The sequence below is a fragment of the Oncorhynchus masou genome, chromosome 30 (assembly GCF_036934945.1).
Source record: "Oncorhynchus masou masou isolate Uvic2021 chromosome 30, UVic_Omas_1.1, whole genome shotgun sequence".
In the NCBI taxonomy this organism is placed as follows: domain Eukaryota; kingdom Metazoa; phylum Chordata; class Actinopteri; order Salmoniformes; family Salmonidae; genus Oncorhynchus; species Oncorhynchus masou.
Window position 1 is genome coordinate 7,238,698 of NC_088241.1, and position 144,179 is coordinate 7,382,876.

The window sequence follows — 144,179 nt, forward strand, 5'->3', positions numbered from 1 at the left end:
AGTCATGTGAAATCCATAGATTAGGGCCTAATGGATTCATGAACTGCAACTCAGTAAAATTGTTGAAATTGTTACATTGCGTTTATATTTTTGTTCAGTATATACACAATTACTCAAAAGTTTGGGGTCACTCAGAAAAATGGTCAGAAACCAAAAAACTTTCTTCTGAAACTCGTCAGTCTATTCTTGTTCTGAGAAATTAAGGCTATTCCATGCGAGAAATTGACAAGAAACTGAAGATCGCATACATCGCTGTGTACTGCTCCCTTCATAGAACAGCGCATACTGGCTCTAACCAGAATAGAAAGGGGAGTGGGACGCCCCGGTGCACAACTGAGCAAGAGGACAAGTACATTAGAGTGTCGAGTTTGAGAAACAGACGCCTCACAAGTCCTCAACTGGCAGCTTCATTAAATAGTACCCGCAAAACACCAGTCTCAACATCAACAGTGAAGAGGCAACTCTGAGATGCTGGCCTTCTAGGCAGAGTTTGAAAGAAAAAGCCATATCTCAGACTGGCCAATAAAAATAAAGATTACGATGGGCAAAAGAACACAGACACTGGACAGAGGAACTCTGCCTAGAAAGCCAGAAAGTTATTTGTTTCTAGACATTTTGAGCCTGTAATCGAACCCACAAATGCTGATGCTAGAGATACTCAACTAGTCTAAAGATGGCCAGTTTTATTGCTTCTTTAATTAGAACAACAGTTTTCAGCTGTGCTAACATAATTGCAAAAGGGTTTCTAATGATCAATTAGCCTTTTTAAAAACAACACTAACACAACGTGCCATTGGATCACAGGAGTGATGGTTGCTGATAATGGGCCTCAAGATATTCCATTAAAAATCAGCCATTTCCAGCTACAGTAGTCATTTGCAACATTAACACTATTTCTGATCAGTTTGATGTTATTTTAATGGACAACATTTTTAGCTTTTCTTTCAATAACAAGAACATTTCTAAATGACCCCAAACTTTTGAACGGTAGTGTGTGTGTGTATATATACAGTTGAAGTTGGATGTTTACATACACTTAGGTTGGAGTCATTAAAGCTTGTTTTTCAATCACTCCACAAATTTGTTAACTATAGACCTTGCAAGTCAGTTAGGACATTACTTTGTGCATGACAAAAGTAATTTTTCCAACAATTGTTTAAATGCAGATTACTTCACATATAATTCACTGTATCACAATTCCAGTGGGTCAGACGTTTACATACATTAAGTTGACTGTGCCTTTAAACAGCTTGGAAAATTCCAGAAAATTATGTCATGGCTTTAGAAGCTTCTGATAGGCTAATTTACATCATTTGAGTCAATTGGAGGTATACGTGTGGATGCATTTCAAGGCCTACCTTCAAACTGAGTGCCTCTTTGCTTGACATGGGAAAATCCCAAAAAATCAGCCAAGATCTCAGAAATAAAAGTGTAGACCTCCACAAGTCTGGTTCATCCTTGGGAGCAATTTCCAAATGCCTGAAGGTACCACGTTCATCTGTACAAACAATAGTATGTAAGGAATAACCACCATGGGATAACGCAGCCGTTATACTGCTCAGGAAGGAGACGCATTCTGTCTTCTAGAGATGAATGTACTTTGGTGCGAAAAGTGCAAATCAATCCCATAACAATAGCGAAGGACCTTGTGAAGATGCTGGACGAAACAGGTACAAAAGTATCTATATCCACAGTGAAACAAGTCCTATATCGACAACCTGAAAGGCCGTTCAGCAAGGAAGAAGCCACTGCTCCAAAACCGCCATAAAAAGGCCAGACTACACTTTGCAACTGCTCATGGGGACAAAGATCATACTTTTTGGAGAAATGTCCACTGGTCTGATGAAACACAAATAGAACCGTTTGGCCATAATGGCCATGGTTATGTTTGGAGGAAAACGCTTGCAAACTGAAGAACACCATCCCAACCTTGAAGCACGAGGGTGGCAGTATCATGTTGTGGGGGTACTTTGCTGCAGGATGGACTGATGCACTTCACAAAATAGATAGCATCATGAGGCAAATGATGTGGATATATTGAAGCAACATCAGTCAGGAAGTAAAAGCTTGGTTGCAAATGGGTCTTCCAAATGGACAATGACCCCAAGCATACTTCCAAAGTTGTGGCAAAATGGCTTAAGGACAACAAAGTCAAGGTGTGGCCATCACAAAGCCCTGACCTCAATCTATAGAAAACATGTGTGCAGAACTGAAAAAGTGTGTGCAAGCAAGGATGCTTACAAAGCAGACTCAGTTACATCTGCTCTGTCAGAAGGAATGGGCCAAAATTCATCCAATTTATTGTGGGAAGCTTGTGGAAGGCTACCCGAACCGTTTGACCCAAGTTAAACAATTTAAAGGCAATGCTACCAAATACTAGTTGAGTGTATGTAAACTTGTGACCCACTGGGAATGTGATGAAAGAAATAAAAACTGAAATAAATAATTATCTCTACTATTATTATTTCACATTAATAAAATAAAGTGGAGATTCTAACTTAGCTAAGACAGTTATTTTTGTCATGAATTGTGAAAAAATGAGTTTAAATGTATTTGGCTAAGGTGTATGTAAACTTCTGACTTCAACTGCATATATACAGTTTAGTCATTTTGGAGAATGCTAGGACAAGCAAAGATATACATTTTTTATGAAGACGTTTATTGAGAAGAAAGGAGAATACTGCACTTAAAACAATATAAAGTGTGTGTGCTTACAAATGCAAAAGTATTTAGTCAGCCACCAATTGTGCAAGTTCTCCCACTTAAGATGAGAGAGGCCTGTAATTTTCATCATAGGTACACTTCAACTATGACAGACAAAATGAGGGGAAAAAAATCCAGAAAAAACACATTGTAAGATTTTTAATGAATTTATTTGCAAATTATGGTGGAAAACAAGTATTTGGTCAATAACAAAAGTTTATCTCAATACTTTGTTATATACCCTTTGTTGGCAATGGCAAGGTTTTCACACACTGTTGCTGGTTTTTTGGCCCATTCCTCCATGCAGATCTCCTCTAGAGCAGTGATGTTTTGGGGCTGTTGCTGGGCAACACGGACTTTCAACTCCCTCCAAAGATTTTCTATGGGGTTGACATCTGGAGACTGGCTAGGCCACTCCAGGACCTTGAAATGCTTCTTACGAAGCCACTCCTTCGTTGCCCGTGCAGTGCGTTTGGGATCATTGTCATGCTGAAAGACCCAGCCACGTTTTATCTTCATTGCCCTTGCTGATGGAATGAGGTTTTCACTCAAAATCTCACGATTCATGGCCCCATTCATTCTTTCCTTTACACGGATCAGGCGTCCTGGTCCCTTTGCAGAAAAACATCCCCAAAGCGTGATGTTTCCACCCCCATGCTTCACAGTAGGTATGGTGTTCTTTGGATGCAACTCATCATTCTTTGTCCTCCAAACACGACAAGTTGAGTTTTTACCAAAAAGTTCAATTTTGGTTTCATCTGACCATATGACATTCTCCCAATGTTCTTCTGGATCATCCAAATGCGCTCGAGCAAACTTCAGACGGGCCTGGACATGTACTGGCACTGCAGCGTAGTGTTACTGATGGTAGGCTTTGTTACTTTAGTCCCAGCTCTCTGCAGGTCATTCACTAGGTCCCCCCGTGTGGTTCTGGGATTTTTGCTCACCGTTCTTGTGATCATTTTGACCCCACGGGGTGAGATCTTGCGTGGAGCCCCAGATTGAGGGAGATTATCAGTGGTCTTGTATGTCTTCCATTTCCTAATAATTGCTCCCACAGTTGATTTCTTCAAACCAAGCTGCTTACCTATTGCAGATTCAGTCTTCCCAGCCCGGAGCAGGTCTACAATTTTGTTTCTGGTGTCCTTTGACAGCTCTTTGGTCTTGGTCATAGTGGAGTTTGGAGTGTGACTGTTTGAGGTTGTGGACAGGTGTCTTTTATACTGATAACAAGTTCAAACAGGTGCCATTAATACAGGTAACGAGTGGAAGACAGAGGAGCCTCTTAAAGAAGAAGTTACAGGTCTGTGAGAGCCAGAAATCTTGCTTGATTGTAGGTGACCAAATACTTATTTTCCACCATAATTTGCAAATAAATTCATTAAAAATCCTACAGTGGTTTTCTGGATTTTTTTTCTAATTTTGTCTGTCATAGTTGAAGTGTACCTATGATGAAAATTACAGGCCACTCATCTTTTTAAGTGGGAGAACTTGCACAATTGGTGGCTGACTAAATATTTTTTTGCCCCACTGTATGTTAATTTTCCCTGGGCTTGATCCGTTCTTCAAAAGGAGGGTGAATGGGGTCCAGTATCAACCCCAACCCCAATCACAAGACACAGTAACACACACACAGTCGCATAACAAAACAGTCATAGCATATTATCAAATATCATTTAATCATTCATTTATCTATTTACAGCAAAAAGAGAAACAGTCATTGTTTTCAAAGTAAAAATCACATATTACAGACAAGCACTGAATGAACATCCATGGGCAGTCAAGAACATGACAAACACAGGAAATGGCCCTCGATTCACATCTGTCACAACAACCTCTCCAACACCACTGACCGGCTCTGCCCTGTCTTTCTGAACATGAGATCGTAACACATTTGGTCTGGAGGAGTGAAGGAACACCTACTGTTGTCCTGCCTGCTGCAATTGTAGACAATCATTTTTGTACTCAACAATGACAAACAGACCAGTGTTACTACACTCCTGTAGTTCACTAGATCACAGTTGAATCTTCTACTGCTCCCCATACATTCGCCCCAATAGGATGTTAGTAAAACATGCTCTCTGCCAGTCAAGAGTCAGTACACTCCCACAGCCCACACAGGTAGTTCTGTCATGGTTCTCCAATAGTTGAGCCTCTCACTGGCTCTCGGTAGCTGTAGATAACTCTGTGAGGCTTGTTTGATGGTTCTATGACAGGTCTGTGATAGTGCTGAGTCATGTCTCTTTGACCCTCAGAATATCTAGATCGTCGCGTGAGGGTTATCTGATGGTCTGGTCATGGTTCTGAGTTGTCTCTGTCTGGCCTTTAGATGAGCTGTAGACTGTCTACAGTGATGGAGTCCATCCCCAGACTGTTAGATGAGCTGTAGACTGTCTACAGTGATGGAGTCCATCCCCAGACTGTTAGATGAGCTGTAGACTGTCTACAGTGATGGAGTCCATCCCCAGACAGTTAGATGAGCTGTAGACTGTCTACAGTGATGGAGTCCATCCCCAGACAGTTAGATGAGCTGTAGACTGTCTACAGTGATGGAGTCCATCCCCTGACTGTTAGATGAGCTGTAGACTGTCTACAGTGATGGAGTCCATCCCCAGACTGTTAGATGAGCTGTAGACTGTCTACAGAGATGGAGTCCATCCCCAGACTGTTAGATGAGCTGTAGACTGTCTACAGTGATGGAGTCCATCCCCAGACTGTTAGATGAGCTGTAGACTGTCTACAGTGATGGAGTCCATCCCCAGACAGTTAGATGAGCTGTAGACTGTCTACAGTGATGGAGTCCATCCCCAGACTGTTAGATGAGCTGTAGACTGTCTACAGTGATGGAGTCCATCCCCTGACTGTTAGATGAGCTGTAGACTGTCTACAGTGATGGAGTCCATCCCCAGACTGTTAGATGAGCTGTAGACTGTCTACAGAGATGGAGTCCATCCCCAGACTGTTAGATGAGCTGTAGACTGTCTACAGTGATGGAGTCCATCCCCAGACTGTTAGATGAGCTGTAGACTGTCTACAGAGATGGAGTCCATCCCCAGACTGTTAGATGAGCTGTAGACTGTCTACAGTGATGGAGTCCATCCCCAGACAGTTAGATGAGCTGTAGACTGTCTACAGTGATGGAGTCCATCCCCAGACTGTTAGATGAGCTGTAGACTGTCTACAGTGATGGAGTCCATCCCCAGACAGTTAGATGAGCTGTAGACTGTCTACAGTGATGGAGTCCATCCCCAGACTGTTAGATGAGCTGTAGACTGTCTACAGTGATGGAGTCCATCCCCAGACTGTTAGATGAGCTGTAGACTGTCTACAGTGATGGAGTCCATCCCCAGACTGTTAGATGAGCTGTAGACTGTCTACAGTGATGGAGTCCATCCCCAGACTGTTAGATGAGCTGTAGACTGTCTACAGTGATGGAGTCCATCCCCAGACAGTTAGATGAGCTGTAGACTGTCTACAGTGATGGAGTCCATCCCCAGACTGTTAGATGAGCTGTAGACTGTCTACAGTGATGGAGTCCATCCCCAGACAGTTAGATGAGCTGTAGACTGTCTACAGTGATGGAGTCCATCCCCAGACTGTTAGATGAGCTGTAGACTGTCTACAGTGATGGTGTCCATCCCCAGACTGTTAGATGAGCTGTAGACTGTCTACAGTGATGGTGTCCATCCCCAGACTGTTCTCCAGGGCTGTGTGGTAGATCTCTATAGCCTCAGCCAGGGGTAGGGTTCCTCCCTCACTGGTCTCTATGATGGCGATGGTCTCCCCAAACTCATTACACATGATGGTGGGAGTACCCTGGGTCTGGATAGGAAAGGAAGCATTGTATGGAGGATGTGAGAGAAAAACATATTTGAACAACATATTTTCTCAATTTTACAGACTAACACACCCTCAGAGGCCGCACACAGACCCCGCCAGCCCCTCCTCCTCACCTGCTGTAGGGTTGACGTCTGTATGTGGAACAGCTGAGGCTGCCCATTGGCCAGTTCCACCTGGGATGCCCCCACTAGCGCCACGGCGGCGCTGGTCTCCATGGCAACCTGTGCTGCGGCCGCCTCCTCCTGCCTCTGCTGGCGTGCGTGGGTCTTCCTGTGGTTCCGCAGGTTGGAGAAGGACTTGAAGGCCTTGCCACACACCAGACAGGCGTGGGGGCGCTCCCCCGTGTGCGTACGCCGGTGCTCCGCCAGGTGCATGCTCTGGACAAAGCCCTTGTCACATATTTCACAGCGGAACGGCCGCTCCCCTGTGTGCGTGCGCAGGTGCTCTCGCAGGTGCGTGTTTTGCCGGAAGCGCTTGCCACACAGGTTGCAGGGGAAGGGGCGCTCTCCTGTGTGGATGCGCTGATGCAAGGTCACGCCAGAGGAGGAGACAAACAGCTTACCGCAGGTTAGGCACTGGTGGGATTTACCCCTGGCCACTGCACCACCACAGGACCGACCAGGAACCAGGCCGTGGCTCAGCTGATGCAGACGCCAGTTGGCTGCAGAGTTGAGCTTCTTCCCACACACAGTGCAGTCCAGGCCCCCCCTCATGATGCTGGTGGTCCTGGTGTCTTCTGAGGTGGAGGGCTCTGAGAGGGGCTCCCCGTCAGGGCACACTTGGGGCAGGCTCTCTAACCCTCCCGCTCTGTCTTCCTGGGCCTCGAGGGGGTGCACCTCCTGACAGTGGCGGTCTCTCTTCCTCCTGTACAGGAAGCCAGCCTGGCATTGGGGGCAGGAGAACGGGGCTGGGGCCCCGGGGTGAACAGTGTAGCGGTGGGCGGCTAGCTTGGCCGGCCGTACGAAGGTGGCGGGACAGTCCGGGCAGGGCCAGGGAGGGAGGTTGGCATGGAGTAGGCGGTGCTGCCTGAGGTTGGATGACTGGGTGAATGTCCGGTGGCAGATGTCGCAGCGGTAGGGGCGCACGCCAGAATGGGTGAGGTTGTGGCGAGACAGGTTGGCCAGGGACGAGAAGGTCTTTCCGCAGTCTGAGCACTGGAAGGGCCGCTCGCCGGTGTGTGTGCGCAGGTGGTTGCGTAGGTGCATCTGCTTCTTGAAGGTCTTGGTGCAGACGGAGCACTTGAAGTGTCGCTCGGAGACGTGGGCCGTATGGCGGTGTTTGACCAGGCGGAGCAGGGAGGGGAAAGCCTGAGGGCAGGAGGGGCAGGGGAACACTCCCCGGGGGCCAGCTGGACCAGAGGGGTTAGGGTCAGTAGAGGAACCAGGATCAGCAGTATGTTCTCCCGGTTGGGACTCTCCACTGCCCCCTGGTGTCCCCTCCACATCCACCCCGTTCTCCTTTCCTCCCTCTGCCCTGCTCAGAGAGCTGGAGGCACTGTCCTCCCCCGCCTCGCCTATCTCCATCTCAGCCTCAGTAAGGGGGGCCATCAGGTTCTCCTCGTCCCCCTCCATGGGGCTGCCCTCACCCCTCTCCCTCAGGGCCCGGGCTCTCTGAAGGATGGACAGGGCTGACAGGGACATCCTCCTGGGGGCCGCTGGGACCTGCACAGGACATCGTCAAAACACATGCTCATACATTGACCGGTATGGGACTGAATTTAACTAGAGAAACAAAACATTTGCATACATTTCTCATTGATGAATTGCGCAAAACATTTCTCAAGTTAGAATTTGGAACTATAAGAACAATATTACCATTTTTAAAAAGAAAACATGGTTACCAGGACGACGGGGGTAGGTGTAGTGGTGGCTGCTTTGGTGACGTGTGTTCTACGGTGGTACAGGAACTTGGTCATATTGGTGAAGGTCTTGGCACAGTGTTCACACCTGTGGAGCGGCTCTGCTGTGTGAGACTTCCTACAGGACGGAGCGAGGGATGACGTGAGGGATGAGGAGGCAGAGATGGGCGGATATAAAAAGAAGAGAAGATTTGTCTCAGAGACCTCAATACAAAACAGCATTCAAAAAGCAATAGACAGAAAAACATTGGGGATTGTAATGGTGCATGATGAGAACATGATGTCTGGTCAGGCACCTACCTGTGTATGATGAGGGTCATCTCTGTGTTGAAGCCGTGACCACAGTCCACACACAGATACCGAGCCTCCCCGGAGTGAGAGCGCATGTGTGTCTGCAGTGACATCGCCTTCTTAAACACCTTGTCGCACTCCCGGCACTCGTATGTGCCATGCTCGTGCACGCGCCTGTGTGCCGCCAGCCGATTGGCTGACGTGAATGTACGCTGACATTGGCTGCAGTGCAGGCATAGGGGTGTGTTTCTGGATCTTTTAGCCAGGGCGCGTCTCCCCGTTCCCTTCCCCTTCTCCTCTGCCACCCTCCCCCCATTCTCCTCCCCTCTCTCCTCCTCCCTCCCTCTGTCCTCCTCATATCCCATCATCACCCCATCCTCACCGCTCTCCTTCTCCTGGGCCAGGAAGTGCTCCCCCTGGTGTTGCAGGAAGTCCTCTGGGGTCTGGAAGAGGAGGGCACACTCGGAGCACTCATAGGGGTGGAAGATCACCACCTCCCCCTGCTGCTCTTTCTCCTCCCGGACAGCAGACAGCGCCACCTCCAGTCTCTGGAGGCCGCTCTCTGGAACTCCCAGCTTTCCTACCGAGCCCACCCCTAGAGGAGTGAGCAGAGGGGGCAGCAGCTTGGCGCGCCGTAGGCCGGGGGTACTGGATCCATCGGCCAGGGCCTGGGCACTGCAGATCTGGAGACGCATGGTGGCCGAGCCGGGAAGGGGGGAGACGGCGGGTGGGAAGGTGGCCCGGGAGGGGGTCGAGGGCTGGGGGGTAGACTGATGCTGCTGTTGTTGTTGGGCCAGGACCTGAGAGGGGGCACAGACATGATCATGTTTGAGTGAAAATAACTGGTTACTGGTTTTAAAAAGCTTTCTGACATTAAGTGTGTACAGTACCTGTGCTAAGATCTCCCCGGCTTGTTGTTCACTCAAGACAAAGTTCTGAACACTGACCAAGGGTGTCACAGTACCATCGGGCTGCAACACATACTCCTGGGAGAGAGAGGAGGAAGTTTGAGCCAAGAAAGGAAACACCTAATTCGGCCTGTCTGCTTTTGCGCAAAAGAACGTCACAGCCTGTAAGCCCTTTGATGAAGGGTTTTCTGTTGAAATGTGTTGGTATTTAATACTCACAGTCTCTGTGGCACTGTGCGTGCTGCTCTTGCTGTGGGTCTGTCTGTGAGCCAGCCACACCTCTGGAGAGTCAAACAGGGCCAGGCAGTCTAGACACTGGTACTGGACAGGCCCCGACACCTGGCCCTCTGTCCCTGCCTCGTCTGTCTCCAACACCTCACACAGTTCTGGGGAACACAACACAACGTTCAGCAGGTGAGTCTTACTATCTAGCCTCTCTACATTCAAACAACCTCTGCCTTTCATCCTTGAAACAAACCACCACCTTCAACCCCCCTCCTCAAGACACAAATCCACCCTTTCCTGTCCTCCAACATCCCCTCCCTCTCACCATGGTCCTCTGTCTCCAACCCTGCCTCTCTCATGTGCAGCTCCTGGTGCAGTAGCAGTTCATCTGGGTTCCTGAGGAGGGCACCACACTCCAGGCACTGGTACTGGCTGTCCCCGTACTCTGAGATGCCCTGGATGGCCATGGCCTCCCCAGCCACCCCCTCTTCTCCCTCCTGCCCTGTGTGGATCTGCTGGTGCATCAGCACTTCTTCTAGGGTGTTGAAGAGCTGGTGGCACTCGCTACACATGTACTGGTGCTGCACGTCGTACATGCCCTCTGGGTCCTCCTGCTGGTCATCCATGGCTACTGCAAGGCGGTTTTTGTAGGTCCGTGTGTGTGTGTGTGTGTGTGTTAGTCAGCACAATTCAATGAATGAGAAAAAGGCTCCTGCCCTGGTCTGAGTTAAATCTCTGTGTTACGATCCTGATACAAGTGTGCCTCGATTGTTGAACTGAAGACTGATGTCTGTTAGTGAGCAAACAGTGTGTTGTGACTTTTAGGTCATGAACCAGTAACAATGATTTGTAAAGTAGCTAGCCTCTTTCCTCAGGTCTCTCACTATGATGTTCTGTGATGTCAGGACAACAGGGAGGGAGCCTGAAAAAAAGCAAAATACAGTAGTCTGTCAGCTATTTGGTAACACCTGTCCCAAACCCCAACTGGCCCATAGACATTATTTTAGTTTTATAATGATGTAGGTAATTTCCATGTTAAAGGAGCCATGAGCACCAACATGTGATGTTGATAGGAGCATCTCTCAATGTGGCCCTCATTCAATCATGGCCACCTAATCATCCCCAGCTTACAATTGGCTCACTCATCGCCCCTCTTCTCCCCTGTAAAAAATCCCAGGTTGTTGCTGTAAATGAGAATATATTCTCAGTCATCTAAGGGTTAAATAAATACAATTTAAATGAATAAAAAAAAAAAATATATATATATATATATATCTATCTATCTATCAAAATTGGTGTCAAATGAAGTCATAGATAAATGTTTCTAGTAATTGCTTGCTGGTCAAACAGATGGAAAGAGGTCTTAGATTTACCAGACAAGCCTTATTAAAAAAGGTATTAGAAATACATCAAAACACAATAATGTTGAAGTAGTATTTAGGTGAACAACACTTAAATAATTTCTCCAAAACTAAAATGTAGGTTGCCTTCTTAAAAAACTGCCTTGTGCCTTGTAATTCCGTTACCAAAAACCAAAGTTCACAGAAGCAATAAGGTAGACCTACCAATTAGTTTGTGTTTTTTACAGTTTCTGAATTATTTAGTGATTATAACTTGTAATTCTGTTACCAAATTGGTAACAATTACAGAAAAAACAGTAACGGAATTACAGCAATTGAATTGAACACAATGAGAAATCAAATCATAATGTCCTCCCTTCCACTGGCATACTGTTATGTTCAGCTCATAACTGTTTGTCTCTTTCTGTTGTCTGATGGTCAAAGCGAGAGTGTGAAATCAGTCTGGACAACCTCTACCTCTTCTCTCTCTAGTTAATATCACCTCTCCCAGTTCTTACTGACGACTACCCAAGAGCCCCCTCTCTTTTCATTTACTAAAACTGTAACCAGCATCCGCACCCACTGAGCACCGGAGGTCCATGGACGTTGAAAAGTAGTTGAAATGTCAACGTCCACATACGTTATTTTGGGGACAAGGGCCGGCCTTGATTTGACCCAAACACAGACGTCCATGATTGGTGACCGGACCAAATTTGAACCAATCATAAACGTCTATGTTTCACAAGATTGGACAGCACAGCACAGTGAAGAAAAGTAGAGTATAGTACAGTAGAGCACAGTAATGTACTGTACTCTATTGTAATGTCCAAACTTGTGAAACATAGACGTTTATGATTGGTTCAGATTTGGTCTTGTTTGTGGGCGGAGCTCATTCGAATAATAGCCAGTGTGTAGAATGATACCCATATATGCAAAGGATGATATTGCATATTTTTACCTTTGTGTACCTATTCAGGATAAATCACAATAAAGAAAATTACATTCATATTAGAGGTCGACCGATTAAATCGGAATGGCCAATTAATTAGGGCCGATTTCAAGTTTTCATAACAATCGGAAATCGGTATTTTTGGATGCCGATTTTTATTTGATTTTTTACAACTTTATTTGACGAGGCAAGTCAGTTAAAAACCTCTAGTGACTCCCCGTCCCGCATGAGGGAGCGTAATCATCGACTGACACTAATTAGCATAACGCAACAGACATAAATATTCCTATTCATGAAAATCACAAGTGAAATATATTGAGACACAGCTCAGCCTTTTGTTAATCACCCTGTCATCTCAGATTTTCAAAATATGCTTTACAGCCAAAGCTAGACAAGCATTTGTGTAAGTTTATCGATAGCCTAGCATTGCATTTTGTCCAGCTAGCAGCAGGTAACTTGGTCACGGAAATCAGAAAAGCAATCAAATTAAATCGTTTACCTTTGATGAGCTTCAGATGTTTTCACTCACGAGACTCCCAGTTAGATAGCCAACGTTCCTTTTTTCCAAAAATATTATTTTTGTAGGCGAAATAGCTCCGTTTGTTCTTCACGTTTGGCTGAGAAATTGCCCGGAAATTGCAGTCACGAAAACCCAGAAAAATATTCCAAATTAGCTCCATAATATCGACAGAAACAAGGCAAACGTTGTTTAAAAATAAATCCTCAAGGTGTTTTTCAAATATCTATTCAATAATATATCCACCGGGACAATTAGGACCGATTGGAATAATGGCTACCTCTGTATTTTACGCGAGAATCTCTCTGGGAGCATCAGGTGACCACTTGCGCAATGTAGCCGCTTACGGGTATTCTTCAACATAAATTCGTAAAACTACGTCACAATGCTGTAGACACCTTGGGGAATACGGAGAAAAAGTAATCTGGTTGATAGCCCATTCACTGCTCAATAGGGACGCATTGGTACGCAGCGCTTTCAAAACATGAGGCACTTCCAGATTGGATTTTTCTCAGGCTTTCGCCTGCAACATCAGTTCTGTTATACTCACAGACAATATTTTTATAGTTTTGGAAACTTTAGAGTGTTTTCTATCCTAAGCTGTCAATTATATGCATATTCTAGCATCTTGTCCTGACAAAATATTCCGTTTACTACAGGCACGTTATTTTTCCAAAAATGAAAATACTGCCCCCTAGTCACAAAAGGATTTATTAAGAACACATTCTTATTTTCAATGAAGGCCTAGGAATGGTGGGTTAACTGCCTTGTTCAGGGGCAGAACGACAGATTTGAACCTTGTCAGCTCAGGGATTCAATCTTGCAACCTTACGGTTAACTAGTCCAACGCTCTAACCACCTGCCTTACGAGGAGCCTGCCTGTTACGCGAATGCAGTAAGAAGCCATGGTAAGTTGCTAGCTAGCATTAAACTTATCTCATAAAAAACAATCAATCATAATCAATAGTTAACTGCACATGGTTTATTATATTACTAGTTTATCTAGCGTGTCCTGCGTCACATATAATCAACGTGGTGCGCATTCACGAAAAAGGACTGTCGTTGCTCCAACATGTACCTAACCATAAACATTAATGCCTTTCTTAAAATCCATACACAGAAGTATATATTTTTAAACCTGCATATTTAGCTAAAAGAAAGGTTAGCAGGCAATATTAACCAGGTGAAATTTTGTCACTTCTCTTGAGTTCATTGCACGCAGAGTCAGGGTGTATGTAACAGTTTGGGCCACCTGGCTCATTGCGAACGAATATGTCTGAATTTTACGTAATTATGACATAACATTGAAGGTTGTGCAATGTAACAGCAATATTTAGACTTATGGATGCCACCCGTTAGATAAAATACGGAACAGTTCCGTATTTCACTGAAAGAATAAATGTTTTGTTTTCGAAATTATAGTTTCCAGATTCGACCATATTAATGACCTAAGGCTCGTATTTGTGTGTGTTATGTTATAATTAAGTCTATTATTTAATAGAGCAGTCTGACTGAGCGATGGTAGGCACCAGTACGCTCGTAAGCATTCATTCAAACAGAACTTTCGTGCGTTTTGCAAGCAGCTCTTCACAATGCTTCAAGCATTGAGCTGTTTATGACTTCAAGCCTATCAACTCCCGAGATTAGGCTGGTGTAACCAATGTGAAATGGCTAGCTATTTAGCGGGGTGCGCGCTAATAGCATTTCAAACGTCACTCGCTCTGAGACTTGGAGTAGTTGTTCCCCTTGCTCTGCATGGGTAACGCTGCTTCGAGGGTGGCTGTTGTCAATGTGTTCCTGGTTCAAGCCCAGGTAACGGCGAGAAGAGGGATGGAAGCTATACTGTTACACTGGCAATACTAAAGTGCCTATAAGAACATCCAATAGTCAAAGGTATATGAGATACAAATCGTATAGAGAGAAATAGTCCTTTCATTCCTATAATAACTGCAACCTAAAACTTCTTACCTGTGAATATTGAAGACTCATGTTAAAAGTAACCACCAGCTTTCATATGTTCTCATGTTCTGAGCAAGGAACTTAAACATTAGCTTTCTTACATGGCACATATTGCACTTTTACTTTCTTCTCCAACACTTTCTTTTTGCATTGTTTAAACCAAATTGAACATGTTTCATTATTTATTTGAGGCTAAATTGATTTTATTGATGTATTATATTAAGTATTATATTAAAATAAGTGTTAATTCAGTATTATTGTAATTGTCATTGTTACAAATAAAATTAAAATAAATATAAAAAAAAATAAAATTGGCCGATTAATCGGTATTGGCTTTTTTTGGTCCTCCAATAATCGTTGAAAAAAAATCAGTCATCGACCTCTAATTCATATCCATAAATTATGCATTTCTGTGTAGTACATATCAGGGACACATGATGTAATTTTGTTACCGTATTTCAGTTACTTCACTTACTGTAGTTCAATAACCAAAATAGATTTACTGTAATTCTATTAACGAACTTTGCTTCTACACTCTTGTTCCAGTAAATGTTTTTGTTTAGCATACATTTTAAAGTGACAAATCTGAGTCTCAGCGTAATTCCGTTAACATGGAATTGCCCTGTAGCTATTGCATGGTTCCATAAAATCGTCATAGAAAATAGAGCTGATAGCTACACGCTAATTAGAAGCTGCAATAAGCAGCAGAACTGCATGTAGGCGCCAAACGGTGGTAGACGGGATGTGAAATAGTTAACAGGGACGTGTATTATTAGATAAAAAATGTCTATTCAAATATGGCATATAATTCATGACATTTAGTTTATACAAGCCACAGTGCTGCATGATAGCTTGCAACATTGCTTCCTGTGTGTTATCATTCATGTGGCGAGCTGTTGGCGGCGCTCTCTCCGATACCCGAGACCTCTTCGGAGGCACCGCTGTCTCCTGACTGTGGCTCCCCGGCTCAAGGCGGTCGTCAGGCGGCGCTATGCACTTTTCCCCGCAGGTCTCCGGTAGACACGACAGGCCCTTCCTTCCCCTCCCGTTCAAAGAATCTTACCTCTCATCTACTGCCGTTGGACAATCCCTCGTGAGGTAGTCACAAAGCTCAGCAGAAGCAACAATGCACTCTCCGTTCCGGCTATAAGTGAATAATGCACTGATTTGACGGTACGCATTTCAAATCGTGAATCTTCTGGCAGAGAAACATTTCGGTGCACGAAAAACATCGTTTGTCCGCGGATCGTTCCCCTGTTGTCGGCACGCTCTGCTGCCTTGCGCTCTGGCCTTGTGACTGAGGAAGGAAGTGATTGGATACATTCCCTGTCAGTCATCAAGCTGTCTTTAGGGCATTTTCACAAAAAACGTACTGTATATTTGCGGTTGTGGGAGTTTACTGCCGCCATGTCGGTGTGGTTTGTCATTTGTTTTTGTATCTACTTTAGACCTGTTTTACTTTTTTTTAACCGCGCTCATCTGATCCTATTTGTTTAAACTTTAAATAATGGAAACTTTGAATAATGGATAATTGTTATGCTATATTAATATCACCATAATGAGAATATGTACAGTGTTTGCTAACCCTGCAATCTGAAACAACAATAAAATGACTTCTATAACTTGAATTGCCACAGGCTGACACTCACCTCTACTCCAAAATCTTAGCTGTCTGAATGAAGACTAGAGTGGCTAAAGGTGCTTGCCCACCAGGCAGTGAGAATAATCCACTCTCCATTCTTCTGGTGATAACATCATGTGAACCTGCTATATTTTTTGATTTTCAAATCTCTTTTTATGCCAAGATGGTCAACTTGGTCTGCTATTTTCTCTACCTTTGTGTGTGTATGTCTGTCTCACTGTGTAATTCTGAGGGGTCAGATCTTCAAACTCCATTGCTGACTTTTCCAAAATGTTGCTTGAGATGTATTTATGCTGTTGTTGAGCCTCTGGGTATCTCTACATCAGTGGTTCCCAACCAAGGGTACTATTCTGTTGATGATACAGTAACCAAAAAAGGTTGGGAAGCACTGCTCTATATTTTCAACTCCTTAATGCCTAGTTAAATAAAAGATTTAAATGCAAATTACATTTTCATTTCTTCACTCACCATTCATTGGGGAGCATTACAAATTGTCAAGACAAGCACAATAAGAAGCACTATGAATAGCTGTCTTTGGTGTGTATTTTCTATTAAAAGACGAAATGTATTATCTTTATTTGTATACTTCTACCGTTTGTAACCACTAAGCTCCACAAGTGCACTTTGGGGTGTAATCATTAGTCCAAACTGTTGCATGTTGCAACGAAGCGAGAGTTTCTATTGGCCAAATTCAGGTAGGCTCCGCCCTGTGTCGTTCCGTTGTTTTCGTTAAAGAAACGTTTTGCAACAGAATTGGCGTAATGGATACACCCCAGTTGGATCTCCCCTCAAAACTTCGTTACCCATGAAGCAGTGCTATCAGCCAGTGCGTTGCTGTGCGTCAAGTCCAACCACTGTGCCAAGCGAAGAAGAAAGGGGGAGACGTACAAGCTAGCTAAAACGATATGCTACCAATGCAGTTAAATTTGTAACGACTACTTTAGAAAGGATAGGTCAACTCTGTGCCTGCTTGGCTTTAAATCGCAACAAACTTTTCCCCTGCCCCGGCTTTAGCGCACATAAAACGATATGAGCGGCAGCGGGCGGCCCAGGACCAGCTCGTTTGCTGAGCCTCCAGGGGCTCCCGGAGCCGTTTCAGCCGCCGCCGGATCGTCTGTTACCGGAGGGATTTCTGCAGGAAAATCTGGGGCTTTACAGGCCACAGGGAGCAGCTCGACTGGCTTCGGAAATTTGAAACTAGCCCGTGAGTATAGCTAATTGAACAAAAAAAACGATGGGATCGGGATATATATATATATATGTGTGTACTGGTAATTTAAACGAAGTATCTAACTAAACAAATTGATGAAACTGTCGATGTTATCATTTCTAGAAGCAAACCTAGCTAGCTGGCTAGGCTATGTATGTTTTTGTAGAAGGGATAGTGGGATCAAGCCGGGCTTTGATTGTGGCAAATCTAGCTAACGTTAACTAGCATAGCATTTGAGGCGAAACGTCTATACGATGTTAGAAACGAGGGGAAAATTGGTGAAAATAGAATGGAACCAGATTTCGGTGATATTTTTCGTTGGAAGACAGATTGGAAACCGGGCATCAACGGTAACGTTACATACCTAGGTGAAATCAAACTAGGTTGACCGTCGTCCTCATTTGGCTAGTTAGCCTGTAATCTTAGCTATTAGCATTGAAAGTTATGTAGCTGGTTGCTTAGTTAGCTAGCTAACGTTAGACAGGTAACCTAGCTAACAGCTATATATGCTATTTAGGGAGACGAAGTTAGCATTAATTCAGTTCACATAACGTAAAATATTGGGAATTTATACGACATGGCTTAACGTGACCCTGACCAATTAGCTTTAAATCTAGCTAACTTGTTCAAGAACGATTTTCGTGCTAGTTTGGTTAGCTTGTCCAAGACAGGAATAGAATTAGCCAGCTGTGTCAAAGGTCTGTCAATGTCATTTTTATAACGTTACAAGTCCAGTTTTGTTTTGCAGTTCTTTGGTCAACCGTTTTAGATTGAGCAATAATGTGGGTGGTAAGGAACCGTTACGTATCTATCATAACAACGTATTTCCAAATACAATATGTGTTAGTCTCATCTCGTTATTGTTCAAGGTCTATGATTGATTTTCCTCATATTTGCATAATTTGACACGTCCATATATTGATAGATCAAATAATCTTCATAATTAGGCAAGTCCTATTGCTTTCCATTGAGATTTCCGCACCACGTTGAGGATTCTTCCAAAGGGTCTCATTCGCACCAATTTTTACAGCCAGTGCAATGACAGGACTTGACTGTATGCCCAATGGTAGTTTGGATATGCAGTGTTGGCAGAATATCTACAGGGAGGGAGGGAGAGAGGGAGGTGTTGACATGGTCAGACTTAGGGAAAACCAAATCTGGAACATTGCGCCACAATGTCCATGTCAAACAGACAGTAGCTAGTCTACTCTGCCATATGTCAGGAGGTGGTTGAAAGATTACCCATCAACTTGGTCTGCTCTTCTCTCTACCTTTGTGTATGTCTGTCTCACTGTGTAATTCTGAGGGGTCAGATCTTCAAACTCCATTGCTGACTTTTCCTAAATGTTGCTTGAGGTGTATTTATGTGGTTGTTGATCCCCTGGATTTCTCTACATCAGTGGTTTCCAACCAAGGGTACTATTCAGTTGATGATACAGTAACCGAAAAAGGTTGGGAAGCACTGCTCTACATTTTCAACTCCTTAATGCCTAGTTAAATAAAATATTTAAATGCAAATTACATTTTCGACCAGTCATCATTTCTTAACTCTGTTCATTGGGGAGCATTACAATTGTCAAGATAAGCACAAGAAGAAGCACTATGAATCGCTCTCTTTGGTGTGCATTTTCTATTAGCAGTTGAAATATGATTGTTATTTGTATACTTTTACTGTTTGTAACCACTAAGCTTCACAACTTTCTGAGGTCTCATCGTTAGTCCAAACAGTTGCATGTTGCAGCGACGCGAGAGTTTCTATTGGCCAAATTCAGATAGGTCCCGTCCTGTGTCGTTCCGTTTCTTTCCGTTAAAGAAACGTGGCAACACAATGTCCATGTCAAACAGACCGTAGCTAGTCTACTCTGCCATATGTCAGGAGGTGGTTGAAAGTGTACCCATATTTTGGTAAGACTTTAGTTGGTCCCTATTAAACCTAATACTTATCAATTCAGATGTATTTGCCACTGACATTTCTTCAGTTGAAAACCATAAACGTTTCATACCAGTTTCCAATCTGATCACTGAAGACCCGGCCTGGGTCAACCATGGCACTTCAGACTGCACTGTGAATGTGCTCAGCTCACCAATGGAACCATATGGGCTGATGTTGAAGCTTCAGTGTGAAGGGATTTGACTGGAGAGATTGAGGCAGGCAGTGAAATAAGGCAGGGAGGGGTATTGGGGGGCTGAAGGCAGAGTGAATCATTGGAAAGATAAGCTGGAGGTGGGAGATGAAGACTGGAAACAGGTGAGCGACAGATAAATGACGAGCATATAGACTGTGCTGGTCAAATGTCTTCTCAGTCCAGCAGGGTATACATGAACACCTAGCCTAATCAGCAGGTCATCAGTGGCCCAGTCTCTGTTCAGGTGTTCTAACAGTAATCCTCGGTTTTGAATGGGGTCTGATTTTGGTCTCTCCTGACCACAGTACTGTATTCCTAGAAGGTTGTGCCCACTGATAAGCGTTGTTCCTGGTCTGGAGGTGTCTGGACCTACCAGAAACCATAACAAAGGTGCTGCGCTACTGTTAGGTTTCTGGAAGTAACACTGACTTGTCTAAGTGAAGTGCAAAACCAAGATCAAGAGTTCTAAATGTCTGACAAAAAGGTGTCAGACAAGACATAGGCAATAATTGCCAACAGGATTGTCTTAGTATCCTGGGGCTGCATTTAGCGTTGTTGACATTTCCCAGCTTCCTACTGCACTAATGTTCTCAGCTCCTATCCTGGGGACCCACATGTCTGCACATATTTGTTTCAGCACTAACACACCTACACCTGATTCAACTAATAAAGGGCTTGATGGTCAGTGAATTAGTTGCATCAGGTGTGTCTATATTAGTACTGGGCCCGGTTTCCCAAAAGCATCTTAAGGCTAAGTTCATTGTTAGAACCATATGATCCTATGCTTCGAAGATCAACTTAGGCTTAAAATGCTTTTGGGAAATTGGCCCAGGTCTGGAACAAAACTACAGTTGTGGGCCACCAGGGCTGGAGTTGAGGAACACCGTAATAAAGAGTAAGTGGCAGTGCCACTAATCTGGTTAATATTCTTGACCTCTCTCTGTCAACTTTGTAGGATACTGCAGCTCTGGCATAAATAAATGTTTGGTTGTAATGCATGGCTGTGTAATCGCTAATCCTTTTAGTGACTGTGTTCACTTGCTTTATATTTAGAAATAAGCGACGAGTTACTTGAGACTAAAGTCTGAGTGTTCTGGAAATCACTTCTCTTACTCTTTCATTCAATCCTACTCATCAGACCTGTGTTAACTTCCTCTTTAGGAACCAAAGCACTTCCCTGACAGCTGATCTGTCTGACTGCTCATCTTTGCATTCATCATTAAAGTGACTATCATGCCACTGCTGTTTCATATTTAACACTCCCCTCTTGACTCCACTCCTTAAGAAGTCTACACAGACGCAAACGCTGTGAGCCACATGATTACAGATCAGATGACGTTCTCTGATCGTATGAGACGTCAGAAGGAAGAATAGTTTAGTGAGTCATGTAAGGATCTGGTTTGGATTAATCAATGCATGTAATGCCTACCCAGTGTGAAATCTACCACCAGCTATGATGACCCTTCATATACTAGTATGTGAAAAGCTATGTAAGGCATCTCCAATGTGTTTTATTAAAACACGCCATCCAGCTCTTTGACATCCAGAGGTGTCTAGTCTACATCATAGGAGTTGACTTTAAATCCATCAATCAACTGCGCCCACCTAATGCTTTTAGCGGTGCTGAACAAAACCTCCTGCCATTCACCCTCCCTTCCAGTCTGATTCCTGAGACTGACAAAGTCCGGCTTTACACCCTCTAAAAAAATCTGGCTTTACAATTAGAGGATCCAAATTAAATACATTTCCATCTTCAGCAGAGGAAGATCCAAATGTGTCTTCTCAACAAACTCTTAAGCTAGTCACCCACTTATACAGCTTTGTTCTAGAGGCCTTGTCAGACTTTAGAGTAGAACTGGGAGATACAGAGTTATTAGAGAAAGCATGGTCATGTTGAGGCAGGCGAATGGAGGGTGAATGGAGGAACCGGCGCACACACTCACTGGGTGTGCTACTGTACTGTCCATTCAATGTTATCACAGGCTCTGACAAGCTAGTTGGCTCCAGGCCCTACCTCTACTGTAGTGTTCCTCCTCCCTTCACAGTCTGCTACTGGTGTGTCAGTCAGTTCACCCTCAACCGTTCACACACACCACGCTGAACTGCACGTCTGACCCGAAGTAGAACTGTCACTCACGGTATGAACTCAGAGAATCTTCCTTTCCACAAGGTCGCACATCAGACAGACAGTAGGGCTGTGATGATACCAGTATTGTGATATTTTTTTCCATGTCATCAATGAAAACATGAAGCAGACCACTATTTGGTCTTTTGAAAATTTGCGATATGTAAAATATTGTCCCCTATGGCTTGGAAAAAGGATGACAACATGTTAGTTTCCAACATTAGGTATTTTTTCCTAAAGAAGTTAAACCGCGTTGTGCTTTGTTTCCTTGCCAAAATACTGAGTATCGCAATACTAGTATTGTCCCGGCCCTAACAGACAATGGCCCTGTTAAACACTTTAAAAATGCACCCTCCATTGCATAAAGACAGTAATTATAGATCTGACATTATGACATTCTGTTAAAGCGATGTTGGAGAGCCCTCACTTTCACCCAACCCACCGTGTTACATTGCCCATTACCTCAAGAAACTGAGGAAAGCAATAATGCATTTCTCAGTATTGTCAGGGTCCTAGTGTTTAAACCGTACTGGCCAGTGTAGTGAGGGGGTGAAGAGGTTAGCGGAGTTCAGAGCTGTGACAGCCAGGCGTGCAGCCTCCCCCTGGGGAGCCGGGGAAGGTGAGGCAGGGTGGAGTTGGTTCACTGTAGGTACTACAGCTCATTACCAGCTAGTATTATGTGTCTGTGGGGAGAGGCTTCCGAGGTTATGGACATTTAGAGAGAGAGGGGGAGTGATGAACATTTGTTTAGTGTTTCCCCTCAGGGGAAAAGGATGAGGTGACCGTCACTACGTTTCCTGCCTCTAAACCAGAGTCATGGTCCTCTCAGTGTCTGTGTGTGTCACTGCATCTGGATAACATCTAAAATACTTGGGGACCTTTAGCCCCCTTCCCAAATGGTTATGTACCTTAATGTGTTTTGACCTCTGTACCTCTCCCCCAGGAGACAGTGGCAAGGTGACGACTGTGGTGGCCACACCAGGCCAGGGTCCAGACCGCCCACAGGAGGTGTCCTACACAGACATCAAGGTGATCGGGAATGGTTCCTTCGGCGTGGTGTACCAGGCCCGCCTCATTGACAGCCAGGAGATGGTTGCCATCAAGAAGGTTCTGCAGGATAAGAGGTTTAAGGTACAGAGTCTACAGACACACAGCACAACCCACTTCCACTGGCAGTCTACGACAGTGTTGTAGTACTCAAGTCCTGATTGTAAATAAATAAATGTGTACTTGTGACTTGACCATTAATGACTGGGACTCACCTTCCTGTGTATTTGCACTTGGACTGGATAGGCTACTATGATAAGCAGAACATTAGCAGCACTGCGTGTGCAGAGTATTGAGGGTTCTGTTCTCTAGCTAGCAGTGGGAATGACGTGCCACACTGGCACACGTGGCCTACGTCTGCCGGTGCGCTGTGGCGAAAGCAAACGCTGAGTGTGGGCAGATAGGAAGGCAGGCTTCGCTCACTCACTGCCTCTGATCATGGTGCCTTCAGAAAGTATTCACACCCCTTGACTTTTTCCATATTTTGTTGTGTTACAGCCTGAATTGAATTTGTGTCACTAGCCTACACACTAGCATACACACAATACCCCATAATGTCAGTAGAATTACGTTTTTCACCATTCATACAAATTAATAAAAATGTTAAACTGAAATATCTTGAGTCAATAAGTATTCAATCCCTTTTGTAATGACAAGCCTAAAGTTCAGATGTAAAAATGTGCTTAACAGGTCACAAGTTGCATGGGCTCACTTTGTGTGCAGTAAGTGTTTTACATGATTTTTGAATGACTACTTCATCTTTGTACCCGACACTTACAATTACTGTGGGGCAAAAAAAGTATTTAGTCAGCCACCAATTGTCCCACTTAAAAAGATGAGGGCTGTAATTTTCATCATAGGTACACATCAACTATGACAGACAAAATGAGAAGAAAAAAATCCAGAAAATCAAATTGTAGGATTTTTAATGAATTTATTTGCAAATTATGGTGGAAAATAAGTATTTGGTCACCTACAAACAAGCAAGATTTCTGGCTCTCACAGACCTGTAACTTTTTCTTTAAGTGGCTTCTCTGTCCTCTACTTATTACCTGTATTAATGGCACCTGTTTCAACTTGTTATCAGTATAGAAGACACCTGTCCACAACCTCAAACAGTCACACTCCAAACTCCACTGTGGCCAAGACCAAAGAGCTGTCAAAGGACACCAGAAACAAAATTGTAGACCTGCACCAGGCTGGGAAGACTGAATCTGCAATAGGTAAGCAGCTTGGTTTGAAGAAATCAACTGTGTGAGCAAGTATTAGGAAATGGAAGACATACAAGACCACTGATAATCTCCCTCGATCTAGGGCTCCACGCAAGATCTCACCTCGTAGGGTCAAAATGATCACAAGAACGGTGAGCAAAAATCCCAGAACCGCATGGGGGGACCTAGTGAATGACCTGCAGAGAGCTGGGATCAAAGTAACAAAGCCTACCATCAGTAACACACTACGCCGCCAGGGACTCAAATCCTGCAGTGCCAGACGTGTCCCCCTGCTTAAGCCAGTACATGTCCAGGCCTGTCTGAAGTTTGCTAGAGAGCATTTGGATGATCCAGAAGAAGATTGGGAGAATGTCATATGGTCAGATGAAACCAAAATAGAACTTTTTGGTAAACTCAACTCGTTGTGTTTGGAGGACAAAGAATGCTGAGTTGCATCCAAAGAACACCATACCTACTGTGAAGCATGGGGGTGGAAACGTCATGCTTTGGGGCTGTCTTTCTGCAAAGGGACCAGGACAACTGATCCGTGTAAAGAAAAGAATGAATGGGGCCATGTATCGTGAGATTTTGAGTGAAAACCTCCTTCCATCAGCAAGGGCATTGAAGATGAAACGTGGCTGGGTCTTTCAGCATGACAATCCCAAACACACCGCCCAGGCAACGAAGGAGTGGCTTCGTAAGAAGCATTTCAAGGTCCTGGAGTGGCCTAGCCAGTCTCCAGATCTCAACCCCATAGAAAGTCTTTGGAGGGAGTTGAAAGTCCGTGTTGCCCAGCAACAGCCCCAAAACATCACTGCTCTAGAGGAGATCTGCATGGAGTGTGTGTGTGAACCTTGAAGACTTACAGAGAACATTTGACCTCTGTCATTGCCAACAAAGGGTATATAACAAAGTATTGAGAAACTTTTGTTATTGACCAAATACTTATTATTTTATTTTCCACCAATGATTTTCTGGATTTTTCATTTCATCCACAAAGACCAGGGAGGCTTTCCAATGCCTCGGAAAGAAGGGCACCTATTGGTAGGTGGGTAAAAAATATATGAAGTGGACATTGAATATCCCTTTGAGCATTGAAGTTATAACTTACACTTTAGATGGTGTATCAATACACTGTTTTTTTTTATGTATGCTTGTTTGTTTTTTTGAATTGTTGAATTAATAAACTAAGCTAATGCTAAAACCCAGTCATTACAAATATCCAGGCGTCCTTCCTGACTCAGTTGCCGTAGAGGAAGGAAACCATTCAGGGATTTCACCATGAGGGCAATGGTGACTTTATAACAGTTGGGAGTTGGTTGTGATAGGATAAAACTGAGGATGGATAAACAACATTGTAGGTACTCCACAATATTAACCTAATTGAGAGTGAGAAGAAAGAAGCCTGTACGGGAGGAAAATATACAAGGCACTAAAGTGATACTGCAAAAAATGTGACGAAGCAATTAGCGTTTTGTCCTGTATACAGTACAACACATTACTGAAAAAAAGAGACTGAATGGAGCTAAACACCGGAAAAATTAGAAACTTGCTTCAGATTGCTTTCCACCAGGCACTGGGAGAGAAAGTCACCTTTTAGCAGGACAACAACCTCAAACACAAGGCCAAATCTACACTGGAGTTGCTTACCAAGAAGACAGCGAATCTTCCTGAGTGACCGGGTTACTGTTTTGACTTAAATCTATGACAAGACCTGAAAATGGTTGTCTAACAATGATCAACAACCAATTTGACAGAGCTTGAATATTTTTTTTTAAAGAATACGGGCCAAATATTGCACAATCCAGGTGTGGAAAGCTCTTAGTGACGTACCCAGAAAGACTCAGCTGGAATCGTTGCCAAAGTGCTTATACAAAGTATTGACTCGGGTGTGGTTACTTACTTGTATATTAGATATTTCTGTATTTCATTGTCAATAAATGTGCCAAAAATATTTTTATACATGTTTTCATTTTGTCATTATAGGATATTGTGTGTAGATGGGTGATAAAAAGAATAGTTAATCCATTTTGAATTCGGGCTGTAACACAACAATAAAGCAAGGGGTATTATGTAGGCTGCACATTAAGTGACTCAATTCCTTGTAACCATCAGTCACCAGCCTACTATTTAGCTTTGCCTGGTTAAGAAACACAAACTGCTTTATGAAATTGAAAACAATAGTATTGAGTTTAAAAGGAAAACAAATCTAGCTATTAGCTCTCTCCCCTTGAGTATTAAAAAGTAGGCTGTCTTTGAATTCGTCGTCTCGCTCTACCCTCCTACTTTCCCTAGTCTTCCTCTGGGTTTCACTCTGGAATAAAAAAAAATTGCTGGGCAATTTACCAAAAGCCGAGACAAGACCTGAAAATGTTACAATTATTGGAAATAATCATCTTTTGGGAGCACTATCCAATTCCGTCCAGAGACCATTCATCCCTTTAAAACATTATTGAACAGTCTATTAAAATAAAATGTTTGATCCTGTGTATGAAGGGCTTGTTTGTTTTGTGGGCTATTGCATATCGTAGGCAATTATGACATTTCTGCAACTGGAGGAAAATCTTTGCGTTACTTCAATGCTCACATAAAAATCTTCCCACCAGACCGCCACTAGTTGTTGCTGGGCAGATTTCTTCTACCAAATCAAGAGGAGCCACTCTAGCAACATACGAGCACCGAGCTAGCAAGCCGGCAATACAAGCGAGCAAAAAAACATTAGTAACCAAAATACCAAATATGTCTAAAGAACCCTCGACTCATAACTTTTGCTTTCATTTTTTTTTCTATATGCACAAACCAATATCATTGTTATTTTTTGTTAAATTCCAACCCAGTGATTCAGACTTGAGCACTTGGATCAGGACTCGAGCACGGACTTCACCATTGGTGACTCGAACTCAACTTAGCCTTAGACTTGTGACTCAAGCACATGACTCAGTTTAGTGACTCAACTGAAACACTGGTCTACACACACACACAGTGCAACTCACTGCCACTGGTAGTCTACAGAAACACACCATTGCCCCTCACTCACACTATTAGATGTATTTCTGTGTGTTCTCTCACCATAACTCAATGTTACTACTGTTCAATTGATGAGTTCTTAAGACCTAAATTACACCCCTTGCTATTTCTATACTCCAGAACCGAGAACTACAGATCATGAGGAAATTGGACCACTGCAACATAGTCAGGCTACGTTACTTTTTCTACTCCAGTGGGGAGAAGGTATGTACAAGTCACACTACCAGGTATTGGGAACAGCATGACATTTTCACGTTTAAGAAAAATCCAGACTTGTCAAAAAATGTGTTCAAGAACATTGCTCTTCTCCTAATGTTTTCCTCTTACAGAAAGATGAGGTGTATCTGAACCTTGTGCTGGACTTTGTCCCAGAGACAGTGTACAGGGTGGCCCGGCACTTCAACAAGGCCAAGACCACCATCCCAATTATATACGTCAAGGTAATGCACTCACTACTTCTCTTCCCATGTTTCTCTTAGTACTTTCCCTCCCTTTTATCCTCGTTTTCTCTTTGTTTTTTTTGCTCTCATTTTCTCACTGTCTCTTCATGTCTCTGTTGCCCTCTCACCCCTCCGTTGTTCCTCTTTAAGCTCCATGCTGCTAGAGGCAGAGTTCTCTATTTAAATGAAATGGTACTAGGCTTGGGCGGTATACCGGGGTATTTGGAAATGAAGTTTTTCAATAAATGTTCATATTTGTGGCTATTTTTTAAGTAAATACCTGCAGTCAACTTGTGCAATACATTAGGAGATGAAGCGGATTGCGTTCTTCATTTACCCGTCACGGTATTTTACGTTATGAAGCTTACTGTATTTCCCCAGAAAGCTAGTCACATGTTAGTTTTTGTAAATGGCACAACGGGAGAAAGCGGGAGCAAGTGAGTCCAGCTGTTTATTGATTAACTGTTTTGTTTCCCCCTCAAGAGTGATTAGGGACATGCACCTATAGTTTCCTTCCCAGAAAATACATTAGTTCAGCAGAAATTTGCTTCATTTTGATGAGATGCCACAGAAGTGCAAAGCTATTTGGCTGGCATTGTAAATGAGCTTACAATGAAAAAGCAAGGTATTTCTTGCAAAACCAATGCATGGCTGTCATATTTCTAATGTTTACCATAGAAACACTGTAGCTGGCTACATTTCCTAATGTTTTGCTTGAAGTTAATCTTGCGTTTTACCAGAGAGAAGTAGGCTGGTTACACTGAGGAAAAGTAGCTACACATCAGAGCGCTGTCTGCTGATAGAATGCCCTTAGTGAGTTCTCATCCCAGTGGACAAGTGCAACTGAAGCACAACGTTGATCTGATGCCGAGCAGAAATGACATAGAATTAGTTTACAAAACTCAGCAAGATTTTACTATTTTTCCTGAATGCAGAATTCTTCATGAACACGACACCTTAGCTTAACATTATATCATCCTCTCCAGGTAGAGCAGACAGGCCCGTTGCCCTAGCGACTGCACAACGTGATCACATGCTGCTCCAGAGCCAGTACTGTTCTTCCTTCAGATAAGCACTTGGTTTGTACAATGTATTTAGTTGACATTCGCTTGTAAATGTCCAAATTCACCAAAAATTATATTCGGTAGCGCCTACCTAATGTATAACTTTATGAACGGATTGCCGGTCTTTGCAATTACTTTATTTTCGTTTGCGCTCGTTAGCATATTTAGGTAGCAGCCTCCATGGAAATATGCCATTACTTGTACTCATTTTGTTAGCGTTCTGGTAATAGATGCCCACCAGGCTTTTTTGTGTTTTGTGGCTCCCCCTTGTGTACTAAACAGGTAATACTGTAAATCCCGCCATGAAGGAAGGACAGAATGAAAAAGTAAAAGTATGGGTACCGCCCAACCCTAAATGGTACTGTATTTGAATATAGGACTCTTCCCCCAAGTATCTGATGAGGAGAAAACACATTGATGTTATGTTCTCTGTTCTGACTCTTCACTGACCTCCGGTAGTCTTTGTCTGTCACCTTTTTTCAAACTCCATTCTCTTATTTTCCTACATCGGAACCCCTTTTTTCCTACATCAGATTTTTTGGGGGACAATACCTACTTCAGTGTTTTAGAATTGGAAAAATTTGAGAGAGAGAAACCAATTTTCTCTGTTTGCAGTAGGCTTGGTTGTGTGTTTAAAGGGCACTTACTTTGTCTGTTAGCTGTGTGTGTGTGTGTATGTGTGTGTGCTATGCCCCGTGGCAGTAGAGGACTATCTGTGTCTTGTGGCCCATTTGCCTCAGCTCACCCTGCTGTCTCCTGTGGTGTGGAGATGCATACTGATCATACACACACACACTGCCCTCACTCAGCATCTCTATACTCCTCTCTAACTCTCCCTGTGCTCCTCTCATCCCTCCCTACTCTCTCTTTATGCACATCTCTTCCTTCCCTTACACTCCCTCTCTCCTTGTTCCCTTACTACTCTTCAGCCCCTTTCTCTCTCCAATTCAAAGGGGCTTTATTGGCATGGGGAAACATATTTACACTGCCAAAGCAAGTTAAATAAACAGTAAACAGAAGTGAGAAGACAAAAAGGCAACTGAGCTAAACGACTATCGCCCCGTAGCACTCACTTCCGTCATCATGAAGTGCTTTGAGAGACTAGTCAAGGATCATATCACCTACACCCTACCTGACACACTAGACCCACTCCAATTTGCTTACAGCCCAAATAGGTCCACAGACGACGCAATTGCAATCACACTGCACACGGCCCTAACCCATCTGGACAAGAGGAATACCTATGTAAGAATGCTGTTCATCGACTACAGAATTTAACACCATAGTACCCTCCAAACTCGTCATTAAGCTCGAGACGCTGGGTCTTGACCCCACCCTGTGCAACTGGGTCCTGGACTTTGACGGGACACCCCCAGGTGATGAGGGTAGGAAACATCTCCAGCCTGCTGATCCTCAACACTGGGACCCCACAAGGGTGTGTTCTCAACACAATCATCATGTTTGCAGACGACACTACAGTGGTAGCCCTCGGAGTGTGGTGTCAGGAAAATAACCTCACTCAACGTCAACAAAACAAAGGAGATGATCGTGGACTTCAGGAAACAGCAGAGGGAGACTCAAACTTTTACAGATGCACAATCGAGAGCATCCTGTCAGGCTGTCTCACCGCCTGGTACGGCAGCTGCTCCGCCCATAACCGGAAGGCTCTCCAGAGGGAAGTGAGGTCTGCACAACGCATAACTGGGTGCAAACTACCTGCCCTCCAGGACACCTACACCACCCGATGTCACAGGAAGGCCAAAAAGATAATCAAGGACAACAACCACCCGAGCCACTGCCTGTTCACCCCGCTATCATCCAGAATGCGAGGTTGTAGCGGCTGCTCGGAGCCTTCACCGTGCACTGCCACTTTAAGAGCGCATGTGCAGTAAGGAAGGAGGAAATAGAGAGCTTGTTCAGCTCTTTGGGGAGGAGCTCTTGGGTGGCGCGACAGTTTGATTGTGTGTGCTGTGCTACAGAAGTTTTGTTTGTTTTCAGCGTGTGTAGTTTATAAAGTATTTAACTCAATCATCGGTGTAATCGCTCTAGGTCGTGGTTGTTTTCGTTTTGGACCGCGCCCGTTATGGATCGCATGGATTAGTAGCAACATTGTTTGCGAAGCTTTAACATACAAACCATCGGACAGTCAGACAGTACACTGGCACGCCTGAAGACCACAGCTAAGATCTCTCTTGTTCTCTTTCTCTCTTTCGCTTCCCGCTATCGTTCCAGTGCTTTACCCTGCAACAGACTCTCTATTTTTCCAATGCACTTCCCATTGAAGTTCATTAGAGCTGGACTATTATTGCCCTGCCAGAAGTATTTGGATGAACATTTTAGTTAAAAGGGAGGTTGCTTGCAAGTTATGCATTGTTATGTGAACTGTATTGAGGTGTACTAATGACATGTGGCCGAGAAGACTGTGGACATTTTTAAGGCCTTTGTTCTGTCTATGAACTCCCCCCACATTCATACTCTCTGCACTCCTCCACTGGACGATAATACAGATTATTGCAAATCCTCTGTTGATGACTGGGTTCGTTCTTGTATGAAGTTGCTGTTTAATTGCTCTGCCATTATTAGTATTATTGTATGAGGTATTCTTGTTGGGGTTACCCCTGTGCTGTGATGTGGGTTTTATATGGTGTGTATTCTCTTTTCTCTCCACTGGCTATCTGGTAAACAGGCTACACTCGAGGCAGTCTCTTCTGCTGATGTGTGGGTCTGGTAGTGGTACTCTCTCTATTCTACTCTTTTCTTTCGGCATGGTTAATACCTGCCTGGCGCACGAACAAAATCATTCTTTACCCCTCTAATAAATACCGCTACAGATTTCGCCACAAGGTCAGTACAGGTGCATCAAAGCAGGGACCGAGAGACAGTAGCTGTTTTTCAATCTCAAGGCCATCAGACTCTTAAACAGCCATCACTAACATTGAGTGGCTGCTGCCAACATACCGACTCAAATCTCTAGCCACTTAATAATAAAAAATTGGATGTAATAAATGTATCACTAACTTTAAACAAAAAATGGTTTCTCCATCACTTCTCTGCCCCCCCCCCCCCCCATGCTCTTTCTGTGGTGTGCAATTAAGCTCGTTTCCCTCCAAATCTGCCCCTCTGCCACAGCCCGGGCAACCGCGTCCCCATCAACACCCGTCTGTCTACCGTGTGCCCAATAACACAGCTAACGACCCAACAGAGAGACTCCAACACACGCACACTCAGACAGCCAGAAACCCTTACACACACACACACACACACACACACACACACACACACAGTCACATTTTCTGCTATGCTAGCTCTAAGCTTTGCAATGGGAGCATTGTACTGGCATGACTAAAGCAGAGAACCCACAAGTTGTTGCAATGTGTTTGAGTAAGTTGCAAACATCCAGAATGTTTGACTGTTCTGAGTGCAGTGAAGTTGGTAACCGACAGTAGACAGTCTGGACACTTGGCATGACGAGTAGTAGTAATGGAGGGGATTATGATGATCGGTGCTGTTACTGTCTGCTGTGCTGCGAACTGTGTGTGTGGTGTGCTTATTTCTTATAGAATTATTTTTTAAACATACTTTCCACACCTGAAGTGTTTAAGTTAACATCATGTGTCCTGTGTTCTCCCTCCAGGTGTACATGTACCAGCTGTTCCGCAGTCTGGCCTATATCCATTCCCAGGGCGTGTGTCACAGAGACATCAAACCCCAGAACCTGCTGGTGGACCCCGAGACGGCCATCCTCAAACTCTGTGACTTCGGCAGGTTAGTCTGCCTGTCTGTCAGTGAGCATCTCTGGCCATCTCTGAATGTCTCTGCCTGTGTTTGTGTTTCTTAGGCTGCGTTTACACAGGCAGCCCAATTCTTCTGATCTTTTTTCCACTAATTGGTCATTTCAGATATTTGTCAGATCTGATTGGTCAAAAAAATATTCAGTATTGGGCTGCATGTGTAAATACCACCTTACTGCTCAGTCTGTCTAAATCGATCTGTTTCAATGTCTTTTTCTCTGAATGACCACCTCTCTTCCCCTCTTGTCACCAGTGCTAAGCAGCTTGTTCGCGGGGAGCCCAACGTGTCCTATATCTGCTCGCGGTACTACCGTGCCCCCGAGCTCATCTTTGGCGCCACAGACTACACATCCAACATTGACATCTGGTCAGCGGGCTGCGTACTGGCTGAACTGCTGCTGGGACAGCCCATCTTCCCCGGGGACAGCGGAGTGGACCAACTGGTAGAGATCATCAAGGTAGAGAAGAGGGGACACCAAACTGTAGGGGTGGGAGATGGAAAGAAGAGTGTAGGTCTATGTTGGCGGCGGTAGGAGCGTAGGTCTATGTTGGCGGTAGGAGCGTAGGGTCTATTTTGGCGGTAGGAGTGTAGGTCTACAGTGGCTTGCAAAAGTATTCACCCCCTTGACATTTTTCCTATTTTGTTGCCTTACAACCTGGAATTCAAAAATTGACTTTTGGGGGTTTTGTATCATTTGATTAACACAACATGCCTACCACTGAAACAAACAAGAAATAATACCCAAAAAACAGAAAAACAGAACTTGAGGGTGCATAACCATTCACCCCCCCCCTCATACTTTGTAGAGCCGTCTTTTGCAACAATTACAGCTGCAAGTCTCTTGGGGTATGTCTCTATAAGCTTGGCACATCTAGCCACTGGGATTTTTACTCATTAAAGGCAAAACTGCTCCAGCTTCTTCAAGTTGGATGGGTTCTGCTGGTGTACAGCAATCTTTAAGTCATGCCATAGATTTTCAATTGGATTAAGGTCTGGGCTTTGACTAGGCCATTCCAAGACATTTTAAATGTTTCCCCTTAATCCCCTTAAACCACTCGAGTGTTGCTTAGGGTCATTGTCCTGCTGGAAGGTGAACCTCCGTTTCAAATATCTAGAAGACTAGAACAGGTTTTCCTCAAGAATTTCCCTGTATTTAGCGCCATCCATCATTCCTTCAATTATGATCAGTTTCCCAGTCCATGCCGATGGAAAAAAATTATGTTTTTGGGGTGAAGCGAGGTGTTGGGTTTGCCCCAGACATATCGTTTTCCTTGATGGCCAAAAAGCTCAATTTTAGCCTCATCTGACCAGAGTACCTCCTTCCATGTGTTGGGGGAGTCTCCCACATGCCCTTTGGTGAAAACCAAATATGCTTGCTTATTTTTTTGTTTTGGCAATGGCTTTTTTTCTGGCCACTCTTCCGTAAAGCCCAGCTCTGTGGAGTGTACGGCTTACACGGAACCCAAACCGGCTGCGCGTATGCGCCATCGTGCATAAATTAATTTTCCCCTAAACCAAACGCGATCACATTTAAGTCATTTAGCAGACGCTCTTATCCAGAGCGACTTACAAATTGGTGAATTCACCTTCTGACATCAGTGGAACAGCCACTTTACAATAGTGCATCTAAATCATTTAAGGGGGGTGGGGGTGAGAAGGATTACTTTATCCTATCCTAGGTATTCCTTGAAGAGGTGGGGTTTCAGGTGTCTCCGGAAGGTGGTGATTGACTCCGCTGTCCTGGCGTCGTGAGGGAGTTTGTTCCACCATTGGGGGGCCAGAGCAGCGAACAGTTTTGACTGGGCTGAGCGGGAACTGTACTTCCTCAGTGGTAGGGAGGCGAGCAGGCACGCAGGTTAAAATATCAAAACAAACTCTGAACCAGTGACATTAATTTGGGTAGAGGTCGAAAAGCATTAAACATGTATGGCAATTTAGCTAGTTAGCTTGCACTTGCTAGAGAATTTGTCCTATTTAGCAAGCTTGCTGTTGCTAGCTAATTTGTCCTGGGATATAAACATTGAATTGTTATTTTACCTGAAATGCACAAGGTCCTCTACTCTGACAATTAATCCACACATAAAACGGCCAATCGAATCGTTTCTCGTCATCTCTCCTCCTTCCAGGCCTTTTCATCTTTGAACTTATATGATGATTGGCATCTACACTTTTACCACGAGAACCGGCAAAACATTTTATTTCAATCACCCACGTGGGTATAACCAATGAGGAGATGGCACGTGGGTACCTGCTTCTATAAACCAATGAGGAGAGGGGAGAGGCAGGACTTGCACCGATCTGCGTCAGAAATAGGAGTTATATTTTAGCCCGTGGCATCGCAGATGCTCTTTGGTGCGTGTGAGCAGTGTTTTTTATTTTTATTTATTTTACCTTTATTTAACCAGGCAAGTCAGTTAAGAACAAATTCTTATTTTCAATGACGGCCTAGGAACAGCGGGTTAACTGCCTGTTCAGGGGCAGAACGACAGATTTGTACCTTGTCAGCTCGGGGGTTTGAACTTGCAACCTTCTGGTTACTAGTCCAACGCTCTAACCACTAGGCTACCCTGCCGCCAGTGTGGGTGCAATAATTGAATAACATGGATTTCTAAATGTATTTTTCGACACTCGCACACGTGACGTGTCTGGTCTGGTCAGCATGTTTGTGGTCCTATGGACAGATACTCCAATCTCCGCTGTGGAACTTTGCAGCTCCTTCAGGGTTATCTTTGGTCTCTTTGTTGCCTCTAATTAATGCCCTCTTTGCCTGGTCTGTGAGTTTTTGTGGGTGGCCCGCTCTTGGCAGGCTTGTTGTGGTGCCATATTCTTTAAATAATGGATTTAATGGTGCTCCGTGTTTGGAGAGCTCCTTGGTATTCATGGTGTCCCTTGCTTAGTGGTGTTGCAGACTCTGGGGCCTTTCAGAACAGATATATATATATATATATATATTACTGAGATCATGTGACAGAGCTTACTTAGGGGCTTCATAGCAAAGGGGGTGAATACATATGCACCAACCACTTTTCAGTTTTAAATATATATATTTGAAACAAGTTATTATTTTTCACTTCACCAATTTTGACTTTTGTGTATGTCATTACATGAAAAAAATACCTGGCGGCGGTAGGAGCGTAGGTCTATGTTGGTGGTAGAAGTGATCATTCTTGAGAAACTTCATGCATCTTTCACTCTTCCAGGTTTTGGGGACTCCGACGAGAGAGCAGATCCGAGAGATGAACCCCAACTACACAGAGTTCAAATTCCCCCAGATCAAAGCACACCCCTGGACAAAGGTACTCTCTGCCCTCAGTTCTATTTAAATAGCCTTAACACCATTGTCTTCCAATGGGATCCATATTAGAGAAAGAACATTTTGAAATGGAACAGATAAGACAGCCCAAATGAGTCAAACCAGATGCCCTTTTTTTCTTTCTCCCTGTCAGGTGTTTAAGCCGCGTACCCCCCCAGAGGCCATCTCCCTGTGTTCCCGTCTGTTAGAGTACACCCCTGTGACCAGGCTGTCCCCCCTGGAGGCCTGCGCCCACGCCTTCTTCGAAGAGCTGCGCCAGCCCACTGCCCGTCTGCCCAGCGGACGAGAACTGCCCCTCCTCTTCAACTTCAGCCCCGTCGGTGAGTCCACTGCCCTCCCCTCTGTTTGACCCTCCCTCAGTCAGTAGCCATGCCCTCCCTCGGTCAGTAGCCATGCTCCTCTCCCCTCGGTCAGTAGCCATGCTCCTCTCCCCTCGGTCAGTAGCCATGCTCCTCTCCCCTCGGTCAGTAGCCATGCTCCTCTCCCCTCGGTCAGTAGCCATGCTCCCCTCCCCTCGGTCAGTAGCCATGCTCCCCTCCCCTCGGTCAGTAGCCATGCTCCCTCCCCTCGGTCAGTAGCCATGCTCCCCTCCCCTCGGTCAGTAGCCATGCTCCCCTCCCCTCGGTCAGTAGCCATGCTCCCCTCCCCTCGGTCAGGAGCCATGCTCCCCTCCCCTCGGTCAGGAGCCATGCTCCCCTCCCCTCGGTCAGGAGCCATGCTCCCCTCCCCTCGGTCAGGAGCCACGCCCCCCTCCCTTTTGCCCCAAGCTTCTGTAATCCCTTCAGTTTTCCAGAGTAAGTCTGACGCGTGTATGTTGAGTATCCTGTGTGTGTAGTATGATCTCTCTCTCTCTCACTCGCAGAGCTGTCTATCCAGCCCCAGTTGAACTCCACACTCATTCCTCCTCACTCTCGCACACAGACATCACCTGCCTCACACGGTATGTACAGCACAGCCTACCCGACAAATGCTTATTACATGTTCAGTACATGCTTATTAGATGACTACATATTTACAAGACTAGGATAGGAGATATAGCTTCAAATCAACATTTAACAGCCTTTTTAAATTAATATTTTTGTATTTGGATGTTAAACCCAACATGCCTAAAACATTGACCTGATGGTGAACTGAAGTGTTTTGTGTGGTGTGTATCTGATGTCCTGTCTCTCCCTCCACCAGATGGCAGTGTGTCGGACAGTACCGCCCAGCCCAGCTCAGTACCTGGATCCATCAACAGCACCTGAACCCCCCCCCCCCCCCCCCCCCCGTCCCCCATTCACCCTGTCTTTCCCCTTTTCCTCTCAACCCCATCCCTCTCTTCCTACTCTTCCACCTCCTCTTAGATCCAAACTTCAAAAGACAACTATACACGCACACATACAACAACAATGCTACAAAATCATCTATTATCCCATGAATATTCCCATTATGGGTCTAAAATAATATATGTTGGTGGCAGTAGTCCAGTGACTGTTGGGTAGTAGAAGATAGGTGAATCTGACAAAAGCTATTCTGTATTATAATCTCTGCTAATCAAATTTTATCCCTTTAAAAAAAAACGTATTTATTTGAAAGTGCATTTTGTTATAGTGATGTATGCCAGTGAATGGGATGCGTCGAAACTGAAGCCTGTTTCAGTTCAGACAGTTTAGGACAATCTTCCATTGAGGTTAAAAGCCAAACGGTCACGTGGTCAGAGGACAGATCAGTCCCTGCAGCCAATGGGAAAACTCTGGGGAATGTAAGTGTTCATCTACCAAGACATTACTCCTAAACCGAGTCCAAAGTGTTAATTAGTTCTGAAAATTGAAGAACTGTGTTTTTATTTGTTTTATTAAATTGGATACCAAACAGCAGCAAATGGAACTGGCATTTTAAATTCGATGAGGTGATTTTTATTTTCTATTTTTTTAGAAGCTTTTATCACACAGGTGATTCAAAAATAATCCAAAGGCGGAAACCGCTAGCTGTTTTATTAAACTGTTTCTAAGAAGAAACATCGAAGTGAAAGTCTTAATGTCTTTTATTTGAATAAGAGGGACCTTTTTTAAAAGAATGGAATGTACATATTCAGTTTCTATAAGCTCTTGTCCCAGTCAGTTTAGCTGGAGACATGTGTAGGTGAGAAGTAACCTTTGCACATCTCTAAAGGGGAGTAGAGCGGAGCTGTAGGGGCCCGCTGCATCTCTTGTGCAGTGGAGATATGCAACCTGTGTATAGGAAGGGGTAGGGCTCCTCCAGTCACACCTGTACACCAATGGCCATATAGCCGTACTTGAACCAAAGCTCTGTCACATCAACTTTGAAAGTACTTGGCACTTTCACGCCTCCCTTTCTCTCATTTTTCCTCAATTCAGTCTAGATGCACAATTACACTGCATGTAGGGGAGGTCTTAAGTGTTAGTGCGCTTGTGTGTGAATGAGGTTTTTTTGTGTGTCCATCTCCAAATCAACCCACTGTAGCACTCTTGTTTTTTTAAGTCTAGATTCTAACAGCATCAGTGATTTATCATCAGTTAAACCTTGTTTTCATCTGGCCCACCAACACAGACTTGCGTGTTCACCATGCGTTAGAGCAACCACACCTGTTCTCCCTCCCCACTCATCACTGCACAACAACGATGGTTTGATCTAAAATACCTGCACCCAAAAAATGTAAATGCCCCAACCACTTCTGGAGCCTTCTGTTCCTCTCCTCCTTCCTCTGCCTCTCCCACTCTCTCCTTCCCTCTCTTTCTCTCACTGTAAATATCAAGTACCTTTTTATTTCGTTTTTTTTTTTGTTATTATATTGTTCTTGTAATTTCATTTTATTTTCTCTAGCAGAGGGGAGCTGGTGTAGCAGCAACCAGGCTCCTTCTCCTCAGTCTGTCTGTAAATACAACTTCATTTCAGTCCCTGGCTCGGGGGAAAAAACAGAACAAAATGTTTCTCTCGTTTTTATTCTCTCTCCCTCCATTTCTCTCTCGTTGCCTTTCCCCCATAAATATTATGATCACTTTATTTATTGTATTTTGGGGGGGTTTATTTTGTTTCTCTGGGGAGGGTTTGTCGTCGGCCGAAGGGTTTATTTTGTAAGAAGTCATCAATGCCCATGTCATGCAAAATATTCCAACTTCCAAGATTATTGGACTTTGATCCAAACTTGGGAGTGTTTTCCAATAAAGGTCCTGTATTTGCAAGTACACACCCTAGCCAGTAGGTGGAACTACATTTTATTTTCATTGATGTGAAGGGATTCTCACATGCCTCTGCGTCTATGGTAGTCTAGCTGATGTCCCAACAGTATAAATGACTGATCCTATGTCAGGTTATTGGTGATATTGCTGTATCTGGGTGGGTTTGAATGAGGGGGACCTTTGGGGAGGGTTGTGTAATATGTCCCAAGGCGTGTCCCTTCTCCCGTGTCCCATATGTTTTGTGTAATGGGTTTAACCTGTTACTTCTGTCTGTGATTACATGAATGAGTGATTGAATTTAATGAATGGATGAAAGAACTGACAAATCTTACAAAAGTGTGAGTTGGGAGACCGTGGATACATTTAAAAAAAATCTTAGCTCTTCATTTTAGGAAAACAATGTTATTTTTGTGTTTTGTTTTCCTGGCACAAGTTGGTTTTAATTTGTTGTGATCCTGATCTTTATGGCCCTGCACAAGGGTCATACCACATCACTGGTGGGAACGGAATGGTTTTGAAGTGGATGCGAGAGAGGGGGGCGGAGAGAGACTGTTTTTGTTTGTTGGTATAAATCAACTTATGAATAAAGTGATGAAACTGCCCTGGTCTCATGTTCTAAAGAATGGAAATGTGAATTCACACCATCCAATTTATGTAGTGTCAGGTGTGAATAGCACTAAAACAATCTGCATTTATTGACCAGCGTACTTGACTGTTTTGGCTGCTAGTTGCAGACAGACATTTCATTTATGATTAACTTAATGAGGAACATTAACTTGGGCGTGTTTATACTACACAGGCCTTAAGTTAAATGACACACCAATAAGTAGTAATGGCATTTGTTTCATGCAAATGAAGTCTGAATGGTAGTAATAAGGCAGCTGACGGCAGAACAGGGGCCAGAATGCCATAAGGCACTCAGGTTTTATAGAATGTTTCCACAGCTGATTCAGCTGTGAGGAGGCCAATGAGCCATCCATCAGGAGGGGTGGAGCTCACTGATCCATCTCTCACTCTCTTCTCTTCCCCACTAGCAATGCCAGATGCACTCATGACACCACGCTTTATGCCCCCCCCCATGGGGGGCCCATCAATGTGAGTAGCTTCCTTTTCAGCCCACTAATCTGAAAGGATACTACTGAGGAAAGCACTAGGGTCAAATAAGTCCACTAGAAAGAGCATTTTAATCAAATGGAAACAAATAGTCACTTCAACGAATGTCATGTGGAGTTATACCCCATTGACGACAATTTGAACTGTAGTAGTATCTGACATTTACTACTCCGATCAAAGCAATATTGCATGAGACCGTAATATATCATGAACGTTGGCACAGCTAGGATCATGGAGGAGAATCACTAATGAAAGGCCACTCAAATGGCTCGGAAGGATGAAATTAAAATAGTTATCAAAACCACACAAATGTCAGTGAAATGATACCTTGCTTCATGAAGTGTTATGCCTCTAGTTAATGAAATTACAGCTGGGAGAGCAAAAGGGAGGGTGGTGGCCAGGTGTCATTGGCTCATGAATTGGTGGGCATTATAGGCAGATTAATAGGCAAGCAGATCATAATATTCTTAATATTTTAATCTGCACATTTGATGGTGTTGTCATATGATGGATCCCCCTGTTTCTGCTTTTAAGAGCCCAGTTGATATCTGGTGAGACTTGATATGTCACAGATATAATACCCTTGAACTATTCCATAACTATTCTAGAGCTTGTAGATCAGTACACACTTCAAACCTGTCTTTCCTGCGGACCGTTCTCAGAGGGGTTCTAACTTTTCCATCCAACATGATTCAACATCAACTGCCAAGGAGGGCAGGATTTCATTTTGCCACCAGGTGTTTCTGAACCTTTTGGCTGCATCTGTTTTTTTCTATATTCAACAGAAAATGTGCTTTGGAGTGAACTAGTGAACATTTTATCTAGTGAACATTTGACTTTAAATCTGCCCCTCAGGTCCAGGCGGCAGCACTACTGAATTAGCAGGAAGAAGCCTTGTCTGACCCGCTTAGCTCCATCAGCTCCACAGCAGTAGCTCAGTGAGACTGGCAAGTGTCTTTAGAAACAGGAGAGAGAATGAGGAGGACAAAGTGCAGCAGTAAACAGGGGCTCTCCAGTATATGAACCTCATCCCTCAATGCAGAACATGTCTGGTTTGTTTCCACTTGTCATACAATGCGTCAAGGTTGAATAATGTTATTCTGCGGCACATCAAGCAGCTTGCACAGTTTCCGTGGAGATTGAGTGGCCCCTAGCTGGCCCTCCCCTGGCTGTGTGCCCGGCCCCCTCTTTAATACCATTTGGTGTCGGGTTGAACCGGTCGTCCCCCCGAACAGCCCGGGAGAGAGAAGAAATGCTGTGGGACAGTCCATACTTTCTACCAACTACTGGATACAATTCTTGACGGGGCAGAATCATGGTGCTTCAGCAGCCTGTTGAGGAATAGATAAGCATTCAGTTACTGTGGGCTTAAGAGTTGAAAACGTGATTTATTGAGGTTTTAGTTCAAGACCTTCAGAGGTCTTATGAATGAATAGCACAAAGCCATAAGCTGCATCATGTTCATGTTGAAATTTACCTGACAAAAATATAAGGTTAAACTAATTGGGTAGGGTGGCAGGTAGCCTATTGGTTAGAACACTGGGCCAGTAACTGAAAAGTAATTGGTTTGAATACTTAAACCAACATGAGTGAAACATATGTTGATGTGCCCTTGCTCAAGACTTTCAGAGGTTTTATGAATGAATAGCACAAAGCCATAAACTGCATCATGATCATGTTGTGATTACAGCTCAACTTCCAAGAAGATGTTTACATAAAAAAAAAAAAGGTCAAACTAATTGGGTAGGTCAGCAAGTAGCTGAGCAGTTAGAGCGTTGCGGCAATAACCAAAAGGTCATTGGTTCGCATACACATGGTGAAAAATCTGTCGATGTGTGCCCTTGAGCAAGGCACTTAACCCTAATTTGCTCCAGGTGCGCCGTCCTATACTATGGCTGACTGTAAGCATTTCACTGCATATGTATGTGACAATAAAACATTTGAATTTAAATGGAAGTTGCATGAACTATCGTATTTGTTACAAAAACTGTTGATAAACAGAACAACAACAATTTAAGTGCGCTGTTTGGGACTTTAGACAGCCATGATGTTGCACCAAAGTCATACGCTAAGTGCGCTCTTTTGTGTAGTGTAGCCGAATGCTATTGGTGAACGAGAGAGCAGACAGCCAATCCGCTCAAGCCTTGTTAACATGTTGGAACAATAACACAACTTGTTTCCTCAAGAGATAACGGCTTCAGTTTTCGGTGAGTTAATTTGTAATTATCTGACTTTGTTTTTTTATGGATGGAATGTGACATCAGCCAGGACAACATTTCTGGGACTGATTTCTGTTTTCACGGAGTCTCAACGGGGGGAGACATCCAACATTTACATCGAAACTGCAGCCGCCATTACACCACCGAAGAAGTGAATGCCACCCTTCTTCGTCGTTTTTACAAAGCACATAAAATATGTTCAGAGCGACTACTGGCAGACAGTGGTGAATTATTTTAGCTAACCTGACAACTGACTTGTATTGATAAAGCGCAAATAGTTTTAAGGTGATATTAATCGTGGTAATGTAGCTTAACGTTGCTTGCATTGTTTGTTCGCGGAAATGCTAGCTAGCAGCTAGCTGTCAATCAATACATAAAAGGCTAACGTTATTTATCTTCCTACAAACATGCAGCTGACTAGTAACGTTAGTTGGTTAACCTGCTAGTTAGTTAAACCCAATCTAAACTTGCCAGTGCCACCAGCGAGTCAGCCGCCCCATAACAACATAGCAAACGACTAAATTGCTGACCTCCGGGATTTGTCTAGATCACTTTTGGCATTCATTTGGCGCCATTCACTAACTTGTACTGTAATGACACAAGTTAGTGTGAACGTATTGCAATGTGCAGTACTTTAATGTCAGTACACAATTCCACTAAATGGTATTCGCTGTTTTGTCGTATTGTTTCATGTTATTTTCTGTAGTTCTGTTGGGGAAATTATAAGGCTGTATAGTAGCCTACAATCATTACCTAATCACGTACCATTGTGGAATATATTATTATTGCCAGAAGATACTCTACCATTCCACATGTTTACACATCTGCACTGGAGTCAGAACGCAATCATGGTTACATTAAGACACTGGAGCCAAGCACACGTTATGGGTCGGAAAACGTACCTCAATGCAGGGACGTGATATGCTACTTTACTCCAAATGTTACATTTATTCACACTGCTCCATTGAGAAGATATAAATTATGCAGTAGTCACCGCAGCCATTATGGAATGGCATGTCCACTGAATGACACTGCCATTCCAAATTGGCTGCGGTGGCTACTGCTAGCTAGCATGAGGACGAAAACGGAGGTAGTGTGGTCATGTAGTGTATTTTTTTTATTAACCCCATCCACTCTCTTCGAGGGACAAAAATCGCTTTTTTAGTTTTTACTGCTTTTTTGTTACATATACACACATTCTCTACCTTTAGGAGCAACCAAGCGTGGACAAAATAACAATTACCTACTGCCATTTTGTCTGAAAGTTCAAATCTCCTGTCTGACCAAAGCCCAGGCACACGTGAATATACTAATTTCCATCAGTAGTGGGCAATGTTTACAACATGACATCATCATAAATGAGGACTTGCAAGCATTTATACATTGGGTAACACAACACATTCTCAATCGATCTACAATTAAATATAATGATATTTGGATGCATCAGCTGGTGGGGGGATAGGCTACATTTAGGTTATGTTAATAACATATTAGTTAGGCTATATTGTAGGCTAATAATTGAGTGCATGTGCTGCTTACAAACATCAAACAGAACACCCAACCTGAATTGAATATGATCAGTAATGCACTGTTTTGGTCTATATCTCCTCTCTCTCCCTGTGGCAGGTATGGCGATGGATAGTGCCGCTGTGTACATGTGCTTCCCCTGCTACCAAGAGTTTGACACCCTGGAGGAGGTGCTGGCCCACCAGCTGACCTGCACCACAGAGAACGTGGGGAGTGGGGCCCCCACCCCCGTCTCCATCCCCTTCCTACAGACTCAGGTAATAGTGGAAGCTTCAAACTCCATGGACATTTTAAACTAAATAGGCTAGGTCTAGAACATTGATAAACAATAATGTTTTATTAAACTTCTCTCATCTTTTGCACATCTAGGCTAAATGGTTCTGGATAAAAGCATCTGCTAAATGGCCTATATTATTGTTATATTACATTTTATTAATGCAGTAGTGTGTACATTTCATAGTGTCGCCATTGTTGTGCTCAAGGCTTCCCATGTGAATTGGAAAGCCTTGTGAGGCTGAAGCGTAATTCACAGTCCACACGCGCAGAGCCGTGATAGTCCAGTGGTCCGTCTGTGGGGGAGGCACAACACGACCATGCTCCTTCAAAATTCCCAACCAATGCGGCACCAGTTTGAATGTGGTGACGTTGAAAAATAGCTTGAGCCACGCTGAGAATTCAAAAATGAAAGCCAACGGTCCAATACTCTAGAACACTGCTGTGCAGACGCGTACATGTTTTGGACTCTGATAAGCTCTGTAGCCTACAAAACTGCACTGCATTCTACCAAGTACAAAAGGAATTACATCCTCCGTTAAGACATGCATAACCAGGAGTTTTCAGTTCACTGAGACGTATTCCTTTGAGACACAGTTCATCCAAATGTTGTACTGCATTAAGTGGCAGTTCTACAAAGAAGTCCTACAGAATATCTGCATGTCTGAAAGTTCATGAGAGTGAGAACATTCAATTTTCTTTGCGTCATAATAGGAAATTAGATGACCAGCACTGTCCTTGTTTTTTGTTTATTTTTGGGGATAAAAATAGATAATACAATAAAGATAGATAATACAATACAAGTTGGTCAAGAACACATATTTCAAAAACCACTGAACACAAACAAACAAATAATATACATAAAATAAAAATATGACAGATCACATTACTTTCTACATCAAATATTGAATTATAATATTAAAATGTACAGATACTTTTTCTGTTACTATGTAATTTGAGGGAGTAACACTATCCTTGTTCCACTGTATCGCTACCTCGTAATGATAGCTACAGTATGCTCAGAGGTTTAAAATAGTGAGCCGTCGACCGTGAGTGACGTTTACCAGCGTCGCTCTCCGAAACGTGTTCCCAGCCTCCCATGGTGACGGTCTCCTCAAGCTCAGAACCATAGAGCGTGGTGTCATGAGTGACAGGCAGATTGCATCTTGAGTTGCCAGTGGGGAGAGAAAAGGAGTGTGAAAGATGAATCAGTCTGCTCCACCCCTCCTCCTGATGGATGGCTCATTGGGCTCCTCACAGATGAATCAGCTGTGGAAACATTCTATAAACCCTAAGTGCCTTATGGCATTCTGGCCCCTGTTCTGCCGTCAGCTGCCTTATTACTACCATTCAGACTTCATGAGCTAGATTATCATAATTTCTGTGTAACATTAAAGGCGACATTGCTATAAAACAGGGGGTGTTTACATTTCAAATTAATGTAGGCTGCTATTATACCAAACGTTTTTTAACTTGACTTGTTCAGATCCAGAGAACTGTAATTACATGGAAGAGGTTTAGTAGGAAATTAGAAGCTTTACTTTTTAGCATTAAAAAGGAAGATGGAAAATGAACACTGTGGTAGAACCACTTTGTAATATGTATGTATTTAATGACATTCCTATGACCCATCTTGCTTACCAAGAGGAAAAGATTAAGTGTTATTAAAAAGAAACTTCAGCAAAGTGGTTTGCTCTCTCAGTTACTTTAATTACATGTTGACCCATGTGCAATATTTTAGTGCACTTCCTGAGTTGAAGCCCAGTTCTGGAATCGGTAATTAAATCAATTCATTATGGTACAGGCTCCTATACACACTAGCCAGTTTCACTGACCAAACAGGCCTATGGGCCCTGGTCAAAAGTAGAGAACTATAAGGAATAGGATGCTATTTGGGATGTAGACACAGTTTCCCGTCTCAAGTCCTTCTAGGAGACTGACTCAACCACCAGCGTCACATTGAAAATGCTCTTTCATCAAGAACATATGAATACACACATACATGACACTATTTCAAGAGCTCCGGACGGTCCGCAGGATTAGTTTTTGCCACGTTGGATAAGAACGGTGTCAGCGGCAGTTCAAGCTACATAGTCTGGTTTTATAACTCCGCTCCCTTACTGAGCTAAAACTATTGATTTGGGAGTATTTACTATGAAACTAAATAAATCAGACATGACTGAAATTTATTGTAATGGTGATTTAGTTTGTTTGCGGAATCAAAACAAGCAAACAAAAAACATTTCTTAAGACTATGGAGATTTAAATATATCCATAATAGCAGTCTGTTTCTCTATACTATACTAAATATGTTTCTGCATTTCTCAATTCTAACAATTACAAATTACCAAAAGTAGAAACAAGCTGGAAGTACTCAGTCTAGGTGACTAATAACAGAATGAGCCACAGTGGTGCCTCTGCTTGAATGAAGACACTCCTGAAGGAACACATCATTAACCTCGACCTTGATTGTTCTTATCATCCTAATGGATCAACGAGCAGTTCTCAAATGCTAACGGATTGGCCCTCTGAACTCAACTGATAGGCCTGTGGTATTTATCATCACCCTGCCCCTCAGTCCTTACCCCCCCGCTCAGAGAAACCCTCCCTCCCCGGCTCTGTTGATCTAAAGACTGCTCTGTCTGCTCTCATTGTCTGCCCTCTGTCCTCTGAATACTCTATTACTATATTCCTCTCTTGTCATCCCTCATCTGCCTGACAAAAACACTGTTCCTGTTTCATTTGACTATGGACTTTTTCAACAACAACAAATATTCTCACATAGGTGCAGTGAAATGTGTTCTTTTACAGGGTCAGCCATAGTAGTACAGCACTCAAATTAGTTTTTTTACTTTGTCGGCTCGGGTATTCAAACCAGTGACCTTTCTGTTACTTGCCCAACCTTATAACTGCTAGGATACCTGGTTGCCTGTGATGGTATTGCTATCTAGTACTGCCATGGAAACAAGTTTTTTCAATTTGACACCAAAACATATTGGCGTTTTCGTTCACTCATTATTGTCCAGACTGGTCAGCTTCTGTTTTGTCTTATTTTCTTTTTCTTTCCCTCTCTCCAGCAACAGGTGTATACCGAGCCCATTGCTCCATCGCCTGCCCCTCAGACCAAGGACAGTTTCTCGTCTGTGCTGCTCAGCTCTGGTGCACCCGGTCTGGCCATGGCTAGCCCAAATAAGCCCTCAGGAGATACGCCCAAGATCCTGTACCAGTGTGGCGACTGTGACGCCCTGTTCCACTCCCTGATCCTCTGGCAGCAGCACCGCAAACATGGCCAGTGTCTTCAGACCAAGGCAGGACCCACCCAACCAGGACCAGAAGAGACCGGATCTGGATCAGAACTGGCCCCAGAGGGAGGGGGGAAGCACGGTCAGGCTGAAGTGGAAGTGGAGGTGGACCTGGGTCCAGATGAACCGTACAAACCAAACTCACCGGATGACCAAGAAGGAGGAGGGGGCAGAGGAAGGGGTAGAGGGAGAGGAAGGACTCAGGAGAGGTCACAACAAACCCAGCAACAGCAGGATGTAGTGAAGTCTGAGCTGCCAGCAGAGAAAGTGGAGGATGGGATGAGTGTAGAGGATACATCAGCCACCCTGGATCACACGTATCTGCCAAACACCACCAACGGAGGGCAGGAAGGAGGAGTGGAAGAGCTAGAAACAGAGAGCGTAGGGGAATCCACTGAATCTAAAGCCTCTGAGATCCAGGCTCAGGCAGCTCATTCATCTACAGAGGCCCAGTCTGCACCAGACAGCCAGTCCATCCAAGACTGCGCTCCCTCCCAGGACCCCCAGACTGCGCTCCCTCCCAGGACCCCCCAGACTGCGCTCCCTCCCAGGACCCCCCAGACTGCGCTCCCTCCCAGGACCCCCCAGACTGCGCTCCCTCCCAGGACCCCCCAGACCCCGCTCCCTCCCAGGACCCCCCAGACCCTGCTCTCTCCCAGGACCCCCCAGACCCTGCTCTCTCCCAGGACCTCCCAGACGATAACCCTGGGGAGGAGCAGACGTCCTACTACTACAGGATGAAGGCAGCCAAGAAGCTCAAGCCCCCGTCCAGCCTGCTGTGTGTGGACTGTGGCTCCAGCTTCGGCATGGTGTCTGAGCTGGTCACCCACCGTAAGGCCCAGCATGGCCTCAAGGAAGCCCTGCACCACTGCACCGTGTGTGGGGAGAGCTTCCTCAACACCACCCTCTTCCTCTACCACCGCAAGCAGCACAAGGAGAAAGGCAAGGAGGGGGTCACACAAACCCAGGCCCAGGGAGGACAGATGCAGGATGCAGATTACCAGTATTACAAAATACTAACACTGCAGCAAGAGGTGGTGGAAGAGTCTAAAGAGGAGACAGTGGGGGTGGTGGATTCCCAGAACAATGGAACTGAGAAGCAGAACCGGGATGGAACCCCCTCTATTTCCACTGTCTCTACCTCTGCTCTGGTTAAGGTGGTCCAGGGCCAGAGTTTCCTGTGTGCCCAGTGTGGAGCCAGCTTCACTAAAGAGCCAGAGCTCAGTGCCCACCGTAGGGACAAGCACGGCCTGAACGAGCCCCTCCACCACTGTTCCCAGTGTGGCCAGAGCTTCATGAACACCACCCAGTACCTTTACCACCGACGCCAGCACCGTGGGGAACCAGGGGCTGGTGTAGGAGCAGCCACAGCCCTCCAGGGAAGCCCCCGCGCCCCAAAGAGGATGCTGTCCCCCCCTGCCGCCTCGTCCAGTGCTGCGTCAGGCTCACCGGCGAAAATACCTGCTATCAGGATACGCAGCATCAACGATCTCAAAGGTAGGTTCAACCCGTTGGCAGCTGGGTTCAACCCGTTGGCAGCTGGGTTCAACTCAATGGGAAGACTTAACTCTGCTGTAAAGGCGCCAGGAATCATAACTAATTCCAATCCATACTGAATATTGCTACGTTTCACTATTGTTTAAGGTTATTTTGACGGACCGTCAATAGTTTCTGACCATGCTCTCTCCTCATTGGGCAGAGAACAAAGACCAGGGTAAAGAGGTGAATCCAGTCATCCTTAAGGAAGAGCAGGAGGAGAATACTGTAGTGGGGGAACAACTGGACACCAACCTCCCTCCTCCAGCCAAGCTGATGCAGGACTGGTCCCGCACCCCTCTCCCCCACGTCTGCCCCCACTGTGGCCAGACCTTCACACGCAGGGGGTTCCTCCGCGCTCACGTCTTCAGCCACACCGGAGAGAAGCTCTTCACCTGCAAGGTACTGCTAGACTGGACATGTGTTCTATTGAAAATGCTGTGAAATATTGATGTTAATGACTGAAACTAGTTGTGTATCAACAAGTAGCAGGAGTTAGTTAGGAGCAGCTTCATATTATATACTTAATGTTTATTTTTCTGTTTAATCTAAGTGACGAAATCTTAGTGCTCTTGTGCTATGTGAAATAGCTATGTTGTACTGGGCTTCCGTCAATCAAATTCATCCTCGTTCTTCTTCTTGGTTAATTCAGGTGTGTCAGAAGTCGTTTGCGTCCTCTCCCAACCTGCTGCGCCACAGCCTGACCCACATGGGCACCAAACCTTTCCCCTGCTCCGTGTGTGGCAAGCGCTTCTCCCAGCCGGGCGCCCTGAAGAGGCACGGCCTCACCCACAGCCAGCCCAAATCCCGCCGTCGCAGGTCCCGATGGAAGGTCAGGCATGGGGGGGGGTCACTGCACCCTATAGTACACTATTCCCTTTGTGGTGCACTACTTTTGACCAGGGCCCATTGGGCTCTGGTCTCCATTGGGCTCTGGTCTCCATTGGGCTCTGGTCTCCATTGGGCTCTGGTCTCCATTGGGCTCTGGTCTCCATTGGGCTCTGGTCCCCACCGGGCTCTGGTCCCCACCGGGCTCTGGTCCCCACCGGGCTCTGGTCCCCACCGGGCTCTGGCCAAAAGTAGTTCAATATGTAGGGAATGCAGAGCTGTTTGGGACACAGCCCTGGATTACCTGATTGTTTTTAGAATGTCTTACAATCCCCTGAGAACATCTCTGAACACACCACAGACAAGTCCTGGAGAGCCACAGCGTGAACAGGGTTTTGTCCCAGCCCAATCGGGTGTGTTGATGCTGGGCTGGAACAAATATCTGTATACACTGAGGCTCTCTAGGGTTGGAGAAATTCAGGAATGCTATTTGTCTCTACGTTAACATTGGGCTGTTAGTTGTTTCCCCTGATGTTGTGCTGTGTCAATGACATCCCTGCAGAAGAGGACACCAGAGGGGGAGGATGGAGAAAGCCAGCTGTTCGCCTGTCCCAACTGCACTGCTCGCTTTCAGACTGACCAACAGCTGCAGGAGCACAGGTACGGGTGTGACTGGGCTGTGACTCAATTAAATGTGCAGGTTGAAATCAACCCCAAAGGCCTGTTTCACAGAACTAGATTAGACAAGGAACACATTTCAATGTGTAAGTTACCTTGATTGTACCCTGCTTGTTTTACAGGGAGAAACAAACACATCACGGTACTGTATTTACAGTGACAGTAGAGCATAAGACTGGACTGAGAACAGGAGATGTGCTACACATAACCCAAACACAGGCCGGACCCTGTTCCTACACAGGCCGGACCCTGTTCCTACACAGGCCGGACCCTGTTCCTACACAGGCCGGACCCTGTTCCTACACAGGCCGGACCCTGTTCCTACACAGGCCGGACCCTGTTCCTACACAGGCCGGACGCTGTTCCTACACAGGCCGGACGCTGTTCCTACACAGGCCGGACGCTGTTCCTACACAGGCCGGACGCTGTTCCTACACAGGCCGGACGCTGTTCCTACACAGGCCGGACGCTGTTCCTTCACAGGCCGGACCCTGTTCCTACACAGGCCGGACCCTGTTCCTACACAGGCCGGACCCTGTTCCTACACAGGCCGGACGCTGTTCCTACACAGGCCGGACGCTGTTCCTACACAGGCCGGACGCTGTTCCTACACAGGCCGGACGCTGTTCCTACACAGGCCGGACGCTGTTCCTTCACAGGCCGGACGCTGTTCCTTCACAGGCCGGACGCTGTTCCTACACAGGCCGGGCCCTGTTCCTACACAGGCCGGGCCCTGTTCCTACACAGGCCGGACGCTGTTCCTACACAGGCCGGACGCTGTTCCTACACAGGCCGGACGCTGTTCCTTCACAGGCCGGACGCTGTTCCTACACAGGCCGGACGCTGTTCCTACACAGGCCGGACGCTGTTCCTACACAGGCCGGACGCTGTTCCTACACAGGCCGGACGCTGTTCCTTCACAGGCCGGACGCTGTTCCTACACAGGCCGGACGCTGTTCCTACACAGGCCGGACGCTGTTCCTACACAGGCCGGACGCTGTTCCTACACAGGCCGGACGCTGTTCCTACACAGGCCGGACGCTGTTCCTACACAGGCCGGAGGCTGTTCCTACACAGGCCGGAGGCTGTTCCTACACAGGCCGGACGCTGTTCCTACACAGGCCGGACGCTGTTCCGACACAGGCCGGACGCTGTTCCGACACAGGCCGGACGCTGTTCCGACACAGGCCGGACGCTGTTCCTACACAGGCCGGACCCTGTTCCTACACAGGCCGGACCCTGTTCCGACACAGGCCGGACCCTGTTCCGACACAGGCCGGACGCTGTTCCGACACAGGCCGGACGCTGTTCCGACACAAGCCGGACGCTGTTCCTACACAGGCCGGACCCTGTTCCGACACAGGCCGGATGCTGTTCCTACACAGTGAGGAGATTTAGACAGAGTTGTTAACATAGAGACAGAAATTCCTCAGTGCCCTTGAGCCCTCGCCAGCGATGATTGACAGGCGGGCGGCGGTAAATTAAGATAACGATTTAAGGGTAGGACGAGAAAGCGATGGAGACAGACCGGCTGAGGAGCTAGAGGTGGGGGATGCGGGGAGGGAGGAGGTGAGGCAGGAGAAATGATCCGGGAATCAATAGGAGGGCGTGATCAGGGAGTGAATGGAACGTTACCCTTGAACTGCATGTCACTGTGTAGTTGGGGTGAAGCAGGAAGTCCCAGCGTCTCTGAAAGGGAACAGTTCATATCCCTACACCCCCTCTCATTAGCGAACACTGGGGGGTGTGAAGACCTGGACTGAAGCTTTAATTCTCAGGGTCATCTTTGCCTGAAATATTGATTCCTATTGTCAGCCCTGTGCAGAGGGATGATCGACAAGAGAGTTTATATAGGGCTATAAGTGGTCCACAGCACACACACTATGTTTACCATCTAATATTAAACGATGGGGTTAAGTACTTTACAAATTCACTATCATCAGTCATGAATTATACGTAGAACACAATGTATTTTCCAGCAGTTCATAATCATTATTTCTTTATCGTTGCCAAGGACATTGACTCAATTGCTTGTAATGCATTGGCTAGTGGCGAGCACTAAAACACCTGCTAGCAAGGGTTGATTAGTGGAATCTGAGGGTTTTAATGCTGGGCTAGAATAAAACCATGACACTGCAGGACTGTAGTTAAGAGTTGAATACCTCCACTGCTGAAGAAATGTGTTTAGGTGAACTCTTCCACCACCGCAGTGTTTCCCAACCCTGGTCCTCCAGTACCCCCAACAGTACACATTTTTATTGTAACCCTGGACAAACACACCTGATTCAACTTGTCAGCTAATCATCAAGCCCTCAATGACTTAAATGAGGTGTGTTTGTCAAGGGCTACAACGAAGCTGTGTACTGTTGGGGGTACTGGAGGACCAGGGCAGGGAAACACTGTGCTCGTGATCAAACACAACACTGATCCAGCCAGTTAAATACATCCCAGTGGTTCTCCTCCCTCTCCTTCCCCAGGCCTATATCCTGCCATTATGGAATGGATAAACATAGGCTCTCATATCTCATCACACACTGAAACCATACGTTTATCTGCAGCCATTGTATTATATGACACACCTAATGACTCCATATTGAACCTTAAAAGGCTTAACAACATGGTTAAGCACACAGGTCTGGAGGTAATCCTAATACTGTGACACTAAGGTGATAGCCAGCATGTGGTTGTGTGTGTTATTCCTCCTCTGTGGATGAGGATTACAGTGGGCCCTTGAAGCGTGGCTTACATGCATCTACAAATGACACACTGCAGTGTTATTAGTACCAGTCAGCTGCTGCACATATTGTTGATCATGGTGGTGCTCCTTTTGTCCCTTTTCCTCACAGCTTTAATTCTTTCTCAGCTTCCAAGAAAACCATGTTGCTCATTGCAGTACTGTATTATAGCCCTTGTTTTTTATAGCTCTTTGTTTTTACCCCTCTTTCATTTTTTTGCTCTAAAAAAAACCCAAAACATTTATTATTTTTCTGTAGTAATTTATTCAGAAGTGTATTATTAACATTAGTTGTTGTTTACACTTCTTTCCCTTTTCTCTTCCCTTCATTGTGTTCTGTCCATCAGACTGCTCCACACCAGCCACCCGTTCCCCTGCTCTGTCTGTGGAGAGGCCTTCAAACGCAGGAAGGAGCTGGACCTGCACTCCCTCATTCACCAAGGTAGCTCCTCCCCTCTCCTCTCAGCTGCCCTCCTCTCTGTGTGTCTGATAAGCACTGGACGAGAAAGAGAGACCAGTGCCTGTATCCATAAAGCGTCTGAGTAGGAGTGCTGATCTAGGATCAGTTTAGCCTTTTAGATCATAATGAATTAGATTATAAGGACAGTAGTGATTATGTTATACTGAGGCAGAGATTGTCGAGCGTAGATCTTTTGGAGCATGCCGTTGCATGGTTTGCTAACTATCTGTCTGATAGAACTCAGTGCACTCAATTCGATTGGCTCGTGTCTGTTAAATTGTCTGTATGTAATGGTGTACCCCAGGGCTCTGTACTTGGTCCCCACTTATTCACTATTTTATATAAATAATTTAGACAAAAATGTGCAAAATGCACAACTTCACTTTTATGCTGATGATATTGTTATTTATTGTCATCTCACAAAAAAGCTTTCCAGAACATGAAAACTGCTTTTTATACTGTTCAACGTACCTTGTGTCAATTGAAGAATATCCTCAATACTGACATAACTAAACTAATGTTGTTTTCTAAAGCAAGAATTATTACTACCTATTACTACCTGTCAGGGCAATGAGATTAAGACTGTAACCTCATAAATATCTTTGAATTTCATTTCATTTCAGGCCTGTTTTTTTTTTTTTTGAAGCCAGAAGGAGGCTAGTATCAGCTACATTTATGCCTTTACTAGACTATGGGGATATTTTATATATGAATGCTTCGGCTCAGTGTTTGAGATCAACTGACAACTATTTGGCCCATGGAGCATTGAGATTTATTTTAAACTGCAAAACCCTTTCTCACCACTGCACTTTATATACCAGGGTTGGCTGGCCTTCTCTAGGCACTCGTAGGCTCAGTCACTGGTATACTTTTATTTACAAAGCCATTTTGAGTTTACTACCATTTTATTTGGGCATTTTTATTGTTCAGAAATGTGGTGAGTACTCTCCGTTCGCAGGACTTTATTCCAAATGTCCAAACTGAATTTGGTAAAAGGGTTTTATGTACTTTGCGCCATTGGGTTGGAATGCCTTACAAAATACTTTTAAACTGGAAGAACTTGTCCCTATTGGTGTTTTTAAATTATTGCTGAAGGATTTTGAGGCTGATTCCCTGACCTTTCAATGTTTTTAATTTACTGTTTTATGATTTTTTTTTTACTTGATTATCTGTAGTTTTTCATGTTGTCTGTCTGGAATTGTGTAATGACTTGGTGCTGCCTATCTTGGCCAGGATGCTCTTGAAAAAGAGATTTAAAATCTCAATGAGCCCTTGCTGGTTAAATAAAGGTTAAATAAAATGAATCATATGTAATGTGCACTAGTGTATGTGTGGGCCGTGAACTAGTGAAGCTGCTAATCATGGAGCTGATTTCCATGTTAAGTATGCAGAGGTAATCCCTGCGCCTTAGTAGTAATTAGTGGTTTAATGGTTCACCAAACCAATGCAGTTTTGGGGTCACCATTCGGTTTCGATACAGAAGGAAAATGAGATGCCATTCACAATGTTCCTTGCATTGTCTATTGTTATGTTGGGCCTCAAGTTTCCACTCAGATGCTGCGTTTTGAGGTGGGACTTTACCAGATGTGAAGTCGTAAATACCTGTTGGATGCGTTCATGTGAGTTGAACTCGTTCAGAAACATGGATTGGCTAATGGCCAACAAGCTGTGTCAACCATAAAGTAGAGCTATAATGCTCAGGATGATAGACCAGTGTCCCACTAGTAATTACCTGTTTGAGTGCCGTTCAAGTGGATTATTCCCAGTGGTATGTCACTTCCCACTTGGTTATGAACACACCGTATGTAATAAAGAGGTCGTGTCTGTAGTACCGTACATCTCCCACTCCGGGGTAATGTGATGGGCTGTCACTATAAGCGCAGCACGGTGCATTTGCCAATTCTTTGAAAACTTCGGCTTTGGTTTGCCTATATAGAGCGGGTTACTACCTGTTTTCTGAAATGGGTGGAACAGCGAAGTTCGTAACGTGACTTGAGCACTTTCACAAGGTGCTAAAAAGACTTATTCTAAACCACCAGGAATGGGCACATATCCCCTGCTATAAACCAGGCTGTAAAAAGTATAAACCATTGCCTACCTATCGCTCTTGTAATTTATTTGGCCCGGTCAGAATCAGCTACTTGAATGCGGAGGGAAGACGATGTTGTGTAGTTTCTTTGCGTTTCCATCTTACTCTGGTATACTGGGGCCCACTAATGTTGCCGTAAATGTGTCAACATATTTGAAGTGTTGTTAGCTACATAGGCTATTCTTGTTGAGCGTGGCGACTTAGTGTTACCGTTTTATCCACAACTCTATCCATCACCCCTGTAATCTACTGGGAAGCCTAAATGTTCCCAAACTGGGGGATTTAAAAGATGAACGGGTATTCGCCAATTCTGGTCTATCGAATCGACCGCACCAATTAATGGGTCAAAATATCTGCTGATCTTAATTGGGTCTGGCGTCAAGGCAACATGGCTGCCGTTGACAGCATCGGTGCAGTGGGGTCAGAGATAAGTGCAGTGGGGTCAGAGATAAGTGCACGTCGGAGAGAGAGAGAGATGTGATTGGTTGGAATTGATCCATTGATTATTAGTTAATGCTCTGTTGATGGAGACGATCCTTATTAAATGTTTCAACGGAGGGCTCCTCAGTGGGGACTGGTGAACGCTCCAGCCGGGAGGGAGGATTCCGCTGGGTTGGAGTTGCCGTGGTAACTGTCGATGCCGGTGGCTAAGATGGGGAAACATCAAACCTCAGCACCTTCTCTCGTTTTCTCTCCTCTTCTTTTGCTCATTTAGCTTCACGGAAGCAGACAGAGAGAGCCTGAGTGTGTTCACCAATATCCAGACTGTCAACAGTAGTGCATGTGTCTGTCTGTGTGTCTATAAATAAGTTACCTTAAGCCACATACTGTAACCTATACTGAGGGATGACAATACAGATAGAATACCCTCTAACCCAGTGTGTGTTTTGGTGGGTAGGGACTAGAGGTCGACCGATTAATCTGAATGGCCGATTAATTAGGGCCGATTTCAAGTTTTCATAACAATCGGAAATCGGTATTTTTGGATCGGTGTATATATATATATATATGTATACACATTCTTATTTTCAATGACAACCTAGGAACGGTGGGTTAACTGCCTTGTTCAGGGGCTGAACGACAGATTTTTACCTTGTCAGCTCAGGGATTCAGTCGTGCAACCTTACGGTTAACTAGTCCAACACTCTAACCACCTGCCCACGAGGAGCCTGCCTGTTACGCGAATGCAGTAAGAAGCCAAGGTAAGTTGCTAGCTAGCATTAAACTTATCTCATAAAAAACAATCAATCAATCATAATCACTAGTTATAACTACACATGGTTGATGATATCACTAGTTTATCTAGCGTGTCCCGCGTTGCATATAACCGATGCGGTGAAGGACGGTTGTTGCTCCAACGTGTACCTAACCATAAACATCAATGCCTTTCTTAAAATCAATACACAGAAGTATATATTTTTAAAACTGCATATTTAGCTAAAAGAAAGGTTAGCAGACAATATTAACCAGGTGAAATTGTGTCACTTGCGTTCATTCCACGCAGAGTCAGGGTATATGCAACAGTTTGGGCCGCCTGGCTCATTGCGAACTAATTTGCCAGAATTTTACGTAATTATGACATAACATTGACGGTTGTGCAATGTAACAGCAATATTTAGATTTATGGATGCCACCCATTAGATTAAATACGGAACGTTTCCGTATTTCACTGAAAGAATAAACGTTTTGTTTTCGAAATGATAGTTTCCGGATTTGACCATATTAATGACCTAAGGCTCGTATTTCTGTATGTTATGTTATAATTAAGTCTGATTTGATAGAGCAGTCTGACTGAGTGATGGTAGGCACCAGTAGGCTCGTAAGCATTAATTCAAACATCAATTTAGTGCGTTTTGCCAGCAGCTCTTCACAATGCTTCAAGCATTATGCTGTTTATGACTTCAAGCCTATCAACTCCAGAGATTATGCTGGTGTAACCGATGTGAAATGGCTAGCTAGTTAGCGGGGTGCACGCTAATAGCGTTACAAACGTCACTCGCTCTGAGACTTGGAGTAGTTGTTCCCCTTGCTCTGCAGGGTAGCCTAGTGGTTAGAGCATTGGGCTAGTAACCAGAAGGTTGCAAGTTCAAATCCCCGAGCTGACAAGAATCTGTCGTTCTGCCCCTGAACAGGCAGTTAACCCACTGTTCCTAGGCCGTCATTGAAAATAAGAATTTGTTCTTAACTGACTTGCCTAATTAAATAAAGGTAAAATAAAATAAAAATGGGTAACGCTGCTTCGAGGGTGGCTGTTGTCGATGTGTTCCTGGTTCGAGCCCAGGTAGCGGCGAGGAGAGGGATGGAAGCTATACTGGTACACTGGCAATACTGAAGTGCCTATAAGAACATCCAATAGTCAAATGTATATGAACTTTATTTTATTTTTATTTCACCTTTATTTAACCAGGTAGGCTAGTTGAGAACAAGTTCTCATTTACAACTGTGACCTGGCCAAGATAAAGCAAATCGTATAGACAAATATTCCTATAATTCATATAATAACTGCAACCTAAAACTTCTTACCTGGGAATATTGAAGACTCATGTTAAAAGTTCTCATGTTCTGAGCAAGGATCTTAAAAACGTTAGCTTTCTTCCATGGCACATATTGCACTTTTACTTTCTTCTCCAACACTTTGTTTTTGCATTATTTAAACCAAATTGAACATGTTTCATTATTTATTTGAGGCTAAATTGATTGTATTGATGTATTATATTAAGTTAAAATAAGTGTTCATTCTGTATTGTTGTAATTGTCATTATGACAAAGAAATAAAATTTTAAAAAATTGTCAGATTAATCGGTATCGGCTTTCTTTGGTCCTCCAATAATCGGTACCTGCGTTGAAAAATCATAATCGGTCGACCTCTAAGTCACAGGCCTCTCCTGTCCCGTCTAAATACACACTCAATCCATACATCCCTGTCCTTTCCATGTTTAGTGTATTTCAATTGATTTCATGTACAGTCTCGAAACACTATTTGGAATGTGATAAACACTAATTTAGTAAGTAATTAACTCTTCCTGCCCACCCCATCTCCCCAGATAAGGAGCCAGTGTTGTGCCCCCACTGTTCCTCCCAGTTCTTGAACCAGTCAGTGTTGGACATCCATCTGCAGCGCTGTACCAGCTCAGAGGAGGACAAGACTGTGGGCCGTGGCCGGGGACAGGGACGGGGACGCTCCATGGGACAGGTACACTGGCCACCTACTCTATACTAGTTATTCCTTATATAAATGGCTACTGTAATAGTATGATACCTTATACGCATGTCTACTGTAATAGTAGAATACCTTGTAAACTCAGCAAAAAAAGAAACGTCCCTTTTCAGGACCCTGTCTTTCAAAGATAATTCGTAAAAATCCAAATAACTTCACAGATCTTCATTGTAAAGGGTTTAAACACTGTTTGCCATGCTTGTTCAATGAACCATAACAAATTTATGAACGTGCATGCACCTGTAGAATGGTCATTAAGACACTAACAGCTTAAAGACGTTAGACAATGAAGGTCACAGTTTGAAAACTTAGGACACTAAAGAGGCCTTTCTACTGACTCTGAAAAACACCAAAAGAAAGATACCCAGGGTCCCTGCTGATCTGTGTGAACGTGCCTTAGGCATGCTGCAAGGAGGCATGAAGACTGCAGATGTGGCCAAGGCAATAAATTGCAATGTCTGTACTGTGAGACGCCTAAGACAGTGCTACAGGACGGACAGCCGATTGTCCTCACAGTGGCAGAGCACTTGTAACAACATCTGCACAGGATCGGTACATCCGAACATCACACCTGCGGGACAGGTACAGGATGGCAACCGCAACTGCCCGAGTTACACCAGGAACACACAATCCATCCATCAGTGCTCAGACTGTCCGCAATAGGCTGAGAGAGGCTGGACTGAGGGCTTGTATGCCTGTTGTAAGGCAGGTCCTCACCAGACATCACCGGCAATAACGTCACCTATGGGCACAAACCCACCGTGGCTGGACCAGACAGGACTGGCAAAAACTGATCTTCACTGACGAGTCGTGTTTTTTTCTCACTAGGGGGGATGGTCGGATTCGAGTTTATCATCGAAGGAATGAGCGTTACATCGAGGCCTGTATTCCGGAGCTGGATCGATTTGGAGGTGGAGGGTCCGTCATGGTCTGGGGCAGTGTGTCACAGCATCATCGGACTGAGCTTGTTGTCATTGCAGGCAGTCTCAACGCTGTGCGTTACAGGGAAGACATCCTCCTTGCTCATATGGTACCCTTCCTTCAGGCTCATCCTGACATGACCCTCCAGCATGACAATGCCACCAGCCATACTGCTCATTCTGTGTGTGATTTTCTGCAAGACAGGAATGTCAGTGTTCTGCCATGGTCAGCGAAGAGCCCAGATCTCAATATCATTGCGCACGTCTGGGACCTGTTGGAACGGAGGGTTGAGGGTGAGGGCGAGGGCCATTCCCCCCAGAAATGTCCAGGAACTTGCAGGTGCCTTGGTGGAAGAGTGGGGTAACATCTCACAGCAAGAACTGGCAAATCTAGTGCAGTTCATGAAGAGGAGATGCAGTGCAGTACTTAATGTCATTGACTGTTACTTTTGATTTTGAACTCTACTTTGTTCATGGACACATTATTCCATTTCTGTTAGACACATGTCTGTGGAACTTGTTCAGTTTATGTCTCAGTTGTTGAATCTTGTTATGTTCATACAAATATTTACACATGTTAAGTTTGCTGAAAATCAACGCAGTTGATAGTGAGAGGATGTTTCTTTTCTTGCTGAGTTTATATATGGCTACTGTAATAGTATGACACCATATATATATATATATATATGGGTCAGTCATGGTGTGGGGTGGCATTTCTTTGGGGGGCCGCACAGCCCTCCATGTGCTCGCCAGATGTAGCCTGACTGCCATTAGGTACCGAGATGAGATCCTCAGACCCCTTATGAGACCATATGCTGGTGCGGTTGGCCCTGGGTTTCTCCTAATGCAAGACAATGCTAGACCTCATGTGGCTGGAGTGTGTCAGCAGTTCCTGCAAGAGGAAGGCATTGATGCTATGGACTGGATCGGTACATAGCCCGCCCATTCCCCAGACCTGAATCCAATTGAGCACATCTGGGACATCATGTCTCGCTCCATCCACCAACGCCACGTTGCACCACAGACTGTCCAGGAGTTGGCGGATGCTTTCGTCCAGGTCTGGGAAGAGATCCCTCGGGAGACCATCCGCCACCTCATCAGGAGCATGCCCAGGTGTTGTAGGGAGGTCATACAGGCACATGGAGGCCAACTAGTAGTTAACTAGTGATTATGTGAAGATTGTTTTTTATAAGATACAAGTTTGATGCTCGCTAGCAACTTACCTTGGCTCCTTGCTGCACTCGTGTAACAGGTGGTCAGCCTGCCATGCAGTCTCCTCGTGGAATGCAATGTAATCGGCCATAATCGGCGTCCAAAAATGCCGATTTACCTATTGTTATGAAAACTTGAAATCAGCCCTAATTAATCGGCCATGCTGATTTTAATCGGTCGACCTCTAATATATATGGCTACTGTAATAGTAGGATCCTACTCTACACTAGTTGTACCTTACATGGCTACTGTAATAGTATCATAGATTTAGCCGGTGGTAACTTGTAGAATGGACACCGGCTGGAATGTGGTTTTAACCTGTCAGCATTCAGGATAAGACAGACCCGTTGTATAATTAAGCAATAAGGCCCGAGGGGGTGTGGTATATGGCCAATATACCATTGCTAAGGGCTGTTCTTAGGCACGACGCAACGCAATATATCACAAACCCCCGAGGTGCCTTATTGCTATTATAAACTGGTTACCAATGTAATTAGAGCAGTAAAAATAAATGTTTTGTACAACCCTCTGATATACCACGGCTGTAAGCCAATCAGCATTCAGGGCTTGAACCACCCAGTTTATAATACCTTTTATAAACTGGGTGGTTCGAGCCCTGAATGCTAATTGGCTGACAGCTCTGGTATATCAGACCGTATGACAAAACATTTATTTTTACTGTTCTAATTATGTTGGTAACCAGTTTATAATAACAATAAGGCACCTCTGGGGTTTGTGGTATATGGCCAATATACCACGGCTAAGGGCTGTATCCAGGCACTCCGCGATGCGTCGTGCATCGCGAACAGCCCTTAGCTATGGTGTATTGGCCGTTTGCCACACCCCTTCGTGCCTTATTGCTTAAATATACATGGCTACTGTAATAGTAGGATCTGACTCTTAACTAGTTATACCTTTTATAGTGCCTTCAGAAAGTATTCACACCCCTTGACTTTTCGCACATTTAGCTTTAAAATATATTACATTTGACATTTTTTGTCACTGGCCTACACTCAATACCCATATTAACAAATTTATTACAAATGAAAAGCTGAAATGTCTTGAGTCAATAAGTATTCAACCCCTAAATAAGTTCAGGTGTAAGAACTTGCTTAACAAGTTACATAAGTTGCAAGGACTTCTCTGTAAGGTCCCTCAGTCGAGCAGTACATTTCAAACACAAATTCAACCACAAATACCAGAGAGGTTTACCAATGCATTGCAAAGAATTTGTAGATGGGGAAAAATGGGGGAAAAAGCAACACTGAATATCCCTTTGAGCATAGTGAAGTTATTAATTACACTTAGGATGGTGTATCAATTGGGGCGGCAGGTAGCCTGGTGGTTAGGCAGTTGGGCCAGGAACCCAAAAGGTTGCTGGATCGAATCCCCGAGCTGACAAGGTAAAAATCTGTCGTTCTGCCCTTGAACAAGGCAGTTAACCCACGGTTCCACGGTAGGCCGTCATTGTAAATAAGAATTTGTTCAGGTGTCTTTCCGAACTCAGTTGCCAGAGAGGAAGAAAATTGCTCAGGGATTTCACCATGAGTTCAATTGTGACTTTCAAACAGTTACAGAGTTTAATGGCTGTGATATGAGAACTGAGGATGGATTAACAACATTTTATTTACTCTACAATGCCAACCTAATTGACAGAGTGAAAAGAAGGGCCCCTGTACATAATAAAAATATTCCAAAACATGCATCTTGTTTGCAACAAGGCAGTAAAGTAATACTAAAAACAATGTGGCAAAACAATTCACTTTTTGTCCTGAAAACTACGTTTTATGTTTGGGGCAAATCCAATGCAACACATTACTGAGTACCACTCTCCATATTTTAAAGCATAGTGGTGGCTGCATCATGTTATGGTTTTCATTGTAATCTTAATGACTGGGGAGTTTTTCAGAATAAAAAAAATAAACGGGATATACTGTAGCAAAGCACAGGCAAAATCCTAGTGGAAAACCTGGTTCATTCTAGGGATGGGCATTTAAACTTTTTTTTTACTGTTCAAGTACGAGTACTCCAGTAAATGTGTGCGTTTTATCAATATGCCAACAGTGAGCAACAAGGCCTATTTTATCATAACCATTACATATAACAAATCCAAATTGCTAAATTGCCATATGTGTGTGTGTATATGTATATATGCATATATATAATGTAGCTAAAAACAAACATAACAAAAAAATATCCTGTAACTCCTAACTGCCACAATATGTCACAATAGGAATGATTTTCCTTGTAAAGGTGAAAACAGACATGCTAAACTACTGGCCACCTACTGTTGCCCCTCATGGTTGTGCTACTCTCCTCTTTGCGTTCACTTTATATATATATATGTATACACACACACACACACACACACACACACACACACACACACACACACACACACACACACACACACACAGTTGAAGTCAGAAGTTTACATACACTGAGGTTGGAGTCATTAAAACTCCTTTTTTCAACCACTCCACAAATTTCTTTTTAAAAAACTATAGATTTGGCAAGTCGGTTAGGACATCTACTTTGTGCAATTGTTTTCCGACAATTGTTTACAGACAGATTACTTCACTTATAATTCACAGTATTACAATTCCAGTGGGTCAGACGTTTACATACACTAAGTTGACTGCCTTCAAACAGCTTGGAAAATTCCAGAAAATTATGTCATGGCTTTAGAAGCTTCTGATGGGCTAATTGACGTCATTTCGGTCAATTGGAGGTGTACCTGTGGATGTATTTCAAGGCCAACCTTCCTTTTCTCCAGTTGGGAAAGGGCAGTGTGGAGTGCGATTAAGTTTGTGTCGTCTGTGGGGTGGTATGTGAATTGGAGTGGGTCTAGGGTATCCGGTAGGATGCTGTTGATTTGAGCCATGACCAGCCTTTTTAAAGCACATTATGGCTACCGACGTGAGTCCTATGGGGCAGTAATCGTTTAGGCAGGTTACCTTCACTTACTTGGACACAAGGACTATGGTGGTCTGCTTGAAACATGTAGGTATTGCAGACTCAGTCAGGGAGTGGTTGAAAATGTCAGTGAAGACACTTGCCAGTTGGTCCGCGCATGCTTTGAGTACATGCCCTGGTCGTCCATCTGGCCCTGTGGCTTTGTGAATGTTGATCTGTTTAAAGGTCTTGCACACATCTGCTACCGAGAGCATTATCACACAGTCGTCCAGAACAGCTGGTGCTCTCATGCATGCTTCAGTGTTGGTTGCCTCGAAGCGAGCATAGAAGGCATTTAGCTTGTCTGGTATCTCGCGTCACTGGGCAGCTCGCGGCTGCGTTTCCCTTTGTAGTCCATAATAGTTTTCAAGCCCTGCCAATGAAAGCTCTTACAATATTCGATGATGACATTTCAACACCAAGTCAGAAAATTAGGTAACGTTATGAGGGGGAAAGGGACCAAATTATTAGGGTGAGCCACATGGGATACCAACAGCTAATTACACAGCATACACTTAGTATTACTTTCTTAGCTACAGTATACATATTTCCCAGGTATAATATATATATATATATATATATATTACAGCAGCATGCAAGAGATTTTTGGACTCTTGTCCAAGTGCTGTGCTCACTTGAATAGGAAGGTGGCGTGGCGATCCTTCTTGTGGGCAAGTTTTGTCATGAAACTTTGTCATCAAAGTCTGGCATTCTCTGGATTAATGGAGTATTTAGTGTAGATCGTTGACAAAAAAATTGCAATTATATCCATTTTAATTCCACTTTGTAACACAACAAAATGTGGAAAGAGTAGAGGGGTGTGAATATGTGAAGGCACTGTATAGACATAGATACTGTAATAGTAGGATCTTACTCTACACTAGTTATACCTTATAGACATGGATACTGTAATAGTAGAATCTTACTCTGCAGATATCTGTACCTTATAGATACTGTAATAGTAGAATCTTACTCTACACTAGTTATACCTTATATAAATGGATACTGTAATAGTAGAATCTTACTCTACACTAGTTATACCTTATAGACATGGATACTGTAATAGTAGAATCTTACTCTGCAGATACTGTACCTTATAGACATGGATACTGTAATAGTAGGACCTTACTCTACACTAGTTATACCTTATAGACATGGATACTGTAATAGTATAATCTTACTCTGCAGATATCTGTACCTTATAGATACTGAAATAGTAGAATCTTACTCTACACTAGTTATACCTTATAGATATGGATACTGTAATGGTAGAAACTTACTCTACAGATAATGTACCTTATAGACATGGATACTGTAATAGTAGGACCTTACTCTACACTAGTTATACCTTATAGACATGGATACTGTAATAGTAGAATCTTACTCTGCAGATACTGTACCTTATAGACATGGATACTGTAATAGTAGAATCTTACTCTACACTAGTTATACCTTATAGACATGGATACTGTAATAGTAGAATCTTACTCTGCATATATCTGTACCTTATAGATAATGTAATAGTAGAATCTTACTCTACACTAGTTATACCTTATAGATATGGATACTGTAATAGTAGAAATTTACTCTACAGATACTGTACCTTATAGACATGGATACTGTAATAGTAGAATCTTACTCTACACTAGTTATACCTTATAGATATGGATACTGTAATGGTAGAAACTTACTCTACAGATAATGTACCTTATAGACATGGATACTGTAATAGTAGAATCTTACTCTGCAGATACTGTACCTTATAGACATGGATACTGTAATAGTAGAATCTTACTCTACACTAGTTATACCTTATAGACATGGATACTGTAATAGTAGAATCTTACTCTACACTAGTTATACCTTATAGACATGGATACTGTAATAGTAGAATCTTACTCTGCATATATCTGTACCTTATAGATAATGTAATAGTAGAATCTTACTCTACACTAGTTATACCTTATAGATATGGATACTGTAATAGTAGAAATTTACTCTACAGATACTGTACCTTATAGACATGGATACTGTAATAGTAGAATCTTACTCTACACTAGTTATACCTTATAGACATGGATACTGTAATAGTAGAATCTTACTCTACAGACACTTTACCTTATAGACCTAGATTATAATTATACCTACCAATTATACCTACCTCATCTCCATACCGTTTTTATTTATTTACTTTTCTGCTCTTTTGCACATCAATATCTCTACCTGTACATGACCATCTGATCATTTATCACTCCAGTTTTAATCTGCTAAATTGTAATTATTTGCCTACCTCCTCTTGCCTTTTGCACACAATGTATATAGACTCCCCTTTTTTTCTACTGTGTTTTTGACTTATTAATTGTTTACTCAATGTGTAACTCTGTGTTGTCTGTTCACACTGCTATGCTTTATCTTGGCCAGGTCGCAGTTGCAAATGAGAACTTGTTCTCAACTAGCCTACCTGGTTAAATAAAGGTGGAAAAAAAAGATACTGTAATAGTAGAATCTTAATCTACGCTAGTTATACCTTATATAAATAGATACTGTAATAGTATAATCTTACTCTACAGATACTGTACCTTATAGACATAGATACTGTAATAGTAGGATCTTACTCTACACTAGTTATACCTTATAGTCATAGATACTGTTATAGTAGAATCTTACTCTACCCTAGTTATACCTTATAGACATGAATATTGTAATAGTAGAATCTTACTCTACAGATACTGTACCTTATAGACATGGATACTGTAATAGTAGAATCTTACTCTGCAGATACTGTCCTTATAGACATAGATACTGTAATAGTAGAATCTTACTCTACAGATACTGTACCTTATAGACATGGATATTGTAATAGTAGAATCTTACTCTACAGATACTGTACATTATAGACCTAGATACTGTAATAGTAGAATCTTACTCTACACTAGTTATACCTAATAGATACTGTAATAGTAGGATCTTACTCTACAGATACTGTACCTTATAGACCTAGATACTGTAATAGTAGAATCTTACTCTGCAGATACTGTCCTTATAGACATGGATACTGTAATAGTAGAATCTTACTCTACAGATACTGTACCTTATAGACCTAGATACTGTAATAGTAGGATCTTACTCTATACTAGTTATACCTTATAGTCCTAGATACTGTAATAGTAGAATTATACTCTACACTAGTTATACCTTCTAGAAATAGATACTGTAATAGTAGGATCTTACTCTACAGATACTGTACCTTATAGACATGGATACTGTAATAGTAGAATCTTACTCTACAGATACTGTACCTTATAGACATGGATGCTGTAATAGTAGAATCTTACTCTACAGATACTGTACCTTATAAACATGGATACTGTAATAGTAGAATCTTACTCTGCAGATATCTGTACCTTATAGATACTGTAATAGTAGAATCTTACTCTACACTAGTTATACCTTATAGACATGGATACTGTAATAGTAGAATCTTACTCTACAGATACTGTACCTTATAGACATAGATACTGTAATAGTATAATCTTACTGTACAGATACTGTACCTTATAGACATGGATACTGTAATAGTAGAATCTTACTCTACAGATACTGTACCTTATAGACATGGATACTGTAATAGTAGAATCTTACTCTACAGATACTGTACCTTCTAGACATGGATACTGAAATAGTAGAATCTTACTCTACAGATACTGTACCTTATAGACATAGATACTGTAATAGTATAATCTTACTGTACATTAGTTATACCTTATAGAAATAGATACTGTAATAGTAGAATCTTACTCTACAGATACTGTACCTTATAGAAATAGATACTGTAATAGTAGGATCTTACTCTACAGATACTGTACCTTATCGACATGGATGCTGTAATAGTAGAATCTTACTCTACAGATACTGTACCTTATACATTTACATTTAAGTCATTTAGCAGACGCTCTTATCCAGAGCGACTTACAAATTGGTGAATTCACCTTCTGACATCCAGTGGAACAGCCACTTTACAATAGTGCATCTAAATCATTAAGGGGGAGGGGGGGGGTGAGAAGGATTACTTATCCTATCCTAGGTATTCCTTGAAGAGGTGGGGTTTCAGGTGTCTCCGGAAGGTGGTGATTGACTCCGCTGTCCTGGCGTCGTGAGGGAGTTTGTTCCACCATTGGGGGCCAGAGCAGCGAACAGTTTTGACTGGGCTGAGCGGGAACTGTACTTCCTCAGTGGTAGGGAGGCGAGCAGGCCAGAGGTGGATGAACGCAGTGCCCTTGTTTGGGTGTAGGGCCTGATCAGAGCCTGGAGGTACTGCGGTGCCGTTCCCCTCACAGCTCCGTAGGCAAGCACCATGGTCTTGTAGCGGATGCGAGCTTCAACTGGAAGCCAGTGGAGAGAGCGGAGGAGCGGGGTGACGTGAGAGAACTTGGGAAGGTTGAACACCAGACGGGCTGCGGCGTTCTGGATGAGTTGTAGGGGTTTGATGGCGCAGGCAGGGAGCCCAGCCAACAGCGAGTTGCAGTAATCCAGACGGGAGATGACAAGTGCCTGGATTAGGACCTGCGCCGCTTCCTGTGTGAGGCAGGGGCGTACTCTGCGGATGTTGTAGAGCATGAACCTACAGGAACGGGCCACCGCCTTGATGTTAGTTGAGAACGACAGGGTGTTGTCCAGGATCACGCCAAGGTTCTTAGCGCTCTGGGAGGAGGAAACAATGGAGTTGTCAACCGTGATGGCGAGATCATGGAACGGGCAGTCCTTCCCCGGGAGGAAGAGCAGCTCCGTCTTGCCGAGGTTCAGCTTGAGGTGGTGATCCGTCATCCATACTGATATGTCTGCCAGACATGCAGAGATGCGATTCGCCACCTGGTCATCAGAAGGGGGAAAGGAGAAGATTAATTGTGTGTCGTCTGCATAGCAATGATAGGAGAGACCATGTGAGGTTATGACAGAGCCAAGTGACTTGGTGTATAGCGAGAATAGGAGAGGGCCTAGAACAGAGCCCTGGGGGACACCAGTGGTGAGAGCGCGTGGCGAGGAGACAGATTCTCGCCACGCCACCTGGTAGGAGCGACCTGTCAGGTAGGACGCAATCCAAGCGTGGGCCGCGCCGGAGATGCCCAACTCGGAGAGGGTGGAGAGGAGGATCTGATGGTTCACAGTGTCGAAGGCAGCCGATAGGTCTAGAAGGATGAGAGCAGAGGAGAGAGAGTTAGCTTTAGCAGTGCGGAGCGCCTCCGTGATACAGAGAAGAGCAGTCTCAGTTGAATGACTAGTCTTGAAACCTGACTGATTTGGATCAAGAAGGTCATTCTGAGAGAGATAGCGGGAGAGCTGGCCAAGGACGGCACGTTCAAGAGTTTTGGAGAGAAAAGAAAGAAGGGATACTGGTCTGTAGTTGTTGACATCGGAGGGATCGAGTGTAGGTTTTTTCAGAAGGGGTGCAACTCTCGCTCTCTTGAAGACGGAAGGGACGTAGCCAGCGGTCAGGGATGAGTTGATGAGCGAGGTGAGGTAAGGGAGAAGGTCTCCGGAAATGGTCTGGAGAAGAGAGGAGGGGATAGGGTCAAGCAGGCAGGTTGTTGGGCGGCCGGCCGTCACAAGAAGCGAGATTTCATCTGGAGAGAGAGGGGAGAAAGAGGTCAGAGCACAGGGTAGGGCAGTGTGAGCAGAACCAGCGGTGTCGTTTGACTTAGCAAACGAGGATCGGATGTCGTCGACCTTCTTTTCAAAATGGTTGACGAAGTCATCTGCAGAGAGGGAGGAGGGGGGGGGAGGGGGAGGAGGAGGAGGATTCAGGAGGGAGGGGAAGGTGGCAAAGAGCTTCCTAGGGTTAGAGGCAGATGCTTGGAATTTAGAGTGGAAGAAAGTGGCTTTAGCAGCAGAGACAGAGGAGGAAAATGTAGAGAGGAGGGAGTGAAAGGATGCCAGGTCCGCAGGGAGGCGAGTTTTCCTCCATTTCCGCTCGGCTGCCCGGAGCACTGTTCTGTGAGCTCGCAGTGAGTCGTCGAGCCACGGAGCGGGAGGGGAGGATCGAGCCGGCCTGGAGGATAGGGGACATAGAGAGTCAAAGGATGCAGAAAGGGAAGAGAGGAGGGTTGAGGAGGCAGAATCAGGAGATAGGTTGGAGAAGGTATGAGCAGAGGGAAGAGATGATAGGATGGACGAGGAGAGAGTAGCGGGGGAGAGAGAGCGAAGGTTGGGACGGCGCGATACCATCCGAGTAGGGGCAGTGTGGGAAGTGTTGGATGAGAGCGAGAGGGAAAAGGATACAAGGTAGTGGTCGGAGACTTGGAGGGGAGTTGCAATGAGGTTAGTGGAAGAACAGCATCTAGTAAAGATGAGGTCGAGCGTATTGCCTGCCTTGTGAGTAGGGGGGAAGGTGAGAGGGTGAGGTCAAAAGAGGAGAGGAGTGGAAAGAAGGAGGCAGAGAGGAATGAGTCAAAGGTAGACGTGGGGAGGTTAAAGTCGCCCAGGACTGTGAGAGGTGAGCCGTCCTCAGGAAAGGAGCTTATCAAGGCATCAAGCTCATTGATGAACCCTCCGAGGGAACCTGGAGGGCGATAAATGATAAGGATGTTAAGCTTGAAAGGGCTGGTAACTGTGACAGCATGGAATTCAAAGGAGGCGATAGACAGATGGGTAAGGGGAGAAAGAGAGAATGACCACTTGGGAGAGATGAGGATCCCGGTGCCACCACCCCGCTGACCAGAAGCTCTCGGGTGTGCGAGAACACGTGGGCGGACGAAGAGAGAGCAGTAGGAGTAGCAGTGTTGTCTGTGGTGATCCATGTTTCCGTCAGTGCCAAGAAGTCGAGGGACTGGAGGGAGGCATAGGCTGAGATGAACTCTGCCTTGTTGGCCGCAGATCGGCAGTTCCAGAGGCTACCGGAGACCTGGAACTCCACGTGGGTCGTGCGCGCTGGGACCACCAGATTAGGATGGCCGCGGCCACGCGGTGTGGAGCGTTTGTATGGTCTGTGCAGAGAGGAGAGAACAGGGATAGATAGACACATAGTTGACAGGCTACAGAAGAGGCTACGCTAATGCAAAGGAGATTGGAATGACAAGTGGACTACACTTATCGAATGTTCAGAACGTTAAGCTTACGTAGCAAGAATCTTATTGACTAAAATGATTGAAATGATACAGTACTGCTGGAGTAGGCTAGCTGGCAGTGGCTACGTTGTTGACACTACACTAATCAAGTCGTTCCGTCGAGTGTAATAGTTTCTACAGTGCTGCTATTCGGGGGCTAGCTGGCTAGCTAGCAGTGTTGATTACGTAACGTTACGTTAAAAGAACGACAATAGCTGGCTAGCTAACCTAGAAAATCGCTCCAGACTACACAATTGTCTTAGATACAAAGACGGCTAAGTAGCTAGCTAGCTAGCTACGATCAAACAAATCAAACCGTTGTACTGTAATGAAGTGAAATGAAAATGTGATACTACCTGTGGAGCGAGGCGGAATGTTGAACGGGTTGTTGAAGTTCAATTCGGAAGACGTTGGCTAGCTGTTGGCTAGCTAGCTAGCAGTGACTCCTACGTTAAGGACGACAAATAGCTGGCTAGCTAACCTCGGTAAATTAAGATAATCACTCTAAGTCTACACACTCTAAGCTACACAATTACCTTGGATACGAAGACAGCAAAGACAACTATGTAGCTAGCTAACACTACACTAATCGAGTCATTGAGTGTAATAGTTTCTACAGTGCTAGTGGACGTTAGCTAGCTGCTGTGCTAGTGGACGTTAGCTAGCTGCTGGGCAGAAAGCAGTGTAGACTACGTTAGGACGACAAAATACGATCAGCAAAGACAACTATGTAGCTAGCTAACACTACACTAATCGAGTCGTTGAGTGTAATAGTTTCTACAGTGCTAGTGGACGTTAGCTAGCTGCTGTGCTAGTGGACGTTAGCTAGCTGCTGGGCAGAAAGCAGTGTAGACTACGTTAGGACGACGAAATACGATAATTACGCAATTATCTTTGATACAAAGACGGCTATGTAGCTAGCTAAGAAGAAATTGCTAAGATTAGACAAATCAAACCGTTGTACTATAATGAAATGTAATGAAAAGTTATACTACCTGCGGACCGAAGTGTAGATGCGACCGCTCGCTCCAACCCGGAACCGGGTATAGTAGACCTAGATATAGACCTAGATAATAGACCTAGATACTGTAATAGTAGAATCTTACTCTGCAGATACTGTCCTTATAGACATGGATACTGTAATAGTAGAATCTTACTCTACAGATACTGTACCTTATAAACATGGATACTGTAATAGTGGAATCTTACTCTACAGATACTGTACCTTATAGACCTAGATACTGTAATAGTAGAATCTTACTCTACACTAGTTATACCTTATATAAATAGATACTGTAATAGTAGGATCTTACTCTACAGATACTGTACCTTATAGACCTAGATACTGTAATAGTAGGATCTTACTCTACACTAGTTATACCTTATAGTCATAGATACTGTAATAGTAGGATCTTACTCTACACTAGTTATACCTTATAGACATGGATACTGTAATAGTAGAATCTTACTCTACAGATACTGTACCTTATAGTCCTAGATACTGTAATAGTAGAATCTTACTCTACACTAGTTATACCTTCTAGAAATAGATACTGTAATAGTAGGATCTTACTCTACAGATACTGTACCTTATAGACATGGATACTGTAATAGTAGAATCTTACTCTACAGATACTGTACCTTATAGACATGGATGCTGTAATAGTAGAATCTTACTCTACAGATACTGTACCTTATAAACATGGATACTGTAATAGTAGAATCTTACTCTGCAGATATCTGTACCTTATAGATACTGTAATAGTAGAATCTTACTCTACACTAGTTATACCTTATAGACATGGATACTGTAATAGTAGAATCTTACTCTACACTAGTTATACCTTATAGACATGGATACTGTAATAGTAGAATCTTACTCTACAGATACTGTACCTTATAGACATGGATACTGTAATAGTAGAATCTTACTCTACAGATACTGTACCTTCTAGACATGGATACTGAAATAGTAGAATCTTACTCTACAGATACTGTACCTTATAGACATAGATACTGCAATAGTAGAATCTTACTCTACACTAGTTATACCTTATAGATACAGTAATAGTAGAATCTTACTCTACAGATACTGTACCTTATAGAAATAGATACTGTAATAGTAGGATCTTACTCTACAGATACTGTACCTTATAGACATGGATACTGTAATAGTAGAATCTTACTCTACAGATACTGTACCTTCTAGACATGGATACTGAAATAGTAGGATCTTACTCTACAGATACTGTACCTTATAGACCTAGATACTGTAATAGTAGGATCTTACTCTACACTAGTTATACCTTATAGTCCTAGATACTGTAATAGTAGAATCTTACTCTACACTAGTTATACCTTCTAGAAATAGATACTGTAATAGTAGGATCTTACTCTACACTAGTTATACCTTATAGATACTGTAATAGTAGGATCTTACTCTACAGATACTGTACCTTATAGACCTAGATACTGTAATAGTAGAATCTTACTCTACACTAGTTATACCTTATAGACATGGATACTGTAATAGTAGAATCTTACTCTACAGATACTGTACCTTATAGACATGGATACTGTAATAGTAGAATCTTACTCTGCAGATATCTGTTCCTTATAGATACTGTAATAGTAGAATCTTACTCTACACTAGTTATACCTTATAGACATGGATACTGTAATAGTAGGATCTTACTCTACAGATACTGTACCTTATAGACATAGTTACTGTAATAGTAGAATCTTACTCTACAGATACTGTACCTTATCGACATGGATGCTGTAATAGTAGAATCTTACTCTACAGATACTGTACCTTATAAACATGGATACTGTAATAGTAGAATCTTACTCTACAGATACTGTACCTTCTAGACATGGATACTGAAATAGTAGAATCTTACTCTACAGATACTGTACCTTATAGACATAGATACTGCAATAGTATAATCTTACTCTACACTAGTTATACCTTATAGATACAGTAATAGTAGAATCTTACTCTACAGATACTGTACCTTATAGAAATAGATACTGTAATAGTAGGATCTTACTCTACAGATACTGTACCTTATAAACATGGAGACTGTAATAGAAGAATCTTACTCTACAGATACTGTACCTTATAGACATGGATACTGTAATAGTAGAATCTTACTCTGCAGATATCTGTACCTTATAGATACTGTAATAGTAGAATCTTACTCTACACTAGTTATACCTTATATAAATAGATACTGTACCTTATAGACATGGATACTGTAATAGTAGAATCTTACTCTACACTAGTTATACCTTATAGAAATAGATACTGTAATAGTAGGATCTTACTCTACAGATACTGTACCTTATAGACATAGATACTGTAATAGTAGAATCTTACTCTACAGATACTGTACCTTATCGACATGGATGCTGTAATAGTAGAATCTTACTCTACAGATACTGTACCTTATAAACATGGATACTGTAATAGAAGAATCTTACTCTACAGATACTGTACCTTATAGACATGGATACTGTAATAGTAGAATCTTACTCTGCAGATATCTGTACCTTATAGATACTGTAATAGTAGAATCTTACTCTACACTAGTTATACCTTATATAAATAGATACTGTACCTTATAGACATGGATACTGTAATAGTAGAATCTTACTCTACAGATACTGTACCTTATAGACATGGATACTGTAATAGTAGAATCTTACTCTACACTAGTTATACCTTTTAGACATGGATACTGTAATAGTAGAATCTTACTCTACACTAGTTATACATTATAGACATAGATACTGTAATAGTAGAATCTTACTCTACACTAGTTATACCTTCTAGAAATAGATACTGTACCTTATAGACATGGATACTGTAATAGTAGAATCTTACTCTACAGATACTGTACCTAATAGACATGGATACTGAAATAGAAGAATCTTACTCTGCAGAAACTGTACTTTATAGACATGGATACTGTAATAGTAGGATCTTACTCTACAGATACTGTACCTTATAGACATAGATACTGTAATAGTAGAATCGTACTCTACACTAGTTATACCTTATATAAATAGATACTGTAATAGTAGGATCTTACTCTACAGATACTGTACCTTCTAGACATGGATACTGAAATAGTAGAATCTTACTTTACAGATACTGTACCTTCTAGACATGGATGCTGTAATAGGAGAATCTTACTTTACAGATACTGTACCTTATAGACATAGATACTGTAATAGTAGAATCTTACTCTACACTAGTTATACCTTATATAAATAGATACTGTATTAGTAGGATCTTACTCTACAGATACTGTACCTTCTAGACATGGATACTGAAATAGTAGAATCTTACTTTACAGATACTGTACCTTCTAGACATGGATGCTGTAATAGTAGAATCTTACTTTACAGATACTGTACCTTATAGACATAGATACTGTAATAGTAGAATCTTACTCTACAGATACTGTACCTTATAGACATGGATACTGTAATAGTAGGATCTTACTCTGCAGATATCTGTAATTATAGATACTGTAATAGTAGAATCTTACTCTACACTAGTTATACGTTATAGACATGGATGCTGTAATAGTAGAATCGTACTCTACAGATACTGTCCTTATAGACATGGATACTGTAATAGTAGGATCTTACTCTGCAGATACTGTACCTTATAAACATGGATACTGTAATAGTAGAATCTTACTCTGCAGATATCTGTACCTTATAGATACTGTAATAGTAGAATCTTACTCTACACTAGTTATACCTTATAGACATGGATACTGTAATAGTAGAATCTTACTCTACACTAGTTATACCTTATAGACATGGATACTGTAATAGTAGAATCTTACTCTACACTAGTTATACCTTATAGACATGGATACTGTAATAGTAGAATCTTACTCTACAGATACTGTACCTTATAGACATGGATACTGTAATAGTAGAATCTTACTCTACAGATACTGTACCTTCTAGACATGGATACTGAAATAGTAGAATCTTACTCTACAGATACTGTACCTTATAGACATAGATACTGCAATAGTAGAATCTTACTCTACACTAGTTATACCTTATAGATACAGTAATAGTAGAATCTTACTCTACAGATACTGTACCTTATAGAAATAGATACTGTAATAGTAGGATCTTACTCTACAGATACTGTACCTTATAGACATGGATACTGTAATAGTAGAATCTTACTCTACAGATACTGTACCTTCTAGACATGGATACTGAAATAGTAGGATCTTACTCTACACTAGTTATACCTTATAGATACAGTAATAGTAGAATCTTACTCTACAGATACTGTACCTTATAGACATAGATACTGCAATAGTAGAATCTTACTCTACACTAGTTATACCTTATAGATACAGTAATAGTAGAATCTTACTCTACAGATACTGTACCTTATAGACATGGATACTGTAATAGTAGAATCTTACTCTACAGATACTGTACCTTCTAGACATGGATACTGAAATAGTAGGATCTTACTCTACAGATACTGTACCTTATAGACCTAGATACTGTAATAGTAGGATCTTACTCTACACTAGTTATACCTTATAGTCATAGATACTGTAATAGTAGGATCTTACTCTACACTAGTTATACCTTATAGACATGGATACTGTAATAGTAGAATCTTACTCTACAGATACTGTACCTTATAGTCCTAGATACTGTAATAGTAGAATCTTACTCTACACTAGTTATACCTTCTAGAAATAGATACTGTAATAGTAGGATCTTACTCTACACTAGTTATACCTTATAGATACTGTAATAGTAGGATCTTACTCTACAGATACTGTACCTTATAGACCTAGATACTGTAATAGTAGAATCTTACTCTACACTAGTTATACCTTATAGACATGGATACTGTAATAGTAGAATCTTACTCTACAGATACTGTACCTTATAGACATGGATACTGTAATAGTAGAATCTTACTCTGCAGATATCTGTTCCTTATAGATACTGTAATAGTAGAATCTTACTCTACACTAGTTATACCTTATAGACATGGATACTGTAATAGTAGGATCTTACTCTACAGATACTGTACCTTCTAGACATGGATGCTGTAATAGTAGAATCTTACTCTACAGATACTGTACCTTATAAACATGGATACTGTAATAGTAGAATCTTACTCTACAGATACTGTACCTTCTAGACATGGATACTGAAATAGTAGAATCTTACTCTACAGATACTGTACCTTATAGACATAGATACTGCAATAGTAGAATCTTACTCTACACTAGTTATACCTTATAGATACAGTAATAGTAGAATCTTACTCTACAGATACTGTACCTTATAGAAATAGATACTGTAATAGTAGGATCTTACTCTACAGATACTGTACCTTATAAACATGGATACTGTAATAGAAGAATCTTACTCTACAGATACTGTACCTTATAGACATGGATACTGTAATAGTAGAATCTTACTCTGCAGATATCTGTACCTTATAGATACTGTAATAGTAGAATCTTACTCTACACTAGTTATACCTTATATAAATAGATACTGTACCTTATAGACATGGATACTGTAATAGTAGAATCTTACTCTACACTAGTTATACCTTATAGAAATAGATACTGTAATAGTAGGATCTTACTCTACAGATACTGTACCTTATAGACATGGATACTGTAATAGTAGAATCTTACTCTGCAGATATCTGTTCCTTATAGATACTGTAATAGTAGAATCTTACTCTACACTAGTTATACCTTATAGACATGGATACTGTAATAGTAGGATCTTACTCTACAGATACTGTACCTTCTAGACATGGATGCTGTAATAGTAGAATCTTACTCTACAGATACTGTACCTTATAAACATGGATACTGTAATAGTAGAATCTTACTCTACAGATACTGTACCTTCTAGACATGGATACTGAAATAGTAGAATCTTACTCTACAGATACTGTACCTTATAGACATAGATACTGCAATAGTAGAATCTTACTCTACACTAGTTATACCTTATAGATACAGTAATAGTAGAATCTTACTCTACAGATACTGTACCTTATAGAAATAGATACTGTAATAGTAGGATCTTACTCTACAGATACTGTACCTTATAAACATGGATACTGTAATAGAAGAATCTTACTCTACAGATACTGTACCTTATAGACATGGATACTGTAATAGTAGAATCTTACTCTGCAGATATCTGTACCTTATAGATACTGTAATAGTAGAATCTTACTCTACACTAGTTATACCTTATATAAATAGATACTGTACCTTATAGACATGGATACTGTAATAGTAGAATCTTACTCTACACTAGTTATACCTTATAGATACAGTAATAGTAGAATCTTACTCTACAGATACTGTACCTTATAGAAATAGATACTGTAATAGTAGGATCTTACTCTACAGATACTGTACCTTATAAACATGGATACTGTAATAGAAGAATCTTACTCTACAGATACTGTACCTTATAGACATGGATACTGTAATAGTAGAATCTTACTCTGCAGATATCTGTACCTTATAGATACTGTAATAGTAGAATCTTACTCTACACTAGTTATACCTTATATAAATAGATACTGTACCTTATAGACATGGATACTGTAATAGTAGAATCTTACTCTACACTAGTTATACCTTATAGAAATAGATACTGTAATAGTAGGATCTTACTCTACAGATACTGTACCTTATAGACATAGATACTGTAATAGTAGAATCTTACTCTACAGATACTGTACCTTATCGACATGGATGCTGTAATAGTAGAATCTTACTCTACAGATACTGTACCTTATAAACATGGATACTGTAATAGAAGAATCTTACTCTACAGATACTGTACCTTATAGACATGGATACTGTAATAGTAGAATCTTACTCTGCAGATATCTGTACCTTATAGATACTGTAATAGTAGAATCTTACTCTACACTAGTTATACCTTATATAAATAGATACTGTACCTTATAGACATGGATACTGTAATAGTAGAATCTTACTCTACAGATACTGTACCTTATAGACATGGATACTGTAATAGTAGAATCTTACTCTACACTAGTTATACATTATAGACATAGATACTGTAATAGTAGAATCTTACTCTACACTAGTTATACCTTCTAGAAATAGATACTGTACCTTATAGACATGGATACTGTAATAGTAGAATCTTACTCTACAGATACTGTACCTAATAGACATGGATACTGAAATAGTAGAATCTTACTCTACACTAGTTATACCTTATAGATACAGTAATAGTAGAATCTTACTCTACAGATACTGTACCTTATAGAAATAGATACTGTAATAGTAGGATCTTACTCTACAGATACTGTACCTTATAAACATGGATACTGTAATAGAAGAATCTTACTCTACAGATACTGTACCTTATAGACATGGATACTGTAATAGTAGAATCTTACTCTGCAGATATCTGTACCTTATAGATACTGTAATAGTAGAATCTTACTCTACACTAGTTATACCTTATATAAATAGATACTGTACCTTATAGACATGGATACTGTAATAGTAGAATCTTACTCTACACTAGTTATACCTTATAGATACAGTAATAGTAGAATCTTACTCTACAGATACTGTACCTTATAGAAATAGATACTGTAATAGTAGGATCTTACTCTACAGATACTGTACCTTATAAACATGGATACTGTAATAGAAGAATCTTACTCTACAGATACTGTACCTTATAGACATGGATACTGTAATAGTAGAATCTTACTCTGCAGATATCTGTACCTTATAGATACTGTAATAGTAGAATCTTACTCTACACTAGTTATACCTTATATAAATAGATACTGTACCTTATAGACATGGATACTGTAATAGTAGAATCTTACTCTACACTAGTTATACCTTATAGAAATAGATACTGTAATAGTAGGATCTTACTCTACAGATACTGTACCTTATAGACATAGATACTGTAATAGTAGAATCTTACTCTACAGATACTGTACCTTATCGACATGGATGCTGTAATAGTAGAATCTTACTCTACAGATACTGTACCTTATAAACATGGATACTGTAATAGAAGAATCTTACTCTACAGATACTGTACCTTATAGACATGGATACTGTAATAGTAGAATCTTACTCTGCAGATATCTGTACCTTATAGATACTGTAATAGTAGAATCTTACTCTACACTAGTTATACCTTATATAAATAGATACTGTACCTTATAGACATGGATACTGTAATAGTAGAATCTTACTCTACAGATACTGTACCTTATAGACATGGATACTGTAATAGTAGAATCTTACTCTACACTAGTTATACATTATAGACATAGATACTGTAATAGTAGAATCTTACTCTACACTAGTTATACCTTCTAGAAATAGATACTGTACCTTATAGACATGGATACTGTAATAGTAGAATCTTACTCTACAGATACTGTACCTAATAGACATGGATACTGAAATAGAAGAATCTTACTCTGCAGAAACTGTACTTTATAGGCATGGATACTGTAATAGTAGGATCTTACTCTACAGATACTGTACCTTATAGACCTAGATACTGTAATAGTAGAATCGTACTCTACACTAGTTATACCTTATATAAATAGATACTGTAATAGTAGGATCTTACTCTACAGATACTGTACCTTCTAGACATGGATACTGAAATAGTAGAATCTTACTTTACAGATACTGTACCTTCTAGACATGGATGCTGTAATAGTAGAATCTTACTTTACAGATACTGTACCTTATAGACATAGATACTGTAATAGTAGAATCTTACTCTACAGATACTGTACCTTATAGACATGGATACTGTAATAGTAGGATCTTACTCTGCAGATATCTGTAATTATAGATACTGTAATAGTAGAATCTTACTCTACACTAGTTATACGTTATAGACATGGATGCTGTAATAGTAGAATCGTACTCTACAGATACTGTCCTTATAGACATGGATACTGTAATAGTAGGATCTTACTCTGCAGATACTGTACCTTATAGACATGGATGCTGTAATAGTAGAATCTTACTCTACAGATACTGTACCTTATAGTCATAGATACTGTAATAGTAGGATCTTACTCTACACTAGTTATACCTTATAGACATGGATACTGTAATAGTAGAATCTTACTCTACAGATACTGTACCTTATAGACATGGATACTGTAATAGTAGAATCTTACTCTACAGATACTGTACCTAATAGACATGGATACTGAAATAGAAGAATCTTACTCTGCAGAAACTGTACCTTATAGACATGGATACTGTAATAGTAGGATCTTACTCTACACTAGTTATACCTTATAGACATTGATACTGTAATAGTAGAATCTTACTCTACAGATACTGTCCTTATAGACATGGATACTGTAATAGTAGGATCCTTTCATCTTTTCTTCACTGGTTATACCTTATAGATGTGTCCCTCTCTCTTGCCATCCAGGTGGAGTGTGATATGTGTGGTCATTGCTGTATGACCCAGGAGGGTCTGGACCTCCATCGGCTGTCCCATACGGGTCAGACCCCCCTGCGCTGCCCCCTGTCCCCCTGCAGACGGCGCTTCGCCTCCAGCTCGGCCCTCGGGGAGCACATTGTGGCCCACTGCCAGGGGACTCTGGGGAAGGGCCGCGGCTCCAAGAGGTTCCACTGCCAGATCTGTGGGAAGGACTTTGCCTACACCTCCACCTTCAACGTCCACATGAGGATCCACACCGATGAGAGGCCCTTTGAGGTAAGGGGGTGGGGAGGTGGAGATGATTGATTGTGTGTGTGTGTGTGGTGGGTTATCTACTGCACATGACTGACGTTCGTTATGGTGTGTCTTGTTCTGAGGTGATTTAAAACAGTCTACTACAAGGGATCAATTAGATTGTCACATTTTTTAGCAGAAGATGAAGTCTGGACAAGACTGGTTGTGCCTTTTATTGTTTCATTCACTTCTCACTTCCCCCTGCTGCTCCCCCAATGGACATTCACCCTGCCCCACCCCCCAATGGAAATGGATCATTGTTACAGTTGTAAATATGTATACTAATACTAATAAACTTATCTAATCATCTCATCTAAAAAATACAAGCTGTGGTTGTGGTCACCCCAGTGTATTATGCCCGATGGTGTCCTCCCTCCCTCTACACTTCCTATGATTAATGAGTGGGGCTGAGTTAGAGCCTGCCATATCCCTCTGTGTTACTATTCTGGGACCCAGCGCTACTGGGCACCGCCCGCAAAGGCAGGAAGGCCCTTAACACAAGACCAACCAGCCTCTGCTCACTGTGGCACAATTTGTGGCAGAACAGCCCCAGGCTTCTATAGTTCAATAAAAATTTAATCAAAGCTGTAAAGTTATTGGTGAGAATGTCCTTGCCGATTCCCTTTGGTTCTACTAATGGTAGGCGTTGTTTCTGTGGTCATTCAGTATGGCAGACAGGCAGGTAACACTGCTGTGTGGAAAAAGATGAATGTCCTACAGTAGTGCAGCTCTGTTCTGTCAGCTTCTTTTTTTCTGTTCGGTCCCCTGTGTCCCTCTTTCTGTTCTTTATCTCTACCTACCATTGTCCTCTGCCCTCCCTAGATCTCTCTCTTCTCACACATTGTTTTTCTACCCCTCCTATTCTTCTGCCTCTTCAGCCAGAAGTGCTCTGTCTACAAATTTGGGGAAGTGTTTCAGAAAATATTTTTTCATAACAGTTTTCAAGATATGAAATCTAGAATTTTAATGTCCGCTCTTCTCCTCTTGTCCTTGTTCTCTCTCGTTATGTTTTCCGATCCTACCCATCCTTCTCCCCGCCACTCTTCTTCCTCCTATTCAACTTCTCCTCCCTCTTTCTTTCCGTTCACTCTCTCCTCTTCCCCTTTCTTCACTCTTTCCCCTCCTCCCACTCTCTGCCCTGTCTGTCCCCCACATGTCCCCTCCTCCTCCTCTCTCAGTGTTCTACGTGTGGGAAGCGTTTCCGCCAGCTGCCCCACCTCAAGGACCATGAGCGTATCCACAGCGGCCTGCGGCCCTTCTGCTGCTGGGTGTGTGGTAAAGCCTTCAGTGTGGCCGGCCGTCTTACTGAGCACGCCCGCATCCACAGTGGAGAGACGCCCTACACCTGCCACCGCTGCCCCTCAGCCTTCCGCTCACGCTCCAACCTCGACAAACACATCCGTCTCCACGACGACGGGACGGGTGGAACCACGGCCAACGACGTAGAGGCGGAAGAGGCAAGGGTGCTCTTGTCTACAGGGACGGGATTGGGTGGCGAGGGGGAGTCGGCGGTGCAGACCATTCTGCTCGTCCAGGCGGATGGAACCACAGAGGGGGTGATGGTGCCGGCCGTGCCCGTCTCAGAGCACTCCTCTGGGACTATGTTTTCTGGGCAGGCTGGGTCCTCCCAGGTGGTGTTCTTGGGTGGTCAGGCCATCTCTGTCCCCTCCCTGTCTGCCATCATGGAGGGACATGAGATCCCCTCGGTCACTGTGGTAGATCGACAGGACGTACCACACACCATAGAGTTCATCCTAGAGGAGACCATCTCATAGAAGGGACTGTAGCGGAGGAAGAGGGTAGAAAGGAGAGGCTTTGTGATAGAATGTATTAGAGACTGAGACAGAGTTAGACTGAAAGATGGTAGGATTTTCAGTTAGTCAAGGCGAAATAAAAAATAAATAAATAGTGTTGAGTTAAATCAAGATGTATAGTTTTTGCTGTTTCCTCAGTGCCGGGGCTATTCTTGTTAAATGGACCGAAATATTGTTTCATTTACTTGAATGATCTACATATGAATTGATTTGAACAGAGTTTAGTGAAGGATCGGATGTGTCGCCCTTAAGCTTTGAGAGGTGCTTCTTAGTTTGGAAGAGCAGAATGTTGAAATCGTACAGCGAAGCCAGTGAAGCAAGCAGCAGTTGTATGGTAAAGCATTTATCCTGTTTACAATGAGAAGTTGAAAGAAAAGCTGATTGTAAAAATGTTCCCAGAGTGTGTACCGTCAATATTATTTAGAGTGAGTTTTATCAGGGTTGGACTTGAGTCGCCCATAAAATGTCCTCTGTTTTCTTTTTAATAAAAGGCTTCAGCTTTCATCGTTTCTCCAACGCTTCTATCATTTTATAAGGAGGATTACACGTGGTCCTCACCATGAAATATCTCACACATCAGATAGGATGGTCTTTATGGGCCCCACTGTAATCTCACACATCAGATAGGATGGCCTTTATGGGCCCCACTGTAATCTCACACATCAGATAGGATGGCCTTTATGGGCCCCACTGTAATCTCACACATGAGATAGGATGGCCTTCATGGGCCCCACTGTAATCTCACACATCAGATAGGATGGCCTTTATGGGCCCCACTGTAAATCCACAATGCTCTCGCTTGACATCAATATGGACTTTCTGACACAGGTACCCACCGAGTCACAGAAGCAGAGCTCAGGAGGGCAGCAATATGAGATATCCCCATACAAGTCATGTAATTACCCAAGATATTTGTTTCATTGTTTGTCACTGTGTGTTGACGTATATAGATTTAACAGTAATGTTAATATAATGTCTATGACATGAATAGATGACGTTAATATTGTAATTCCGTATGATAAGGAAGGAGAGGATTTATGATGATCTCAGCTGAATGAGGAAGTACACGTCATATTGCTGTATCATTATGCTATAGTGGATAGCTACATATCAAAAATAATGATCTAATTTGTGTTTAAATGGAAAAAGGCTTGATGTGCCAGAACTTTTCCAGTGCTGCAGCAGCTCATAATCCTAATCTAAAGCGCCGGTTATGACTGTTGCACACCCAGCGCATGCTGACTGGAGCGTTCTCACACACAAACACTCTGTCTTGATTTTGTTTTCATGACATGAAATGACAGATACTGGGGATTTTGTTGCAGACTGAGAGAGAAATTGCCTCCATTTTTAGCATAGGAGCCTAGCATGACATTTTTTTCAGACTTTCATGGGAAGAGAACGTCTTCATAAAATGTAACAGACCCTCACTAAGGTGAGATACGAACCAGCAGTCTTTTCAGAGAGCAGTGAGGTCCACAAGTATTGGGACAGTGACACATTTTGGTTGTTTTAGCTCTGTAATCCAGCACATAGGATTTGAAAGCGTTTGCTAAAAGACTAAAATATTAACAAGCTAATCTCCCCTGTTATTGGTGAGAGGTTAGCATGTCTTGGGGATATGATCTTAGTGCATCTGTAACTTTCTCACTAATCATTACTCCTTTTTCATTCAGGTTTATCTGTCGTCATGGTAGCATTCACATGAATGAAAAAAAAAAGTGTTTAGAAACATATTGTATTCTTAAATTGACTCATCACAGCACATGATTTACCATTCATTTCCATTGGGCACAAAATAATCTGAAATACAACCAAAACAAACTGCAAATGTATCCAACAATGTTGTAGAGTCACAAGCTACACAATTTGTCCAAATCCTTTTCCTTCCTTCCTTCTTATCCCCCCATTTTATGTACAAAAAGTGCTGTTCTGTCTAAACGGTTCACCCGATATGGATGAATACCCTCATATTAAAGCTGACAGTCTGCACTTTAACATCATAGGCATTGTATCATGTCAAATCCAAAGTGCTGGAGTACAGAGCCAAAACATGTCGCTGTCCCAATACATGGAGCTCACATTATGTGGCCCAACTGGAAGATTGCTAAAAACATTGTCGCATTACCATAAACAGGGGGGCTACATTTCGTTAGAATTTGTTGTCACACATCTATCACTGACTAAAGAGATGGGACTTGCCAGTCTGCACTTTAACCTCCTAGTCATTGTATCATTTCAACAGCAAAAAAACGTATCACTGTCCAAATGCTTGTGGACCTCACTGTATTTCCCACCAACCTCCACTATAGATGAATGACGTACATGTACATTACCATTCATCAATCCGTCTCCAGCAGACTAAGTAGCCTTGTATCATAGCACGGTCATCTCTGCTGTGTCTGTAGTCATTTATTAGATGGTAGATGTTCTTGGCATATGTTCTATACTGTATGTTGAAGGTATAATGATGAGAGTATTGCACTCTGAGAGAAGGTCTACTAAATCATACTGGCCTGTGTCCGTATAGAGACAGTCCTCTTTCCTCTGTACTGTAACATACTTCTACAGCTTTTCCTTTTTTTGCCCCCTCTCCCCATTATTTATTTCTAGGATGGAGGTTATAGTAGTGAGGGGTGGTTTTGTTTGCTGTTTGTTTTGTTACTACAGTTTACTAATGTAAATGTTTCTTCATGGTTTACAGTTCGATTACAACCGGACCGTCAAGTCAAATTTCACCTAGATATCACAGTAGAAGAGATGGAGACCCGCACACTGTCTGAGCAAATAATACATCCAAAACTGAGGCTTGAATGCAGAATGAAGATGTTTATTAAAACATCATGGTGGCCAAAAAAATCAGAGTGCAAGAAATTGCATAACTGAAAAGTGAAACACAACATTTTGGCCTCGGGGCATCACAAACAATGGACGGACTGCATTTGGTTTGGGGAGATTATTAGCATCCTTAACCTTCTACTGCAGTGGGTTAAATCAGGGTCACACAGAGTATGTCTTGGTCTTAAACAAATCGACTGTGAAATAGAAGTATACACCTCACACACATGGCTATTGGTTTAAAAACAGAAGACACCTGTTCCATGTCAGATATAGAGATGAAATGTTTTCTATTTTGAGTTTGCATCCTAATATAACACTTTATATACAGTGCCTTGCGAAAGTATTCGGCCCCCTTGAACTTTGCGACCTTTTGCCACATTTCAGGCTTCAAACATAAAGATATAAAACTGTATTTTTTGTGAAGAGTCAACAACAAGTGGGACACAATCATGAAGTGGAACGACATTTATTGGATATTTCAAACTTTTTTAACAAATCAAAAACTGAAAAATTGGGTGTGCAAAATGATTCAGCCCCCTTAAATTAATACTTTGTAGCGCCACCTTTTGCTGCGATTACAGCTGTAAGTCGCTTGGGGTATGTCTCTATCAGTTTTGCACATCGAGAGACTGAAATTTTTTCCCATTCCTCCTTGCAAAACAGCTCAAGCTCAGTGAGGTTGGATGGAGAGCATTTGTGAACAGCATTCTTCAGTTCTTTCTACAGATTCTCGATTGGATTCAGGTCTGGACTTTGACTTGGCCATTCTAACACCTGGATATGTTTATTTTTGAACCATTCCATTGTAGATTTTGCTTTATGTTTTGGATCATTGTCTTGTTGGAAGACAAATCTCCGTCCCAGTCTCAGGTCTTTTGCAGAATGGTCCTGTATTTGGCTTCATCCATCTTCCCATCAATTTTAACCATCTTCCCTGTCCCTGCTGAAGAAAAGCAGGCCCAAACCATGATGCTGCCACCACCATGTTTGACAGTGGCTATGGTGTGTTCAGGGTGATGAGCTGTGTTGCTTTTACGCCAAACATAACGTTTTGCATTGTTGCCAAAAAGTTCAATTTTGGTTTCATCTGACCAGAGCACCTTCTTCCACATGTTTGATGTGTCTCCCAGGTGGCTTGTGGCAAACTTTAAACAACACTTTTTATGGATATCTTTAAGAAATGGCTTTCTTCTTGCCACTCTTCCATAAAGGCCAGATTTGTGCAATATACGACTGATTGTTGTCCTATGGACAGAGTCTCCCACCTCAGCTGTAGATCTCTGCAGTTCATCCAGAGTGATCATGGGCCTCTTGGCTGCATCTCTGATCAGTCTTCTCCTTGTATGAGCTGAAAGTTTAGAGGGACGGCCAGGTCTTGGTAGATTTGCAGTGGTCTGATACTCCTTCCATTTCAATATTATCGCTTGCACAGTGCTCCTTGGGATGTTTAAAGCGTGGGAAATCTTTTTGTATCCAAATCCGGCTTTAAACTTCTTGACAACAGTATCTCGGACCTGCCTGGTGTGTTCCTTGTTCTTCATGATGCTCTCTGCGCTTTTAACGGACCTCTGAGACTATCACAGTGCAGGTGCATTTATACGGAGACTTGATTACACACAGGTTGATTGTATTTATCATCATATAGTCATTTAGGTCAACATTGGATCATTCAGAGATCCTCACTGAACTTCTGGAGAGAGTTTGCTGCACTGAAAGTAAAGGGGCTGAATAATTTTGCACGCCCAATTTTTCAGTTTTTGATTTGTTAAAAAAGTTTGAAATATCCAATAAATGTCGTTCCACTTCATGATTGTGTCCCACTTGTTGTTGATTACTTTTTACGAATACTTTCGCAAGGCACTGTATGTCACAGTATACTGAAATATAACAACAGTTTGATATAGAAACACCAGATTTACGTTGATTTAAAAAAAAAATCTTTATTAATGATGAAATTATGAAAAATATTAAGATAATTCCACCCATGAGGATAAAGAGGGTGCTCTTGGTCATTGATTGCAGGAAAGGGATACTGTTGTCCTTGTGAGGAGTGAATGTGACAGCACCTATTGAGTATCTCTCCCTGGACATCCCTGGAATTCTCAGCTATGTTTCATCTAGAAATACCTGACCCTCAGAAATAATGTGCAATTTAGCGCTGGGCTTGAATCTGCTGACATCTCAGGTGGAGGGCGAGGGGATCAGCCCCTGGGTTTGGGGTTTAGCACTGGGGACAGATATTGTAAGATGGTATTCACCCTGGGTAAATAGAGAAGAGGTAGCCTCTAGTTAGGTGATGTGATGTTATCTTTGTTAAGGACGTAAGTGCTTCATTGTCGCCATCTTTGCTGTCATTGCATTGAAGGCATTGACATGATTGTGTATTATCCCATATGCTGTACTGTAGAGCCAGTGTATCACATCTAGAATATTGCAGAGAATGTTTTTAAACCTTTTTTATTTAATTATCTTGGGTTTCCTCATGAGTTCCTGACTGTGAATGGCGTTAATGAGTGTCATGATGATAAATTAACGTCACTAAGATAAATTAAGTTTACCCACGACATGAGACTGATATCATTATCATTAATCATTAATCAATCAATCAATCACAGAGTGAAATAGAACACATTATAAGATCAGAATTTGAATTAGAACAGGATTCTGCCAATGAGTTGAATAGTCTATAATTAGAATTCCATTCAGTCAAGTATAGACTGATGAATAAAGTATGAGCTCTTGGCCTGTTGGTGATGAGTTCATATGCTGTAATAATAACTACGGTATAGTTCTCATTACTACCTAATGCCTAAGTCTGGGTAGGAACTCATATTTCTGTCAACATGCTGCCTGCAGTCCTTAGTATTTTTGGGTGACTACACACACCGCACGGTGTTTTCTGATTCATCTGATTTCTCTGGTCCTTTATTATGAAATATCTTATTATAATTGACCTATTTAACTAATGTTATACACATTTATCATCTGACATGCTTCCTTTTTTTGCATTTACCTCTGTTTTCGCTCTCTCTCATGCTCTCCTTCCTTTTCTCCTGCTCTTTCTCTCTCTCTCCCCCTCTTTCTTTCTCTCTCTCTCTCTCTTTCTCTCTCTCTTCCCCATCTTTCTTTCTTTTTCTCTCTCTATTTCTCTCCCCCTCCTTTCTTTCTCTCTCCCCCTCTTTCTTTCTCTCTCTCTCTCTCTCTCTCTCTCTCTCTCTCTCTCTCTCTCTCTCCCTCTTTCTTTCTCTCTCTCCCCCTCTCTTTCTCTCTCTCCTCTTGTCTTTCTCTATTCTCCCTGTCTCTCTCTTTGCTGAGGTGACGGCACCTGCTGGGACATTGATAAAGTAGTCTCCTCGTGTGTGTGTGTGTGTGTGTGTGTGTGTGTGTGTGTGTGTGTGTGTGTGTGTGTGTGTGCGCGTGTGCGCGTGTGTGTGTTCATATTCACCCTCTGTCTGGCGAGGACGCTTGTGTGAGAAAAAAAACAGTGTTTAAGGTGTCTTTCTCGGACTTGAGTGTATGTCTTTACGCTGTATGTGTGTGTATGTGTATTTGTGCTGCAGTGTGTGTGTGTATTTGTATGCGTGACTGTGTGTGTGTTCTGCAGTGTACGAGCATCTGCCCCTCCAGCTCGTGCCACCATGCTTTTCTTTTTTGTCCTCCATATCCTCTCCTCTTCTTTCTCCTTTCATCCCTCCCCTTTTGTTCACCTTGTTTCTCCCTGTATCTGTTTCTTCTCCCTCCCTCTATATCTCACCCTCTACCGTCCCCTCCTTCCTCTCTCTCCTCCCTCTCTCCTCTCTCTCCTCCCTCTCTCTCCTCCCTCTTTCCTCTCTCTCATCCCTCTTTCCTCCCTCTCTCCTCTCTCCCCTCCCTCTCTCCTCTCTCCTCCCTCTCCCCCTCTTTCCTCTCTCTCCTCCCTCTCTCCTCTCTCTTCTCCTCTCTCTCCTCCCTCTCTCCTCTCTTTCCTCCCCCCCTCTCCTCTCTCTCCTTCCTCTCTCGCTCTCATTGATAGCAGTGAATATGTGACTAGAATACTGAGCAGCTAATTATTATTCCACGAGTGATGCGCAGTGCTCTGTCTGAATGTCAATTCTCTCCCTCCCTCCCTCTCTCTGTTCCTCCTCTCTTTCTCACCCTTTCTCCATCCATTCGTTCTCCCTCCCCTGTTGCATGCTGTCCGGGCAATGGTTAACATGGGAACCACATGGGAACCATGGGAACCTCTTTTCTCACTGCACTCGAGTGCAGTGAGAAAAGAGGGGAGGAAAGAACGTGGCAGGGGAACACCCGGATATCACTCAAAGATCGAATGCTGCTAACGCTGGCCACTCCTCACCTGCTGCAGCAGTGTGGAACGATGTGTGTGTTTAATTGTATGGTGTGTATATCTGCACCTGTGCTCTAACCCTCGAGGATTGTACGACTGTACATGTGTGTTGTACGTATTTGTTAGGTAAAAACAGTGTGTATAAATGTGTGAACGAGGGGTGGGGTTTGGGCTAAAGATTTGAGAGAGAACAGCTGTTGAATGCATGTTGGTGTACGAGGGAGAGATGTAGGGATGGAGGGAAAGAGGGAGGGAGAGGTAGAGAGGACAGCTCAGAATAGACATCAGAGAGAGAGCAGCTGTTGAATGCATGTTGGTGTACAAGGGAGAGATGGAGGGAAAGAGGGAGGGAGAGGTAGAGAGGACAGCTGTTGAATGCATGTTGGTGTACGAGGGAGAGATGGAGGGAAAGAGGGAGGGAGAGGTAGAGAGGACAGCTGTTGAATGCATGTTGGTGTACGAGGTAGAGATGGAGGGAAAGAGAGAGGGAGAGGTAGAGAGGACAGCTGTTGAATGCATGTTGGTGTACGAGGGAGAGATGGAGGGAAAGAGGGAGGGAGAGGTAGAGAGGACAGCTGTTGAATGCATGTTGGTGTACGAGGGAGAGATGGAGGGAAAGAGAGAGGGAGAGGTAGAGAGGACAGCTCAGAATAGACATCAGAGAAAGGCGGGAGAAAGAGAGCATGAAATATTTTGGTCAGGTGTACATGCAAAAAATACTCCTAACTACAGCAAACAATATGTACTGTTCAGGGCTGGACTTATCAGACACTGACGCACACACAGACCACAGACACACACAGACACAGTGAGGCACCCCAGGCACCTCTTCTAAGCAGCACAGGGGCCAGGGCAGTGGGGGCGGTATAGTTGTGGACTTCTTTCTGTAGGCTGTAGCTATGGGTCACCGACATGGAACATTGTGGCTCTGGCCCCTCCCCTCTGGGAATAGACACACACACTGATAACTCCAAACATGAGTAATATGTGATACAGTGCTGTTTCCCACTAACCTTTTCAAAGGTCAATCAACACTTGACTAATATTTGACTAAATGCAAAGTGAAAATAAAAAGCAGAGATGAATATCAAAGCAAATATTTCAGTGCTGTCTTCTCCAGTATGAGCGACAGAGGGCAGAAAACCTACACTATGAGAAACGGGTTAGCACAACATGATGGAATAATGAGATAGACCATATGATTGGTCAACATGGAATGAAGATGACACCAAATATAAGAGAGGGGTAGGACATCTTAACATGCCAATGGGAAAGCGGGACAGGACAACCTAATGAATGTACAGTTGAAGTCGGAAGTTTAAATACACTTAGGTTGGAGTCATTAAAATTACTTTTTTCAACCACTCCACAAATTTCTTGTTAACAAACTACAGTTTTGGCAAGTCAGTTAGGACATCTACTTTGTGCATGACACAAGAAATGTTTCAGAAATTGTTTACAGACAGATTATTTCACTTATAATTCACTGTATCACAATTCCAGTGGGTCAGAAGTTAACATACACTAAGTTGACTGTGCCTTTAAATGGCTTGGAAAATTCCAGAAAATTATGTCATGGCTTTAGGCGCTTCTGATTGGCAAATTGGAACATTGTGGCTCTGGCCCCTCCCCTCTGGGAATAGACACACATAATTTGAGTCAATTGGAGGTGTACCTGTGGATGTATTTCAAGGCCTACCTTCAAACTCAGTGCCTCTTTGCTTGACATCATGGGAAAATCTAAAGATATCAGCCAAGACCTCAGAAAAAACATTGTAGACCTCCACAAGTCTGGTTCATCCTTGGGAGCAAATTCCAAACGCCTGAAGGTACCACGTTAATCTGTACAAACAATAGTGTGCAAGTATAAACACCATGGGACCACACAGCTGTCATACCGCTCAGGAAGGAGACGTGTTCTGTTTCCTTGAGATGAAAGTACTGTGGTGGGAAAAGTGCAAATCGATCCCAGAAAAACAGCAAAGGACCTTGTGAAGATGCTGGAGGAAACAGCTACAAAGTATCTATATCCACAGTAAAACAAGTCCTATATCGACATAACCTAAAAGGCCGCTCAGCAAGGAAGAAGCCACTGCTCCAAAACCGCCATAAAAAAGCCAGACTACGGTTTGCAACTGCACATGGGGACAAAGATACTACTTTTTGGAGAAATGTCCTCTGGTCTGTTGAAACAAAAATTGAACTGTTTAGCCATGATGACCATCGTTATGTTTGGAGGAAAAAGGGGGAGGCTTGCAAGCCGAAGAACACCATCCCAACCGTGAAGCACAAGGGTGGCAGCATCATATTGTGGGCGTGCTTTGCTGCAGGAGGGACTGGTGCACTTCACAAATTAGATGGCATCATGAAGATGGAGAATTATGCGGATTTTTTGAAGCAACATCACAAGACATCAGTCAGGAAGTTAAAGCTTGATCGCAAATGGGTCTTCCAAATGGACAATGACCCCAAGCATACTTCCAAAGTTGTGGAAAATGGCTTAAGGACAACAAAGTCAAGGTATTGGAGTGGCCATCACAAAGCCCTGACCTCAGTTCTATAGAAAATGTGTGATCAGAAATGAAAAAGCGTGTGCGAGCAAGGAGGCCTAGAAACCTGACTCAGTTACACCAGCTCTGTCAGGAGGAATAAGGCCTACAAACCTGACTCAGTTACACCAGATCTGTCAGGAGGAATGAGGCCTATAAACCTGACTCAGTTACACCAGATCTGTCAGGAGGAATGGGGGTTACAAACCTGACTCAGTTACACCAGCTCTGTCAGGAGGAATGGGCCAAAATACACCCAACCTATTGTGGGAAGCTTGTGGAAGGCTACCTGAAACGTTTGACCCAAGTTAAACAATTTAAAGGCAATGCTACCAAATACTAATTGAGTGTATGTAAACTTCTGACCCACTGGGAATGTGATGAAAGAAATTAAAGCTGAAATAAAACACTCTCTCTATTATTATTCTGACATTTCACATTCTTAAAATGAAGTGGTGATCCTAACATCCCTAAGACAGGGAATTTATACTCCGATTAAATGTTAGGAATTGTGAAAAACTGAGTTTAAATGTATTTTGCTAATGTGTATGTAAACTTCCAACTTCAACTGTATGTGGAGAATTGATAGCAAACATGGGAAAGGGGTTTGGACAAATGTGACATGTAGTGCCAGAGACATGGGGACGAGGCAGGATATATCATTATGGGAGGGGACAACTTGACAAATAAGATGGGAGAGACATTCAGTCACTCTCGCAGGGCAGCAGAAGTCATACTGAAATATGGTCAATGGAGAAAATGACTGAGACGGTGTGACAATTTGGATACTAAGGAGTTAAAAGAGAGGAGAGAGAACAACATGACAAACGCTATGTGAAAGAGTTGTGATGTCACACATAGTGGATGAATACGTGGTGGATGTGAGAGGAGCAGAGGAATATGAGTTTCTGTTGGGATTGTCAGTCTGATGGGAGTGTGGCCGTCATGTTGTGGAGTATTCCTCATGTGACTGTCTGTCTGGTGGGAGTGTGGCCGCCATGTTGTGGAGTATTCCTCATGTGTCTGTCTGGTGGGAGTGTGGCCGTCATGTTGTGGAGTATTACTCATGTGTCTGTCTGGTGGGAGTGTGGCTGTCATGTTGTGGAGTATTACTCATGTGTCTGTCTGGTGGGAGTGTGGCCGTCATGTTGTGGAGTATTACTCATGTGTCTGTCTGGTGGGAGTGTGGCTGTCATGTTGTGGAGTATTACTCATGTGTCTGTCTGGTGGGAGTGTGGCCGTCATGTTGTGGAGTATTCTTCATGTGACTGTCTGTCTGGTGGGAGTGTGGCCGTCATGTTGTGGAGTATTCCTCATGTGACTGTCTGTCTGGTGGGAGTGTGGCAGCCATGTTGTGGAGTATTCCTCATGTGACTGTCTGTCTGGTGGGAGTGTGGCCGTCATGTTGTGGAGTATTCCTCATGTGACTGTCTGTCTGGTGGGAGTGTGACCGTCATGTTGTGGAGTATTCCTCATGTCTCTGTCTGGTGGGAGTGTGACCGTCATGTTGTGGAGTATTCCTCATGTCTCTGTCTGGTGGGAGTGTGGCTGTCATGTTGTGGAGTATTACTCATGTGTCTGTCTGGTGGGAGTGTGGCCGTCATGTTGTGGAGTATTCCTCATGTCTCTGTCTGGTGGGAGTGTGGCTGTCATGTTGTGGAGTATTACTCATGTGTCTGTCTGGTGGGAGTGTGACCGTCATGTTGTGGAGTATTCCTCATGTGACTGTGTCTGGTGGGAGTGTGACCGTCATGTTGTGGAGTATTCCTCATGTGACTGTCTGTCTGGTGGGAGTGTGACCGCCATGTTGTGGAGTATTCCTCATGTGACTGTCTGGTGGGAGTGTGGCCGCCATGTTGTGGAGTATTCCTCATGTGACTGTCTGTCTGGTGGGAGTGTGGCCGTCATGTTGTGGAGTATTCCTCATGTCTTTGTCTGGAGGGAGTGTGGCCGTCATGTTGTGGAGTATTCCTCATGTGACTGTCTGTCTGGTGGGAGTGTGGCTGTCATGTTCTGGAGTATTCCTCATGTGACTGTCTGTCTGGTGGGAGTGTGACCGCCATGTTGTGGAGTATTCCTCATGTGACTGTCTGGTGGGAGTGTGGCCGTCATGTTGTGGAGTATTCCTCATGTGTCTGTCTGGTGGGAGTGTGACCGCCATGTTGTGGAGTATTCCTCATGTGACTGTCTGTCTGGTGGGAGTGTGACCGTCATGTTGTGGAGTATTCCTCATGTCTCTGTCTGGTGGGAGTGTGGCTGTCATGTTGTGGAGTATTACTTATGTGTCTGTCTGGTGGGAGTGTGGCCGCCATGTTGTGGAGTATTCCTCATGTGACTGTCTGTCTGGAGGGAGTGTGGCCGTCATGTTGTGGAGTATTCCTCATGTGACTGTCTGTCTGGTGGGAGTGTGGCCGTCATGTTGTGGAGTATTCCTCATGTGACTGTCTGTCTGGTGGGAGTGTGGCCGCCATGTTGTGGAGTATTCCTCATGTGACTGTCTGTCTGGTGGGAGTGTGGCCGCCATGTTGTGGAGTATTCCTCATGTGTCTGTCTGGTGGGAGTGTGGCCGCCATGTTGTGGAGTATTCCTCATATTCCTTGGTTTCTCAAATGATTGCCTCGCCTGGTTCACCAACTACTTCTCTGATAGAGTTCAGTGTGTCAAATTGGAGGGTCTGTTGTCCGGACCTCTGGCAGTCTCTATGGGGGTGCCACAGGGTTCAATTCTTGGACCGACTCTCTTCTCTGTATACATCAATGATGTCGCTCTTGCTGCTGGTGAGTCTCTGATCCACGTCTAAGCAGACGACACCATTCTGTATACTTCTGGCCCTTCTTTGGACACTGTGCTAACAACCCTCCAGGCAAGCTTGAATGCCAACTCTCCTTCCATGGCCTCCAATTGCTCTTAAATACAAGGAAAAAATTAAATGCATGCTCTTCAACCGATCGCTACCTGCACCTACCCGCCTGTCCAACATCACTACTCTGGACGGCTCTGACTTAGAATACGTGGACAACTACAAATACCTAGGTGTCTGGTTAGACTGTAAACTCTCCTTCCATACCCACATCAAACGTCTCCAATCCAAAGTTAAATCTAGAATTGACTTCCTATTTCGCAACAAAGCATCCTTCACTCATGCTGCAAAACATACCCTTGTGAAACTGACCATCCTACCAATCCTCGACTTCGGCGATGTCATTTACGAAATAGCCTCCAATACCCTACTCAACAAATTGGATGCAGTCTATCACAGTGCAATCCGTTTTGTCACCAAAGCCCCATATACTACCCACCATTGCGACCTGTACGCTCTCGTTGGCTGGCCCTCGCTTCATACTCATCGCCAAACCCACTGGCTCCATGTCATCTACAAGACCCTGCTAGGTAAAGTCCCCCCTTATCTCAGCTCGCTGGTCACCATAGCATCACCCACCTGTAGCACGCGCTCCAGCAGGTATATCTCTCTGGTCACCCTCAAAACCAATTCTTCCTTTGCCCTCCGCTCCTTCCAGTTCTCTGCTGCCAATGACTGGAACAAACTACAAAAATCTCTGAAACTGGAAACACTTATCTCTCTCACTAGCTTTAAGCACCAACTGTCAGAGCAGCTCACAGATTACTGCACCTGTACATAGCCCACCTATAATTATGCCCAAACAACTACCCCTTTCCCTACTGTCTTTATTTCTTTATTTTGCTCCTTTGCACCCCATTATTTTTATTTCTACTTTGCACATTCTTCCACTGCAAATCTACCATTCCAGTGTTTTACTTGCTATATTGTATTTACTTTGCCACCATGGCCTTTTTTTGCCTTTACCTCCCTTATCTCACCTCATTTGCTCACATCGTATATAGACTTGTTTCTACTGTATTATTGACTGTATGTTTATTTTACTCCATGTGTAACTCTGTGTCGTTGTATATGTCAAACTGCTTTGCTTTATCTTGGCCAGGTCGCAATTGTAAATGAGAACTTGTTCTCAACTTGCCTACCTGGTTAAATAAAGGTGAAAATAAACTAAATAAAAAATGTGACTGTGTCTGGTGGGAGTGTCTGTCTGGAAGTTAAACATAAATAGTGATGAGGAGCTCCCCTCTGAAGTGTCAAGATGCTGCCACAGGCGAGCTGCTCTGTTCTGTGTGTCGGATGGTATGTGTGTGTTCAACCATGTGTGTATCTTCATCTGTGTTTGTTGAGATGTAAGCTACCTGTGCTTGTGTGTTTACTCTGAGTTTTACTCTGAAGTCCTGTGATTGTGTTTCTTTCCTTGGGCATGTAGCAGAGTCTGGTGTTTGTGTTTGTGTGTGTGTGTGTGTGTGTGTGTGTGTGTGTGTGTGTGTGTGTGTGTGTGTGTGTGTGTGTGTGTGTGTGTGTGTGTGTGTGTGTGTGTGTGTGTGTGTGTGTGTGTGTGTGTGTGTGTGTGTGTGTGTTCACATGTTGATTTTCTCTTTCCTTTTTTTTCAAATGCTTATCTCCAAGACTGATAGAGACAGGGGCAGTTAATATTTGTATTTTAGAAAACCTGAGAGAGAGACAGAGAGGGGATGGGTGATAAGAAGGAGGGGGGAGGCAACAGAGTAGGAGGTAGCAGAGCGAGGGACAGAGGGAGGGACATGAGTAGGGAGGCAGTGCTGATTGGATTGGAGAGAGAGCTGAGAAGGTATGGGGATACTATTGAGCAAGGAAATAGCGAGAGAGAGAGGGTGAGTTAGTAAATGCTGTTTGCAGTCGAGTGTCATGGAATCACAGCAAAGTACACTGGTAGCAGGGATAAAGAAAACCTTGAACTAACCAATGAATTAAGGAGAATAAGAGAACAGACACTACGGAGAGAAAAGAGAAGTGAGTCTGGTCTTTCATCCTCTTATCTGGGCATCCGACGGAGGAGAGGAGAGGAATCCAGAGAGAGGGGGAACGGATGATAAAAGGGTGCTCATTCCTGTTTAACACCATTCTACCCGGAACAGACTGCAACATATGGCCGGTATCGTCATTGGGACTGCTGCGTTACATTGGGATTGTGTAAATGGTATACACGGTGAGCGCGCGCGTGTGTCTGTGTGTGTGTCTATGTGTGTGTAAGCTATACATGTGTGTGAGTGTCGCAGTATATTTTGATATTTTTTCAGGCTTGTCTAATACTGAAATTATTTTCATAGAGAGCGAGAGAGGCAGAGATAGAGAGCAAGAGAAAGGGGATCCTGGAAAGAGAGAGACAAAGAAAAATAAAGCCAGAAATTAGATAAAGGTTTGTGAGAGTTGATATTAAAGTGTTGGCCTCAGACCTGACTCTCTGTCTGTCTGTCTGTCTGTCTGTCTTTCTGTCTGCGTGTGTGTGTGTGTGTGTGTGTGTGTGTGTGTGTGTGTGTGTGTGTGTGTGTGTGTGTGTGTGTGTGTGTGTGTGTGTGTGCGTGCGTGCGTGCGTGCGTGCGTGCGTGCGTGCGTGCGTGCGTGCGTGCGTGCGTGCGTGCGTGCGTGCGTGCGTGCGTGCGTGCGTGTCTGGCGTTTTCCTCTTCAGTGCCAGTGTGTGTGTCTGTGAGCTGATAATAGCTACCCTATTGGTATTCTGAGGAGGGGGCTCCAGGATCTCTCTCTGCTCCTACCCAGGATGGCATCACAGAGACAGGATTGTGCTCGCCTGTGGAGAGGCCACTGGAATAGGTGAGTGTCTATTCCTCATCTTCATCCTTTCGCTCTCTATCTTTCTCTCCCTCTTTTTCTCTTTCTCTCTCTCTAGCCACTTTCTCTATTTTCTTTTTTCAATCTCTCCCTCTCTCTCTCTCTCTCTCTCTCTCCCTCTCTCTCTCACTCGAGCCCTTCTTTCTTGCTCTCTGTCTTGTTATCTCTCTCCCCTTTCTCTCATTTGTCATTTCGCTACACCACATGCATCCCTGATGAGTTTTCCCTCAATTTCCTTGCTTCCATTTCAGCATATTTCTATCTGATTTCCCCTAAAGCTCTGCAATGTCTCCCTCCATCACTCCTTCTTTCCGTCCTCTTTTCGTCATCCATCCATCCTCCTCTCCTCCTCCATGCAGACATAAACAAGCCTCTAGTGTAAGCCTCCATGTGTTGCTCTCCCCTCCCTCCCTCCCTCCCTCCCCCTCCCTCCCTCCCTCCCTCCCTCCCTCCCTCCCCCTCCCTCCCTCCCTCCCTCCCTCCCTCCCTCCCTCCCTCCCTCCCTCCCTCCCTCCCTCCCTCCCTCCCTCCCTCCCTCCCTCCCTCCCTCCCTCCCTCCTTGCCTCTTCCCCCTCTTCTTCTCCATCTCTCTGTCTCTCCACACTCTCCACATTCTGTTTAAATTGACACTCAGAGAAGACAAGGCAGTCTCTATATTGACACAGCCAGTACAGTAGCTGTAAAAGCTGTGGACATAGTCTCTGTGTTTTTCCACAATGACCATTCTACGCCAGTTTGTTGGTGTGTGTGTGATGTGTGTGTGATGCCAGGGAGGGCAGGCTGTGTGTTCTGTGGTGTTTGTGTCAAACAATTTGGTGAGAAATCAGCCAACAACACAGCCGTCCTCTCCTCTTCTTACACCTCCAACCCACCACCATGAGCCCAGCCAACAGCCTAGCACACTACATGCTCCTGTGGGTACTGGGCTGTCAGCGCGGGAACATCCACACATTAGTATTGATTGGAACTGATACACTAAGTGGACTGTAATGTTTCACCTCAAATGGACCGTCTCTCCCCTGTGGCTGCATGCAGAGAGGAGGTGTCAGTTCGGCCTCTTTAACAGCTGACATAGGTTAGATAAGGGTTATAGTACTGGGAAGAGACAGAGATGTTTCATACAAGCTGTACTGATATAACTGTTACATGTCCAGTGCTGCAGGGTACATAGAATAGAATACACTCTTAGAAACAGGATAAGATTTGTTACTGTAGTGGTACCCTGTAAGGTAGGACCTTTGTAACTTCACTTATAGGGACATAATTGTACCCCAGTTCATACCTCAGATAGTACCTTTCTTACGTATAGTCCACAGGTACAAAAGCATGCTTTTAGGAAAGGTATATTTTGCCTTTATAGCATTTCAGAAAGGTACCTCTACCATAGACCACTTAAACTGGTACAACACTTTATACTAGATCAGTGGTTCCCAATCTTTTTATAGTCCCGAACCCCTTCAAACATTCAACCTCTAGCTGCGTACCCCATCTAGCACCAGGGTCAGCGCACTCTCAAATGTTGTTTTTTTGCCATCATTGTAAGCCTGCCACACACACACTAGGGGCAGCAGGGTAGCCTAGTGGTTAGAGTGTTGGACTAGTAACCGGAAGGTTGCAAGTTCAAACCCCCGAGCTGACAAGGTACCAATCTATCGTACTGCCCCTGAACAAGGCAGTTAACCCACTGTTCCTAGGCCGTCATTGAAAATAAGAATTTGTTCTTAACTGACTTGCCTAGTTAAATAAAGGGCAAATTAAAAAATGTAATATAATACATTTATTAAACATAACAATGAGTGTGAGTTTTTGTCAAACCCGGCTCGTGGGGAGTGACAAAGAGCTCTCATGGCACAAATAATAATATAATAATAATAAATATTTTTGCTCTTTATTTAACCATTTTACATATAAAACCTTATTTGTTACTCGAAAATTGTGAATAACTCACCACAGGTTAATGAGAAGGGTGTGCTTGAAAGGATGCACATAACTCTGCAATGTTATTGGAGAGAGTCTCAGTCTTAAATCATTTCCCACACACAGTCTGTGCCTGTATTTCGTTTACATGCAAGTGAGGGCCGAGAATCCACTCTCACATAGGTATGTGGTTGCAAAGGGCATCAGTGTCTTAACAGCGCGATTTGCCAAGGCAGGATACTCTGAGCGCAGCCCAATCCAGACATTTGGCAGTTGCTTCTGATTAAATATAATTTTCACAGAACCGCTTTTTGCAATTTCATTGAGGCTCTCTTGTTCAGATATTGGTAAGTGAACTGGAGGCAGGGAATGAGAGGGATAACGAATCCAGTTGTTTGTGTTATCTATTTCGGGAAAGTACCTGCGTAATTGCGCACACAACTCGCTCATGTGCTTCACTATATTACATTTGACAAGCTTGAGTTAATTTGCACACAACAAATGATGGAAACAATGATGGAAAGACCTGTGTGTTGTTAATGCAGAAAGAGAAGAGCTCCAACTTTTTAGTCATAGCCTTAATTTTGTCCCGCACATTGAATATAGTTGGAGAGAGTCCCTATAATCCTAGATTCAGATCATTCAGGTGAGAAAAAACATCACCCAGATAGGCCAGTCATGTGAGAAACTCGTCATCATGCAAGCAGTCAGACAAGTGAAAAGTATGGTCAGTAAAGAAAACTTTAAGCTCGTCTCTCAATTAAAAAAAAAAAAAAATGTGTCAATACTTTGCCCCTTGATAACCAGCACACTTCTGTATGTTGTAAAGGCGTTACATGGTCGCTGCACATATCATTGCATAATGCAGAAAATACACAAGAGTTCAGGGGCCTTGCTTTAGCAAAGCCAAAACATTTTCACTGTGGTGTTCAAAACATCTTTCAAGCTGTCAGGCATTCCCTTGGCAGCAAGAGCCTCTCGGTGGATGCTGCAGTGTACCCAAGTGGCGTCGGGAGCAACTGCTTGCACGTGCGTTACCACTCCACTATGTCTCCCTGTCATGACTTTTGCTCCATCAGTACAGATACCAACACATCTTAACCACCAAAGTCCATTTGATGTCGCAAAGCTGTCCAGTACTTTAAAATATCCTCTCCTGTTGTCCTGGTTTCCAGTGGTTTGCAGAAGAGGATGTCTTCCTTAATTGACCCCCATAAACATAACAGACATATACCAGGAATTGTGCCAGGCCCGCCATGTCTGTTTACTAATCCAGCTGTAATGCATATAATTCACTGGCGTGTATGTGAAGCAGTGATTGTTTTTTCTTCCCATGAGAGAGTAACGGTTAATGTGATTGGATGTTAATATATTTGACTCGGCTACCTGTATTTCACATTGTGTTGTTATTTAAACACTAGATGGTTTCATTTAATTTCTGGCAGTGAAACGAGGCTACTCAGGCGAGAAAAAAACCTGTTTGAAATTTAAAGATTTTTTTTTGTTGAACAAAATAATCAAATATTTACATATATATTTTATTTATTTTTTAAATTTTATTTTTTAAGTGTGAGTCACATTTTTATTTGGCATACCCCCAACAGCATTGCACGTGCCTCAGTTTGGGAATACCTGTAATAGATTATCCGTACAGGTAGCGAACAGTACTATGCGACATCATTATGGGTACCTCTGAAGGTACATTATCTGTATTTTGATCTTTTTGTACCCCAGGGAACAATTTGTACCCGAACCGTACGCTTATTTCTAAGGGTGGGTGTTTTGGTCCCTTTCAGACAATTTTTGTAAACTCTGTGCTTTTCACTTAATTTTTTAACTCAGACCCCTCAAAAGAGCCCCCGAAGCGAACCAAACTAAAAACATCTCAAGAGGTGGTCTGAGTTTGGTTTGCTTGAATTCCGCAATCTGGATCCTTTTTCTAGGGCAATGTGAACACGAAGCCACACATTGTCATTATTCTCACATCACACACTAGACTAATGCAACAGCATTTCCCCTGTCATAACCCCTCACACTAGACTACTGCAACAGCGTTTCCCCTGTCATAACCCCTCACACTAGACTACTGCAACAGCGTTTCCCCTGTCATAACCCCTCACACTAGACTACTGCAACAGCGTTTCCCCTGTCATAAACCCTCACACTAGACTACTGCAACAGCGTTTCCCCTGTCATAAACCCTCACACTAGACTACTGCAACAGCGTTTCCCCTGTCATAACCCCTCACACTAGACTACTGCAACAGCGTTTCCCCTGTCATAACCCCTCACACTAGACTACTGCAACAGCGTTTCCCCTGTCATAAACCCTCACACTAGACTACTGCAACAGCGTTTCCCCTGTCATAAACCCTCACACTAGACTACTGCAACAGCGTTTCCCCTGTCATAAACCCTCACACTAGACTACTGCAACAGCGTTTCCCCTGTCATAAACCCTCACACTAGACTACTGCAACAGCGTTTCCCCTGTCATAACCCCTCACACTAGACTACTGCAACAGCGTTTCCCCTGTCATAAACCCTCACACTAGACTACTGCAACAGCGTTTCCCCTGTCATAAACCCTCACACTAGACTACTGCAACAGCGTTTCCCCTGCCATAAAACCTCACAATAAACTACTGCAACAGCGTTTCCCTGTCATAAACCCTCACACTAGACTACTGCAACAGCGTTTCCCCTGTCATAAACCCTCACACTAGACTACTGCAACAGTGTTTCCCCTGTCATAAACCCTCACACTAGACTACTGCAACAGTGTTTCCCCTGTCATAAACCCTCACACTAGACTACTGCAACAGCGTTTCCCCTGTCATAAACCCTCACACTAGACTACTTCAACAGCGTTTCCCCTGTCATAAACCCTCACACTAGACTACTGCAACAGCGTTTCCCCTGTCATAAACCCTCACACTAGACTACTACAACAGCGTTTCCCTGTCATAAACCCTCACACTAGACTACTTCAACAGCGTTTCCCCTGTCATAAACCCTCACACTAGACTACTACAACAGCGTTTCCCTGTCATAAACCCTCACACTAGACTACTGAAACAGCGTTTCCCCTGTCATAAACCCTCACACAGACTACTGCAACAGCGTTTCCCCTGTCATAAACCCTCACACTAGACTACTGCAACAGCGTTTCCCCTGTCATAAACCCTCACACTAGACTACTGCAACAGCGTTTCCCCTGTCATAAACCCTCACACAGACTACTGCAACAGCATTTCCCCTGTCATAAACCCTCACACTAGACTACTGCAACAGCGTTTCCCTGTCATAAACCCTCACACTAGACTACTTCAACAGTGTTTCCCCTGTCATAAACCCTCACACTAGACTACTACAACAGCGTTTCCCTGTCATAAACCCTCACACTAGACTACTGAAACAGCGTTTCCCCTGTCATAAACCCTCACACAGACTACTACAACAGCGTTTCCCCTGTCATAAACCCTCACACTAGACTACTGCAACAGCGTTTCCCCTGTCATAAACCCTCACACAGACTACTGCAACAGCATTTCCCCTGTCATAAACCCTCACACTAGACTACTGCAACAGCGTTTCCCTGTCATAAACCCTCACACTAGACTACTGCAACAGCGTTTCCCCTGTCATATCCCCTCACACTGGACTACTGCAGCAGCGTTTCCCCTGTCATAAACCCTCACACTAGACTACTGCAACAGCGTTTCCCCTGTCATAAACCCTCACACTAGACTACTGCAACAGCGTTTCCCCTGTCATAACCCCTCACACTAGACTACTGCAACAGCGTTTCCCCTGTCATAAACCCTCACACTAGACTACTGCAACAGCGTTTCCCCTGTCATAAACCCTCACACTAGACTACTGCAACAGCGTTTCCCTGTCATAAACCCTCACACTAGACTACTGCAACAGCGTTTCCCCTGTCATAAACCTTCACACAGACTACTGCAACAGCGTTTCCCCTGTCATAAACCCTCACACTAGACTACTGCAACAGCGTTTCCCTGTCATAAACCCTCACACTAGACTACTGCAACAGCGTTTCCCTGTTATAAACCCTCACACTAGACTACTGCAACAGCGTTTCCTCTGTCATAACCCCTCTCACTAGACTACTGCAACAGCGTTTCCCTGTCATAAACCCTCACACTAGACTACTGCAACAGCGTTTCCCTGTCATAAACCCTCACACTAGACTACTGCAACAGCGTTTCCCCTGGCATAACCCCACACACTAGACTACTGGAACAGCGTTTCCCCTGTCATAAACCCTCACACTAGACTACTGCAACAGCGTTTCCCCTGTCATAAACCCTCACACTAGACTACTGGAACAGCGTTTCCCCTGTCATAAACCCTCACACTAGACTACTGCAACAGCGTTTCCCCTGTCATAAACCCTCACACTAGACTACTGGAACAGCGTTTCCCCTGTCATAAACCCTCACACTAGACTACTGCAACAGCGTTTCCCTGTCATAAACCCTCACACTAGACTACTGCAACAGCGTTTCCCCTGTCATAAACCCTCACACTAGACTACCCTCACACTAGACTATAGGGTAGGTAGGAATAGGGCAGAGCCAGGGTAGGTAGGAATAGGGCAGAGCCAGGGTTGGTAGGAATAGGGCAGAGCCAGGGTAGGTAGGAATAGGGCAGAGCAAGGGTAGGTAGGAATAGGGCAGAGCCAGGGTAGGTAGGAATAGGGCAGAGCCAGGGTAGGTAGGAATAGGGCAGAGCCAGGGTAGGTAGGAATAGGGCAGAGCCAGGGTAGGTAGGAATAGGGCAGAGCCAGGGTAGGTAGGAATAGGGCAGAGCCAGGGTAGGTAGGAATAGGGCAGAGCCAGGGTTGATTATGGATTGTATAAGGAGAGACAGTGGCTTTATCTTGGCTGTATGTAGGAAAAATGCACTTACTATAACTGAGATATATGTGGCTATCTCACCTAGCTATTTTAAGATGAATACACTAACTATAAATTGCTCTGGATTAGAGCGTCTGCTAAATGACTAAAATATAAACATGTCTGTATATGGTTAGTGGTTTTAACCTGGCTGTATATGTGGAGAGAGGAGACAAGTGGTTTTAACCTGGCTGTATATGTGGAGAGAGGAGACAGGTGGTTTTAACCTGGCTGTATATGTGGAGAGAGGAGACAAGGGGTTTTAACCTGGCTGTATATGTAGAGAGAGGAGACAAGGGGTTTTAACCTGGCTGTATATGTAGAGAGAGGAGACAAGGGGTTTTAACCTGGCTGTATATGTGGAGAGAGGAGACAGGTGGTTTTAACCTGGCTGTATATGTGGAGAGAGGAGACAAGGGGTTTTAACCTGGCTGTATATGTAGAGAGAGGAGACAAGGGGTTTTAACCTGGCTGTATATGTGGAGAGAGGAGACAAGTGGTTTTAACCTGGCTGTATATGTGGAGAGAGGAGACAAGGGGTTTTAACCTGGCTGTATATGTGGAGAGAGGAGATAGGTGGTTTTAACCTGGCTGTATATGTGGAGAGAGGAGACAGGTGGTTTTAACCTGGCTGTATATGTGGAGAGAGGAGACAGGTGGTTTTAACCTGGCTGTATATGTGGAGAGAGGAGATAGGTGGTTTTAACCTGGCTGTATATGTGGAGAGAGGAGACAGGTGGTTTTAACCTGGCTGTATATGTGGAGAGAGGAGACAAGGGGTTTTAACCTGGCTGTATATGTGGAGAGAGGAGATAGGTGGTTTTAACCTGGCTGTATATGTGGAGAGAGGAGACAGGTGGTTTTAACCTGGCTGTATATGTGGAGAGAGGAGACAGGTGGTTTTTACCTGGCTGTATATGTGGAGAGAGGAGATAGGTGGTTTTAACCTGGCTGTATATGTGGAGAAAGGAGACAGGTGGTTTTAACCTGGCTGTATATGTGGAGAGAGGAGACAGGTGGTTTTAACCTGGATGTATATGTGGAGAGAGGAGACAGGTGGTTTTAACCTGGATGTATATGTATATGTCTATTTTTATTTGTTTTTTTATCTTGGACTTTTGCCTGTTGGGGAGACAGTTTTTCTCCTGGACTGTGGTTTTAGCTGTTGACTGTAAGGAGGATTTATTAAAGTACAGATCCACTCAGATGCTGTATAGAAAGATGGACATATATATATATGGAAGGACTGTGAAAGATAGCAGGGATAAAAGCAGAGAGGAGACTGTGATAACTAAGATAGATAGATGTAAAGGGGGAGATTGAGCTGCAGAGAGAGAGAGATGAGGGAAGCAAATGAAGGGAAGAGGTGAAGAGGGGAATGGAAGCTAATGTCAGTGGAAGAGTGACAAGGACAGACTAGACAGGAGGAAGACAGGCAGAGTTGAGTCGGACGAGGAGAATGCGTGCGTGATAAGCCAGAATGACACAAATGTCACCAAGTCTCACATGCTCTCTCTTTCTCTCTTTCTCTCTCCCTCTCTCTGCCTTTCTCTCTCTCCTACAGGGCTGAAACCTAGTGGAATGATCTCTACCTTTCTGAATCCTTTCCTTGTCCGTCAGGAGTCACAGTTCCCACCATGGGGAATAAAGACAAACTGCTAGCATCCAGCACCCCAATACTGACCACCTCTCTACCCCTGCAGAGTGACCCCCCCCCACCAGGAGCACAACCACCAGTGCTACAATTGTTCCAGTGAGAGATGTGTACAATGCACTCTTCTGATTACAACCGCATCCAATGGGATTTAATGAAATCTAGAGGTTTGGGGTGTTGATGCCAGTGTAACAGCTTGTAGAGGACCTTGAGCTTCAGGGGATGTGTCTCCCTGGAAGGAAATACTCAACTGTGACGCTCCTCCAGAAAACTACATGAGATTGTGGTACACGGGTGGATTTATCAGCTGTACATCCTGTCTAGATTATGAGACTTTACTCTGTTCACTTCAAAGTTCTGCGTCTGTTCCAGACCGGTTCCTCAGCAGAACCAAGTAGTTGACAGTCCCCCCTTGGGAATCCCGCCTTCTGATTTGTTTGTGGGCTTATCTTTTAAAGGAACAATTTCCCCTCCACTTTTCACTTTTTCTGGTCTTCCTCCTTTCCCCCCACCTCTTCATCCAGTGAGGAGGAATATATTATGAAACAAGTCCATTCTTTCTGATCCTCCCTTGGTGACAGAGAGAGAACAAACTGCCCTGAATAGATAACGAGGAAGGAGAGAGATATCGGAGAAGAGAAGGAGATAAGGAAACAGGTAGAGAGAAATAGAGAGAGAGAGAAGAGATAAAGAAAGCGAGATAATTAACTGAGATTTGTCAGAATCCTTCTAGAGACGTCCTGCCTCAGCCTAATTTAGCCTGTCTGTCTGAGATCCGCTGGAAGCTGATTTGTTGGTTGGCTGGTTGGTTGCACGATGGAAGAGGCAGAAAAAGAGGCAGAATTCTGACCAGGGGGGGTAGCTGAGCACTAGAGGAGGGGAAAAGGTCCCGGTGTACACCCCTGGACCGGAACTGGATGGCTCTTAAACAGACAGACAGACAGTAAACTGGGAGGCATTATAAACAAGCATTACAAGCAGACAGTCGTCATTGTCATTCCAGACTGTGTGTGAGAGAGAGAGAGAGAGAGAGAGAGAGAGAGAGAGAGAGAGAGAGAGAGAGAAAGAGGGAGATAGGGGTTTAGAAGAGAGAAGCAGTCAGTCCTGTGTTGGGTTTGGTGCTGCCTGTCTGCCTGACGGGGACTGAGAGCGAGCGACGCAGCAATTAGAGGATCTGACTGCATCCCCTCAGCCTCAGCCTCCGCTGGCAAGACTAGACAGAAACAAACAAACAGGTAGGGGGACTGCTACTGGAAGGGAAGGACAGGTTAGATAGATGTAGTGACAGCAAGAGTGAGAGAGAGAGGGAAGGAAAGAGAAAAGTAGACAGTGAAAAGGAAAGGGATAGACAACAGGTGTCTGAAATCCCCTTCATCTGCTTGTCATTTTCTCTTCTGTTTCCCCCTCTTCTTCTGGGAGAGGTATTGAATTTAGACAACGGTACTCGGAGCAGTCGAGGCCTTCCGCCGGCCCAGAGGGAAGGAAACGAGGGAAGGAAAGGGAAGGGGGGGGGGCACTTTTGGATTGAAACAGACACATTTTTCAACCCTCGTGTTTCATTTGACCAAGAGGCTCCTTCCACGTCTACATAGCTCTACTGAGGAGAGGGAGAGAGATAAAGAAAGGGAAGAAGACAGCACAATACCTTTTCTTTTCCTCCTTCTGTCTTTTACTCCCTACTTTTGTTGAGGGTGTCTGAAGATTTTTTCTATCCTCAGTTGTTGCTTTTTCTCCTCACCTCCAAAATGAATATTGTTGCCTAGCTATCACAGTTCAAGTACCGGAATCTTCCATCTTTGTCCTCTCTCTCTCAGCCCCCCACCCCTTCTCGGAAACAATCCGGAATGCTGTGACAGCCCCACAAGTCCCCCCTCCGCGGTAGACGCATCCCCTTCACCTCACCCCCCTCGTCCCTGACCCCCCCCCCCCCCCCACCCACCACCAGTGGATTCCATCTCCATGCCCGTCGAGGGCTGTGCTGACTGGCTACCACACACATATATGGTACACCGCTTCTGATATCGTCTGACTCATTCTGTAAGTAGGACTATTCTTTACCTGTGTTGTGTGTGACTGTTTATATGTACATGTATGTATTGTCTGTCCGTGCTTAGTTAATATCATGCTCTGTTTCCCAGCCATAGCATTTTTCCGCAGCGTTGGTTTTACACTGCCTTCAAAGCGACGCGACTCTGGTTGCCTTTTCTGCCTCAGGTGGAGGCACTTCGTGTGTGTGTGTGTGTGTGTGTGTGTGTGTGTGTGTGTGTGTGTGTGTGTGTGTGTGTGTGTGTGTGTGTGTGTGTGTGTGTGTGTGTGTGTGTGTGTGTGTGTGTAAGAGTTGCAGCAGAATCAGAGTGGTGTGAGAGTAGAAACTGCATTTATGTGTATGTGTTGTTTTTGTGTGTGTGATGTGTGAGCGTCTACTGTAAGTCTGCCTGGGGTTCATTTGGACTAATTAGTGAAGTGTAAACTGCTTCTCAGAGCAGTTTTGGGTTCTTTGTCAGTGCATGCATTTATTAGAGAGAGAGAAAGATGAAGACCAGAATGTGGAGAGAAAAGAGAGAGGGAGAGAGACAGAGGGTGAGGGGAGAGAGGGGGAGAGAGAGAGGGGGGGCTAGGGAGGCAGGGAGGGAGGAGAGAGAGGGGGTGGGGGGGTAAGGTGTGAGGGAGGGTGGGGGAGAGAGAGAGAAGAGAGAGAGAAAGCGAGTGAGAGCGTGATTGATTCTGTTTTTCTCTGTCTGGCTAGCTCTGGGGCTTATCCACTTGCTTTCCAGTGTCCAGTTTACTATCAATTTCACTCATCTGTGCCTGCTGTTTCTATGTCCAATATTTCCAACAGACTGAGCCTCTCAAAGAGCTAAAATATCTCCTGCATGCTTCAAGAGTGTGTATAGTGTCAGTTTCCCTCTTGTGTGTGCCATTGTTTCTAGTTTACAATGTTGTCTTTAGATTGTATGCTTAACAAACATGGCAGCACCCTACTGTGTGTCCATGTTCTCATAGCCCATCCATCTCCACAGGCTTCCAGCACATCTTTATACAGTCCCCCATCCACCCTGCCCTGCCCTGCACTGGGAAACGCTCAATCAAGATAGTCCCTTCAAACAGACCAATGAACTGTGAATAACGCCATTACACGCACAAATCTCTCCCGCCACAGAGAGAGGAGAAGGAGGGAGGGAGAGGTAGAGAGATAGAGAGAGATGATAGAGTGAGTGAGGGGTGAAGGGGAGAGAGGAAGAGAGAAAGAGGCAGAGGTATATGCAGAAGAAGAGAGGGAGGATGGATAAATAGATGGAGGAGGGATGAAGAAGGAACGAGGGGGAGGGATAGAGGAGCCTGTAGGGTCTGTGGAGCAGGAAAAGACCTCTGCTTCGTGTGACCACTCTGATGGGCTTAGTAAGGCCCTGCATTGTTCACACTGTTGGTCAGCCCAGGAGAATTAAGATGACTAAATAATACCATTACTGCAGAAGCACAGAGATAACATAACACTGATTTCCTTTCTCTGCTCCAGAATAGGCTGGAGAGGACAGGAGGAGTGAGCTTCAGTGTGTTGCGAAAGGGATGTCATAATGGCTTTATATACAGTGCATTCGGAAAGTATTCAGACCGTTTGACTTTTTCCAAATTGTGTTACGTTACAGCCTTATTCTAAAATGGATTAAATTGTTTTTCTCCCCTCATTAATCTACACACAATACGCCATAATGACAAAGCAAAAACTGGTTTTTAGAAATGTTGGCAAATATGATTATTTTTAAACATTTACAGTATTCAGACACTTTACTCAGTACTTTGTTGAAGCATCGTTGGCAGATATTACAGCCTTGGGTATGACACACCTGTTTGACACACCTGTATTTGGGGTGTTTCTTCCATTCTTCTCCATTCTTCTCCTCTAAAACTCTGTCAGGTTGGGTGGGGATAGTCACTGCAATTACTTTCAGATCTGAGATGTTCGCTCAAGTTCAAGTCCGGGCTCTGGCTGGGCCACTCAAGGACATTCAGAGACTTGTCCCAAAGCCACTCCTGCGTTGTCTAGGCTATGTGGTTAGAGTCATTGTTCTTTTGGAAGGTGAACCTTCTCCCCAGTCTGAGGTCCTGAGCGCTCTGGAGAAGGTTTTCATCAAGGATCTCTGTTTTTTGCTTCGTTCATCTTAACCTCGATCCTGACTAGTCTCCCAGTCCCTGCCCCTGAAAAACATCCCCACAGCATGATGCTGCCATCAACATGCTTCGCCATAGGGTTGGTGCCAGGTTTCCTCCAGATGTGACGCTTGGCATTCAGGCCAAAGAGTTCAATCTTGGTTTCATCAAACCAGAGAATCTTGTTTCTCATGGTCTGAGAGTCCTTTAGGTGACTACAAGCGGGCTGCCATGTGCCTTTTACTGAGGAGTGGATTCCGTCTGGCTACTCTACCATAAAGGCCTGATTGGTGGAGTGCTGCAGAGATGGTTGTCCTTCTGGAAGCTTCTCCCATCTCCATAGAGGAACTCTGGAGCTCTGTCAGTCACCTTCCTGACTAAGGCCCTTCTTCCCCGATTGCTCAGTTTGGCTGGGTGACCAGCACTAGGAAGAGTCTTGGTTGTTCCAAACTTCTTCCATTTAAGAATGATGGAGGCCACTGTGTTCTCTACGGACAATTCCTTCAACCTCATTGCTTTATTTTTGCTCTGATATGAACTGTCAACTGTGGGATCTTATATAGACAGGTGTGTGCCTTTCCAAATCATGTCCAATGAATTGAATTTACCACAGGCGGACTCCAATCAAGTTGTAGAAACATCTCAAGGATGATCAATGGAAACAGGATGCACCTGAGCTCAATTTCGAGTCTTATAGCAAAGGGTCGAAATACTTGTGTAAATAAGGTAAATATATATACATATTTTGTAATACATTTGAAAAAAAAAATTAAAAACCTGTTTTCACTTTGTCGTTATGGGATATTGTGTGTATATTGATGAGGATTCCTTTTTATTTAGTACATTTTAGAATTAGGCTGAAAAGTAACAAAATGTGTAAAAAGTCAAGGGCTCTGAATAATTTCTGAATGCACTGTATAATACCTACACAATGCTGTCATAACAACTGACATGTAACCATGTACCCTTGTACCTCTCACTTCTGACAGTGTTATGTACTGTAACCAGGTTGGCACGTGGTTTGACATGTATACAGTGACATGTAGTTAAGACCAAGGCTTCATTCTTTTGGATCCATTATGGGATAAATGCTTTATTTTATATTGGATGGATGCTATAGCATTAACTGATCCTTCTAACATAGTTGACAGGCATGTCTGGTGGTGATAGTAGTAGTGTTTACAACCAATGCAGCAGGTTTGGTCTGGTGGTGATAGTAGTAGTAGTAGTATTAGAGTTAATAAACAGGGCACCAAGTTTGGTTTGGTGGTGATAGTATTAGATTTTATAGCGAGGGCCCCAGGTTTGGTCTGGTGGTGATAATAGTAGAAGTAGTAGAGTTTATAACAAATGCCTCAGGTTTGGTCTGGTTGTGATAGTGGTATTAGAGTTTAAAACCAGGGCCCCAGGTTTGGTCCGGTGGTGATATTAGCAGTATTAGAGTTTATAAACTGAGCCCCAGGTTTGGTCTGGTGATGATAATAAGTAGTATTAGAGTTTATAACGAAGGCCCCAGGTTTGGTCTGGTCTTGATGGTAGTTGTAGTATTGGAGATTATAACCTGGTTCCCAGGTTTGGTCTGGTGGGGAGTGTAGTAGTTGTACTAGAGTTTACAGCCAGGGCCTCAGGTTTGGTGTTGTGGTGAGAGTAGTAGAAGTATTAGAGTTTATGTCCAGGGCCCCAGGTTAGGTCTGGTGGGGAGTGTAGTAGTTGTACTAGAGTTTACAGCCAGGGCCTCAGGTTTGGTCTGGTGGTGAAAGTAGTAGAAGTATTAGAGTTTATAACCATGCTCCCCAGGTTTGGTCTGGTGGTGAAAGTAGTAGCAGTATTAGAGTTTATAACCATGCTCCCCATGGTTGGTCTGGTGGTGAAAGTAGTAGCAGTATTAGAGTTTAGAAACAGGGCCCCAGGTTTGGTCTGGCGGTGAAAGTAGTAGCAGTATTAGAGTTTATAAACAGGGCCCCAGGTTTGGTCTGGCGGTGAAAGTAGTAGCAGTATTAGAGTTTATAAACAGGGCCCCAGGTTTGGGTCTGGCGGTGAAAGTAGTAATATTAGTGTTTATAACAAATGCCTCAGGTTTGATCTGGTTGTGATAGTGGTATTAGAGTTTATAACCAGGGCCCCAGGTTTGGTCCGGTGGTGAGAGTATTTGTATTAGAGTTTACAACCAGGGCCCCAGGTTTGGTCTGGTGGTGAGAGTATTTGTATTAGAGTTTACAACCAGGGCCCCTGGTTTGGTCTGGTGGTGATAATAGTAGTATTAGAGTTGATAAACATGCTCCCCATGGTTGGTCTGGTGGTGAAAGTAGTAGCAGTATCAGAGTTTATAGCCAGGGCCCCAGGTTTGGTCCGGTGGTGATTTCTGCAGTATTAGAGTTTATAACCAGGGCCCCAAGTTTGGTGTAGTGGTGATAATAGTAGTAGTATTAGAGTTGATGATCAGGGCTCCGGGATTGGTCAGGAGGTGATAATAGTAGTAGTATTCAAGCTTTTAACCAGGGCCCCAGGTTTGGTCTGGTGGTGATAATAATAGTTGTATTAGAGTTTATTAACAGAGTCCCAGGTTTGGTCTCGTGGTGATAGTGGTAGTAGTATTGGAGTTTGTAACCAGGTTCCCAGGTTTGGTCTGTTGGTGATAGTGGTAGTAGTATTGGAGTTTGTAACCAGGTTCCCAGGTTTGGTCTGTTGGTGATAGTGGTAGTAGTATTGGAGTTTGTAACCAGGTTCCCAGGTTTGGTCTGGTTCTGATAGTGGTAGTAGTATTAGAGTTTATAACCAGGGCCACAGGTTTGGTCTGGTGGTGATAGTGGTAGTAGTATTGGAGTTTGTAACCAGGTTCCCAGGTTTGGTCTGTTGGTGATAGTGGTAGTAGTATTGGAGTTTGTAACCAGGTTCCCAGGTTTGGTCTGGTTCTGATTGTGGTAGTAGTATTAGAGTTTAGAACCAGGGCCCCAGGTTTGGTCTGGTGGTGATAGTTGTAGAAGTGTTAGAGTTTATATCCATGCCCCCCATGTTTGGTCTGGTGGTGAAAGTGGTAGCAGTGTTAGAGTTTATGGCCAGGGCCCCATGTTTTGTCTGTCGGTGATATTAGTAGTATTAGAATTCATAACCAGGGCCCCAGGTTTGGTCTGGTGGTGATAATAGTAGTATTAAGGTTGATAAACAGGGCCGCAGGTTTGGGCTGTGGTGATAGTGGTAGTAGTATTAGAGTTAATAACCAGGGCACCAGGTTTGGTCTGGTGGTGATCGTAGTAGAAGTATTAGAGTTTATAACCAGGGCACCAGGTTTGGTCTGGTGGTGATCGTAGTAGTAGTATTAGAGTTTATAACCAGGGCACCAGGTTTGGTCTGGTGGTGATAGTTGTAGTAGTATTAGAGTTTATAACCAGGGCCCCAGGTTTGCTCTAATGGTGATAGCAGTAGTTGTAGTAGAGTTTATAACCAGGGCACCAGGTTTGGTCTGGTGGTGATCGTGGTAGTAGTATTAGAGTTTATAACCAGGGCACCAGGTTTGGTCTGGTGGTGATCGTAGTAGTAGCATTAGAGTTTAAATCCAGTCTCCCCAGGTTTGGTCTGGTGGTGATCGTGGAAGTAGTATTAGAGTTTATAACCAGGGCACCAGGTTTGGTCTGGTGGTGATAGTAATAATAGCATTAGAGTTTATATCCAGTCTCCCCAGGTTTGGTCTGGTGGTGATCGTGGTAGTAGTATTAGAGTTTATAACCAGGGCACCAGGTTTGGTCTGGTGGTGATAGTAATAATAGCATTAGAGTTTATATCCAGTCTCCCCAGGTTTGGTCTGGTGGTGATCGTGGTAGTAGTATTAGAGTTTATAACCAGGGCACCAGGTTTGGTCTGGTGGTGATAGTTGTAGTAGTAATAGAGTTTATAACCAGGGCCCCAGGTTTGCTCTAATGGTGATAGCAGTGGTTGTAGTAGAGTTTATAACCAGGACACCAGGTTTGGCCTGGTGGTGATAGCAGTGGTTGTAGTAGAGTTTATAACCAGGGCCCCAGGTTTGGTCTGGTGGTGATCGTAGTAGTAGTATTAGAGTTTATAACCAGGGCACCAGGTTTGGTCTGGTGGTGATCGTAGTAGTAGTATTAGAGTTTATAACCAGGGCACCAGGTTTGGTCTGGTGGTGATCGTAGTAGTAGTATTAGAGTTTATAACCAGGACACCAGGTTTGGTCTGGTGGTGATAGTAATAATAGCATTAGAGTTTATATCCAGTCTCCCCAGGTTTGGTCTGGTGGTGATAGTTGTAGTAGTATTAGAGTTTATAACCAGGGCACCAGGTTTGGTCTGGTGGTGATAGTAATAATAGCATTAGAGTTTATATCCAGTCTCCCCAGGTTTGGTCTGGTGGTGATAGTAATAATAGCATTAGAGTTTATAACCAGGGCACCAGGTTGGGTCTGGTGGTGATAGTAATAATAGTATTAGAGTTTATATCCAGTCTCCCCAGGTTTGGTCTGGTGGTGATAGTAATAATAGTATTAGAGTTTATAACCAGGGCCCCAGGTTTGGTCTGGTGGTGATAGTAATAATAGTATTAGAGTTTATAACCAGGGCACCAGGTTTGGTCTGGTGGTGATAGTAATAATAGTATTAGAGTTTATATCCAGTCTCCCCAGGTTTGGTCTGGTGGTGATAGTTGTAGTTGTATTAGAGTTTATATCCAGTCTCCCCAGGTTTGGTCTGGTGGTGATAGTTGTAGTAGTATTAGAGTTTATAACCAGGGCACCAGGTTTGGTCTGGTGGTGATAGTAATAATAGCATTAGAGTTTATATCCAGTCTCCCCAGGTTTGGTCTGGTGGTGATCGTGGTAGTAGTATTAGAGTTTATAACCAGGGCACCAGGTTTGGTCTGGTGGTGATAGTAATAATAGCATTAGAGTTTATATCCAGTCTCCCCAGGTTTGGTCTGGTGGTGATCGTGGTAGTAGTATTAGAGTTTATAACCAGGGCACCAGGTTTGGTCTGGTGGTGATAGTAATAATAGCATTAGAGTTTATATCCAGTCTCCCCAGGTTTGGTCTGGTGGTGATCGTGGTAGTAGTATTAGAGTTTATAACCAGGGCACCAGGTTTGGTCTGGTGGTGATCGTAGTAGTAGTATTAGAGTTTATAACCAGGACACCAGGTTTGGTCTGGTGGTGATAGTAATAATAGCATTAGAGTTTATATCCAGTCTCCCCAGGTTTGGTCTGGTGGTGATAGTTGTAGTAGTATTAGAGTTTATAACCAGGGCACCAGGTTTGGTCTGGTGGTGATAGTAATAATAGCATTAGAGTTTATATCCAGTCTCCCCAGGTTTGGTCTGGTGGTGATAGTAATAATAGCATTAGAGTTTATAACCAGGGCACCAGGTTGGGTCTGGTGGTGATAGTAATAATAGTATTAGAGTTTATATCCAGTCTCCCCAGGTTTGGTCTGGTGGTGATAGTAATAATAGTATTAGAGTTTATAACCAGGGCCCCAGGTTTGGTCTGGTGGTGATAGTAATAATAGTATTAGAGTTTATAACCAGGGCACCAGGTTTGGTCTGGTGGTGATAGTAATAATAGTATTAGAGTTTATATCCAGTCTCCCCAGGTTTGGTCTGGTGGTGATAGTTGTAGTTGTATTAGAGTTTATATCCAGTCTCCCCAGGTTTGGTCTGGTGGTGATAGTTGTAGTAGTATTAGAGTTTATATCCAGTCTCCCCAGGTTTGGTCTGGTGGTGATAGTTGTAGTAGTATTAGAGTTTATAACCAGGGCACCAGGTTTGGTCTGGTGGTGATAGTAATAATAGCATTAGAGTTTATATCCAGTCTCCCCAGGTTTGGTCTGGTGGTGATAGTAATAATAGCATTAGAGTTTATAACCAGGGCACCAGGTTGGGTCTGGTGGTGATAGTAATAATAGTATTAGAGTTTATATCCAGTCTCCCCAGGTTTGGTCTGGTGGTGATAGTAATAATAGTATTAGAGTTTATAACCAGGGCCCCAGGTTTGGTCTGGTGGTGATAGTAATAATAGTATTAGAGTTTATAACCAGGGCACCAGGTTTGGTCTGGTGGTGATAGTAATAATAGTATTAGAGTTTATATCCAGTCTCCCCAGGTTTGGTCTGGTGGTGATAGTTGTAGTAGTATTAGAGTTTATATCCAGTCTCCCCAGGTTTGGTCTGGTGGTGATAGTTGTAGTAGTATTAGAGTTTATAACCAGGGCACCAGGCTTGGTCTGGTGGTGATAGTAATAATAGTATTAGAGTTTATATCCAGTCTCCCCAGGTTTGGTCTGGTGGTGATCGTGGTAGTAGTATTAGAGTTTATAACCAGGGCACCAGGTTTGGTCTGGTGGTGATCGTAGTAGTAGTATTAGAGTTTATAACCAGGGCACCAGGTTTGGTCTGGTGGTGATAGTAATAATAGCATTAGAGTTTATATCCAGTCTCCCCAGGTTTGGTCTGGTGGTGATTGTGGTAGTAGTATTAGAGTTTATAACCAGGGCACCAGGTTTGGACTGGTGGTGATCTTAGTAGTAGTATTAGAGTTTATAACCAGGGCACCAGGTTTGGTCTGGTGGTGATAGTAATAATAGCATTAGAGTTTATATCCAGTCTCCCCAGGTTTGGTCTGGTGGTGATCGTAGTAGTAGTATTAGATTTTATAACCAGGGCCCCAGGTTTGGTCTGGTGTTGATAGTTGTAGTAGTATTAGAGTTTATAACCAGGGCCCCAGGTTTGGTCTGGTGGTGATAGTAATAATAGTATTAGAGTTATATCCAGTCTCCCCAGGTTTGGTCTGGTGGTGATAGTTGTAGTAGTATTAGAGTTTATAACCAGGGCCCCAGGTTTGGTCTGGTGGTGATAGTTGTAGTAGTATTAGAGTTTATAACCAGGGCACCAGGTTTGGTCTGGTGGTGATAGTAATAATAGCATTAGAGTTTATATCCAGTCTCCCCAGGTTTGGTCTGGTGGTGATAGTTGTAGTAGTATTAGAGTTTATAACCAGGGCACCAGGTTTGGTCTGGTGGTGATAGTAATAATAGCATTAGAGTTTATATCCAGTCTCCCCAGGTTTGGTCTGGTGGTGATAGTTGTAGTAGTATTAGAGTTTATAACCAGGGCACCAGGTTTGGTCTGGTGGTGATAGTAATAATAGCATTAGAGTTTATATCCAGTCTCCCCAGGTTTGGTCTGGTGGTGATAGTAATAATAGTATTAGAGTTTATATCCAGTCTCCCCAGGTTTGGTCTGGTGGTGATAGTAATAATAGTATTAGAGTTTATATTCAGTCTCCCCAGGTTTGGTCTGGTGGTGATAGTTGTAGTAGTATTAGAGTTTATATCCAGTCTCCCCAGGTTTGGTCTGGTGGTGATAGTTGTAGTAGTATTAGAGTTTATAACCAGGGCCCCAGGTTTGGTCTGGTGGTGATAGTAATAATAGCATTAGAGTTTATATCCAGTCTCCCCAGGTTTGGTCTGGTGGTGATAGTTGTAGTAGTATTAGAGTTTATAACCAGGGCACCAGGTTTGGTCTGGTGGTGATAGTAATAATAGCATTAGAGTTTATATCCAGTCTCCCCAGGTTTGGTCTGGTGGTGATAGTTGTAGTAGTATTAGAGTTTATAACCAGGGCCCCAGGTTTGGTCTGGTGGTGATCGTGGTAGTAGTATTAGAGTTTATAACCAGGGCACCAGGTTTGGTCTGGTGGTGATAGTAATAATAGTATTAGAGTTTATATCCAGTCTCCCCAGGTTTGGTCTGGTGGTGATCGTGGTAATATTATTAGAGTTTATAACCAGGGCACCAGGTTTGGTCTGGTGGTGATAGTAATAATAGTATTAGAGTTTATATCCAGTCTCCACAGGTTTGGTCTGGTGGTGATAGTTGTAGTAGTATTAGAGTTTATAACCAGGGCACCAGGTTTGGTCTGGTGGTGATAGTAATAATAGCATTAGAGTTTATATCCAGTCTCCCCAGGTTTGGTCTGGTGGTGATAGTTGTAGTAGTATTAGAGTTTATAACCAGGGCACCAGGTTTGGTCTGGTGGTGATAGTAATAATAGCATTAGAGTTTATATCCAGTCTCCCCAGGTTTGGTCTGGTGGTGATAGTTGTAGTAGTATTAGAGTTTATATCCAGTCTCCCCAGGTTTGGTCTGGTGGTGATAGTAATAATAGTATTAGAGTTTATATCCAGTCTCCCCGGGTTTGGTCTGGTGGTGATCGTGGTAGTAGTATTAGAGTTTATAACCAGTCTCCCCAGGTTTGGTCTGGTGGTGATAGTAATAATAGTATTAGAGTTTATATCCAGTCTCCCCAGGTTTGGTCTGGTGGTGATCGTGGTAGTAGTATTAGAGTTTATAACCAGGGCACCAGGTTTGGTCTGGTGGTGATAGTAATAATAGTATTAGAGTTATATCCAGTCTCCCCAGGTTTGGTCTGGTGGTGATAGTTGTAGTAGTATTAGAGTTTATATCCAGTCTCCCCAGGTTTGGTCTGGTGGTGATAGTAATAATAGTATTAGAGTTATATCCAGTCTCCCCAGGTTTGGTCTGGTGGTGATAGTTGTAGTAGTATTAGAGTTTATAACCAGGGCCCCAGGTTTGGTCTGGTGGTGATAGTTGTAGTAGTATTAGAGTTTATAACCAGGGCCCCAGGTTTGGTCTGGTGGTGATAGTAATAAAAGCATTAGAGTTTATATCCAGTCTCCCCAGGTTTGGTCTGGTGGTGATAGTTGTAGTAGTATTAGAGTTTATAACCAGGGCACCAGGTTTGGTCTGGTGGTGATAGTAATAATAGCATTAGAGTTTATATCCAGTCTCCCCAGGTTTGGTCTGGTGGTGATAGTTGTAGTAGTATTAGAGTTTATAACCAGGGCACCAGGTTTGGTCTGGTGGTGATAGTAATAATAGCATTAGAGTTTATATCCAGTCTCCCCAGGTTTGGCTGGTGGTGATAGTAATAATAGTATTAGAGTTTATATCCAGTCTCCCCAGGTTTGGTCTGGTGGTGATCGTGGTAGTAGTATTAGAGTTTATAACCAGGGCACCAGGTTTGGTCTGGTGGTGATAGTAATAATAGTATTAGAGTTATATCCAGTCTCCCCAGGTTTGGTCTGGTGGTGATAGTTTTAGTAGTATTAGAGTTTACATCCAGTCTCCCCAGGTTTGGTCTGGTGGTGATAGTAATAATAGTATTAGAGTTATATCCAGTCTCCCCAGGTTTGGTCTGGTGGTGATAGTTGTAGTAGTATTAGAGTTTATAACCAGGGCCCCAGGTTTGGTCTGGTGGTGATAGTTGTAGTAGTATTAGAGTTTATAACCAGGGCCCCAGGTTTGGTCTGGTGGTGATAGTAATAATAGCATTAGAGTTTATATCCAGTCTCCCCTGGTTTGGTCTGGTGGTGATAGTTGTAGTAGTATTAGAGTTTATAACCAGGGCACCAGGTTTGGTCTGGTGGTGATAGTAATAATAGCATTAGAGTTTATATCCAGTCTCCCCAGGTTTGGTCTGGTGGTGATAGTAATAATAGTATTAGAGTTTATAACCAGGGCACCAGGTTTGGTCTGGTGGTGATAGTAATAACAGTATTAGAGTTTATATCCAGTCTCCCCAGGTTTGGTCTGGTGGTGATCGTGGTAGTAGTATTAGAGTTTATAACCAGGGCACCAGGTTTGGTCTGGTGGTGATAGTAATAATAGCATTAGAGTTTATATCCAGTCTCCCCAGGTTTGGTCTGGTGGTGATAGTAATAATAGTATTAGAGTTTATATCCAGTCTCCCCAGGTTTGGTCTGGTGGTGATCGTGGTAGTAGTATTAGAGTTTATAACCAGGGCACCAGGTTTGGTCTGGTGGTGATAGTAATAATAGTATTAGAGTTATATCCAGTCTCCCCAGGTTTGGTCTGGTGGTGATAGTTGTAGTAGTATTAGAGTTTATATCCAGTCTCCCCAGGTTTGGTCTGGTGGTGATAGTAATAATAGTATTAGAGTTATATCCAGTCTCCCCAGGTTTGGTCTGGTGGTGATAGTAATAATAGTATTAGAGTTATATCCAGTCTCCCCAGGTTTGGTCTGGTGGTGATAGTTGTAGTAGTATTAGAGTTTATAACCAGTCTCCCCAGGTTTGGTCTGGTGGTGATAGTTGTAGTAGTATTAGAGTTTATAACCAGGGCCCCAGGTTTGGTCTGGTGGTGATAGTTGTAGTAGTATTAGAGTTTATAACCAGGGCACCAGGTTTGGTCTGGTGGTGATAGTAATAATAGCATTAGAGTTTATATCCAGTCTCCCCAGGTTTGGTCTGGTGGTGATAGTTGTAGTAGTATTAGAGTTTATAACCAGGGCACCAGGTTTGGTCTGGTGGTGATAGTAATAATAGCATTAGAGTTTATATCCAGTCTCCCCAGGTTTGGTCTGGTGGTGATCGTGGTAATAGTATTAGAGTTTATAACCAGGGCACCAGGTTTGGTCTGGTGGTGATAGTAATAATAGCATTAGAGTTTATATCCAGTCTCCCCAGGTTTGGTCTGGTGGTGATAGTAATAATAGTATTAGAGTTTATATCCAGTCTCCCCAGGTTTGGTCTGGTGGTGATCGTGGTAGTAGTATTAGAGTTTATAACCAGGGCACCAGGTTTGGTCTGGTGGTGATAGTAATAATAGTATTAGAGTTATATCCAGTCTCCCCAGGTTTGGTCTGGTGGTGATAGTTGTAGTAGTATTAGAGTTTATATCCAGTCTCCCCAGGTTTGGTCTGGTGGTGATAGTAATAATAGTATTAGAGTTATATCCAGTCTCCCCAGGTTTGGTCTGGTGGTGATAGTTGTAGTAGTATTAGAGTTTAAAACCAGGGCCCCAGGTTTGGTCTGGTGGTGATAGTTGTAGTAGTATTAGAGTTTATAACCAGGGCCCCAGGTTTGGTCTGGTGGTGATAGTAATAATAGCATTAGAGTTTATATCCAGTCTCCCCAGGTTTGGTCTGGTGCTGATAGTTGTAGTAGTATTAGAGTTTATAACCAGGGCACCAGGTTTGGTCTGGTGGTGATAGTAATAATAGCATTAGAGTTTATATCCAGTCTCCCCAGGTTTGGTCTGGTGGTGATAGTAATAATAGTATTAGAGTTTATATCCAGTCTCCCCAGGTTTGGTCTGGTGGTGATCGTGGTAATAGTATTAGAGTTTATAACCAGGGCACCAGGTTTGGTCTGGTGGTGATAGTAATAATAGTATTAGAGTTTATATCCAGTCTCCCCAGGTTTGGTCTGGTGGTGATCGTAGTAGTAGTATTAGAGTTTATATCCAGTCTCCCCAGGTTTGGTCTGGTGGTGATAGTAATAATAGCATTAGAGTTTATATCCAGTCTCCCCAGGTTTGGTCTGGTGGTGATAGTAATAATAGTATTAGAGTTTATAACCAGGGCACCAGGTTTGGTCTGGTGGTGATAGTAATAATAGTATTAGAGTTATATCCAGTCTCCCCAGGTTTGGTCTGGTGGTGATAGTTGTAGTAGTATTAGAGTTTATAACCAGGGCCCCAGGTTTGGTCTGGTGGTGATAGTTGTAGTAGTATTACAGTTTATAACCAGGGCCCCAGGTTTGGTCTGGTGGTGATAGTAATAATAGCATTAGAGTTTATATCCAGTCTCCCCAGGTTTGGTCTGGTGGTGATAGTTGTAGTAGTATTAGAGTTTATAACCAGGGCACCAGGTTTGGTCTGGTGGTGATAGTAATAATAGCATTAGAGTTTATATCCAGTCTCCCCAGGTTTGGTCTGGTGGTGATAGTAATAATAGTATTAGAGTTTATATCCAGTCTCCCCAGGTTTGGTCTGGTGGTGATCGTGGTAATAGTATTAGAGTTTATAACCAGGGCACCAGGTTTGGTCTGGTGGTGATAGTAATAATAGTATTAGAGTTTATATCCAGTCTCCACAGGTTTGGTCTGGTGGTGATAGTTGTAGTAGTATTAGAGTTTATATCCAGTCTCCCCAGGTTTGGTCTGGTGGTGATAGTAATAACAGTATTAGAGTTTATATCCAGTCTCCCCAGGTTTGGTCTGGTGGTGATCGTGGTAGTAGTATTAGAGTTTATAACCAGGGCACCAGGTTTGGTCTGGTGGTGATAGTAATAATAGCATTAGAGTTTATATCCAGTCTCCCCAGGTTTGGTCTGGTGGTGATAGTAATAATAGTATTAGAGTGTATATCCAGTCTCCCCAGGTTTGGTCTGGTGGTGATCGTGGTAGTAGTATTAGAGTTTATAACCAGGGCACCAGGTTTGGTCTGGTGGTGATAGTAATAATAGTATTAGAGTTATATCCAGTCTCCCCAGGTTTGGTCTGGTGGTGATAGTTGTAGTAGTATTAGAGTTTATATCCAGTCTCCCCAGGTTTGGTCTGGTGGTGATAGTAATAATAGTATTAGAGTTATATCCAGTCTCCCCAGGTTTGGTCTGGTGGTGATAGTTGTAGTAGTATTAGAGTTTATAACCAGGGCACCAGGTTTGGTCTGGTGGTGATAGTAATAATAGCATTAGAGTTTATATCCAGTCTCCCCAGGTTTGGTCTGGTGGTGATAGTAATAATAGTATTAGAGTTTATATCCAGTCTCCCCAGGTTTGGTCTGGTGGTGATCGTGGTAATAGTATTAGAGTTTATAACCAGGGCACCAGGTTTGGTCTGGTGGTGATAGTAATAATAGTATTAGAGTTTATATCCAGTCTCCACAGGTTTGGTCTGGTGGTGATAGTTGTAGTAGTATTAGAGTTTATATCCAGTCTCCCCAGGTTTGGTCTGGTGGTGATAGTAATAACAGTATTAGAGTTTATATCCAGTCTCCCCAGGTTTGGTCTGGTGGTGATCGTGGTAGTAGTATTAGAGTTTATAACCAGGGCACCAGGTTTGGTCTGGTGGTGATAGTAATAATAGCATTAGAGTTTATATCCAGTCTCCCCAGGTTTGGTCTGGTGGTGATAGTAATAATAGTATTAGAGTTTATATCCAGTCTCCCCAGGTTTGGTCTGGTGGTGATCGTGGTAGTAGTATTAGAGTTTATAACCAGGGCACCAGGTTTGGTCTGGTGGTGATAGTAATAATAGTATTAGAGTTATATCCAGTCTCCCCAGGTTTGGTCTGGTGGTGATAGTTGTAGTAGTATTAGAGTTTATATCCAGTCTCCCCAGGTTTGGTCTGGTGGTGATAGTAATAATAGTATTAGAGTTATATCCAGTCTCCCCAGGTTTGGTCTGGTGGTGATAGTTGTAGTAGTATTAGAGTTTATAACCAGGGCCCCAGGTTTGGTCTGGTGGTGATAGTTGTAGTAGTATTAGAGTTTATAACCAGGGCCCCAGGTTTGGTCTGGTTGTGATAGTAATAATAGCATTAGAGTTTATATCCAGTCTCCCCAGGTTTGGTCTGGTTGTGATAGTTGTAGTAGTATTAGAGTTTATAACAAGGGCCACAGGTTTGGTCTGGTGGTGATAGTAATAATAGCATTAGAGTTTATATCCAGTCTCCCCAGGTTTGGTCTGGTGGTGATAGTAATAATAGTATTAGAGTTTATATCCAGTCTCCCCAGGTTTGGTCTGGTGGTGATCGTGGTAATAGTATTAGAGTTTATAACCAGGGCACCAGGTTTGGTCTGGTGGTGATAGTAATAATAGTATTAGAGTTTATATCCAGTCTCCCCAGGTTTGGTCTGGTGGTGATCGTAGTAGTAGTATTAGAGTTTATATCCAGTCTCCCCAGGTTTGGTCTGGTGGTGATAGTAATAATAGCATTAGAGTTTATATCCAGTCTCCCCAGGTTTGGTCTGGTGGTGATAGTAATAATAGTATTAGAGTTTATAACCAGGGCACCAGGTTTGGTCTGGTGGTGATAGTAATAATAGTATTAGAGTTATATCCAGTCTCCCCAGGTTTGGTCTGGTGGTGATAGTTGTAGTAGTATTAGAGTTTATAACCAGGGCCCCAGGTTTGGTCTGGTGGTGATAGTTGTAGTAGTATTACAGTTTATAACCAGGGCCCCAGGTTTGGTCTGGTGGTGATAGTAATAATAGCATTAGAGTTTATATCCAGTCTCCCCAGGTTTGGTCTGGTGGTGATAGTTGTAGTAGTATTAGAGTTTATAACCAGGGCACCAGGTTTGGTCTGGTGGTGATAGTAATAATAGCATTAGAGTTTATATCCAGTCTCCCCAGGTTTGGTCTGGTGGTGATAGTAATAATAGTATTAGAGTTTATATCCAGTCTCCCCAGGTTTGGTCTGGTGGTGATCGTGGTAATAGTATTAGAGTTTATAACCAGGGCACCAGGTTTGGTCTGGTGGTGATAGTAATAATAGTATTAGAGTTTATATCCAGTCTCCACAGGTTTGGTCTGGTGGTGATAGTTGTAGTAGTATTAGAGTTTATATCCAGTCTCCCCAGGTTTGGTCTGGTGGTGATAGTAATAACAGTATTAGAGTTTATATCCAGTCTCCCCAGGTTTGGTCTGGTGGTGATCGTGGTAGTAGTATTAGAGTTTATAACCAGGGCACCAGGTTTGGTCTGGTGGTGATAGTAATAATAGCATTAGAGTTTATATCCAGTCTCCCCAGGTTTGGTCTGGTGGTGATAGTAATAATAGTATTAGAGTGTATATCCAGTCTCCCCAGGTTTGGTCTGGTGGTGATCGTGGTAGTAGTATTAGAGTTTATAACCAGGGCACCAGGTTTGGTCTGGTGGTGATAGTAATAATAGTATTAGAGTTATATCCAGTCTCCCCAGGTTTGGTCTGGTGGTGATAGTTGTAGTAGTATTAGAGTTTATATCCAGTCTCCCCAGGTTTGGTCTGGTGGTGATAGTAATAATAGTATTAGAGTTATATCCAGTCTCCCCAGGTTTGGTCTGGTGGTGATAGTTGTAGTAGTATTAGAGTTTATAACCAGGGCACCAGGTTTGGTCTGGTGGTGATAGTAATAATAGCATTAGAGTTTATATCCAGTCTCCCCAGGTTTGGTCTGGTGGTGATAGTAATAATAGTATTAGAGTTTATATCCAGTCTCCCCAGGTTTGGTCTGGTGGTGATCGTGGTAATAGTATTAGAGTTTATAACCAGGGCACCAGGTTTGGTCTGGTGGTGATAGTAATAATAGTATTAGAGTTTATATCCAGTCTCCACAGGTTTGGTCTGGTGGTGATAGTTGTAGTAGTATTAGAGTTTATATCCAGTCTCCCCAGGTTTGGTCTGGTGGTGATAGTAATAACAGTATTAGAGTTTATATCCAGTCTCCCCAGGTTTGGTCTGGTGGTGATCGTGGTAGTAGTATTAGAGTTTATAACCAGGGCACCAGGTTTGGTCTGGTGGTGATAGTAATAATAGCATTAGAGTTTATATCCAGTCTCCCCAGGTTTGGTCTGGTGGTGATAGTAATAATAGTATTAGAGTTTATATCCAGTCTCCCCAGGTTTGGTCTGGTGGTGATCGTGGTAGTAGTATTAGAGTTTATAACCAGGGCACCAGGTTTGGTCTGGTGGTGATAGTAATAATAGTATTAGAGTTATATCCAGTCTCCCCAGGTTTGGTCTGGTGGTGATAGTTGTAGTAGTATTAGAGTTTATATCCAGTCTCCCCAGGTTTGGTCTGGTGGTGATAGTAATAATAGTATTAGAGTTATATCCAGTCTCCCCAGGTTTGGTCTGGTGGTGATAGTTGTAGTAGTATTAGAGTTTATAACCAGGGCCCCAGGTTTGGTCTGGTGGTGATAGTTGTAGTAGTATTAGAGTTTATAACCAGGGCCCCAGGTTTGGTCTGGTTGTGATAGTAATAATAGCATTAGAGTTTATATCCAGTCTCCCCAGGTTTGGTCTGGTTGTGATAGTTGTAGTAGTATTAGAGTTTATAACAAGGGCCACAGGTTTGGTCTGGTGGTGATAGTAATAATAGCATTAGAGTTTATATCCAGTCTCCCCAGGTTTGGTCTGGTGGTGATAGTTGTAGTAGTATTAGAGTTTATAACCAGGGCACCAGGTTTGGTCTGGTGGTGATAGTAATAATAGCATTAGAGTTTATATCCAGTCTCCCCAGGTTTGGTCTGGTGGTGATAGTTGTAGTAGTATTAGAGTTTATAACCAGGGCACCAGGTTTGGTCTGGTGGTGATAGTAATAATAGCATTAGAGTTTATATCCAGTCTCCCCAGGTTTGGTCTGGTGGTGATAGTAATAATAGTATTAGAGTTTATATCCAGTCTCCCCAGGTTTGGTCTGGTGGTGATCGTGGTAGTAGTATTAGAGTTTATAACCAGGGCACCAGGTTTGGTCTGGTGGTGATAGTAATAATAGTATTAGAGTTATATCCAGTCTCCCCAGGTTTGGTCTGGTGGTGATAGTTGTAGTAGTATTAGAGTTTATAACCAGGGCCCCAGGTTTCGTCTGGTGGTGATAGTTGTAGTAGTATTAGAGTTATATCCAGTCTCCCCAGGTTTGGTCTGGTGGTGATAGTAATAATAGCATTAGAGTTTATATCCAGTCTCCCCAGGTTTGGTCTGGTGGTGATAGTTGTAGTAGTATTAGAGTTTATATCCAGTCTCCCCAGGTTTGGTCTGGTGGTGATAGTAATAATAGTATTAGAGTTATATCCAGTCTCCCCAGGTTTGGTCTGGTGGTGATAGTTGTAGTAGTATTAGAGTTTATAACCAGGGCCCCAGGTTTGGTCTGGTGGTGATAGTTGTAGTAGTAATAGAGTTTATATCCAGTCTCCCCAGGTTTGGGCTGGTGGTGATAGTAATAATAGTATTAGAGTTTATATCCAGTCTCCCCAGGTTTGGTCTGGTGGTGATCGTGGTAGTAGTATTAGAGTTTATAACCAGGGCACCAGGTTTGGTCTGGTGGTGATAGTAATAATAGTATTAGAGTTATATCCAGTCTCCCCAGGTTTGGTCTGGTGGTGATAGTTGTAGTAGTATTAGAGTTTATAACCAGGGCCCCAGGTTTCGTCTGGTGGTGATAGTTGTAGTAGTATTAGAGTTATATCCAGTCTCCCCAGGTTTGGTCTGGTGGTGATAGTAATAATAGCATTAGAGTTTATATCCAGTCTCCCCAGGTTTGGTCTGGTGGTGATAGTTGTAGTAGTATTAGAGTTTATATCCAGTCTCCCCAGGTTTGGTCTGGTGGTGATAGTAATAATAGTATTAGAGTTATATCCAGTCTCCCCAGGTTTGGTCTGGTGGTGATAGTTGTAGTAGTATTAGTTTATAACCAGGGCCCCAGGTTTGGTCTGGTGGTGATAGTTGTAGTAGTATTAGAGTTTATAACCAGGGCACCAGGTTTGGTCTGGTGGTGATAGTAATAATAGCATTAGAGTTTATATCCAGTCTCCCCAGGTTTGGTCTGGTGGTGATAGTAATAATAGTATTAGAGTTTATATCCAGTCTCCCCAGGTTTGGTCTGGTGGTGATCGTGGTAATAGTATTAGAGTTTATAACCAGGGCACCAGGTTTGGTCTGGTGGTGATAGTAATAATAGCATTAGAGTTTATATCCAGTCTCCCCAGGTTTGGTCTGGTGGTGATAGTAATAATAGTATTAGAGTTTATATCCAGTCTCCCCAGGTTTGGTCTGGTGGTGATCGTGGTAATAGTATTAGAGTTTATAACCAGGGCACCAGGTTTGGTCTGGTGGTGATAGTAATAATAGTATTAGAGTTTATATCCAGTCTCCACAGGTTTGGTCTGGTGGTGATAGTTGTAGTAGTATTAGAGTTTATATCCAGTCTCCCCAGGTTTGGTCTGGTGGTGATAGTAATAACAGTATTAGAGTTTATATCCAGTCTCCCCAGGTTTGTTCTGGTGGTGATCGTGGTAGTAGTATTAGAGTTTATAACCAGGGCACCAGGTTTGGTCTGGTGGTGATAGTAATAATAGCATTAGAGTTTATATCCAGTCTCCCCAGGTTTGGTCTGGTGGTGATCGTAGTAGTAGTATTAGAGTTTATATCCAGTCTCCCCAGGTTTGGTCTGGTTGTGATCGTGGTAGTAGTATTAGAGTTTATAACCAGGGCACCAGGTTTGGTCTGGTGGTGATAGTAATAATAGCATTAGAGTTATATCCAGTCTCCCCAGGTTTGGTCTGGTGGTGATAGTTGTAGTAGTATTAGAGTTTATAACCAGGGCACCAGGTTTGGTCTGGTGGTGATAGTAATAATAGTATTAGAGTTTATATCCAGTCTCCCCAGGTTTGGTCTGGTGGTGATCGTGGTAGTAGTATTAGAGTTTATAACCAGGGCACCAGGTTTGGTCTGGTGGTGATAGTAATAATAGTATTAGAGTTTATATCCAGTCTCCCCAGGTTTGGTCTGGTGGTGATCGTGGTAGTAGTATTACAGTTTATAACCAGGGCACCAGGTTTGGTCTGGTGGTGATAGTAATAATAGCATTAGAGTTTATATCCAGTCTCCCCAGGTTTGGTCTGGTGGTGATAGTAATAATAGTATTAGAGTTTATATCCAGTCTCCCCAGGTTTGGTCTGGTGGTGATCGTGGTAGTAGTATTAGAGTTTATAACCAGGGCACCAGGTTTGGTCTGGTGGTGATAGTAATAATAGTATTAGAGTTATATCCAGTCTCCCCAGGTTTGGTCTGGTGGTGATAGTTGTAGTAGTATTAGAGTTTATATCCAGTCTCCCCAGGTTTGGTCTGGTGGTGATAGTAATAATAGTATTAGAGTTATATCCAGTCTCCCCAGGTTTGGTCTGGTGGTGATAGTTGTAGTAGTATTAGAGTTTATAACCAGGGCCCCAGGTTTGGTCTGGTGGTGATAGTTGTAGTAGTATTAGAGTTTATAACCAGGGCCCCAGGTTTGGTCTGGTTGTGATAGTAATAATAGCATTAGAGTTTATATCCAGTCTCCCCAGGTTTGGTCTGGTGGTGATAGTTGTAGTAGTATTAGAGTTTATAACAAGGGCCACAGGTTTGGTCTGGTGGTGATAGTAATAATAGCATTAGAGTTTATATCCAGTCTCCCCAGGTTTGGTCTGGTGGTGATAGTTGTAGTAGTATTAGAGTTTATAACCAGGGCACCAGGTTTGGTCTGGTGGTGATAGTAATAATAGCATTAGAGTTTATATCCAGTCTCCCCAGGTTTGGTCTGGTGGTGATAGTTGTAGTAGTATTAGAGTTTATAACCAGGGCACCAGGTTTGGTCTGGTGGTGATAGTAATAATAGCATTAGAGTTTATATCCAGTCTCCCCAGGTTTGGTCTGGTGGTGATAGTAATAATAGTATTAGAGTTTATATCCAGTCTCCCCAGGTTTGGTCTGGTGGTGATCGTGGTAGTAGTATTAGAGTTTATAACCAGGGCACCAGGTTTGGTCTGGTGGTGATAGTAATAATAGTATTAGAGTTATATCCAGTCTCCCCAGGTTTGGTCTGGTGGTGATAGTTGTAGTAGTATTAGAGTTTATAACCAGGGCCCCAGGTTTCGTCTGGTGGTGATGGTTGTAGTAGTATTAGAGTTATATCCAGTCTCCCCAGGTTTGGTCTGGTGGTGATAGTAATAATAGCATTAGAGTTTATATCCAGTCTCCCCAGGTTTGGTCTGGTGGTGATAGTTGTAGTAGTATTAGAGTTTATATCCAGTCTCCCCAGGTTTGGTCTGGTGGTGATAGTAATAATAGTATTAGAGTTATATCCAGTCTCCCCAGGTTTGGTCTGGTGGTGATAGTTGTAGTAGTATTAGAGTTTATAACCAGGGCCCCAGGTTTGGTCTGGTGGTGATAGTTGTAGTAGTATTAGAGTTTATATCCAGTCTCCCCAGGTTTGGGCTGGTGGTGATAGTAATAATAGTATTAGAGTTTATATCCAGTCTCCCCAGGTTTGGTCTGGTGGTGATCGTGGTAGTAGTATTAGAGTTTATAACCAGGGCACCAGGTTTGGTCTGGTGGTGATAGTAATAATAGTATTAGAGTTATATCCAGTCTCCCCAGGTTTGGTCTGGTGGTGATAGTTGTAGTAGTATTAGAGTTTATAACCAGGGCCCCAGGTTTCGTCTGGTGGTGATAGTTGTAGTAGTATTAGAGTTATATCCAGTCTCCCCAGGTTTGGTCTGGTGGTGATAGTAATAATAGCATTAGAGTTTATATCCAGTCTCCCCAGGTTTGGTCTGGTGGTGATAGTTGTAGTAGTATTAGAGTTTATATCCAGTCTCCCCAGGTTTGGTCTGGTGGTGATAGTAATAATAGTATTAGAGTTATATCCAGTCTCCCCAGGTTTGGTCTGGTGGTGATAGTTGTAGTAGTATTAGTTTATAACCAGGGCCCCAGGTTTGGTCTGGTGGTGATAGTTGTAGTAGTATTAGAGTTTATAACCAGGGCACCAGGTCTGGTCTGGTGGTGATAGTAATAATAGCATTAGAGTTTATATCCAGTCTCCCCAGGTTTGGTCTGGTGGTGATAGTAATAATAGTATTAGAGTTTATATCCAGTCTCCCCAGGTTTGGTCTGGTGGTGATCGTGGTAATAGTATTAGAGTTTATAACCAGGGCACCAGGTTTGGTCTGGTGGTGATAGTAATAATAGCATTAGAGTTTATATCCAGTCTCCCCAGGTTTGGTCTGGTGGTGATAGTAATAATAGTATTAGAGTTTATATCCAGTCTCCCCAGGTTTGGTCTGGTGGTGATCGTGGTAATAGTATTAGAGTTTATAACCAGGGCACCAGGTTTGGTCTGGTGGTGATAGTAATAATAGTATTAGAGTTTATATCCAGTCTCCACAGGTTTGGTCTGGTGGTGATAGTTGTAGTAGTATTAGAGTTTATATCCAGTCTCCCCAGGTTTGGTCTGGTGGTGATAGTAATAACAGTATTAGAGTTTATATCCAGTCTCCCCAGGTTTGTTCTGGTGGTGATCGTGGTAGTAGTATTAGAGTTTATAACCAGGGCACCAGGTTTGGTCTGGTGGTGATAGTAATTTACATTTACGTTACATTTACGTCATTTAGCAGACGCTCTTATCCAGAGCGACTTACAAGTTAATTATTATTATTTTTTTTTTAACCTTTTTTATTTAACCAGGCAAGTCAGTTAAGAACACATTCTTATTTTCAATGACGGCCTGGGAACAGTGGGTTAACTGCCTGTTCAGGGGCAGAACGACAGATTTGTACCTTGTCGGCTCGGGGGTTTGAACTCACAACCTTCCGGTTACTAGTCCAACGCTCTAACCACTAGGCTACCCTGCCGCCCCAGTAATAATAGCATTAGAGTTTATATCCAGTCTCCCCAGGTTTGGTCTGGTGGTGATCGTAGTAGTAGTATTAGAGTTTATATCCAGTCTCCCCAGGTTTGGTCTGGTTGTGATCGTGGTAGTAGTATTAGAGTTTATAACCAGGGCACCAGGTTTGGTCTGGTGGTGATAGTAATAATAGTATTAGAGTTATATCCAGTCTCCCCAGGTTTGGTCTGGTGGTGATAGTTGTAGTAGTATTAGAGTTTATAACCAGGGCACCAGGTTTGGTCTGGTGGTGATAGTAATAATAGTATTAGAGTTTATATCCAGTCTCCCCAGGTTTGGTCTGGTGGTGATCGTGGTAGTAGTATTAGAGTTTATAACCAGGGCACCAGGTTTGGTCTGGTGGTGATAGTAATAATAGTATTAGAGTTTATATCCAGTCTCCCCAGGTTTGGTCTGGTGGTGATCGTGGTAGTAGTATTAGAGTTTATAACCAGGGCACCAGGTTTGGTCTGGTGGTGATAGTAATAATAGCATTAGAGTTTATATCCAGTCTCCCCAGGTTTGGTCTGGTGGTGATCGTAGTAGTAGTATTAGAGTTTATAACCAGTCTCCCCAGGTTTGGTCTGGTGGTGATAGTTGTAGTAGTATTAGAGTTTATAACAAGGGCCACAGGTTTGGTCTGGTGGTGATAGTAATAATAGCATTAGAGTTTATATCCAGTCTCCCCAGGTTTGGTTTGGTGGTGATAGTTGTAGTAGTATTAGAGTTTATAACCAGGGCACCAGGTTTGGTCTGGTGGTGATAGTAATAATAGCATTAGAGTTTATATCCAGTCTCCCCAGGTTTGGTCTGGTGGTGATAGTTGTAGTAGTATTAGAGTTTATAACCAGGGCACCAGGTTTGGTCTGGTGGTGATGGTAATAATAGTATTAGAGTTTATATCCAGTCTCCCCAGGTTTGGTCTGGTGGTGATCGTGGTAGTAGTATTAGAGTTTATAACCAGGGCACCAGGTTTGGTCTGGTGGTGATAGTAATAATAGTATTAGAGTTTATATCCAGTCTCCCCAGGTTTGGTCTGGTGGTGATCGTGGTAGTAGTATTAGAGTTTATAACCAGGGCACCAGGTTTGGTCTGGTGGTGATAGTAATAATAGCATTAGAGTTTATATCCAGTCTCCCCAGGTTTGGTCTGGTGGTGATCGTAGTAGTAGTATTAGAGTTTATAACCAGTCTCCCCAGGTTTGGTCTGGTGGTGATAGTTGTAGTAGTATTAGAGTTTATAACAAGGGCCACAGGTTTGGTCTGGTGGTGATAGTAATAATAGCATTAGAGTTTATATCCAGTCTCCCCAGGTTTGGTTTGGTGGTGATAGTTGTAGTAGTATTAGAGTTTATAACCAGGGCACCAGGTTTGGTCTGGTGGTGATAGTAATAATAGCATTAGAGTTTATATCCAGTCTCCCCAGGTTTGGTCTGGTGGTGATAGTTGTAGTAGTATTAGAGTTTATAACCAGGGCACCAGGTTTGGTCTGGTGGTGATAGTAATAATAGCATTAGAGTTTATATCCAGTCTCCCCAGGTTTGGTCTGGTGGTGATAGTTGTAGTAGTATTAGAGTTTATATCCAGTCTCCCCAGGTTTGGTCTGGTGGTGATAGTAATAATAGTATTAGAGTTTATATCCAGTCTCCCCAGGTTTGGTCTGGTTGTGATCGTGGTAGTAGAATTAGAGTTTATAACCAGGGCACCAGGTTTGGTCTGGTGGTGATAGTAATAATAGCATTAGAGTTTATATCCAGTCTCCCCAGGTTTGGTCTGGTGGTGATAGTTGTAGTAGTATTAGAGTTTATAACCAGGGCCCCAGGTTTGGTCTGGTGGTGATAGTTGTAGTAGTATTAGAGTTTATAACAAGGGCCACAGGTTTGGTCTGGTGGTGATAGTAATAATGGCATTAGAGTTTATATCCAGTCTCCCCAGGTTTGGTCTGGTGGTGATAGTTGTAGTAGTATTAGAGTTTATAACCAGGGCACCAGGTTTGGTCTGGTGGTGATAGTAATAATAGCATTAGAGTTTATATCCAGTCTCCCCAGGTTTGGTCTGGTGGTGATAGTTGTAGTAGTATTAGAGTTTATAACCAGGGCACCAGGTTTGGTCTGGTGGTGATAGTAATAATAGTATTAGAGTTTATATCCAGTCTCCCCAGGTTTGGTCTGGTGGTGATAGTAATAATAGCATTAGAGTTTATATCCAGTCTCCCCAGGTTTGGTCTGGTGGTGATAGTTGTAGTAGTATTAGAGTTTATATCCAGTCTCCCCAGGTTTGGTCTGGTGGTGATAGTAATAATAGTATTAGAGTTTATATCCAGTCTCCCCAGGTTTGGTCTGGTGGTGATCGTGGTAGTAGTATTAGAGTTTATAACCAGGGCACCAGGTTTGGTCTGGTGGTGATAGTAATAATAGCATTAGAGTTTATATCCAGTCTCCCCAGGTTTGGTCTGGTGGTGATCGTAGTAGTAGTATTAGAGTTTATAACCAGTCTCCCCAGGTTTGGTCTGGTGGTGATAGTTGTAGTAGTATTAGAGTTTATAACAAGGGCCACAGGTTTGGTCTGGTGGTGATAGTAATAATAGCATTAGAGTTTATATCCAGTCTCCCCAGGTTTGGTCTGGTGGTGATAGTTGTAGTAGTATTAGAGTTTATAACCAGGGCACCAGGTTTGGTCTGGTGGTGATAGTAATAATAGCATTAGAGTTTATATCCAGTCTCCCCAGGTTTGGTCTGGTGGTGATAGTAATAATAGTATTAGAGTTTATATCCAGTCTCCCCAGGTTTGGTCTGGTGGTCATAGTTGTAGTAGTATTAGAGTTTATATCCAGTCTCCCCAGGTTTGGTCTGGTGGTGATAGTTGTAGTAGTATTAGAGTTTATAACCAGGGCACCAGGTTTGGTCTGGTGGTGATAGTAATAATAGCATTAGAGTTTATATCCAGTTTCCCCAGGTTTGGTCTGGTGGTGATAGTTGTAGTAGTATTAGAGTTTATAACCAGGGCCCCAGGTTTGCTCTAATGGTGATAGCAGTGGTTGTAGTAGAGTTTATAACCAGGACACCAGGTTTGGCCTGGTGGTGATAGCAGTGGTTGTAGTAGAGTTTATAACCAGGGCCCCAGGTTTGTGCTTGGTGGTGATCATAGTAGTAGTTTTAGAGCTTTTAACCAGGGCCCAAGGTTTGGTCTGGTGGTTATAATAGTGGGAGCATTAGAGTTTATTAACAGAGACCCAGGTTTGGTCTGTGGTGATTGTTGTAGTGGTATTAGAGTTTATAACCATGCTCGCCAGGTTTTGTCTGGTGGTGAAAGTAGTAGCAGTATTAGAGTTTATAGCCAGGGCCCAAGGTTTGGTCTGGTGGTGATCGTAGTAGTAGTATTAGAGTTTATAACCAGGGCCCAAGGTTTGGTCTGTTGGTGATGGTAGTAGTATGAGAGTTTATCAACAGGGCCCCTGGTTTGGTCTGGTGGTGATAGTAGTAGTAGTTTTAGAATTGATAAACAAGGCCCCGGGTTTGGTCTTTGGTGATAGTTGTAGTAGTAATAGAGTTTATGACCAGGGGCCCAGGTTTCGTCTGTTGGTGATAGTAGTAGTAGTATTCGAGTTTATAACCAGGTTCCCAGGTTTGGTCTGGTTCTGATCGTTGTAGTATTATTAGAGTTTAAAACCAGGGCCCCAGGTTTGGTTTGGTGGTGATAGTAGAAGTAATATTAAAGTTTATAACCAGGTCCCCAGGTTTGGTCTGGCGGTGAAAGTAGTAGTAGAAATTTAACCAGGGTCCCAGGTTTGGTCTGGTGATGATAGTAGTTGAATCAAATCAAATCAAATGTATTTATATAGCACTTCGTACATCAGCTGATATATTCAAGTGCTGTCCAGCCTAAAACCCCAAACAGCAAGCAATGCATTTGTAGAATCACGGTGGCTAGGAAAAACTCCCTAGAATGGCCAAAACCTAGGTAGAAATATAGAGAGGAACCAGGCTGTGAGGGGTGGTCAGTCTTCTTCTGGCTGTGCCGGGTGGAGATTATAACAGAACATTGCCAAGATGTTCAAATGTTCATAAATTACCAGCATGGTCAAATAATAGTAATCACAGTGAACAGGTCAGGGTTCAATAGCAGCAGGCAGAACAGTTGAAAGTGGAGCATCAGCACGGCCAGGTGGACTGGGGACGACAAGGAGTCATCATGACACGTTGTCCTGAGGCATGGTCCTAGGGCTCGGGTCCTCCGAGAGAGAGAAAGAACGAGAAAATTAGAGAGAGCATACTTAGAATCACACAGGACACTGGATAAGACAGGTGAAGACAGGAAGACCACGTTAGTAACTCAACCCACTCAAGTGACGCACCCCTCCTAGGGACGGCATGGAAGAGCACCAATAAGCCAATGACTCGGCCCCTGTAATAGAGGCAGAGAATCCCAGTGGAGAGAGGGGAACCGGCTAGGTAGAGACAGCAAGGCGGTTCGTTGCTCCAGTGCCTTTCTTTTCCCTTTCACACTCCTGGGCCAGACTACACTCAATCATAGGACCTACTGAAGAGATGAGTCCTCAGTAAAGACTGAAAGGTTGAGACCGAATCTGCGTCTCTCACATGGGTAGGCAGACCATTCCGAAAAAATGGAGCTCTATAGGAGAATGCCCTGCCTCCAGCTGATTGCTTAGAAATTCTAGGGACAATTAGGAGGCCTGTGTCTTGTGACCGTAGCGTACGTGTAGGTATGTATGGCAGGATCAAATCGGAAAGATAGGTAGGAGCAAGCCCATGTAATGCTTTGTAGGTTAGCAGTTAAACCTTGAAATCATACCTTGCCTTAACAGGAAGCCAGTGTAGGGAGGCTAGCGCTGGAGTAATATGATCAAAGTTTTTGGTTCGAGTCAGGATTCTAGCAGCCATATTTAACACTAACTGAAGTTTATTTAGTGCTTTATCGGGGTAGCCGGAAAGTAGAGCATTGCAGTAGTCTAACCTAGAAGTAACAAAATCATGGATTAATATTTCTGCATCAATTATGGACATAAAATCTGATCTTTGCAATGTTACGCAGATGGAAAAAAAGCTGTCCTTGAAACAATCTTGATATGTTCGTCAAAAGAGAGATAAGTCTCTAGAGTAACGCCAAGGTCCTTCACAGTTTTATTTGAGACGACTGTACAAACAACAAGATTAATTGTCAGATTCAACAGAAGATCTCTTTGTTTCTTGCGACCCATTTCAAGCATCTCTGTTTTGTCCGATTTTAAAAGTAGAATGTTTGCAGCCATCCACTTCCTTATGTCTGAAACACAGGCTTCCAGCGAGGGCAATTTTGGGGCTTCACCATGTTTCATTGAAATGTACAGCTGTGTGTCATCCGCATAGCAGTGAAGGTTAACATTATGTTTTCGAATGACATCCCCAAAAGGTTAAATATATAGTGAAAACAATAGTGGTCCTAAAACGGAACCTTGAGGAACACCGAAATGTACAGTTGATTTGTCAGAGGACAAACCATTCACAGAGACAAACTGATATCTTTCCGGCAGATAAGATCTAAACTAGGCCAGAACTTGTCCGTGTAGACCAATTTGGGTTTCCAATCTCTCCAAAAGAATGTGGTAATCGATGGTATCAAAAGCAGCACTAAGGTCTAGGAGCACGAGGACAGATGCAGAGCCTCGGTCTGACGCCATTAAAAGGTCATTTACCACCTTCACAAGTGCAGTCTCAGTGCTATGATGGGGTCTAAAACCAGACTGAAGCATTTAGTATACATTGTTTGTCTTCAGGAAGGCAGTGAGCTGCTGCACAACTGCTTTTTCGAAAATATTTGAGAGGAATGGGAGATTCGATATAGGCCAATAGTTTTTTATATTTTCTGGGTCAAGGTTTGGCTTTTTCAAGAGATGCTTTATTACTGCCACTTTTAGTGAGTTTGGTACACATCCGGTGGATAGAGAGGCGTTTATTATGTTCAACATAGGAAGGCCAAGCACAAGAAGCAGCTCTTTCAGTAGTTTAGTTGGAATAGGGTCCAGTATGAAGCTTGAAGGTTTAGAGGCCATGATTATTTTCATCATTGTGTCAAGAGATATAGTACTTAAACACTTGAGTGTCTCTCTTGATCCTAGGTCCTGGCAGAGTTCTGCATACTCAGGACAACTGAGCTTTGGTGGAATATGCAGATTTAAAGAGGAGTCCATAATTTGCTTTCTAATGATCATGATCTTTTCCTCAAAGAAGTTCATGATTTTATTACTGCTGAAGTGAAATCAATCCTCTCTTGGGAAATGCTGCTTTTTAGTTAGATTTGCGACAGTATCAAAAATACATTTTGGATTGTTCTTATTTTCCTCAATTAGGTTGGAAAAATAAGATGATCGAGCAGCAGTGAGGGCTCTGTGATACTGCACAGTGCTGTCTTTCCAAGGTAGTCAGTAGACTTTCAGTTTGGTGTGGCGCCATTTCCGTTCCAATTTTCTGGAAGCTTGCTTCAGAGCACTGGTATTTTCTGTATACTAGGGAGTTAGTTTCTTATGACAAATGTTTTTTGTTTTTAGGGGTGCATCTACATCTAAGGTATTGCGCAAGGTTAAATTGAGTTCCTCAGTTGGGTGGTTAACTGATTTTTGTCCTCTGACGTCCTTGGGTAGGCAGAGGGAGTCTGGAAGGGCATCAAGGAATCTTTGGGTTGTCTGAGAATTTTTTAGCATGACTTTTGATGCTCCTTGGTTGGGGTCTGAGCAGATTATTTGTTGCGATTGCAAACATAATAAAATGGTGGTCCGATAGTCCAGATTTATGATGAAAAACATTAAGAACCACAACATTTATTCCATGGCACAAAACCGGAGACATGTTGGACAAAACCCACTGAGTCGATGATGGCTCCGAAAGCCTTTAGGAGTGGGTCTGTGGACTTTTCCATATGAATATTAAAGTCACCAAAAATTAGAATATTATCTGCTATGACTACAAGGTCCAATAGGAATTCAGGGAACTCCGTGAGGAATGCTGTATATGGCCCATGAGGCCTGTAAACAGTAGCTATAAAAAGTGATTGAGTAGGCTGCATAGATTTCATGACAAAATTGTACTTCCGGCACCGACAGAGATGGCCGCCTCGCTTCGCGTTCCTAGGAAACTATGCAGTTTTTTGTTTTGTTTTACGTGTTATTTCTTACATTAATACCCCAGGTTATCTTAGGTTTCATTACATACAGTCGAGAAGAACTACTGAATATAATAGCAGCGTCAACTCACCATCAGTACGACCAAGAATATGACTTTCGCGAAGCGGATCCTGTGTTCTGCCTTTCAACCAGGACAACGGAATGGATCCCAGCCGGCGACCCAAAAAAACGACTCCGTAAAAGAGGGAAACGAGGCGGTATTCTGGTCAGACTCCGGAGACGGGCACATCGTGCACCACTCCCTAGCATTCTTCTCGCCAATGTCCAGTCTCTTGACAACAAGGTTGATGAAATCCGAGCAAGGGTAGCATTCCAGAGGGACATCAGAGACTGTAACGTTCTTTGCTTCACGGAAACATGGCTCACTGGAGAGACGCTATCGGAGTCGGTGCAGCCAGCGGGTTTCTCCACGCATCGCGCCGACAGAAACAAACATCTTTCTGGTAAGAAGAAGGGCGGGGGCGTATGCCTTATGGCTAACGAGACGTGGTGTGATTACAAAAACATACAGGAACTCAAATCCTTCTGTTCACCTGATTTAGAATTCATCACAATCAAATGTCGACCGCATTATCTACCAAGAGAATTCTCTTCGATTATAATCACAGCCGTATATATTCCCCCCAAGCAGACACATCGATGGCTCTGAACAAACTTTATTTGACTCTTTGCAAACTGGAATCCATACATCCTGAGGCTGCATTCATTGTAGCTGGGGGTTTTAACGGCTAATCTGAAAACAAGACTCCCTAAATTGTATCAGCATATCGATTGCGCAACCAGGGCTGGCAAAACCTTGGATCATTGTTATTCTAACTTCCGCGACGCATATAAGGCCCTGCCCCACCCTCCTTTCGGAAAAGCTGACCACGACTCCATTTTGTTGATCCCTGCCTACAGACAGAAACTAAAACAAGAAGCTCCCACGCTGAGGTCTGTCCAACGCTGGTCCGACCAAGCTGATTCCACACTCCAAGACTGCTTCCATCACATGGACTGGAATATGTTTCGTATTGCGTCGGACAACAACATTGACGAATACGCTGATACGGTGTGCGAGTTCATTAGAACGTGCGTTGAAGATGTCGTTCCCATAGCAACGATTAAAACATTCCCAAACCAGAAACCGTGGATTGATGGCAGCATTCACGTGAAACTGAAAGCGCGAACCACTGCTTTTAATCAGGGCAAGGTGACTGGACACATGACCGAATACAAACAGTGCAGCTATTCCCTCCACAAGGCTATCAAACAAGCTAAGCGGCAGTATAGAGACAAAGTAGAATCTCAATTCAACGGCTCAGACACAAGAGGTATGTGGCAGGGTCTACAGTCAATCACGGACTACAAAAAGAAAACCAGCCCAGTCACGGACCAGGATGTCTTGCTCCCAGGCAGACTAAATAACTTTTTTGCCCGCTTTGAGGACAATACAGTGCCACTGACACGGCCTGCAACGAAAACATGCGGACTCTCCTTCACTGCAGCCAAGGTGTGTAAAACATTTAAACGTGTTAACCCTCGCAAGGCTGCAGGCCCGGACGGCATCCCCAGCCACGCCCTCAGAGCATGCGCAGACCAGCTGGCTGGTGTGTTTACGGACATATTCAATCAATCCCTATCTCAGTCTGCTGTTCCCACATGCTTCAAGAAGGCCACCATTGTTCCTGTTCCCAAGAAAGTTAAGGTAACTGAGATAAACGACTACCGCCCCGTAGCACTCACTTCCGTCATCATGAAGTGCTTTGAGAGACTAGTCAAGGACCATATCACCTCCACCCTACCGGGCACCCTAGACCCACTCCAATTTGCTTACTGCCCAAATAGGTCCACAGACGATGCAATCTCAACCACACTGCACACTGCCCTAACCCATCTGGACAAGAGGAATACCTACGTGAGAATGCTGTTCATCGACTACAGCTCGGCATTTAACACCATAGTACCCTCCAAGCTCGTCATCATGCTCGAGACCCTGGGTCTCGACCCCGCCCTGTGCAACTGGGTACTGGACTTCCTGACGGGCCGCCCCCAGGTGGTGAGGATAGGCAACAACATCTCCAACCCGCTGATCCTCAACACTGGGGCCCCATAAGGGTGCGTTCTGAGCCCTCTCCTGTACTCCCTGTTCACCCACGACTGCGTGGCAACGCACGCCTCCAACTCAATCATCAAGTTTGCGGACGACACAACAGTGGTAGGCTTGATCACCAACAACGACGAGACGGTGAGGGCCCTCGGAGTGTGGTGTCAGGAAAATAACCTCACACTCAACAAAACTAAGGAGATGATTGTGGACAACATGTCAGTTCATATTGCAAGAGCTCTGATAGGTTGAAGGATGTCCTCCGGATGTCATCATAATTACTGTGTAAGTCCATGGAAGGGGGTAAGAACGATGAGTCTCCTAGGTTTGGTATCGAAGTCAATGTACCCAGAGGAGGACGGGAACTAGCTGTCCTCCGGCTACACCATGGTGCTACCCTACAGAGTGCAGTTGAGGCTATTGTAAACCTCTTTGCAAAACAGTGTGTTTAAATCAATTAAACACTAAGGAGATGATTGTGGACTTCAGGAAACAGCAGAGGGAACACCCCCCTATCCACATCAATGGAACAGTAGTGGAGAGGGTAGTAAGTTTTAAGTTCCTCGGCATACACATCACAGACAAACTGAATTGGTCCACCCACACAGACAGCATCGCGAAGAAGGTGCAGCTGCACCTCTTCAACCTCAGGAGGCTGAAGAAATTTGGCTTGTCACCAAAAGCACTCACAAACTTCTACAGATGCACAATCGAGAGCATCCTGGCGGGCTGTATCACCGCCTGGTATGGCAACTGCTCCGCCCACAACCGTAAGGCTCTCCAGGGGGTAGTGAGGTCTGCACAACACATCACCGGGGGCAAACTACCTGCCCTCCAGGACACCTACACCACCCGATGTTACAGGAAGGCCATAAAGATCATCAAGGACAACAACCACCCGAGCCACTGCCTGTTCACCCCGCTATCATCCAGAAGGCGAGGTCAGTACAGGTGCATCAAAGCTGGGACCGAGAGACTGAAAAACAGCTTCTATCTCAAGGCCATCAGATTGTTTAACAGCAACCACTAACATTGAGTGGCTGCTGCCAACACACTGACTCAACTCCAGCCACTTTAATAATGGGAATTGATGGGAAATGATGTAAAATATATCACTAGCCACTTTAAACAATGCTACATAATATAATGTTTACATACCCAACACTATTCATCTCATATGTATACGTATATACTGTACTCTATATCATCCACTGCATCTTTATGTAATACATGTATCACTAGCCACTTTAACTATGCCACTTTGTTTACATACTCATCTCATATGTATATACTGTACTCGATACCATCTACTGTATCTTGCCTATGTTGCTCTGTACCATCACTCATTCATATATCTTTATGTACATATTCTTTATCCCCTTACACTTGTGTATAAGACAGTAGTTTTGGAATTGTTAGTTAGATTACTTGTTGGTTATTACTGCATTTTCGGAACGAGAAGCACAAGAATTTCGCCACACTCGCATTAACATCTGCTAACCATGTTTATGTGACAAATAAAATTTGATTTGATTTGACTAGAAGCTCAAAAGACAAAAACTTAAATTCTCGTAAATTTAAATTTGCTATCGTAAATGTTAGCAACACCTCTGCCTTTGCGGGATGCGCAGGGGATATGGTCACTAGTGTAACCAGGAGGTGAGGCCTCATTTAACACAGTAAATTCATCAGGCTTAAGTCATGTTTCAGTCAGGCCAATCACATCAAGATTATGATCAGTGATTAGTTCATTGACTATAACTGCTTTGGAAGTGAGGGATCTAACATTAAGTAGCACTATTTTGAGATGTGAGGTATCACAATCTCTTTCAATAATGGCAGGAATGGAGGAGGTCTTTATTCCAGTGAGATTGCTAAGGCGAACAACGCCATGTTTAGTTTTGCCCAACCTAGGTCTTAATGGGGATAGCTGAGCTGACTACACTGACTGTGCTAGTGGCAGACTCCACTAAGCTGGCAGGCTGGCTAACAGCCTGCTGCCTTGCCTGCACCCTATTTCATTGTGGAGCTAAGAGCGTTAGAGCCCTGTCTATGTTGTAGTATT

At 43.4% G+C, this 144,179-nt stretch overlaps 3 protein-coding genes across 5 annotated transcripts; 2 read left to right on the forward strand and 1 right to left on the reverse strand.

Annotated features, from left to right (window-relative positions):
• Positions 1-4,363: 4,363 nt before the first annotated feature.
• On the reverse strand, positions 4,364-15,878 carry LOC135521943 (zinc finger protein 574-like). Of its 3 annotated transcripts, XM_064947764.1 has the most exons (8): positions 15,654-15,878; positions 10,151-10,747; positions 9,820-9,986; positions 9,583-9,678; positions 8,702-9,492; positions 8,384-8,519; positions 6,657-8,204; positions 4,364-6,525 (listed from the first exon to the last, which is right to left on the reverse strand). In XM_064947764.1, exons 2-8 carry the CDS (start codon positions 10,449-10,451, stop codon positions 6,352-6,354), a joined length of 3,213 nt encoding a protein of 1,070 aa, XP_064803836.1. In that variant the 5' UTR covers positions 10,452-10,747; positions 15,654-15,878; the 3' UTR covers positions 4,364-6,351. The 3 variants fall into 3 exon arrangements, with proteins under 3 accessions (XP_064803836.1, XP_064803834.1, XP_064803835.1); XM_064947762.1 differs by having other exon boundaries at positions 6,371-8,204; XM_064947763.1 differs by lacking the exon at positions 15,654-15,878 and having other exon boundaries at positions 6,371-8,204; positions 10,151-15,647.
• A 1,159-nt stretch (positions 15,879-17,037) lies between these two features.
• On the forward strand, positions 17,038-39,370 carry LOC135521944 (glycogen synthase kinase-3 beta-like). Its single transcript, XM_064947765.1, has 10 exons — positions 17,038-17,436; positions 22,637-22,824; positions 27,099-27,182; positions 27,308-27,418; positions 32,117-32,247; positions 32,527-32,731; positions 35,475-35,570; positions 35,721-35,907; positions 36,450-36,527; positions 36,770-39,370. The coding sequence occupies exons 1-10, from the start codon at positions 17,262-17,264 to the stop codon at positions 36,832-36,834; spliced, it is 1,320 nt and encodes a 439-aa protein (XP_064803837.1). The 5' UTR covers positions 17,038-17,261; the 3' UTR covers positions 36,835-39,370.
• Positions 39,371-42,002: 2,632 nt separating this feature from the next.
• On the forward strand, positions 42,003-84,078 carry LOC135521945 (zinc finger protein 574-like). Its single transcript, XM_064947767.1, has 11 exons — positions 42,003-42,089; positions 43,728-43,885; positions 46,979-47,667; positions 47,868-48,700; positions 48,903-49,141; positions 49,392-49,571; positions 50,130-50,227; positions 53,327-53,421; positions 58,573-58,721; positions 81,457-81,744; positions 82,941-84,078. The coding sequence occupies exons 2-11, from the start codon at positions 43,730-43,732 to the stop codon at positions 83,535-83,537; spliced, it is 3,324 nt and encodes a 1,107-aa protein (XP_064803839.1). The 5' UTR covers positions 42,003-42,089; positions 43,728-43,729; the 3' UTR covers positions 83,538-84,078.
• The last annotated feature ends 60,101 nt before the right edge of the window (positions 84,079-144,179 follow it).

Coding starts and splice junctions, on each gene's coding strand:
- LOC135521943 (XM_064947762.1), bottom strand. CDS start 10,451: ATGGATGACCAGCAGGAGGACCCAGAGGGCATGTACGACGTGCAGCAC. Junction 9,987..10,150: donor GTTGGAGACAGAGGACCATG/GTGAGAGGGAGG, acceptor TGTGTTCCCCAG/AACTGTGTGAGGTGTTGGAG. Junction 8,205..8,383: donor CACCTACCCCCGTCGTCCTG/GTAACCATGTTT, acceptor TGTCCTGTGCAG/GTCCCAGCGGCCCCCAGGAG.
- LOC135521944 (XM_064947765.1), top strand. CDS start 17,262: ATGAGCGGCAGCGGGCGGCCCAGGACCAGCTCGTTTGCTGAGCCTCCA. Junction 32,248..32,526: donor AAACTCTGTGACTTCGGCAG/GTTAGTCTGCCT, acceptor TCTTGTCACCAG/TGCTAAGCAGCTTGTTCGCG. Junction 35,908..36,449: donor CTTCAACTTCAGCCCCGTCG/GTGAGTCCACTG, acceptor TCTCACTCGCAG/AGCTGTCTATCCAGCCCCAG.
- LOC135521945 (XM_064947767.1), top strand. CDS start 43,730: ATGGCGATGGATAGTGCCGCTGTGTACATGTGCTTCCCCTGCTACCAA. Junction 43,886..46,978: donor TCCCCTTCCTACAGACTCAG/GTAATAGTGGAA, acceptor CCCTCTCTCCAG/CAACAGGTGTATACCGAGCC. Junction 81,745..82,940: donor CCGATGAGAGGCCCTTTGAG/GTAAGGGGGTGG, acceptor CTCCTCTCTCAG/TGTTCTACGTGTGGGAAGCG.